Source organism: Felis catus, chromosome D3, assembly GCF_018350175.1.
Source record: "Felis catus isolate Fca126 chromosome D3, F.catus_Fca126_mat1.0, whole genome shotgun sequence".
Taxonomy (NCBI): domain Eukaryota; kingdom Metazoa; phylum Chordata; class Mammalia; order Carnivora; family Felidae; genus Felis; species Felis catus.
In genome coordinates, this window is record NC_058379.1 from 75,146,478 (window position 1) to 75,290,656 (window position 144,179).

At 41.5% G+C, this 144,179-nt stretch overlaps 3 long non-coding RNA genes across 5 annotated transcripts; 1 reads left to right on the forward strand and 2 right to left on the reverse strand.

The window, feature by feature from the left end:
• Window positions 1-47,150: 47,150 nt before the first annotated feature.
• LOC102900726 lies at window positions 47,151-74,078 on the forward strand. 3 transcript variants are annotated; one of them, XR_006588435.1, is made up of 5 exons: window positions 47,164-47,287; window positions 56,034-56,327; window positions 60,040-60,183; window positions 72,257-72,344; window positions 73,266-74,075. It is a non-coding gene; the product is annotated as an uncharacterized LOC102900726 (long non-coding RNA). The 3 variants fall into 3 exon arrangements; XR_441594.4 differs by having other exon boundaries at window positions 73,253-74,074; XR_002147730.3 differs by lacking the exon at window positions 56,034-56,327 and having other exon boundaries at window positions 47,151-47,287; window positions 73,253-74,078.
• LOC123381447 lies at window positions 59,224-91,371 on the reverse strand. The gene is made up of 3 exons (XR_006588436.1): window positions 90,995-91,371; window positions 60,002-60,173; window positions 59,224-59,279 (listed from the first exon to the last, which is right to left on the reverse strand). It is a non-coding gene; the product is annotated as an uncharacterized LOC123381447 (long non-coding RNA).
• Window positions 91,372-96,832: 5,461 nt separating this feature from the next.
• LOC123381296 lies at window positions 96,833-99,213 on the reverse strand. The gene is made up of 3 exons (XR_006588136.1): window positions 98,705-99,213; window positions 98,349-98,417; window positions 96,833-97,986 (listed from the first exon to the last, which is right to left on the reverse strand). It is a non-coding gene; the product is annotated as an uncharacterized LOC123381296 (long non-coding RNA).
• Window positions 99,214-144,179: the final 44,966 nt, after the last annotated feature.

The following is a 144,179-nucleotide window of genomic DNA, read 5'->3' on the forward strand; positions in this document are numbered from 1 at the left end:
TCAAACGTCTCTTATTAACTACCCATCTCTTTGAAAACCACAGGTCTCTTAACAGATCCCCAAACGTTACCTTGTGCATCAGTTGTGAGACTGTCTTCTTATTGATTCCTTTCAGGTGACTAAAATGAAATGACAAGGCTCCAGATACACCACCCCCCTCCCCCCCCCAGGCAGCTCTCCCTGATTACTGTTCCTTCGAGCTTTCCTTCAGAAAATAAAGCTAAGTGCATTGGACTTTCTAGAATCTTCTTCGTATCACTTTAAAAATGCAGAGTAAACATTATGTTGGCTCCTGTCTGTAGTCAATTAATGTATCCTTCTTGCCAATGTCATAAATATAACTTTTTTCAGCTGATGCTTCTCTTACTGCATACACATGCTATTGATAATTACTTGTTTTTAAGTTCTTAACCACTTGTGCATGGCAATACATCTGAGGTTTAAATGTTAGGACTATTACATTACTAAATGTCTTACTTTATAAGTGAATAGGCCATCACAAATCCTATTCTTTGCACTAAAATTGTACTCACCCAAGGAATCCATTTACCATACTGAAATCCTAAAACAATCAGGCATTCTTGTAAGAAAGTTAATACAACAGCTTCCGTGCCCTCTCTGTAATCAATTTCCTGCAGCTTCTGTATGACGGCAGCTTAGGAAATTCTCTGGTTTTATTTTCTAAGCTTAGATAAAAACAACAATGATTCAATTAAAGATGCTCGACCTTGAAAATGAATTTGCGGGAGGTCCTGTTTGGGTCTAGAGTAAATAATTACGGCATTCTTCGATGGAACTCTGAGGGGGAAGGGGAGGAGAGAGGATCAGAACAAGCGCTGGAATGAATCACAGAGACGCAAGTTCCCGCCTCTGCTCCTTCTTATGCAACAAGTGGTGGCCTGTTCGTGTTGCTATAGCTCAGTTAGGAATCTTCTGCTAGACCCCAAGGAAGGAGGAAGATACGGTGCATTTTTTAAGTGTGAATACTGCATCTTTAAAAAGAGCACTTGAAGTTTAGAGCTTAATGGGCCCGTATTCCATAAATGTATGGGTGAAGTCTGAGAACATCTCTGCCACTTCCTCTGCTGAGATCAGCACCTAAAGCCTTTGACTTTAAAACGGGGTGGTATCTGTTTCCGTCTGCCATCACCCTGGAGTGAACGTTCAGTTGGTATGCATGCCTGATTGTTTTATGAAATGCGTTGCAGTTGCAGCTAAAACAAATTGCCCATGATAAAAGTTAAAACAATAAAAATAGTTTCCACCCCATTCCTGGATTCTGACTCCTTGCGCTTTTCATGAGCCCTTGTGCCCATTGTTTTTAATGTTTTGTTTTTTGGGTTTTTTTTTTTTTGAGGGAGAGAGAGAGAAAAAAAAGAGCATGAGCGGGGGAGGAGCAAAGAGAGAGGAAGACACAGAATCCAAAGCAGGTTCGGGACTCCAACTCATAAACCATGTCGTCTTGACCTGCGCTCAAGACAGATGCTTAACTGACTGAGCCACGCAGGTGCCCTACCTTGTACCCATTTCTTAAACCTGAATCGTGTTGGGGTATTTTAAGACTCACATGGCCTAGCAGGTCTTCACGGGAGACAATTCGTCCATTTACTTGGCCTCGTTTTCACAACAGTGCTCCGGTTTATGAATGAGGAGAGGCCAAGGATTAAGCCACAAAAAATAAGCTCAAACTTCTTTAATTTAGATTTCTTGAGAGGGTCTGAATGAATTTTTTAAAGTGTGAATTATACAATTTTGAAGGAATCGACTACTAACTATTGACCACTACTAATTATTTTTAGCTGCAATAAATTATTACCAAGTAAAGATTCTCTGACCATAAATACACATTTGTATTTTGCATAATTTTCCCATTGTTTAAAAGGTACGGATGCTCCTAGATGATTGTTACATTATTGCTCTTCAACAGGCTCGAGCCTGTGGTCAAGCCAATTGCCACCGTTCATTTGCTTAGTAAACTCCTTGTACGTCCATCAGGCAAAGTTGACTCCCAGCCTCTGTCTAAATTATTGACCTTCATTTAACAACAATGATGCCGTCTTAACAGCAAATTTGCTTTGGCTCAGGAAGACATTTCAGTAAGTGCTTAAGCACACATAACTTGCCTTACTCTTAAAAAGTGCATCAGAGCCATTTTAACCCAGCGCTGTCCAACAGAAATAGAATGTAAGACACACGTGTCATTTTAGATTTTACCAATATTCACATCACATTGATTTTAATGATATATTTTGCCTACCCAATACCTCCAAAATATTATCATTTCAACATACAATCCCTATAAATATTACTGGGACATGTCAGGTCCTCTCTACTGCACTAGGGCTACCAAATCCACTTTGCATTCGCCACTGACAGCGCGTCTTAGTTTGGACAAGCCAGACATCAAGTGCTGAGTAGTCCCTGGCAACTGGTGGCTACTGTTCACAACAGCACGGTTCTAAATAATCACACTACTTCCCACAGGGGTCCCGTAACACCACTTCTATGTGCATTTCCAGCTTTGAATGTAAAACTCCAAAATCACTGTCCAAAGAAACAGAAAAGGAAGAAAACAAAGAAGGGAGAAAGATGAGTTGGCTCAGGTTTCCTAACCTGCCTGTCAGGGGAGTCACAGGCTGGCCCCTAGCCCCTGTGCCACCTCATGCTACCCCATGCCTCCCCTCCCCCTTCCGTGGAGCTTGGTGGTCCAGCCAAACAGCAGTTCTCTCAGTTCTCCTCGATGCCTCAAAGACTAGAAGCCTTCTAGAACCACCTGGACTGTGCTGCTGAAGCTACCGCAAAGCCCATCACTTCCGTTTCTATGTGACATTTATACATTTGAGGGTCTGGTTACTTACAGCTTTTAAAACTGCCTTCCCTTCTAGACTTTAAGCTCCACCATGGCAGGAATCATGCCTTTTTTTTTTCTTCTTTCTTTCTTTCTTTTTTTTTTAAATCATGGCCCTCCAGTTTCTAGCACACTGCTTGGTAAATTAAAAATTCTTACTAGGGGCGCCTGGGTGGCGCAGTCAGTTAAGAGTCCGACTTCAGCCAGGTCATGATCTCGCGGTCTGTGAGTTCGAGCCCCGCGTCGGGCTCTGGGCTGATGGCTCAGAGCCTGGAGCCTGCTTCCGATTCTGTGTCTCCCTCTCTCTCTGCCCCTCGCCCGTTCATGCTCTGTCTCTCTCTGTCCCAAAAATAAATAAACGTTGAAATAAATAAATAAATAAATAAATAAATAAATAAATAAATAAATTCTTACTAAATTTTGTTCAATAAGAATGAATGGATGGTGGAGAAAGAAACAAATATTGGAACTCAAGGTAACACGGTCTTCTCCTGTTTTCAGCCTCGGATCAGAGGGTTGAGTGCTGTGTGGTACCAGACGCCCTGAGCAGAGCCCGGCATCTCCTAAGGTGCACGGGTGCCATGAACCGCTTGGTTTAACCCGAATCATGCGGTGCCTGGGTGGCTCATTCAGTTGAGTGTCCTCTGGCTCAGGTCACGATCTCATGGTTCATGGGTTCGAGCCCCAAATGGGGCTCTGTGCTGGCAGCATGCCTCTCTCTCCCTCTCTCTCTGCCCCTCCCCTGCCGCTTTCTGCCTCTCTCAGAATAAATAAATAAAATTAAAGAGAATAAAAGGTTTGGTTGATTAAAAAAAAACCTGCATCCTGCTGTTAAATAGACCATTGGATTCTGCAGGCTTCTAGTCCTACACTGGCTAAATGATTAATTCTTTCTAGAACTAGACAAGAGGACAAGCACATTTGAACTCACAGGATATCAGACCCCTTAGGATTCTTTGGCAGGAAAGGGTCGGTATCTGTTCAACTCAGTGCTCCCTGGGGAGTATTTAACATATAATGCAATGAAAAGCAGGACATCAAGTTGTGTGTGTGTGTGTGTGTGTGTGTGTGTGTGTGTGTGTATGGTGTGTGTGTGTGTGTGTGTATGGTGTGTGTATGTGCATGTGTGTGTGTGTGTGTGTGTGTGTGTGTGTGTGTGCTTGAAGGCCTTTACTTTCCATCCCATACCTAGCTCATCTCCACCAATTACAGAAATTTCTACTCTGTTAATCAAATCACCAAGTTTGCTCTTCTCTGAATGCATCCCAAGCTTCCCTGCTTCTGTGCCTCTGCGCCTCATGCACCCTCCTTCTGGAAGGATTTCCCCCAACATTGCCTGTCCAATCCTTCTCATTCAATGCCAGGCAGAGACTTCTTTTTAAGAAAGTTTTCTCCATGGGAATGCAAGTTGGTGCAGCCACTCTGGGAAACAGTATGGAGGTTCCTCAAAAAACTACAAATAGAACTACCCTACGACCCAGCAATTGCACTACTAGGCATTTATCCAAGGGATACAGGTGTGCTGTTTCAAAGGGACACATACACCCCATGTTTATAGCAGCACTATCGACAATAGCCAAAGTATGGAAAGAGCCCAAATGTCCATTGATGGATGAATGGATAAAGAAGATGTAGTGTGTATACACACACACACACACACACACACACACACACACACACACACACAATGGAGTATTACTTGGCAATCAAAAAGAATGAAATCTTGCCATTTGCAACTACGTGGATGGAACTGGAGGGTATTATGCTAAGTGAAATTAGTCAGTCAGAGAAAGACAAAAATCATATGACTTCACTCATATGAGGACTTTAAGAGACAAAACAGATGAACATAAGGGAAGGGAAGCAAAAATAATATAAAAACAGGGAGGGGGACAAAACAGAAGAGACTCATAAATATGGAGAACAAACTGAGGGTTACTGGAGGGGTTGTGGGCGGGGGAATAGGCTAAATGGGGAAGGGGCACTAAGGAATCTACTCCTGAAATCATTGTTGCACTATATGCTAACTAATTTGGATGTAAATTTAAAAAATAATAAAATTTAAAATTAAAAAAAAGGAAGTTTTCTCCAATTTCTCCGACTAAAAGCTATTCATTTCTCTCCCAACTCCCCCTCTGACACCTCATGTCATTATAGAGGCTGCAATCACATTTTGATTTGAGTTATGTAATGACTCACTTTTGTTATCTCCCATGCTGGACTTTATTAAAAGGTAAACTGAAGCATTTAAAAAATCCTAAGAACGTATGTGAACAAAAATTGGTTCAAATCAGGCAGTACAAAACCAAAGTGGTTAGAAGCACTCTGCCAGTTAGAGCCAGGGGGAAATACTGCAGAAACAAAGAGAGGAAATTATTTGATCGACTACAGTTTAAAGGCTCATTGACTGCTTGAATTTGGTCCACCTTAAGTTTCAATTTCATAACTTTGAGGCATTTACGGGCTTAGATTTGGTTTGCTTAGGTGGGCCCACCATGGCTTTGAAACCACCTAAGTCTCATGGCCTCCTTGTTTAATCAATTTAACAAATACAACTTCTGGGGAACGAGGCTAGGATGTTTGCACGGTTCGGATCCTCCCAGCACCTAGCACAGTATCTTATACACAACAGTTACTCGACAAACATTTGCTGAAGAAAGAAATACGTCCACGTGTCTCTAAGTCCGGAAAATAGAATCATACGTTATTATAAAAATTTTCAACAAGAGTTTAACAGCAATAACCAGAGGCTAATCCTAAACCTAAATCTTAGGTGGATCTAGTTTTAAAAGTATCTCACCATCATCCTGGTGTATATTGTTTTCCAAAAGATCAAAGAGGGACTGTGGTTTCCCTCCTGTACTGGCTTAATGAGCTCCGTAATAAACAGGTGATTGTTTAAGTTCTGCCACTGAGAAGCTGCATCATCTTGGATCAGATTGAGCCCCTTTGGGACTCAGTTTCCTGATTTGCCAAATTAAAGAATTGGCTTAACTAACTTGTGCTGTCTCCATCAGCTTGAAAACCCCAATGACTTTTTGTCATTTATTTTTTATTTAATTCTTTTTAATGTTTATTTATTTTTGAGAGAGAGGCAGAGAGACAGAGACAGAGACAGAGCATAAACAGGAGAGGGGCAGAAAGAGAGGGAGACGCAGAATCCAATGCAGGCTCCAGGCTCTGAGCTGTCAGCACAGAGTCCGACGCAGAGCTTGAACTCATGAACCACAAGACCATGACCTGAGCCGAAGTCAAATGCTCAATAGACTGAGCCACCAGGGGCCCCCCCCAATGGCTTTTTTTAGAGCACTCCTTTTTTGCCTTGATTACAATAGGATGGGTAGAGAGAATTCAGTATTTCAGTATGAAAGCAATACCCAGGGAGGATAAAGAGAAATAATCATGCTAATTCACCACGAGTTTCAGGCATTCACAGAGGCAAGCAGCAATCTCCATCACGAAATGTAGGCATCAACCGGATTGCAGGTTGATTCATCTAGGCAAAGGTTTTCTTTTAAATTATGTGAATATAGGGGCGTCTGGGTGGCTCAGCAGACGGTTAAGCATGCAACTCTTGCTTTTGGCTCTGGTCATGATCTTAATGGTTCGTGGGTTTGAGCCCCGCATAAGGCTCTGCACTGCCAGCTCAGAGCCTGCTTGAGATTCTTTCTCCCTCTCTCTCAGCCCCTCCCCTGCTCACACTCTCTCTCTCAAAAAATAAATAAATAGATATAAATAAATAAATATATAAATAAATAAGTAAATAAAATATATGAGAACAATATCAAGATTTTGAAGGTCAGAGAGCTTCTAGCTTGGTTGCCTACTGATTCGTTTTACGCCATTCCTCTTAAGAGACAGTTTTTGTTGTATTAGGAGAATCCTTGCTTACATGGATCTCTTCATCATGGTATCTTTGACAAAATCCAGAATGTAGTGAGAATGGTAATGTACGCAATAGGGTGTTGCCAAAGATTAGAACCGAAATTTAAGTGTTGATTCATTGTAATGGCGCTTTTCTTTTCTTCCTTCCTTCCTTCCTCCTTGTCTTTCTTTCTTTCTTTCTTTCTTTCTTTCTTTCTTTCTTTTCTTCATTTCTTTCCTTCTTTTGAGGGGAGAAGCGCTTTATGGTTACTTTTGCTTTTTTTTATAAAGGAACCTAATCTGAATACCTCTTGCATACAACTGAACGTTACTTAATATTCACTAGACATCTCTGCAAACAATGTGCAAGGCAGAGCCTTTGCTCTTCTGGAAATCAGAGAGAATTCAGGGAGGAGGGGGGAGATAGGATCTACATTATGTAAATAAGATGATCTCTAATGAAAACATTTTCCTTGAGGCATTTACCAGTGTACAAAGTTCCAATTCTGTGATGTAGCAATCAATTCCTTTCTAGCCCTGAAACCCTCTGGTATAACAACCTTGTAAAGACTGCTGGATTTGGGATTTAAGAATTCCTCCCTTTCCTCGACCCCACAGGACTGATTGCAAGCGGTATCCCTAAACCCCTTTCATAAGGATCCTGGATCTAATTCGGTAGGAGTCTAGACACAGCCCGACAGGGCACCTCCTTACTGTGCCCATTTACATCGCTATTTTTCTTATCAGAAAGAACAAGAGTGGGGGTTTTTTTGCCTTCTTTCTCAACACAGTCCCTGCTGGTCAAATGTTGCTTATATGTGGACCTTGTCAAACTCTCTGGGGATTATCATTATTATCAGTCATGATGTTAATGGGATGTCATCGTTTGCTGAAGTTGACTTATTCTAGATGCTTTGTTTACTCAGCTAACAAAAAGGCAGCTTGGAATTAAAAAAGGAAACGTGCCAAGCAATTAATCCATAACTTGGTTGGAAGGCTTTGGGGATTTTCTAACATTTCTTTTATTGAATTTTTGTTTAAGTGCAGTATCCTTTTTTCCTCTGAAATTTCATTCTGGACTTTTTTATTACATGCCATTTCTGCAGGAGGCACATTGAGCCATTGGGACCTTCTGGGTAAATACCACGTGTTTTAAAATATTTATCAATAATGAGGCTACTTGCTCACACATCCCCTGAAAATGCCAGGCTGTGAAGCCAATTCATTGCACAGGTTTCAAAAAGATACCAAAATGTTCATGCTCATAAACATTTTTGTTACAAAGCACTTTTCTTTTGGACAGCATACCAAAACCACAATGATCAAGGAAAAAAAGAAACACTCTGCAATTAGAAGGATGAAATATAGCTAAATCAGTAGACCTAGAATTAACTGTACTGTACATACAAATATAAAAAATCTCTAAATATTAGCAGTTCAGTAGACAATATGGATAGATATTAGTAGTCATTTATTAAGCACCTATCCTAGGTACACCTCTTAACTTTTTTTTTGTTTGTTTTTATGAAATTTATTGTCAAATTGGTTTCCATACAACCCCCAGTGCTCATCCCAACAGGTGCCCTCCTCAATACCCATCACCCACCCACCCCTCCCTCCCACCCCCCATAAACCCTCAGTTTGTTCTCAGTTTTTAGGAGTCTCTTATGTTTTGGCTCCCTCCCTCTCTAATCTTTTTTTTTTCTTCCCCTCCCCCATGGTCTTCTGTTAAGTTTCTCAGGATCCACATACAAGTGAAAACATATGGAATCCGTCCTTCTCTGCATGACTTATTTCACTTAACATAACACTCTCCAGTTCCAACCATGTTGCTACAAAAGGCCATATTTCATTGTTTCTCACTGCCACGTAGTATTCCATTGTGTATATAAACCACAATTTCTTTATCCATTTGTCAGTTGATGGACATTTAGGCTCTTTCCACAATTTAGCCATTGTTGAGAGTGCTGCTATAAACATTGGGGTACAAGTGCCCCTATGCATCAGCACTCCTGTATCCCTTGGGTAAATTCCTAGTAGCGCTACTGCTGGGTCATAGGGTAGGTCTATTTTTAATTTTTTGAGGAACCACCACACTGTTTTCCAGAGCGGCTGCACCAGTTTGCATTCCCACCAACAGTGCAAGAAAATGCCAGCTCTATTTTTTGGTTTGGTTGATTGATTACCAGAACAGAGGAATCTGTCCTTAACCAGCTGTACACACACACAAAATCTCACTGCATGATTTTTCCCAAGACTATCACCTAGAACTCTTTGCTATCCTAAGAGTGATATCAAAAGCTTGATTGTGTAAAATATTATTCATAGTATATTGCCTAAAGAATATAAATTATATCGATCTCTCTAGATAATCTACATTTGCCCTTAGTTCAAACCAAACCGTCAGAAAGCTGCATACTTGGATTGCATTGATTTGCATCCTAAAAGAGTTTTATTAAATTTTGCTTTGGCATGATGCCAAAGTTTGCTTTGACAGTACAAATAGAATCGTCAGTAAAACAATGGAATGAGAGGATAAGAGAACAAAATTCACTGTTGTATTTATGGCATTTATTGAGGTTGGTGTCAAAGATATTATCTTACTATGTTGTGCTGTCTCCCCGTGTGGGTCTCAGTGATGCTATGCTTCCGGTCAACTGTCTTTTATTTTGTGCTTTTGTGATTGTTTATTTTTTAACCTTAGGAACACATGTCACTTTTTAAGGGATCATTTTCTTCTGAGTGTTAGGATGTTCAGAGCCCCTCAATTCTCACAAACATATAAATAAGATGCACTGTAAACACGTCGTGGATTTTGTACACTAACTCCTCCCCTTAAATTTATTTCATTTGGTTTTCATATTCTCCTTTTGCCCTGATGTTCTCATTTATTTGTCCATATTTTTATAAGTCACCTCATGTGTGTTTTTCTTAGCGTTCATACATCAATTTTAGGGGCAAGATGAACTATACATCAATCCATAACATTGGTCCTAAGCTAGGTCAGAAGCAGACTCAGGGAAAATTAGAACAGAGAAGAAAACAGAAGTCCAACAATTAGCATACAAAGTAACAAAATGAACCCTGAGGACTAACAGTGCCTCTTCGGTCTGAGGCTTAAACTAGGTGGAGTCTATGCCTCTGGCTACAATGTCAGCACCTCATTCAGAGGCTGCAAAGAACACTGGACTCCAAATACATGTCCAAGACCAACTAAAGAGGCAGGATGTGTAGGGGAGTGGCAGGGAAGCATTCTCTCTGCCTGCGTTCATCTACCTAAGTACTGATCTTGCATATGTCTTTGGCATGGCTAGTTGGCTGGTTCAGAGTAAATCGAACTGAAAGCCACCTCAAGTCCAAATTCTCACCCTTTCTACTCTAGCCCAGACCCTGAGCAGACATGACCAGTGCCCTGCCCACACTCCTTAGCCGGTCACCATTCTAATGCAGCCGCACCACCCCACTACGGGGCTGGTAGCTCTGCCAGAGGGCTTTCCCTCGGAGGCAAGCTGGCCTGGCCGGGAGTGCCGGAACATGGAAACTTTTTCTTCTTTTTGCTTCTGTAACACAAAAACATGCAAAAACATGTTTGGTGGTAATAGCTATCATTTTCTTCACAAATATTTTTCACATATATTTATATTTCAAACGGGATAGCTTTAACGTTTTCTATAAAAGTAGTGTAGGGACGCCTGGGTGGCTCAGTCGGTTACACGTCCGACTTCTGCTCAGGTCATGATCTCACGGTTTGTGAGCTCCAGCCCTGCACTGGGCTGTGCTGACAGCTCAGAGCCTGGAGCCTGCTTCGGATTCTGTGTCTCCCACTCTTTCTGCCCCTCCCCCCCTCAAAAATAAATAAACATTAAAAAAAAATTTTTAAAGTAGTGTATGCTCATTACAACTAATTTCAGAAAATGACAAAAATTATAAAATATAATCTATCTCATAGACATTTACCACTTTTAGCCCATTGGTGCTCATCATCCAACATGTTTCTCTTTGTAATACAAACTAACATTTCTTTGGGATTTACCTATTGAAATTTATTTTATTTTAAAAATCACTTAATTGAAAACTCACATGTCTCCTAACAAAAATGAATTCTTACTTGCCTCAAAAAGTTAAAAATAGAACTGCCCTACAACCCAGCAATTGCACTACTAGGCATTTATCCAAGGGATACAGGTGTGCTGGTTGGAAGGGGCACATGCACCCCAATGTTTATAGCAGTGCTATTGACAATAGCCAAAGTATGGAAAGAACCCAAATGTCCATCGATGGATGAATGGATGAAGAAGATGTGGTGTGTGTGTGTGTATATATATATATATATATATATATATACACACACACACACACACACACACATACACACACACACACAATGGAGTATTACTTGGCAATCAAAAAGAATGAAATCCTGCCATTTGCAACTACGTGGATGGATCTGGAGGGTATTATGCTAAGTGAAATTAGTCAGAGAAAGACAAAAATCATAGGGCTTCACATATGAGAACTTTAAGAGACAAAACAGATGAAAATAAAGGAAGGGAAACAAAAATAATATAAAAACAGGGAGGGGGACAAAACATAAGAGACTCTTAAATATGGAGAACAAACAGAGGGTAGCTGGAGGGGGTGTGGGAGGGGGGATGGGCTAAATGGGGAAGGGGCACTAAGGAATCTACTCCTGAAATCATTGTTGTACTATATGCTAACTACCTTGGATGTAAATTTTTAAAAAATCAATCAATAAAAATAATAATAAAAAAAGAATAAAAACACATTTGAAGAACTATTGCATGGAAATGATCAGACTAATAAATAATTTAAACATAAGTTTTTTTAAAAAGAGCTTAATAAAATAAATTTATAATTTTAAAAACAAAAAAACAAAAAAAAAAAAACAAAAAATGAATTCTTACTATCTAAACAAACTACTTCATGGAGTATCTTTTTACTTTGTGGACACCTTCCCATATAATTAGAGACTGACCACTTAAGCATTACAATAGCCACATGGTATTCCATTATATGGATATATTTTAAGTCAATTCCTTATTGATAGTCATTTGAGTTTATATTTCCTGCAATTGAAATTATTCTCTTCATTTCATATATTTCATTACTTTCATAGGAAAAATTTTAGAATTAAAATCAGCAGATGAAAGGGTACCTTTGCCTGATCATCATTCAGAATGATGGCACAGTTTACATCCCCAAAACAGAGCAGAAGATTGTTTATTATCTGACATTGTCACCAATAATAGGGTTGATCTTTCCTTCATCTTGTACAATATGATATCTCAATATTTTATTTCATATTTCTTCATTAATTTGGAGGGTCTTAGTACAAATTTTTGTGTAAGTTTCCTATGTATATCCCTTTCTCATTTTCTTATTGGAGTATTCATCTTTTTCTTATTGACTTGACAGACTTCATTTTGATTTAAAGATCCCTTTAACATGTATGCTTCAAATATATTCCTTACCCTGTCTGTTTTGTTTATTGATAGTTTTGATCATATAAGATTTTATTTCTTGTATTTTAGTTTTGTTTTGTTTGGTTCAACCATATGTGGTCTAACTTCTCAATCTCTTCTTTTTATTATCTCTATCCAGGGTATCAGGTGTATGAAGGCCTTTTTTACCTCAATATTATAAAAATATTGTCTTCTATTTTATTCTGGTTATTTTATGGTTCCATTTTTTACACTGAAAATCTTTAATCTAGCCAGAATTTAATTCAGGCAAAATATGTAAACTAGAAATTTAGACTTTTAAGATCACTGGGTTTTAATATGGCTAAGTTTTAGAAATTTTACCAGCTTAAATTGTTCAAATTTAACAATTTGACATTGTTCCAATGTCAATTACTGAAACTATTATTTCCCCATTGATTTGAAATACCATCTTTATAAGAGTTTTTATGTATAATCTAGTTTATATATATAATTTTATATATAATCTATATATTCTATATATAGTTTATATATATTTTATATGTATAGTTTATATATATATATATAGTTTATATATATAGCTTATATATATATAGCTTATATACATATATATATAAAATTTTATATATAATCTGTTTCTGGACTACCTATTATGGTTTATGAAATGTAGATTTTAATGGCTTTATTCCTGACTCCATTTTCAATTCATCTTAAAATTATTCATTACTCTTAAATTATTAGATTGATTGTTTTTAAAGAATGCTGGGCAACCTGAAGAATTCTTGCTTCGTATTACAATGTAATGCAATTAAATGCAATGTTACGTGCATTTCTTTTGATTCGAACAAGTCCAGGACCATGTCCTGTGAGTTTTTCTGAGGCCAATATGAGGTATCCCCTATCAAATTCTAGTAAAGGCATCAAATCACAATGTGGGTTTTTTTAATGTTTACTTATTTATTTTCAGGGGGAGAGGGAGAGTGGGGGGGGGTGGAGATTGAGAGAGAGAGAGAGAGAGAGAGAGAGAGAGAGAGAGAATCCCAAGTAGGCTCCACGCTCAGTGCAGAGCCCCGCACGGGGCTCGATCTCATGAGCCTGAGATCACAACCTGAGCCGATACGGAAAGTTGGATGCCTAACTGACTGAGCCATCTACACACCCTGAAGCACAATGTTTTTGATCAAATATAGGAGTCATTATTTTCCAAACCTTTCCTTGTTTGCTTTGTAACTGTTTCTTATATCCTACCTTTTCTTTTGGTTTTTCTTCCCCTCATTTTTCCTATTCATCTGTCTGAGCCTAAACACACCACCAGTATCTCTTGTGCAACTGCACTCTTGTTACTTCCTTCTTTTCCTATACGGTTCCCACTCCACCACTCCTCTTCATAACCCAATCACAGCCCCTGATGAAAGAGACATTTAGGGAAGATGTAGATTCCCTTCACATATATCAGAAGTGCACAGAACCATACTTCTGCTCTCCCATTTTACAAACGAGAACTCTGAGTTCCAGGTGTAACAAAAGTCCACTCGCTCTCCCCTAATAGGTACCAGAAGCCAGGTCTCCATGCTCTCAGACCAGGACTCTGAGTCCCATTCTTTACTGTCCCTCCAGTAAGAGGTAGGATGATTCCTGGAATCACCTTCGTCTCTGGAAATGAAGCCCTTCATAAGCAAGAACAGGATGTCTCTTTATTTTGGACCTTGAAGGCCAATGAGCACCTGCAGTCAACATATCACTGTATTCAAGAAGCTAGGATACCTCCATTACAGTCCTTTCACCCAGTTAACTTAGTGACTGTCCCTTATGCATGGAAGAAATAGCAGGGCTTGTCCTTAACTAGAGTTAGGCACAGACACGTATGTAACTGCAGGATATTGTTACAATAACATTAGCTGACAGTTGTAGAACATATTATGTGCCAGGTGCATTCTGCGCATTATCTCATTTAATTCTCCCGATAGCCCCGTATAGCAGGGTCTCATTATCTTCGTTTCACAAGAAGGAAGGGCTAGCTCAAGGCAGTATAGAAACCTGCCCAAGATTGCATGAGGAGGGAGCAGCGGAGCTGCTGGCTTTTGGTTCTAGCCAGTAGGACTCCCTACCCCACCTCAGAGATGTGGCAGGAGAGTCAAACCTCCAATCTAGCATCAGCCTGTCTGAATTCAAATCTCCCCTTTAACACTTACTTTACTACGTAAACATCGGTGGGCATCTTAATCATGCTAAACCCCAGTTTCTCCATCTGTAAAGGGGGATAATAAATACCTCTCCCTTTTATGATTGTCACGAGAATTAAGTAAGATAAGCAAGCAAAACCCTTAATGCCTGCTAAACAGTGGAAAACGTTGGCCATATAGGAGAGTGTTTCTGACCCCTGGGAGGCTAACAGTTCAAGAGCATCAAGAAACGTGCCTACACGCCACTGGTTTCCAAACCTATTAGTCGGTGGGACTAGTTTTCCCGTGTAGCAAACACCAGACTCCACTGAAAAGGAACTGCCGTGGAAGCCACACTCTCACTTGCACAGCTAGGAGGATAAAGTGTCAGGGATTTAGCAGAGCTGTGAGATCCACGGGCAGTTTTGTCGGCTGGGATGGCAGATGGGGCATCTTGAGCAAGCACTCGGGTGAACCCACCCCGAGCACAGGGAAAAATCGTCATGCCCTGAGCAAAAATTATTTTTTCTGACTTAGAGTCTCTGCAGAGTGAAGAAAGAAGAAGGAGGAGGAGGAGGAGGAGGAGGAGGAGGAGGAGGAGGAGGAGGAGGAGGAGGAGGAGGAGGAGGAATAGGAGAAGAAGAAGAAGACGTGAGAAGCCGAATCTCCTTGAGGAGGCCTCTGAGCCCTCCTGGCTCTAAAAAGAACTCAGAAGGAGTCTTTAGGCCAATCGCTACAATTTTCTGATCTGTCTGTTGCTGATTGCTCAGGTAGTTTGAATTTGCATCATTAACGCTGCCCGAGATACATTGTCATCTTAGAATGCAGAGAGAAGAAATCATACACGTGCATTCTAACAATACAATCATAGAAGCAATTTATTTTGAACATTACTTTGGAGTGAGGCCTTTATGCAACCAGAGATTTAATAAATACATGGATATGAGACTGCATTTTTCACTTAGGTTCATCAAACACAGAGAGATTTCCCATTATGGAGAGAGAGAGTTTGGAATCAGGCTGAGGTTTTCCTTGCAGAGATTAAAAAGACAGATGGCAAGGTGCTGTGCTTGGGGAAAAGGCTTTTATAATCAAAGAATTAGAATTTATTCCTCAATCTGGCATTTAGGCTCAGCCTCTATGCACAGGGTCAACTCATATGCTACCAAAAGATTCCATTATTTCAATTTCCTATGGACTATCAAGCCAACGTTACCAATTCTGTCAGAATGAGGATAGACACACTCCAGGAAATTAAAATACCTATTTCAATGGTGTCTAATTCCACTTTGTAGATGTATGCATGTGGGTATATATACAGTCAATAGATGGTCCTTCCACCGCAATGATGATAGCGCCTATTGATTTTGCCTTTGAGCTTTGTATACTTTACCACATTGAACTATACTGACAGCCCTATGGGGTTTGTCATCCGGAGGCCGGCTGGTCACTTGTCTATTTGTGCCACTCTATTTTAGCCCTCAGGCAATCTGGACACAAAACGAGCTCTTTCACTGGTTTCCACAAAACACCCAATCCCATCAAGTATTCTATAGTTTCATTTTTGTACTTATTCAAGAATCACAGGACTGTGGCAAGGAATCTCAAGCCACAATTCTGTCCTTTATAAAAATCAGAGAGGTTGGGGCGCCTGGGTGGCGCAGTCGGTTAAGCGTCCGACTTCAGCCAGGTCACGATCTCGCGGTCCGGGAGTTCGAGCCCCGCGTCGGGCTCTGGGCTGATGGCTCAGAGCCTGGAGCCTGTTTCCGATTCTGTGTCTCCCTCCTTCTCTGCCCCTCCCCCGTTCATGCTCTGTCTCTCTCTGTCCCAAAAATAAATAAATAAAAATAAAATAAAATAAAACCAGAGAGGTTGACATTCCCTCTTCCTGAGCTGGTGGGATTTTCTAAGGATTCATTTGGCGTGATTAACGAAAGTAATATGAGAGTCTCTGAAAATGTGACTTATCATTTGAAAGCAATCACTTCCATTTTGAGAAACATATGCATTAAGTGAAGCTAAATCACAAGGAAAATCCCCACTGGAAATGAGTGGCATTTTGCAGTTTCGATGATCAGTTCCTCAAGTTCCCACTGTGCACCAGACTTCGTGGCGCTGGAGAAAAAAAATAGTCTTTGGCTACAGAAAGCCCCAAATCTGGTTGGGGAGGTATCATAACTGTACACAAAATGTTCAGGGGTTAAACAACAATAAAACGGGGCGCCTGGGGGGCTCAGTCAGTTAAGCATCTGACTTTGGCTCAGGTCATGATCTCACGGTTTGTGAGTTCGAGCCCCGTGGCGGGCTCTGTGTTGACATCTCAGAGCCTGGAGCCTGCTTCGGATTTTGTGTGTGTCTCTCTCTCTCTGCCCTTCCCCCACTCACACTCTGTCTCTGTCTCTCTCAAAAATAAATAAACATTAAAAAAAAAAAACAATAAAACAGGTTTGTCTCCAGTTGAGACAAATGCAAATAGATGTGTTAAAAGATCATTAACCAAAACTGAAAACTTATAAGAGGAGGAGCTCCTACAAAAGAAATGGAGGTAGGTGGAGTTAGGATGGGCAAAGAGAAGGGAAGGAGGAGAGGCAGCCCACGTGCACAGACAGCGGGTTGATCAAACCTCCTGTTCATATCAAAGACCAGAAAAGTGGGAAAACTTAGGAACCTTGGGAGAGCCAAGAAAAAATAAACCAGTTGACTCATCATTAATGATCCTTCCAGCTCTTTCAGAGCCCTGGAGTCAAAGATTCTAAATCCCATGCAAATTCATTTGTCCAGATTCTCTCACCTCCAATTTCCTCTGCTCAGCTGTGCTTTTTGGTAAATTGTTCAAAGGTGACAAGGATGTTAGAGGAGATCGTCTCCGGCTAGAGCTAACAAAGCTACATCCGTCACACTCTGAATGACGCCCCAAGTTAAAAGTGGTAAAGAGCTTTGAAAAATGAGCGCATTACATGATCACAACCCCAGTCAGTCAGAGAACGCATCCTGGGATGGACTTGGTGCCGAACTCCTATAAGAACACGAAAGGCACCTTAATGTGCTAATATATCTTTCAGATGCTATAATGAGAAATGGAAAGAATTGTGCCTTCTTCACACATGGTCAACTCTTCTCAAAAAGGAAAAAAGAGATAGTTAAGGTACTTATTGTCGATAAAATGGTGTCGCTTCCGTGCCCCCCTAAAAAAGAAAAAAAGAGTAGGCAGTCCCAACCCCCCTGTCTTAGTCATTGAGGGCTGCTATAATAATGCCATAGTCCGGGGGCCCATAAACAGCTGAAACATTTCTCACAGTTCTGGAGGCTGAGTGTAAGATCAAGGTGCTGGCAGATTCGGTGTCTGATGTGAGGAGCTTCCTAGTTCTTAGATGTTTGACTTCTCACTATATCTTCACATGGTGGAAGAGGTGAGAGAACTCTCTGGTGTCTGTTCTCTAAGGGCACAAATCCCATTCATGAGGGCTCCAGCCCCATGACCTAACCACCTCCCAAAGGCCCTCCTCAGATTGAATTTAGGGATTAAGTTCGATATATGAATTTGGGGAGATGGGGTGGAGGGACACAAACATTCAGTAAAGTACCTCAGAATGCACCTGTTTGGAAACAGAGTCTTCACGGAGGTAATGAAGTTAAGATGAGGTCATTAGGGTGGGCCCTAGTCCAATATGACTGGTGTCCTTACAAAAAGAAGAAATTTGGGCACAGCGACAGACACGGAGAGAGACAATGGTGGGAAGACAGGAAAGGAGAGGGCAGCCATGTAACTGCAATGATGCATCTACAAGCCAAGGAACACCTTAGGTTAACAGAAGCTAGGAGAGAGACCTGGAACAGATCCTTTCCAAGTGCCTTCAGAGGGAGCAGGTCACTGCTGACACCTTGATTTGGGGCTTCTGGCCCCCAGAACTGTGAGACAATAAATTTCTATTGTTTTAAGCTACCCAGTATGTGGTACTTCGTTACAACGGCCCTAGGAAACGAATACATCACTCTTTTAAAATCCCTTTCAAAATCATTTTATAGATGGTAAAGGAGAGGAGGCAAAAATGCATGAGCCAATCTTTGGCCATTTAAATGCTAGGAGTCCTTCCTTTTAGGAAATATTCAAATAGTCAAAGATGCTGTTTTCCCTATCACTGGGTTAAATTCCACCCTTGTTCCCAAGTGCAAGGAACATTTCCTTATTTTTTACCTCCTATTACTGTTGGAAAGGAAAAAAGCCAAAACAAAACAGAGTTCTTCTGTAAGTCATTATCCTCTGAAGATATTTAGTATCAGGCTGATTACTGAGTAAAAAGGTCTGGTTACCATCACATCTAATCCAGCAGAACTGAATTATATCCACTGCGTGGCTTCCTCGTCCGTTTGCTCTAATTTTCCTCCCTGCCCCGCATTCAAGCACCTTTGACTGCATTCCAGTTTCCACCGAACGCTGCCGAAGCTCCGGCTATTTTCCTTAAATTATATAATTTTCCAGAAAACTCAGAAGTTGATCTGCTTAACAATGTATTCATTTTTCCTCTAAATAACAGTATTATTTTCCATCTCTAAGAAAGTGAGCTTTGTAATATTTCCTCTCCAATTTAAAAAGAAGCATTAGCCAGCTTGCATTGAATACTAAAAAAAAAAAAAAAAAAAAAACTTGAATGCTGCTCTGATTCTCACTACAGTGAAATATTTTCTCCATGAAACCAGAAATAGTGATGGAAAATCTTTTCCTTTTACACAATATTTGAGCATAATTGGTAAAAGCCTTCGATTATGGAGAAGTCTTATAAGAACTGGTCTTTCTCTCAACAAAAACTCTAATCCAATCAGATTTGTGTGACTCTATTAGCTGAAGTCTTTCTGTTGAGTTAATAATACAAAATGCTTTTTGAAAATCTGAATATAGTATCTCTCATGAATGTCTCCAGCCATTTCCCTGTTCATCATAAAATTTAGATGTAACAACACTTTTCACTTTAGTGCTGTTTTAGGGAAATATTGCAAGCAATTTACAATAATACTCTACAAATTGAGTCTAAGCTTGCTCTTCAACATAGATTTGATGAGATAAATTAACTTAAATAGGCATTTACAAAAAATAAATTATTCAATACAAGACCATCTTTAAGGTAAATCTCCTTTTTTCATAATTAATAAAGAAAGTTAACTTTGAGCAGTGCTTAACATAACCTATAAACTCTGTGACTCTCAGTTGAAGGAACTGGGTGGGAATTATTGGACAAATCATAGGACTGAGTCTTGATTCTTACATAATTTCCTATAAGGTCATGAGCAAACAATCTAATCTCTCTTCACTTTCATTCCTAGTTATAAAAGACTAATGTTATCTACCTAGTACAATTTTTTTTTATTTTAGAGAGAGAGAGAGGGAGAGAGAGAGAGAGAGAGAGAGAGAGAGAGAAAGAATCCTAACCAGGCTCCATACTCAGCATGAAGCCTGACTCTGGGGGCTCAACACGGGACTCAAATCCATGACCTGGGATCATGACCTGAGCCAAAATCAAGAGGTGGATGCTCAACTGACTGAGACACCCAGGCATCCCTCTACCTAACAGAATTCTTAAGATGATTCAATAATATAACGTGCAAAAATTTAATACCGTTCATTTCTCTGGCTTTACAAGAATCAAAATGTACAGGCACCAATCAAAATTGTGATGCAGGTTATTTACAATAAGAAGTTTTACATGCATACATACTGAACACACTCATGCATGTCAATACGTTTGGTACAAAATTGTACAATATCCTCATGCTACAGTATGAACAGTTCCACTGGTGGGAAGCCCATTTCATGATAGAACAGCTCCAGCTACAAGAAAGTTATTCTTTCCAGTTTCTCATGTTCTGGATCTGTGCTCTAGTTCTATATAGAACAAATCTGATGTCTCCTCTACATAATAGCTCTTTGGTTATTTAAAGAGAAGTATTTGCACACACGCGCGTGCACACACACACACACACACACACTAAAAAGCAGATACCATTAGATCCTTTATGTGGAACCCGATATAGGAGCTTGATGTTTATCACAGATAAAAGAAATGAGGCTCAGAGAGGGTAGGTAACCTGTCCAGGGCCACTCAGCTAATAATAAAAAAAGCCAAGATTCCAACCCAAGTCTGCCAAACTCCACAGCCATGCTCTTAACTGTTATACCTTACTCTTAAATATTTCTTCTTCAAGCCAAACATTCTTTAAGCCCAATTCCTTCGGTCCTTCCTCACATGGAACATGTTCCAGACCTTTCTTCAAGCCTGTCCCATTTACAAAACTCTCTTAATACCTCTGTGAAAATGTGCCAACTTCAAAATGAACAACATACAGTGATCAAGGCATACGTCAACAATTCCAGACAATCTTACCATAGCTCCCTGGGAGGTTTGCTTTCCCGCTTTCTCAAAAGCTAATTTCATACTTTCTCCTCTCTAAAACTGTTTATACCTCCTCTCCACCGATGGTCATGCTTCATACTCCTCTGACAAGATAGAGGAACCTGGAGTTCCTCACATCAGTTAACGTAAGAGCCCAACTTGCAAAGTCATCCAATAGTCTCTCCTCTCCCTTCTGTCACATCTCTGCCCCATCTCCATGGCTGGCCCTTGCGTTCTGCCTTCTCATGAACTACGCTTCCAGAATTTAACCTTCTTTACCATGTCTGATGTTCTCCTTCCATGTAATGATTCGTCCCCATCAGAACACCAACAACCTCTAGTACTTCCCCTTTAAAAGAAGAAAGCAAAGAAAGAAAGAAGAGAGGGAGGTCAGATCTCAACTCCACTACTCCATTTCCCACTTTTTAAAAGCAATATCCTCATTTCCTTCTATCTTATCTGTGCACCTCAACCAGCTTCAGTACACAGCACACCCTATAAGGACTCTTACAACTCCATTCTTATTTTCCACACTTTTCTCCCTGGTTCACTTTGCTCCAGTTCCATGGGTCTTCCTTAGGTCTTCCAAAAACTTGGCATGCTTGTTGCCATGTTAAAAATTCATCTCGTGATTCTGGTCTCATTTTAAATGTCATCTTCTCAAAAAGCTCCCCCTTCCCTCCCTAACCCAGGCATATTCCATCACAGTCTCCCAATTTCATTTTCTTCATGGAATGTATTACTCTCTGAAATTCTCATATTTTGTGTCTCCTTATTTATTGTATCTTTTCCACACTAAAATGAGAGCCACAATTTTATTTGTCTGTTCACCGTTGCATTCCCAGTGACCTGAAGAATACCTGGCATGTCATGTACACTCAGTAACTGAATGAGTGAGTGACATCAGCAGATTAACCAAAAAGTATTTTATAATGCAACAACTGTTGTAACCATGACCGTTGTCTCAGATTCAATAAGAGCATTTTCTCAACTGTCATTCATTTCTTTGAATTCAATGTGATTTAACTCAAGACAAACTTCTTTTTTTTTTATTTTTTTATGTTTATTTCTGAGACAGAGAGAGACAGAGCATGAGAGGGGGAGGGTCAGAGAGAGAGGGAAACACAGAATCCGAAGCAGGCTCCAGGCTCTGAGCTGTCAGCACAGAGCCCTACGCGGGGCTCGAACTCACAAACCGTGAGATCATGACCTGAGCTGAAGCCGGACGCTCAACCGACTGAGCCACCCAGGCGCCCCTCAAGACAAACTTCTTAAGCATCTTTCTATATACAAGGCACTGTGGTAGACGTTTTGTGTGACATGAGAGCAAAATATTGTTGCAGTCCCTGCCCCTGTTGGTAATAAACAAGGAATGAACTATCCAGAAATAGTGGGTATATGAAAAACTTACACTCATGGAATTTATAATTTTGAGTGTTTTAAAGCTACCTGTGGTGACGTGGCAACTAAAATAAACAGAAAGTCTAGTAGAAAGGGACCAAATATACAGAATTTTCTAAGGACATTGAAAGAAATTCCTCTTGGGGGAAAATCTGGGTAAATGAGCTTAACTAAAATAATACATCTGTCTTTTGACAACCACATATTCTAAGAGAAAAAACACGACAAAGATTCATAGGCATGAATGACCACATTCCTTGCAGGGTAGAGTATTTTCCTGACCCTTTCTCAGTGACCATGATCTGGTCCTGTGCTTCGGGTCTACAACAGCTTGAAAGTCCATGATCCCGCACAGACCATTTCCAGGTTCCGAGATCTCTTCAGAACCTAACCCAGATCCTAGAGATGTTCACACCTGGTTCTATTTTGAGGTGGACTCAGGAAGGATCTTCTCACTCAGGAACACTAGGTTTGGACAAACACACTCTCTACGACGTATCTAAGGAGAAAGCCTTCAGAAGCATTTTGGAAGAGTTAAAACTGCCGTGTTAATGTAAGATGCCATTGCTCTTAAAGAAGTAAACCAGTTTATGGCAAATTCTTATTGAATGGCTCCAATATCAGCGATTTGGGATAAGCGAGTCCAAAGAGATGAAGCATAGTTAATGTAATTACACATCCATTTCTTGTGATGTATGACTATGTGAAGCATTACTAATCCCCAAACTGATACCTGCCGGGAAGACTATCGAAAACAGCTGTTTGGTCCACAAGAAATGAACCAAGCGAATCCAAAGTACTGTGGGCATTCAACTGGCGGATTCCCAGAGTCAGACCCTGTCCACTAAGCACAGGATTTATAAGGAATTAAAGAGGATTCCATCAGAAGGTACATTTGTTTCAGGCATAAATCACCCTGCCAACTCATTTATTATTGTAATAACCTCTCTCAGCATTTCTATTATTGGAGAGGACTTCTTTTCAAATGAAAAATGGCGTACCTGATTACTTGCATGGGAGTTGGCGTCATACTCATTTTGGCTTCTTGTTTGAGGCAGTGAGAGGGCCAAGGAAAGGCCTTTACATCCTTGCACGCATATCGATTACAGTTAATAGAGTTCATGGGTTTATTATGTGTGGGGAGTTAAAAAACAAGAACTGTAATGATGGAAGCTGTACCAATCCTACTGGTTTATCCAGGAAAGCTTCAAGATTTCAAGCACTAAAAATAGTTAAAACTATCTCAGAAACTGTTTACATTCAGCAAGGATAATTATGTGAGCCTGTAACTCCTTCCCATCATATTAGAATACTTTAATAACCTATATTTTATTTATATCTAGTTGCTGAGTTTATTAGTGCTTATTATAGGATATGTTCTTAATTTTATGTTTTACAAAACAATTTGAATAATCGGAATTACTTTTGTGGGTCTTTTCCCACTTGCAACAAGATGAGTGAATTATAAAAAGCCATTTTCTAAACATGCTAACAGGTGCAGGAAAGATTGACAGAGCGATACGAGAAAGTATTCTTAATGTAGGCTTTCCAAGATTTTAAATGGAATTTCTTTAATGAGTGCATATCATTTTTAACAGGCCAGGTTTACTACTCAGGTGATGCTGAACGCAGGATATAACAGTATATTTCATTTAACAATAACCAAAATCAAAGTTACATGACATAAAGATGTGTGCATAAAATGAGAACCAATTAGAATCAGAGATTAGTTATCTAAGAAAGATACATAAAAGCAAACATTGGCAGAAAATATAAAACAATAGAAACCAACAATTTTGGATTATTGAAGGAAAGAAACTTCAAATTAGATGAAAAAGAGAAAAAAAACCTGGCCCCATGTAAGCAGAAGCAGGTGACGACTTATAAACTGTCCTTTGTGCCTATGTCCATGACCCTGTCCCTGGTTGACATATTAATTCAGCCAAGTCTTCCTAAGCACTTCCTGTGTGCTGGGGATGTAAACAAGAAGAAGGTACAAGTTCCCACTAATGAGAAGCTCCTTGCCCAAAGGATGGTCATCCATTATAAACCTGAATCAAGAACTTTCCTGGTCTCTCAAGTACATAACCCTTCTCTACTTGATTGGGATAGGCCATGGTTATTTTTTAAATCATTGTATATGAATCACCGAAATTGTTTCCGATTTTCCTTCATAGTCTTTCACATCAAAAAGAAAATGTTACCTGAGTTAGGTTCTCAGAACTGAACTCTGATGTGAGGTCTCTAGGAAGGGGGTTGCCTTTAAGAAGTTCTGAACATAAATTGAATTACCAAGAATTCTATTCATTGAAAAACACATTATATTGCATCATGTCCTTTTCAAATAGAGTGAAACTTGCTTATATTAAATTTCTAGGAACCCGAGGAAAAAATTTGATATAGGATGGAATTTGATATACTCTAGAAATATTACATGTGCGTGTAATAGACCCGGATTTCCAATTTCATTGCTATATACAGGGATTCAATATAGTTGGGTTCAATATTATAGAATTTCATTGAATTTGCATTTGTGTTTTTCAGGAGTTATATGGTATGTGTTTCCTCAAGGTAAAAATCAGATTGATTCCTGAGTCCAGGAAAGCTACATATTCATGGATATAGGAATTCTGGGAGGAATTTGAGTAGATGAGAGTTGTGTAAGCAATCTAGGTGAGCTGCATCCCACTTTCATATTAATTTAATTGACTGCAGTTTAGACTATTGAATTCTAGAATGGCGGGCATCTTTCTCTCTTTCCCTAGCTCTATAATTCTCTGGCCGATAACTTCTCTATTCCTTTCTTTCATTTAACATTTTAATATTCATCTGAATGGAAGTGTTCAAAAGAAGGAATTACCACAAGGTTTCAGCTGCTCCTAAAAATGTCTCAAGCCTTGGAAAAGTCAAAAAAAAAAAAAAAAAGAAAGAAAGAAAGAGAAAAGGAAAAGAAAAAATAGTGGCTGTGATAAAACTGACATAAATTATTATATTAATATTTGTATCAAGTGCACCCCCCCTTAGTTTATAAACACTGAAATTATTAGCATTTTTGAAGAAATTTTTATTGTTTCATGGTTTCTTCTCTGTTTTAATCCTGAACCTGAATACCATCCTTTCAAAGATTCACACACAGATGGGAGGGATTGGGATTTATAAACTTTTTCCTCCCCCATGGAAGACTCTAGCACAAGAGGTGTCATGGAATCGGTGCTCTTCACTGAAGAAGTAAATGGGTGAACTAAGTATTCCATTTATAAACCCTTGGGTACTTTAACAAACATACTACTTTCACACGGAAGATCCAAAAGCTAACATCGTGAAGTTTGGCGCCATACAGCTCTATAATCAGTTCTAAATTCAACTGATTTCACCCAATGCTCCAAGTAAGCAAATGTAATGAAATAAATGGAAACATATGCTTTGAGTACCATAACAGATTGGCTTCTCAACAGATTAGGAACTCTGAGCTGTTTGCTGTTACAAACACAGGTCATACATACATACAAAATAATACTAATCTCTTTCACCTGAAATATCTCACATAATGGCTCAAAAGTCATTTCATCACCAAAAAAGTACATATTTAGCTAGCTAAGCCCTTCTTTATACACAGGGTTGTATTAGGGACTCAGCAGTTTTAGAGGGAGCCAATGCCTTCTTAGGCTGTACATACTTAGTTTATACCACAAAAGAATCTCTTTATGAGGGAAGTCAAATCAATTATTGACTTAAATGGCTGGTTATTTCACTGAAATGACAAGACATCCTGTGCAACACCATTGATCCAGTAGCATCATATAACCCCAGCTTCAGATACATCTAAAGGAGGCAAAATTGTTGTGTCTAAGGGAGATATCACTGAATGAATACACACAACATATGAAAATGAATTAAATATTTGAATAAATATTTAATCAGAGTTAATGCAAGCTTTACACATTGGCTCCATGAGAAGCTCTCCTGCAACTGCTCTTTCTCTCTCCTTCCTTTTCCTCCCAACCCCCCTACACACACACACACACACACACACACACACACACACACACACGCCAGCTGCAGTGACTGAAATACCACCTCTGGAAATGCAATTTTTTTTGGTTGCCCAGATATCTTGTTTCTAACAGCAAGTTCTTCTGGAGGGAGGCCACACATTCACCTACTAATAGACATGCTTTTCCTGTGAATCTCTATGCCCTTGACCCTAGAGACATCTAGCTGACTGCTGCAATCCAAAGGTAGGGAAACAGGAAGGGAAATGGTAATTAAGGGGGAGGGAAGGATGATGGACCTCCTACCCGCCCCCCACACACAAAGAAGGGCAAGACTGGAGGGCATCGGGTGTTTGTGTGAAACAGGGTGGCTGGCTACAGGAAGCACACAGAAGAGGGAACAAGGGTAATCTGCATTTCCTTTTCAATTTCACCTCCAGTTTGTCCTGCTGCTTTGTGGGGAGCAAGCATCACTGGCCAGAATTCCAAATGTGGGGGCTCTTAGGGTTGTAACTCTGCAGAAAGAGATATCTAAAGGGCTTGTCTGAAAGAGATCTATATGGCAAGTGCCCTGTTTTTACTCCAGTGCTGTAAATATTTATAATGACTTGGCAATTACTAGCGGCAAAAGTGCCCCTAATCGGACCACAGGAAGTAGCAAAGGGACTCTGTTTCCAGTCAGTACTAGAAAAAGGGGAACTTGGTAGCTACTTGGTCATTGTTCTCGGTTTCTATAGCCATTTTCCCACGTGCTTTTAGACATCCATGGACTCGGTTTCCTCCTAGCAGGCAGGCTGTGCTCAGCCAGCATATTGGGGCCAAACTACCTGGCTGATGTGCTTCTCTCCTGCTCTGCACCACTCTATCTCTGAGACCAGATTAAAGTACTTGGGCCTGGGAGTGAAATATCTAGGCGGAGGCACCCACCTGGAGCTTCTCCTACACGGCATTATTGATAACTCCAATTTGGACCTTTTGAAGGAACTGAAAAATCTGTCATTTGTCAAGCACGCAGTCATGCATGAATCCAAATTTGGGTTGATTTTCTGCCGCTTTAAGGAAGGCGGAGAATTGTATGAAATAATGTATTTATAAATTAACATCCTCTTGACTGTAATGACAATGACTTTTTTACAGCATCGTCCCTCACCCGAATACCACTGTTGCTAGTGCAGAGCAGAGGCAGATTTAAGGAGCAATTGTAATTCAACTATTTCTGAGTACAAAAATTGGACAAAGACTCTCCCCAAATTTCCCCATGTAGTCACTGCTAATATTAACCCCTTTATTCTTCTCTTAGTATATAGGAATGTAAAGAAACTGCTTACAATACGTGAGAAAAAAATGTTTTCAAATATCCTACAGCAATTCAGAAGTATACATTCACTTCATCGCTTCTCGGCCTTGGGCTAAGATCAAGTGCAGAAGTATACATTCACTTCAAAGTTTACTACTGCAAGAGCAAGTTTGATCATCTTATGTATTCAGTGATGGTCCCTTAATAAATGCGTTTTTTAGCCTGGTTTGTGGTGTTTAAAAATAATCAAATGAGGGGCTCCTGGGTGGCTCAGTCAGTTAAGTGTCTGATTTCAGCTCAGGTCATCTTCTCGTGGTTCGTGAGTCGAGCTCCTCATCGGGCTTTGTGCTGACAGTTCAGAGCCTGGAGCCTGCTTCAGATTCTGTCTCTCTTTCTCTCTCTCTGCCTATCCCCTGCTCACATTGTTTCTCTGTATCTCTCAAAAATAAATAAACATTAAAAATTTAATCTTACTAAGAACTGTAAGATACCTAGGAATAAACCTAACCAAAGAGGGGAAAAATCCATATACTGAAAACTATAGAAAGCTTATGAAAGAAATTGAAGAAGACAAAAAAAATGGAAAAACATTCCATGCTCATGGATTGGAAGAATATTGTTAAAATGCCGATACTACCCAAAGCAATCTACACATTCAATGCAATCCCTACAAAATAATACCAGCATTCTTCACAGAGCTAGAAAAAACAATCCTAACATTTGTTTGGAACCAGAAAAGACCCCGAATAGCCAAAGCAATCCTGAAAAAGAAAACCAAAACTGGAGGCATCACAATTCTGGACTTCAAGCTGTACTACAAAGCTGTAATCATCAAGACAGTATGGTATTGGCACAAGAACAGACACTCAGATCCATGGAACAGAATAGAGAACCCAGAAATGGACCCACAAATGTGGCCAACTAATCTTTGACAAAGCAGGAAAGAATACCCAATGGAAAATGGAGAATCTCTTCAGCAAATGGTGCTGGGAAAACTGGACAGCTACTTGCAGAAGAATGAATCTGGACCACTTTCCTACACCACACACAAAAATAAACTCAAAATGGATAAAAGACCTCAACTTAAGACAGGAAGCCGTCAAAATCCTAGAGGAAAAAACAGGCAACAAACTCTTTGACCTCAGCTGCAGCAACTTCTTACTTGACACGTCGCCAGAGGCAAGGGAAACAAAAGCAAAAATGAACTATTGGGACCTCATTAAGATATAAAGCTTCTGCACAATGAAGGACGTAATCAGCAAAACTAAAAGGCAACCAACGGAATGGGAGAAGATATTTGCAAATGACATATCAGATAAAGGGTTAGTATCCAAAAATCTATAAAAAATTTATCAAACTCAACATCCAAAAAACAAATAATTCAGTGAAAAAGTGGGCAAAAGACATGAATAGACACTTCTCCAAAGAAGACATCCAGGTGGCTAAAAGACACAATAAAAGATGCTAAATATCAATATGGAAATATCAATTTGGAAATACAAATCAGAACTACAATGAGATACCACCTCACACCTGTCAGAATGGCTAAAATTAACTAGGCAACAATAGATGTTGGTGAGAATGTGGAGAAAGAGGAATCCTTTTACAGTGCTAGTGGGAATGCAAACTGGTGCACCACTCTGAAAAACGATACGGAGGTTCCTCAAAAAATTAAGAATAGAACTAACTTAGGACCCAGCAATTGCACTACTAGATATTTATCCAACGGATACAGGAGTGCTGATTCAAAGGGGCACATGCACCCCAATGTTTATAGCAGCATGATGGACAACAGCCAAAGTATGGAAAGAGCCCAAATGTCCATCAATGGATGAATAGATAAAGAAGATGTTGTATATATACACAATGGAATATTACTTGGTGATCAAAAAGAATAAAATCTTGCCATTTGTAACAACGTGAATGGAACTAGAGTGTATGTGCTAAGCAAAATAAGTCAGAGAAAGACAAATATCATATGACTTCACTCATATGTGGAATTTAACATACAAAACAGATGAACATAAGGGAAGGGAAGCAAAAATAATATATAAACAGAGAGGGAGACAAACCATAAGAGACTTAAATACAAAGAACAAACTGAGGGCTGCTGGTGGGATGCTGGGTGGGGGGAAGGGCTAAAGGGGTGAGGGCATTAAAGAGAGCACTTGTTTGGATGAGTACTGGGTGTTATATGTAACACAGTAATATGTAATTCTATTCCTGAAATTATTATTACACTATATTTTAACTAAAAAAAAAATAAATAAATAAACATGATATTGAGGGCAGAAGAAAAAAATAAAATAAAGTTAACAGTAAAAAAAATTTTTTTTAGTTTATTTATTTTTGAGAGAGAGAGCAGGGGAGGGGCAGAAAGAGAAGGAGAGAGAATCCCAAGCAGGCTCTGTGCTGTCAGCACAGAGCCCAATGCAGGGCTCGAACTCACAGAGAGATCATGACCTGAGCTGAAATCAAGAGTGGGACGCTTAACTGACTGAGCCACTGAGGTGCCCCCACAAGTTTTTTAATAAAAAAAATCATAACCAAATGGCATTTTTGTGTTTTTTTGTTTTTTGTTTTCATTTTGTTTTTTTAATTTTGTTTAATGTTTTTATTTATTTTTGAGACAGAGAGAGAGCATGAGCAGGGGAGGGGCAGAGAGAGAGGGAGACACAGAATCCGAAGCAGGCTCCAGGCTCTGAGCCGTCAGCACAGAGCCCGCCGCGGGGCTCGAACTCACAGACTGTGAGATCATGACCTGAGCTGAAGTCAGACACAACCAACTGAGCCACCCAGGTGCCCCACAAATGGCATTTTTGTAACCAGCCTGTTAGGGATTTCCTTCCAAACAGGCTAAAGTGGAAGAGGCAAAAGCAACCCCTCTGCAGATAATCACACTTCCAGAACCACCTTTTTCTCCTCCACATGTGACCCTCACTCTCCCTGGTGGCCGACACAGGACCATCATGGCTGGCAGCAGGGGAGGCCCCGGGCAGAGAGTGCATATAAGAAGCTCCAGCCTCACAAACATTTCACGCTCCCATCCTATATCCACAACCTGAAACCCCAGTTCTAGACCTGGACCATTTGTTGCCAAGAACTCTGGTCTGGGTACGTCACTACACTGACCCCAACTCTGCCTTGACTCAGACCTTGGTCTTAATGTCTACTGTAACAGCCCCCTGAATCCCTCCCTGAATTCAGTAGCTTCCTTTCTCTGAGTTCTTTCCTCCCTCATCTTGGTACTCCCAGAGCCAGCCAGACACAGCAGCACAGAGCCCCCAAGTGAAATACACCAAAGTCCATTAAGAATCACCTAAAATGTCAACACAATTTGAAAGCAGCTATTAACAGTGCATATGTGAAGTTGGCAGTACTTGTGATAAGCAGGAAAAACAACAATGAATACTAATGTCTTATATTTGTATAGCACCTTAGAGTTTCCAAAGTGCTGTCATAACACCCTCGAGATAGGCAAAAGGGGTATTGTTTTCCCATTTTGCACATGAAAACATTTGAGTTTGGAAGGGTTAAATGAATGAAGCAAAACAAGAAATTCATTTTTGGGACCCACAAAGTAACTGTTCCATACACCATACAGGATGCCCTTGGGAAGCCCATTGGAAGGTACTTGCAAGATCATCGGACTTTGGGAGTTTGCTTTTATAATGTATCAGTTTCTCCAATATGGTCGTGGATCACATTCTTCAGCCAGGAGGACCATTCATCAGATACACTCATTCCCAGACCTTGCCCCGGCATCATAATCAGAAGCAGGGGCAGGATTTGCGTTTTACCTAGCACCCCCAAGTAACTCTGATACACCCACCCTATATGAAGCAGAGTGCATTAAAGAGCCAGTTCCCATCTGGACAGGAGTTCTCTTACTGAGCATGACAGAGAGGCAAGGCCAGCATAAACTGTTGTTCTGAGGAAAGCCGGTGAATCAGGATGACATCCAGGACCATTCATCAACCTTTGAAGCCAAGTAGTAAGGAACGTTACCCATGAACGAAACCCCTCAGGGGTTAAGAGCATGGAGACCAAAAATAAACTTCATAGATTCAAACCCCAATCCTGCCACTGATAAGTGACCAGGGACAAGGTACTTAACCTCTCTGTGCCTTAGGTTTCTCATCTATAAAATGGGGATAATAATAGAATAACTATTACACTTCCTGGGATTGTGGGATTAAATGAATTCAGTGGAAGTAAAGCCTTCAGAGCAGTGCCTAGCACCAAGTATTGTTGAATGAGTGTTGGATAGTAATAAAGACAGGGCTTCTGTGAGAGAATAGAAAATACATATATTGGTCTCTGCCCCTGGTTCCTGCACAGAGATCCTAAAACTCTTGTAAATTCCTAAGTGATAAGAGCACTAGAAGCATCTCTTGTTCTTTTTTTATTTAAAGATTTTTTTTCAAATGTTTTTTTATTTTTTGAGAGAGAGAGAGAGCGAGCGAGGAGGGGAGGGGCAGAGAGATAGGGAGACAGAATCCCAAGCAAACTCCACATCATCATCACAGAGCATGATGCTGGACTCAAACTCACAAAGCAGGAGATCATGACCGGAGCCAATAACTAGAGTTGGACGCTTAACCGACTGAGCCACCCTGGCGCCCTGGAGCATCTCTTGTTCTAATGAGGTGACTCTGAGTTGGCTCTTGGTACCTGAAGTGTGTGGGGGGCATGGGGGTGGTGGAAGAGGAGGAGGGGGAGTCCTATGGGATTGAGCTCTTAACCTGTGGGATCTGACATTATCGCCTGATAGATACCATCAGAAATGAATTAAATTGTAGGACACCCACCTGCTGTTGTGAAGAATTGCTTGTTGTTGCAGGGAAAGCCAGTCCCACATTTGGTGACCGGAAGCAAAGTATTCTCTGTGATGGTAAAAGAGATACACAGGACAAAGAAAGACATGATAGGGAAGAACTGGGGTTTCCCCTACACAGGAAGATGGAAAACTGAGTTTTTCCCCTTCACAACGTGTGTCAGTGAAGTGGGATTGGCTAGATCATCCCTGGCTCATAAAACATGTAGTATGGGAAGGAGAGGATAGAGGGGGGAGGGGCAATGAAGAACCTTTGGTTCCTGGGTGGCCATCTGGTCACCCATGGTATTGAGCAGTCACTGTGCTGCAACTGGTTACTAAAGGGAAAAGTTACCAACAGAATTTAGAGATGGATCCAGTGCCTGGGGAGTTGGTTCCCTGGGTACCTAGGGAAATGTCAACTAATAAGAAAAAGGTGAAATTTCTAACCGTTGGTTATTGTTATCTGTCAACAAAAAGTATCTCGAAGATCTCTGGTCACCAAGAAGGTAGTCAGTGTCGGCGGGGAGGGCAAAACCAAGAAACTACTGAAACTACAGGGCAGAATGTCCAGGAGCTGTTTCATTTCATGGACTGGCAGCATTGGCTTCCTGAGGAACTTGATGGAAATGCGTTGTGAGAAAGGCGACTTTGGGGGCAATGTCTGGTTTGGAAAGCAGCAGAGTGGAGGAGCATGCGTGCGCTCATGCAGGACCCACGGCTCTCTGTGGAACGACCGCAGGTGCTGTGTGTGACCCAGCCACACAGCAGTGTTCCTGAGGAAAGAGCCAGCCTCGTGGAGTGGACAACAGGTGACCGCGATCAATCATGGCAAATGCTACAGTGAAGGGGGCCCTTGCACATGGGCACCCCATGTAAGCTTATGGTTGCAAAGCCAAAGGACAGTTTGGGAAACCTATGGATGGTCTCAGCTTCCCCTCCTGGGCCTTACAGATGCTAATAAAAAATTATGTCCGTTAACAAGAGAATGTGGAAAGGCAGAGGAGAGATTAAGAGAATGGTTTCAGCAAGGTGGAAATTTTTAAGTTGATATTAAGAATGAAAGTGAATAAAGCAAATACTGATGGGGCAAGACAAAGAGGAAGAGAAAGGGAAGAGTCACGGGACTCATCAAGCAGAGAAGAAATTTTTAGGTGGTTATTAAGAAATGAGAAGGGGGCACCTGGGTAGCTCAGTCAGTTAAGCGTCCAACTCTTGATTTCAGCTCAGGTCATGATCTCACAACTCGTGGGATAGAGCTCCGTGTCAGGCTCCACACTGACAGCACGGAGCCTGCTTGGGATTCTCTCTCTGCCTCCCTCCCTGCCCCTCCCCGCCTCGTGCACGCACGCTCACCTTCTCTGTCTCTCTCAAAATAAACAAACTAGAACAAAAAGAAATGGGATAAATAAAATAGACACTGAGAAGTTGAAACAAAAGTCTTAATGTAGCATTACCTAAGGCTGGGTGGGCCAAAAATACCCCACCTGATTCCCCAACATTAAAGTGCCCCAAACAGTCCAATCTGTATATCCCAGTTGAGAAAAAATTTTAAAGCCTGAAGGCAGAGATTACAATTAGAATTGTGGCCCCCAGCTTGTGCTGCGGCAAATTCATCACGTTCAAGGTCCACAAAAGGGCCAGGGTCCCTGGACTCAGCTCCTCCCTGGGGACCCAAAGCCTTTCCCACAAAAGTGGGGAAAAGGCTCAGGGGGTGGAAGAGAGAAGTTTCCAGGACCCCTTGACACAGGAGCCCCACGTACTGCACTATCCAAACCCACTGGGGAAGTTCTGACTCAGGCTACAGTTACATTGAGAGAATATAAAAATGTAAAGTAGGAGTATGAAAGCTAGAATTTTTAAACAGGCTTTATGCGAGGTGGCTGTGTCTACCTTCCCTGAATGTTTTATGGGAATGAGAATAATGTGTGAGTATAAAAGGGACACACAGGGAAGAAACACACAGTAGAGAAGAACTGGGGTGTTTCCTGTAGAGAAAGGAAAAAAAAAGAGTTTTTGCTTCTTAGCTCCCCTTCCCGATTTTATAGATCCTTGAAGGGACACGCATTGCCAATAGCCAAGAGAGGTGCTCAGACTGATGGGATTTCCAGCATCTGGCACAATGTTCACAATTAAATACTTGCCATGGTAAGTATTCAATACATATTCATTGCAAATAAAATGGAACAAGTCCAACATTTTACCTGGGTGGACAATTTAGAAATGAACGAGATGGAATCAAGCCTCCGTTCTTTAGTACTACAGACCAACCCAATTTCCAAGGCCTTTGAAGTATGTCCTGCGAGGAAAACCATACTTTGTGAATTTTGTTTTGTTTTGTTTTAATAAGCCATCATGTAAATTCTACTTGAGATCAGTACTGTTAGCCTTTCTGGAGGCAAAATAGGGGGCTCCCAGTGCTGAGTTCTGATTGTCCTGTGCAAAAAAACATGCACTCTAGCGACCCTATCCCCCACCATGCCCTCTGTTTCTTTCTCCCCTAACCCAACAGCAGGCCAGCATTCATAATCTACCTCTGCCGTTTATGTCTTCCTAACACAACTCCACCCCTTGGACATTTTAGAAAGCAACCAGATAAACAACATTCTCTCGAATTATTATTCACTTTCTAATGAACAATTAAACTGTCGCTATGCAAAAAGAAGTTTGGTAAGTTTTGAGTGTTTCTTGACACACACAAGTCTACCTGACAGTATTTGAGTCATTGTACAATGTGGAAAAAAAAAAAAAAAAAAAAACATGAAGAGAAGCTATCATTCTGCACATGGTAAAAATGGCAGCCATTTGGAGCCACCCATGAAGATGTTAAGGCTGAGCTCTTAGAGAGTGGAAGATATTTCCAGCATGGGCAGGAAAGAGCAAGTTTCCCTAAAAGAAAACACATTGACAACAAGGGAACAGGTTGCTTCTATTGTCAATGCCCTAACGACTTTCCTAAATTAGCTTTTTATGGGAACCCTTTCTGCATGCTTGATGACGCTCAGACCACCCAAGTTAATTTGATACAAATGTAATTTAAGAGATTCCATGTGTGTCTTAAAGAAGATTTGGGGTTTGTGGGGTTTGAGTTGTTTTTTTTCCCCTCTCTCCCTTTTTTTTACTTGTTTCTTTTTTTTAACTTGGTACAAGTTCTTTACTACATACATGCTTTTGAAACTGAGGATTTTCTGCTTAGTTATTACTTATAATCCAAGATAACATGGAAAGTAAATGAATTATACAATCTCCATTAACATCAAATACAAATCAAGAGGTTGGTTCTTCCATTGAAGCATGTGGCTATAACTTCAACTGGAGTCCATAGAAGTAAGTGAATAGGGATGTTGGTGAGTAGGTGATGTACTTCAACCTTAGAGCTTGAGCCAAGAATATAAATATGTATTATTTTACAGAAAGCTGAAAGCAGAGAAAGAATTTGAGTTGTTCAATTGCAACCTGGAACATCTAATCAGAAATGTTGTAAGAGAAGAACCTGTAGGGTGATTCTGTTTGATTTATTTTTATCCATCATTTTTAATTGGCAACATCTTATTTTTCTTACATGTAATGTCGAACTCCTAGCATAAAAATTCACAAGGCTAAAATTATTCTAGCTTTGCCCAACATGCCACAAGTTGAGATGTGTTTCTATATTTTAAACAACCATAGAGAGGGGCGCCTGGGTCGCTCAGTCGGTTAAGCGGCCAACTTCGGCTAACGTCATGATCTTGTGTTCCATGAGTTCAAGCCCCACGTCAGGCTCTGTGCTGACAGCTCGGAACCTGGAGCCTGCTTCAGATTCTGTGTCTCCCTCTCTCTCTAGCCCTCCCCCGTTTGTGCTCTGTCTCTTCTCTCTGTCTTTCAAAAATGAATGTTAAAAAAAAAAAAGAAAAGAAAAATTAAAAATAATAATAATAAACAACCATAAAGAGAGTGAAGAATGAAAGTTTAGGAGTCAGGTATTTCTAGGTTCAAATCCCACTTCTGCCACTGGTTCTCTTTGAACTCCAGGTGTTAGTTAATTTCTCTGAGGGTTAGTTTTTCAGCTGAAAAATTGAAATAGGCTACTGTATGACTTAAATGAGGTAAACATTATGAAGTACTGAATAAACGGTTTTTAAAAAGTGGTGGTGACTCAGGTCGACATTTTCTGCTGAGAGATCTTGCTTCCCTGAGGGTTCCAGGATATGTCCAGCCCAGCCACCAATACCACTGATCACCAAGTTTGCAGATTTATTCTCAGTGTCTGGCTGAAAGTAAAAGGAAGTCAATCTCTCTGCCAAGATAGATCACTTTATACTACTTTGACAAGGATGAGACCGGAAGAAATGATGGTCCAAAGAAATGGCTGGAGGGAAAAGGCAAATCAAGAGTTACATAGATCTATGTAACATGAAGAAAAAAGTTAAGATTTACAAAACTGTCATATGCTTTACTCAAAAAAAAAAAAAAATAGAAAGAAATATGCCGCTAATTTAAGGACACAAGGCCATGTGTCAAATAGGGACTGGAAGGAAAGGTGAGTTACACAGCTGTCATGACAGAGAAGCTCTGCCTAAGGCTTCCTTAGACAGGTCAAGGAAAAGCAGGATGGAGAGCTTGAAAAAGAGAGGTCTTAGGGCAAATCCTCAGACACATCTTCCAGTGGTGGCCATTGGCTTTGTACCTAAGCAAAATATACAGGGAAGGATTCTCTCCAAAGATTTACATGGACTGCAACATTTGAATGAGTCTTGAAAAACAATGTCACAAAAGGGTGAGGAAGAATATCTAAAACAGAAGAAAGAAAAATGTCTTGAGGACAAGTGTCCATATCAGTCTGAAGCTCAAGATGAAAGCGTGTCAAGACCAAGTCTAGGATGTACTAGGCTTTGACCTTTCTTGACCGAACTCTACTCAACTAAAATTTGTTAAAATCTGTAACAATGGTTCACATGCAAAATAAATTCATTTTAAGATATTATGGTTTCATGTCTTATGCTTAAAACTTTAATCCATTTTGAAATTATTTTCCTGTTTATGTGTAAATATCATTTGACCATAAAAAAAGAAGGAAATCCTGCCATCTGTGCCAACATAGATGAACCTGGAGGGCGTTATGCTAAACGAGATAAGCCAGATAGAGAAAGACAGGAGGAATAGGGATTACCAGGAACCAGGGGTTGGGGCGAGTGGAGAGATATTGGTTGAAGGGCACAAACTTTCAGTTATAAAGTAAATAAAGTTCTGAGGCTCTAATGTAGAACATGGTGCCTATAGTTAATAATACTGTATTATACATTTAAAATTTGCTGAGAGTAGATTTTAAGTATTCTCACCAAAACAAAAAACAACAAAAAGTAATTCTGTGAAATGATGGAGGTGTTAATTAACTTGACTGTGGTTGTCATTTTACCATGTGTACATATATCAGATTATCGTGTTGTACAGTTTAAATACATTACAACTTTGTCAATTATACTCAATAAAGCTGGAAAAAAATTTTAAAGAAGAACATTAAAGACACCTAGTATACTACCTTGCACACACATGACACCTAATAGAGAACATTATTTTTATTACTAAATAAACATCTCGACAGTCCAAAAATCATCTTTATTTCATTCCATCTCTCTGATTCTGATCCCCACGCTATTGTTTAAGTCCATTCAGTCATTGATACAAGGAGGCATAAGCAATGTAATGGTTGTATTATATTTTCTCATTTTTGAAGCTCACAATACAAGTCCTTCTGCCTCTTGTCATAAATTGTTTTCCAATACTTTATTTTTTTTAATTTTCTTAATGTTTATTTATTGTTGAACCGAAGTCAGACCTGAGTTGCAGTTGGATGCTTAAACAGCTGAGCCACCCAGGTGCCCCTTGTTTTCCAATTCTTTAATCTCTTTTCTGGACTTTGTCCAAAATCCTTCGAGTCCTCCCATGGGCTCTTTGCAGACCAATCACCCCTAATCCTCCCCTTCTCCTCATATCCCAGCCCTCTCTGCTGCCTACACCCTTGACCCCATCAACCACATCGTTTCCAATGCATTTACCCCCTCCTCCTGTTCAGTTATCCATTCGTCATCTACTCTTGTTTTAGTTCAACAGTTCTCAAACTTTTCCATCTCAAGACCCCATGATTTTTAAAAATTATTTAGGATGCCAGTGAGTTTCTGTTTATGTGGGTTACATCTATCAATTCTTAGTGTATTCAAAGTTAAAACTGAGAAATTTTAAAATATTTCTTTACTAATGCATTTTAAAGTAACAATCATAATCCATTTATATGTTAACATAAACAGTGTATCTTTAAGAAAATTCTGCTTTTCAAAAAAAAAACCAAAAGTAGTGGGAAAGTGACTTTTTTTTTTTTACATCTTCACAAATCTCGTTAGTGCCTGGTTTAACGGAAGACAGGGGGATTATCATATCTACCTCGGCATTCAATTTGTTGAGATATGTTGTGTTTGTTGAGGTAAATTAAGAATATCTGGACTCATAATACAGTTGAAAAATGGAGAAGTATTTCATAGCCTTTTCCGATAAGTATGGATTTCCTTCTTTGACACCACACCATGTGCAACAAGAGTAGTTTCCTAGAGGTCAGTTACAATATGGGATGTCAAACCATATCAGTCAAGTGTTTATAATCTGCTACATTAAAATCAGTTGGTCTACCTTGCATATTAAATGGATCGAGTGCCAAGCATTAGTTATTTGGAAAATATTCGTTCCCCAAGTTATGTAGATCTTCCGAATGTTGACACACTTAATTATACAATATCAAAAAATTGCATTTGTTAATATCACCACCAATCTTATCTCAAAAGTCTTTAAGTATTGTGACTCTGTCAAGTTCATGGTGGTGGAGAGAAGTCTTCCAAAATTCTCATTTTCACTTGAAAGCTTAAATTTTTATCATAGGCAAGAAACACTGTCAGTTGTTTCCCTTGAAGTGACAGGTTCACTCTTTTCATTTTTGGGGAAGTGTCTGCCAAATACACAAATCTGAATAACTCTAGTTTTTCTGCCAGTCATTCTTTCAAGTGAAGACAGTATTGCGTGAGGAAGGGGCTAGATCAGCCCACGGCTCAGACAGTCTCCTGGGTACCTTCCCTCCAGGTGACTGGCATACTGTACCAACCAGCCCAAGCATCTCCTTTGCTCTTCTCATCCAACCGTAGGAAATGCTAAGATATACTCAATAGCTGAGGTTTCATAAAATCGATAATTTGAATTACTTCATTAGGAACATCCTTAGGTGAAACGGGCTGACTGCCCCCCACAAACGTGTGACACTGGCAAATACAATGACTGTCAGTGCCATTTGGTTCTAGTGACTTGATTTACGCGAGGGTGTCAGCAGCATTTCCCACACTTGAGAACCATTGTTTTAGATGTCACTGCACACTTTTTAGAACCGCATGTTCCCTTCTTGATGAGAGGTTCAAGATGGAGATTTAACAAAATGGCTTCTGCCCTCTGAAGGTTGTGCATACTGAAAGATCCCCAAGTCTCTGGAGAGCTTGTATTGCCTTCAAACTTTGTATTTAAGTATTTATATGAAGCATTTAAGGGATATAAATTCTTGCTGATTGCTTGATTGATTTTTTTAAAAGCTATAAAAATCAACTGCACATTTACAGATTAGACTACACCTGGCTTAAGAGTGCCAAGTGACTGATTCATTAAAGAGGATGTGGGAAAATGGAAGCATGTCCAGGAGAGCTCAGCTGGGTTAGTGGAATGATGGAAACCAACTCCTCTGAGTACTTGTGGCAAGAACCAAAGACATTCAGGCCAAAGGTCTCTTGGCAAAACAGATAGGTTGCCCAAGAATTGTGTTGTATGAAAAAGAGATTAGATGAGTTCCTAGTAGTTCAAGGAGACCAGAGATGGGCAAGAGAGTGAAAGGTACAGAAATATTAGTTGAATTTGAAACGAAAAAAGAAAAAATTGAGAATTCCCTCTATCCACCAGTATAATGGGTGATGTTGGAAGAAGCCATCGATGTGCTCAACAGAGGCTGGAAGGTGTGAAGACACTGAAAGGGGGACTGAGACTCCACCACAGAAATGTGTACACACTTTCAAGATGGCCATGAACCCAGGAAGCTGCCCCAGGCTGATGACTTCTAAAGTCCTTTCCAACTCTCAAATTCTGTAATTCCACAAATTCCATAAATTTTGGCACTAGAGTGTCTTAATAAACTATCATTTTCATGATTTATTGTGAGAATAAAAAAAAATGTGTGTTGAATTAAAGCTGGAGTAATTCATTCTTCTGTACAGCGAAGTCAAGATGTCACCGCCTTTTGGACAGTTAGGGGAAGGAGGCTGTTCTCACAGTCAGAGATGTCAAAAGGCCTCATAGCGTGGTGGAGACATTCAGGGGTTGGGAGTCTGTCAGGGATGGACTCAGGACTTGTATATTGGCCTGAATGTCCTAAATCCCACCTATAAAATAGAATTGTGTGTTTTCACACCCCTCATAGAAATGTGGTTACAACGTAAGTGACATCTTAAGAAATAATTAGGTTTTTCTCCCCACAATAAAACTCAACCATACCAATGCCAGGACTTATTAAAATTTGTTCGAATGCTTGCCTCAGGAAACTATTTACTGAGAAAACTGAAAAATTAGTTGGGCAAAGGAAATGCAGCTAATACTGTGTGATTAGAGTGGCACATCTAACACAGCGTCTCATTAAATGTTCTTTGATAAATTCACTCAGATTATCTTGGTTATGACTTGTGACAAGGAGCAAGATATGGCCTGAAGGCCCTGTGAGCCAACGTTGCAGTGAATGGTCACTGAGTTGTGAGAAAATGCAAAGGGGAAGGGGTGGTGGGCAAGGAAAAGGAAGGGTGCTTCGGGGATGGATGTTTGATCTGGTCTTATTTAATATCTTCATTAATGATCCGGAAGAGGGGTAAATAGCCTGTTAATGAAATTTGCAAATGAGACTAAATTGGGAGACGTTGTAAACATGCTCAAGGACAGAGAAGTAACATGAAGGCACCTTGAGAGGCTGGAAGCCTGGGCCTGAATAAAAAAAGCCAAAAGCTCGTGTGTGTTCTAGAAGGAAAGGGTGGGGGGAGAAGCAGTAAGAGCCCTACCCATTTATGAACCTAAGTTTCTGTGTGTGTGTGTGTGTGTGTGTGTGTGTGTGTTCTTTTGTTCCTCCATTTATTCATTCAGGGTTTATTGTAGTGGACACAGTGCCAGTACCACTCGGTGGCTTTTCCTTCTACACACCTTGAAGCCTGCTCACTGATTTGGATGGAGGGCTTATTCTGGCCACAACAGCAAGACAAACCAAGAACATGGGAAAGCTAAGGCCTAAGACACAACTCTCACTGATTATGAATGGAGGTTAGGGGATGAATGCCTCTACCTTCTTTGCCCCTCAATATGGGTAACTCTGGAGGTCTCGAAAAATCCCCCAGCAAGACTGAGCTCCAGCTGTCCACAAAGGTAACTGGTTTGAAGTCACACCTGTTACTCACTTGCAACCCATGTTGAGTGGGCACACCTCCTAAACACGCTCAGATCCTTGTCTCACTCTCCTTCTGGGGGGACCCAATCCAAGGCATTTATCCGATCTTTCCATGTGCTAAGGACTGTGCTGTATAAGATAAGGTCTTTGCCCTCAAGGAGCAGGTTTGATTGGCTAACGGAATAGCGAATATCAAATCGATGTTACTATCTGTAATATATTCATGTCTGCCATAGAACATAAGGGGATTTTGATGTCTAAATATTCAGTTAGCTCAAGAAAGTGCAGGACCTTCTCTTTATCACCACTTCACTCGGTTCTCTATTTCTAATGGTTTTCTTCCCCATGTCCACAGTCATGGTGAGGACTCTAACCTCCCTACTACCTCAGCCATGGGTCTGGGACAAGCCCTACACCCAGCAGTAAAAATCCTCCCTCCCTCAACTACCACTCTGATCACATCATGGTCCTTTGCATGACCCTGTAACGATATCCAACTGCCTCAGAAGTTCAATAAGACCCCTCATCAGGAATTTGGGCTGCTATTTGAATGTCTTCTCCCTTTATCCATTTTTCTGCCCACAATAGTCTACATTTTTTCATCTCCCTGCTTCTCCCTGAAACTGAATTCTTTGCCCCATTCTGAATTTTTACTTATTTCTTTTCCTCAAAAGGACTTTCAAATGCCTCTTCTTCAAGTCATTTCTTGTTCTTTTGGGATTCTGCTAAAGAATCCTCTCTCATGAAATCTTTCTAAGCTGGCTGTCCCCAATTCTATCATCTCCAGCCCATCTAAAATCCCCCCCCCGAATCTCTAACATGTTAAGAATGTGTTTTATATACTACTGTAACACTCACAAAATTTTTCTGAAGTTGTAATTAAACAATGTATGTAAGAGTTCTTTGTAAATGATAAAGCATGGCACTATCATAAATGTGATTCTTTGTTTTCCTCCTACTTCTTTGTTTTGTGGGAGAAAGAATAATGATTGTATTCTCTTCTTTTACCTATTGGACATTTAAACTGAATACTTTCTTATGTTAGGATTAGCTAAGTGTATTTCTCTTTTGATTTTCCGTACCTCTGTATATGTGCTCAGCATCCAAGAATGTGTGCAAAAACATTCATGAGTGATTGGCCATCGTGTTGCTCACGAACACCGTCTTTAGTGACTTACTAAGATGTGCACTGCAGATTTTATTTTCTGAAGATGGCCGCGTCCGTACATAGATACACACAGACATATGTGTGTATATATGTCACATGCTCTTTTCATGGAATGACTGCCATTCCTCCCACTAAGAGGCAAAGTTTATTCTCCTCCCCTGATCAACACATTGTAATTGCTTCAATGAATAGAATGTGGGGGAAGTAATGCTGTGTGATTTCTGAGGCTAAGTCATAAAGGACAATGACATGGCTTCTGCATGGCTCTCTAGTTCTCTTTTTCTCTATACGTACATTCTCCCTGGGAAACTAGTCCCAGTTATGGCTCAACCAACATCAACTCCCAGAAAGATGGCTTTAGTTCCTAATCTTTGAGCTGTCCCAGAGACAAATCAACCCTGCTAAATCCTACCCAAACTGCTGATTTGGAGGCAAAAGGAGCGTTGACATTTTTTAGTCGCTAAACTACACAGTCGTAGTAACTAGAACAAAGTGCATTGTAGCGAGTCAGTGAGACACATACAGAAAAGGTTCCCAGACACAGTTAGAAAGTCAAATTTGGATCTCATAGGAGAGGCCAGAGCTAGAGTTCTGTGGGTGATAGTTTACTCATTAAATACAGGTGAGATACCCCGAAAGAATAGGCATCCGTTGTGATGGCAAAAAATCAGTCAGGGTCCTACCTGAACTTAAGGTTTCATTCAGAGTCTAATCTTCTGCCACAGTCGGGACCATTCCTGGGACCAAGACAAACCACTTCCCTTTTGAAGATGTGGAATGTGTATCGATAATAATACATAGTAAATCCAGAAATCATTGGCTACTATGGATTATACTGGAGACCTTCCATCCTGGGACTGCCCTGATCCCTTATCTGATATCATGAAGTTGCCGTGGCTGGGTTGGGTATGACCCAGGAACTTCATCTCCAAGCTCTTACACCTGAATTTCGTGTGACTGCCCTACAGGTGCTATGATTTAGATGGGCCAGGGCTGCCAAGATAAAAGACTCATCCAAGGCCAGGTCAAGCAAATAAATCTAGACATCAACTGTATTCCCTAAGCATACATCTCATTTATTAACTGTTCAAAGATTCTGGTGGTGACATCAAATATCAAATGGACTAATTTGAGAACTAGAGACCAAAACCATGGTAGAATTTTTACAGGAACCCAGGGAACATTGGCAACAGTAGGCTAGGTACCTTTAAGGGGACGTTGCCTAATGTTTGGGGCTAAAATTAAGGAAGTCAGTCAACTGGGCCCACCTTTCCAGTTTAACTCATGTTTCTGAAAATACAGTATAGTGTGCAACAGGCGTTCTCGAAGAGTAGTTTTAAACCAGTATTATCAACATCACCTGGGAACTTGTAAGAAAGGCAAATTCTTGAGCTCTACCCCAAATCAACTTAAGTAGCAACTCTAAGAAAGAGTCCCCTTAGTCTGTGGTTTAATGAGCTCTCCAGGTGATTCTGATACCTGCTAAAGTTTGAGAACCATTGGCTGACTAGGACTCAATCTAGACTCACATACCATGGGAACTTGAGTAGGTGAAACATATCCCCTGCCCTCAGGTTCCTCATCTATGAAAAAAGGGAGAATATTATTATTACCATCAGGTGAAAGGGGACACCAGAGGAATCACACCAGCAGCATGTTTTGTGGATTAAACAAAACAATGTTTGTAAAGCACCTAGTGCCTCATATTCCACACTGTAACTTTTCAGCAAATGTCGATTCCTTTTCCTCCCTCCCTTTTTCCCCAAGACATGCCGATGATAGGTCATTGAAGCCTTTGATTCCAGTGACCTAACCCTAACTTAAATGAGGGTGGGTTGTGCTTTGTACCATGGACTTTTCCAGAAGGAATTCCTGTAACTGGTATACTCTCAAGTGATGCATATCAGAGAGACAAGGGGACAGAAGATACTGACACTTTTCAGGATAGCATTGCTGGAAAAATCTTTGGCCATATTGAATCCTTCTAGTCAAGTTAGTCCCTAACTTTCCACTAACTTATTCATCATCAGGACAGATATCTGAGATACTAGAGCCCTCACAGTCCCCATGAATGATAGCATGCCTGGAAGATAAGGCCAAATCTTCAAAATAGTGACCTCTTTTCTCCAGCTCTAGGTTGGTACTTCTTTTGACTTTCTCATCATTATGTAACTTAACCACATGTCCCTGGCATCCTCAGCACTCACTTGAAGGGCTAATTGGTTTGTTTCCTTGTATTTCTTATGCTCAAAAGAAAGGCATCATGTCCAATGTCCCAATGTCCCAACCACAGAACGAGGCATTCTAACCTCACCATTTGTCATGGCCCAAGCAACCAAATGTCACCTCAGTAAATATTAATGGAAGTGAATTGACTAAAGAAACCAAAAACCCATGAGACATATGGAATTACACTAGACTTTGTGAACAATGGGGTGATAATGGTAATGACCTACGTCTGAGGAGAGTTTTTCAGAGAATTGAAAACATTTTACAATTAAGTGCCCATGTCAGTGGTAAATTTATTAAGGGGTAATTGGACACAGCCTTGGCAAAACTCAGGCTGGACAGTACCGCCCCTACCCAGTGGGACGCTATTCTTTCCATTACTACCAAATAAGCTTCTCCCAGCATTCTCCGTCAACAGAAAAACAGAACAGCTTACAGTCTGAACTCTGGCGAGCCACATGGGGGTTATCTCAAAAACGCTGCAACTAAAAACATATCTACCTTTCCACAACATAAAGAAATAATCCACATTCTAAGATTTATTCTTTAGAATAACAATGGTTTTAGCACAAGCGCTGTATCATACAGTGAAGTTCGAGCATCCTTTTCAAAGGTATTTAAATCTCAATGCCCAAGGGCACTGAATTCAACTCGGAGCTTGATCCTGAAGAATGCTTATAGGAAACACAAATAAGTGGTTAAAAAGGTCCATAAGAATGCAAAACATGTAATTTCATTATGGTATGATATGGTATGATAGACTATCAACATGATAAGGAAACAAAAGAGAAGGTTCCATCATCCCTGGCTTAGAACACATTTAACAAGTGAAATCTGGATAAAAGCAGAATTATGCATAGAGCTCTAAGAAATGAAAGAAATCACCCATGCAACGTATCTTGTTTTCATGCATCTCACTGGTTAAATTGGTCATTTGTATTTGAAAACTAACTGAGAAATACACCTGCAGAATTCCAGCTTAACACTACAACTGGGTAACAGCTCTGGACACACCACCATCAGCCATCCCACAAAAATACCTATGAAGACGCGGAAGACGAAACATGACAGCAATAAGAAAACTGATTTGCAATCAAACTCTTCTCAGAATCTTAAGGAAGTTCTACTACTTAAGAAACAGATCAAACCAGATTAGAAACCCATTTTGTGACTCACCATTCCTGTGCCTGATTGAAAATATCCCTCTATTGTCCACCAAGATTCAGGAATTTCACATCTGTGTCAATGACAAAATCGAGCAGCTGCCTTTCCACCATGGGGTGCTTCTCTTCAAAGCTCTCAGTTCACTGTTTCATTGCCCTCCCCGCCAATCAATGCGTTTGTTTATACCTGTATTCAAAGACAGAATAGTAATGTTAAAAATGATAACAGCAGCTAATATTTACAATTTACAATGCACTGGGGAGCCTGGGTGGCTCATTCATTTAAGTGTCCAACTCTTGGTTTTGGCTCAGGTCATGATCTCACAGTGGGCCACAGAGCCACTTTGGGCTCTGCTGGCAGCATGGAGCCTGCTTGGGATTCTCTCTCTCTCTCTCTCTCTCTCTCTCTCTCTCTCTCTCCCCCCCCTCCCTCCCTCTCTCTCTCTCTGCCCCTACCCTACTAGTGCTGTCTCTGTCTCCCTCGAAATAAATAAGCTTTTTAAAAAATGTACAATGCACTGTGCTAGATACTTTACAAATATCTCTCTTTAACGTCACCACACACAATAATAACAATATCATTATCTTCATTTTAGGAAAGTGAAGCTCAATGATATGAAGTAATTCACGAAATTTCACCAAGCCGGTCAGAAGTAGAACTGGGGTGAGTACTCAGACTATAAGACTCTCAAGTAAGTAGCCATTAGATGATATCATAGCCCCTATTGGGTATTTTTCAATAAATACACAGAAGGTGGGAATAATTTCTAGCATGACAGGAGATATTGTCCCTTAGATGACATAATATAAGGGGGGGGGAGGAGACAGGGACATGGAAAGTTCTAGTCACAGTACATGCTAGGAACTTTCACTTCTGTGCATTCCATTTTTGCAGAATGTTAGAGCCAGGAAGCATGGAAAGAGCTTTCATCTCAGTCCTGAAGGGTCCCCCTGGAAATCAAATCGAGCTTGACTTCTGAGTAAGAGATGTGACCAGCACAAGAGAACAAGGCCAAGTGTAAGTGAAATATCTTTTCTACATTAAAACATGAAGAACAATGGGAAATTGAATAAAAATAGGGAAAAATCATTACAAGGATTCAGAAGCTGAGCAGACTTCTGATAAATATTTATTATAGAAACTGGAGTTAGGAAAAAATAATCTGGGATTAGACTTTAAATAGAGAAGGGGCACCTGGGTGGCTCAGTCGGTTAAGCACCCGACTGTGGCTCAGGTCATGATCTCACAGTTTATGGGTTCGAGCCCTGTGTCAGGCTCTGTGCTGGCAGCTCAGAGACTGGAGACTGCTTTGGATTCTGTGTCTCCCTCCCTCTCTCTGCCCCTTCCCCGCTCATGCTCTGTCTGTCTCTCTCTCTCAAAGATGAATAAACATTAAAAAAAAAAAAAAAGATTGGGGAAAAATTTTTTGAGATCATCTCTAAATTTTTTGTCACATTTCAGAAGCACGTATTATTTCATTAAAAAATGAACTATCTGAAAGAGAAAATAGCACCTTCAGAACCCATCTCACTTCCTCAAAGAGGATTGATATCTCCAGCTTCGCTCTGCTGGCGTTTAAGCTTTCCAAGTATCTATTTTAAAGAAGTAGGACACTGCTTCTTGGTTGGCTGCGTTCTCTGCACTCTGCTACACGAATGGGGCTGCCTACATGACCTCTCTGGCCCCTCTTCCAAAATGGAATGGTTCTTCTGACCCAGGAAGCTCGACCAAAGCAGGTGGCCAAACCCACGGCACATTTCAGAAGCTTACTTCCCCTGATTTTTTAAACAACTTTGTTTTTCTAATTACAAATGTAGCCGTGTTTATCACCGAAAATTTGGAAAACTCTAAGATATATAGGAGAAAATAGAAACTCTTCCATACTCTCACAATTGAGAGTCATGATTTCTCATGTCCAAAATTGTTGGGAAGCCAGTCATTTAAAGGCCGGACACCATTCCCAAGGGGCAGCCACGGTTTCCATGGCTCCACTCTGGAAAGGAGACAAGGGCCTGTGCGAGCTGGCATAGGAGGGCTCCTTGTCCGAGCCGACCACACGCTCCAACTTCAAATACCGTCCATAAGATAACATCCCTGGAAGCACTTTATAAACTCTCAAGGATTCTACAAATGGCAATGGTAGTTATTCTCAGGAGCGAACGGGTTGGTATCTTGGTATTGTCATGATTGCACAAAGGGAAATTGGTTTCCAAGGAACGATTTCTAAATGTTCTGCCGTTGGAGGTGTTCCTGCCATTCAGCTTCTCTTTGTGGTAGCGGGCTGCTCCCTGGCATTTCATCTCCCACAAGGATCTGGCAAGGCCTGTGGTTGATCCTGGCAGACACACACCTCGTCTCAGGAAATCGCTGCTCCGTTCACAGCTCGGCAAGCTTACGTATGGTGCTCGGATCTGTTTTGACCCCAAAAAAGAATACCACGTCAAATGCCTCATTTCCAAGCACACCACAGGCGACAAAAGTTGCCTCCCAGAGGAATGCAGCACGAACCCAGCATTAGTGCAAGCATATGCATCAACACATATATGCCTCCTTACCGTTGCACATCATTTGTTCTTTGGACGTGTGAATGTTAGAGTAGAGCCTCTCAGCAAAAGGCCAGAGGAGAACAGTTGTAAGTTGTCAGGGTATACGAAGATGTTTGATAGCCCCCTCTCCTCAGATTCCTATGCCCTCTGATAAAGCGTTAGCCTGTCTAGATACTGGAAATAGCCTTCTCTAGGCTTACCCAACAGCATCTCCTCCCAGTTTTCCAGCCACCTGCCTGATCACTCCTTCCTGGTCTCCTTGCACACTCCTCTGCTCCACCTTCAAGGGGTGGCTTAGCTCCACAGCTTCCAGAGAGCCAGGCTCTCATCTGGTGATTTACTTCTGTATCCCCAGCACTGAGAATCACGTGTGGCACTTAGCAGATGCTTACCAAGTATTTGTGAGCGAATACATTGCTGCCAAACTCTCCGTGTCCTTACCACCACATTTCCACGGACTTCCAAACAATTTAGTCTCGTGCCCAGAGCCACCCACCATTGCTAGGATACGTCACTGAATAAGATGCACGGATCCACCCTCAACTCCAGAGCCAAGGACCCCGTTCCCTTTATGAGGTTGCCTACAGCTGTGTGGTCCATGAATCCCCTGCGTCAAAACCAGCTCCCAAAGAGGCACCCACCTTCATGTTCTTTCTTATTCTTTAAAACCCGTTTGCCACCAAAAGAACAATAGTGTTTTGTCATTAGTATTTTCCCAACCTGAATCAAAATAAGATCACATCCATCCCAGATACTTTGACCTTCTGGGAAATTCCCTCAACATTTCTCCTCTACTGGGAAATTCTGAAAAAACTTTCTGTAGGATGGGGTCATGGAGAATTGCTTATTTCAGAACGATTATCACCTGGGGGCAAAGCAGGTCATTTTCCAAGCTTCAAGTTTCCCCCTTGCAGGGGTGGGAGAAATAATGTAGAAAGGATTAGAGAAAATAATGCACCAAAAAGGGGCGAGAACAATGCTTGGGATACAAGAAGGATACATTCTCATCCCAGGGAACTACATAAAACAGGGGTGATGTAGGAATCAGCACTAGGAAAGGAGACTTTGAACTGGCAGAGGAGGGAGTCCTTCACCGAAGGCTGACAATAATCATGCACCAAGGGATGAAAGGCATAGAGTAAGAAGGACAGAAGCAGGAGGGCGACTGGGCTGGATACATTGGGTCTCCACCACCCAGAACAGTGGTGAGAGAAACCCCTGGCTCACACACAGCCAGTTTTCAGGGGGCCAGACCTTGGGGGAACACTTACAGGAACATAGGACTGCCTCCTAAAATTCTGCACCCTGAGTGCCTTGCTATCCTCATGCTAGTTCTGGCCTTTCCGAGTGGGCAACAACCTCAGGGAACAACACTGAAGACCGAGAGGGTCCCACATCCCTCGTGCCCAGTACACCGGCCCCACACCATCAGCATTTGTGTGCTACAGACCAAAACTCACGTAGTTAGCAACAGGCAAAGCACTGATCCAGCTTTCTATCCAAACCACCGGATTAATGTGTTTTATTACCACTCTGCAGGGTGAGAATCTGTCCTGTAGTTCAGATTTCTCAAGACTGCTGAAAAGAAGGAAATACGCTAACCCAGCAGTAATCCACAGATCTAATTGTTTAGGAAATTCACAAAAGAATACACCTGGCTTGGACGTTACACCTGAATGCAGGTAATCGCCCAGATCACAACAGCCTTCAAAATTAATGACTTGGGTCTATCAGCAAGACAAGAAAACTCTAGTAGAACAGCATGGATCCCAGTAGAGAATGACTTTATTAAGAATGAGTAACCCACAAGTTCTTCTACGGTAGACATGAAATAGAGAAAAAGTTCACTTTTATCCCATTTCCTTTGATATATATTTTTATATATCTGTAATGAACAAGATTATCTGGAAAAGCCCAAATAGTGGCGAATTTAAGTATCATCTATACTTGGGGCACCTACGTGGCCCAGTCGGTTAAGCGTCTGACTTCGGCTCAGGTGGTGATCTCATTCACGGTTCACGGAGTTCCAGCCCCACCTCGGGCTGACAGCTCAGAGCCTGAAGCCTGCTTCGGATTCTGTGTCTCGCTCTCTCTGCCCCTCCCCCACTCACACTGTGTCTCTCCCACTCTCTCTCAAGAATAATTAGACATTGGGGCGCCTGGGTGGCACAGTCGGTTAAGCGTCCGACTTCAGCCAGGTCACGATCTCGCGGTCTGTGAGTTCGAGCCCTGCATGGGGCTCTGGGCTGATGGCTCGGAGCCTGGAGCCTGCTTCCGATTCTGTGTCTCCCTCTCTCTCTGCCCCTCCCCCGTTCATTCTCTCTCTCTCTCTCTCTCTCTGTCCCAAAAATAAATAAAAGTTGAAAAAAAAATTTTTAAAAGAATAATTAGACATTGAAAAAATTTTTAAATGAAAATTAAATATCCTATGTATTTAAATTGATAGCAGTCATTGGCATCGTCAAGTCTAACACTTTTGGTTCAGGGTTCGAGAAGCTGGGTCCCAGAAAGAGTGTGTTACTGTTCCAGTCTGGGGTCTCACAGGTGAGCCCTGGAATTTCCCACCTTTATGACTATGTCCCTATCTGCTTAGCACTCCTCCGGTGTTCACCGAGGAGTTCGGGCACATGTTTCCTCACATGCACTCGTTATTCTAAATGGAAAACCAGTGCCACTTGCCATAAATAAATAAATAAATAAATACTCACCATAAATAAAAGGCAACCCGAACAGAAACATAATTGAAATGAAACACTGTTAAACTCTAAGTGAAAAGGCTCTGAGATCTCTTCTGTTTACATAGTGATATTAGCAAGCAAAATGTCTTCCTAGGACAAGAAATACTACTGGAAGAGAATTGAGGGGCGCCTGGGTGGCTTAGTCAGTTAAGCGTCCAACTCTTGGTTTCAGCTCAGGTCGTGATCTTGCAGTTCATGAGTTCGCATCAGGCTCGGTGCTGACAGTGTGGCGCCTGCTTGGGATTCTCTCTCTGCCCCTCACTCTCCGACCCTCCCCCACTTGTGCTCTCGCACGCAAGCGCTCTCTCTCTCTCTCTCTCACTCTCTCAAAGTAAACTTAAGAAAGAGAATTGAAAGGGCAACGGTTTTCTCAATATGTGACTTGAAGCCGCTTAAAGTTGTACACTGCCATGTGGTTTCATTCTGGAAAGCCCTACTCCACCGTCTAATACCAGCCAGAGGGTTCACTTCCTCCAGGCAACCCACCAGACTCCCACTCGTCAGTGAAATAAGGATTACCTTCTTGGTGGCTGTGCACTCTGTCCCATCGCCTTACTTTGGAAATTGAGAGCCATTCCTGAATGTTCGATGAGGATTATTGAGAATGTGCTCGGGAACACACTAGAAAAGGAAACTCACCAACAAAAACCGGTTCTCTAATTTTAATCACTGAATCAAGATTCAGATTCTTAGAAAGGAAACCAACATTTAAGGACAAATACTCAATATTCTGTGTCGGGCAAGTCATATGCTTTATCTCACCTAATCTCCCAGCCATCTTGAAAGGCAGGCTTTATCAGCTCCATTTCTCACCGGAGTGAAGTGAAGCTCAGAGAGGTTCAGTAACTTGCCTCATGTCACACAGCTAATACTAGCAAGATTCAAATCCAGATCTTTCATGTCAACTCTGGCTGCACATTATAATCGACTGGGAATTGGGGGTTTTTTGAATGTTTATTTTTGAGAGAGAGACGGAGCATAAGTGGGGCAGGGGTGGAGAGAGAAGGAGACACAAAATCTGAAGGAGGCTCCAGGCTCTGAACTGTCAGCACAGAGCCTGCTACGGGGCTTGAACTCAAGAGCCAGGAGATCATGACCTGAGCCGAAGTCAGAAGCTTAGCTAACTGAGCCAATCAGGCGCCCCTCCATGGGAAGTTTTGATAATGATCAGTGTGTCAGAGCCTCACTTAAATTGATTCTTATTCAATTAGTCTGACATAGATGTTTGTCATTGTATTTATTTTTTAAGCTTCCTAGGTAGCTCCAGTGTGCAGCTGGCCATAAGAAATCCTTGCTTTGTACCATAACTTTTGTTTGCTGTTATTCCCTCATCACTTTCTCATTTATAAATGTTGTTTCCTAGATTTCCTTTATCATTTCCTAGTGAAGTTACAGTGAGCAGGAGAGACCGAATCTAGAAGAAGCAGGTCACTGCCCAGTGGTGGGGAAGCCCCAGGTTGAGAGTAGGGAGCCCTGGGCGCCAGCCTTGTGTCTGCTCTGATTTGTCTGGGACCTTGGGCAAAGGGCTCGACCTTGGCTTCCTCATCTGCAACACGATGGGTTTGGACTTGGTGATTATGAGCTCGCCTCCAGCTCTGAAAGTGTGTGATGGGGTTCCAAGTGCTCAGATCCAGATGCAGACCCTGTGGATATGCAGGTCCCCTACGCCTTTCCAAGCCATCTTCTTCCTTCTGATTCATTTCTATTTAATGAGCTTTGGCCCGAGTGCACCCTGCCTGTCTCCCAGTCCCCTTGGCCCGTGCCGAGGTCCATAGATGATTTTTTCACCCTGGGAACATTTTCTTCATTACTAATTTGCTTCTACTTCTTTTACCCAGCTCCACTTTACTACAGCCAATGGGGACTTTCTTAATATACCCAAGTGTCCTCACATGGATCTTATTTGAGCACAATCACTTTCTAGAATTCCTCCCACATTGGGGGTGGGGGCCCAGGGAGTAGGGGTAGGGAGAAACGAGCACAGGGAAGAGGCAAATCATTAAGTTTGTTTCGGGATAAATGTCATTATCAGATTCACCCCAAGATCGGCGAAGTTCAAATCCAAATGTGTGCATATGCATGCAAACGCACACACAGATACACATACATATGTCTCCAAATTTTAAGAGACTCTCAATATCTCATTCTGGATCCATTTTCTTCCATCATTTATTTAACACAGAAGAATATTTTTCAGGATACGGCTCATTTCACTCCATGGAATTATTTTACCTATTTCTGTTTGCGCATTTATTACTTTCTTAGACATACAGGACTCAGGATATGTCACCATGAAGCCATTTAGAGAAAGTCAAAACACAGGTTAATACTTGCCCCCACACTCTGCTGGACCTAAACTGAAGCATGTATAGAATACCCAGACTTCCCAAAGTCTGAACCAATGCCAAGGGCGTATGAGCCATGGGTTGCACCTACCAATGGGCTCTCATCACACGTGTACACCTTGTCTCAGCACAGATTGCTTTTATCACCAGCCCCAAATTTCCCTTAATGGCAAAGGCCTTGGAAAATTTGTGACATTAAATCTGAGGCTAATTAATCCACCATGACACTCAGAATTTTTCAGGGCATGACAGACTCTATGAAGCGTTTGAACAGCTCTGTGTCCCACAGGAAGAAAGAACAATTTCCAGGCTGTCGCAGGACAGAGTACGGAGAGCATCCCGACGGTTCTGAAGGAAACAATTCTGTTGATTGGAACAGTATTTTGCAAATGACTATTTGGCTTTCATGGGTTGCAGCTTTTTAAAATCTCCTAACATCAGTTTTACATTTATCCTTGTTGTTGTTGCTTTTTTTAAGTGGAACTAATAATCAAGGCTTTTAGGGCAAGTTTATTGTTTGGGATACAACTGTTCCTCATCCAACTCCACACGACTACCTTCCCACTATTAGGTGGGAAGAAAAGTTCTCAGTTCCTTTCATTATTCCTCCTTTGTCATAAAACCATGGGTGTGTTTTTGATTTCCAGAGAGAAAGAAGAGTGTGTTTGTGAGTTTGCCTTTATTTTTAGACTGCGTTCTTCGATTCTTCTCTAACAGTGTATATTGTTACAGCAATCTCAAGTTCTAATTTATTTATTGTTAAAATGCTAATTATGCATTTGCCCTGTTTTTATTGAAACTAAACAAGTACAAAGTTAACTAAGAACATTTCCAAATATCCTATTGATGTAAAGTCAAGTTCAAAGGTAAAATCAAGTCTTGACAGACAGGGGGACAGAAGCCTGGCTGAGATTTCAGAACCAGGGGACTCACTTTTGGATGAGGTCGTCAGCCACTTGGCAGTAAGACATCTGACTTATTCCAGTGGCTACTTTTAATTTAAAAAGGCATATAGGCCATGGGAGGGTGTGAGTGCCTCAATTATATTCCGTCTTCATATGAATGATAGCAAACGGTGCCATTAGAGACGACTTGGGAAGTCTCCAGTCTTTCCAAGGAGTGTAATGGGACCTCTAGGATCCCACCAACTGTCCACTACAGAAGCATCACCATTGCATCAGAATATTGGAACCGAATGGAATTTGGAGACCATGATCCCCACATTACACTTGAGGAAACTGAGGAACTCAGTCTTAAACACCTACCAAGTTAATAACAGAGTCATTAGTCCACAAACCTGGCCTCTTGCTCCTCAGAAGAGTGCTTTTCCCCGAAGTGAGTGCAAAGCGTCATGGGCATTAACACCAGAGCACCTTTGCTCTGCTCCTATCGGCTCTGACATCGTAAAGAGGACTTCTGCTTCTTAACCCTTTCACACATGCAGAGCTCTGTGCCAAGTGCTTTGCCCATATCATCTTATTTAATTCTCATAACAATACTGCGAGGTAGGGATTATTACAGATGATTCAACTGCAAAGCAGCAAGTTCAGTAACTTGCCCAAGGTCATACAGCTGGGAAGCACCAAACCCACAATTCAGTCTTGGGTGCTCTGTTTCCATAGCTCATGGTCCAAGCCACTACTTTACCTGTTATAACTGCTTCTCTCAATGCCAAACACCATCACATCCCACAGTCCGCACAGACACTTCCCATGACCTTCTTCCCTTAAACAGAACCCAAGGCTTAGCCCTTCAAGGTCGGTCTGAACCATTCACACCATACACACTTCAGTCTACAGATTGCCCACAGAAAGATTTTTTTGTTAAAGGGGACAATGCCTGAGAATCTCTACAGAGGGCCCATTCTTACAATATCTACCCTGCCAATCTACAATTCTTTTCTTTTGACCTCCCTATACGCATCTTCTAGAATCGGTTTTAAATACACTCATGGTAGGCACAAAGTAACAAATTCCTGCTTGATTCTCCTCTTTTGAAACTATACTACCATTTTTTATCACACAGAAACCCTTTGTTCAATCAACAAACATTGACGTGTGCAGAGTACGGTGTTGAGAATTTAGGAAACAGGACTCACATCACAGGTTGGGCTGTGAGGTTTGTTCTTTTTCAGTGACAACACAGAAAGAGGTGATCCCAGCATGAAGAAGTTAGGGTATCCTCTTATTCTTCCCCGAGAAGAATTCCATCCCCTGCCCTGGGAAAAGAAACCAGAACAGCTGATGCCCTGTTTTTCCTTGCCATACTGTCGGGAGAAGAGCAAAGCAACGAGCTCAAATACTAGAAGACAACAGCATCACATGTTACTCTTCCATATGGACTTAAAGAGAAAATAAGAAAGGATAGAATCTCCTTCCTTGTTAGCTGGACCTTCTGTAGTCAAGCAGGTCCTTTGGGAGAAAACTAGGTAAGTAAATGAGTTTGTTTTGTAAAATCCACTAGGAAGAGACTCACTGAGAAGACTGAACTTCTTGAGGGCACAGGATCTCTTTCTTATTCATTTTTGCATCGCACTTTGCATCCCCGACAGCTAGGATAGTACCAAACACAAAAAAGGCACCCAAAATATGTATGTGTAAGAAGTAAATGAATAAAGAGGGTTTACTATTTGGGGCGGGGGGGGGGTGGATATTACTATCATTATTATGCTCTTCATCATCATCACTATTATAAACAGGTAGATCTAACTTTGTGCCTTTCATTTGGGATACTGTAGATGAAGAAACTTGAACTCTAACAAAATAAGGGATTCTGGTCTAATTTCCAAGGTCTGAGCCACAAAAGCATCACAAAATGTAGAGCTGTGTTTAAATGAAATCTTATTTTAAACTTGCATTTTAAAAACCCTGGAATGAAAATCTAAGTTGGGATCTCAACCTTGTCGCAGAGAGAATTATTAGTCCCCTCCTTTAATATACTCCGAAATGGGAGCACGGGCTTGGGAACACACGGCAGAGTTGGGTCCTCTTAAAATCTCCCCAAGGAACAATCCTGCAGACGAAAGCACCTGATTTTCTGATCAGGCATTGTATTTGTCAGAAGAGATGATTGGGGTAGCACTGACAGAAATTTTATCACATCTAACATTTGTTCATTTCACACTTCGGGCTCTCTCTCGATCGCAGGACTCGTTCCATTGGCATTTGTCATATCTCGGCTATCTTGTTTCACCACTCTGTAGATGGTGGCTTTTTTAGGCGACTTTTTCTGAGCTGAGGATTTTTTTTTCTAGGATGCCAATCCAATCTGGTATTTCAAAATGCCAACACCATTGGCCCTGCTGGAAACCGATTAAACAATTTCTATGCCTAACAGCTCTTTTCAAGTTGCTGAGTTTTTGATTTTCATTTCTTAAGGCTAAATTTTCACACACACAAAAATTGCCCACTCTTTGCATGCAAATGAAGCAGTTTAGAAATGGAAATTCAAGCACAGTGAGCCCTGCATTAATTTACAAATCCATGGCATATTTAAAATATTTTTTCAAATTGCTTCACACGTTTTGGGTGTGTGACACATCGCCATTTAACTTAGTCAAAGTTATTTTGCTGATAAACTTTAGATAAACTCTAAAGAAGGCATCTTTGGGAGAACTTTATTATCTATTCCGTTATATTTTTTCATTAAAATAAAATGAGATCAAATTGGGTGAGTTAGAGCTCTCTGGAAAGGCAGGACTTTCTTGCCCAGGTGGGCCTTTATAACCTTGAGTGAATGGAAGGGGAGTGTGAAATGAACGTCCTTGTGCGTAGAAGTCCAGGAAGGTACGAGTGTGTATGTCATCCACACTTTACATCTCAACTGTTCGATTTCTGGATCCTGTAAGGAGAGAACCCAAATGTATCCTCACATCTCTGTAGAGATAAAAATAGACAATATCGCTAGTCTTCAGCAAAGTGTATCCTAGCTTTCTGTTGTGTCTTTGCAAAAGAATGTACATTTGGCTCAAATAGAGCTATTGAAGGAAAGGACTTTTTTTTTTATCTTTTTATTTTCTTATAATACTCAATGCCAGCATATTTTAGAGTCAACATTCCTGAGATTTTTGAATTTAAAGGAGGTCTTCTAGTTATCTATCAGCGTACATCAATTCATATTCCAGTCAGACTTGAAAACTATAGTGTGCCCTACCAGACAAGAATTATAAAGTCACAGGAAACAAAACAGTGGTACTGGGGCAGAGACAGAAAAATAGTCTCCGGGCCTGAACAGAGAAAGCACACATATATGGGAGAAGTGACATTACAAATAAGTAGAAAAGGAACAACTCCTAAATAATGGTGCTGGGACAATCAGGTAGTAATTTCAAAAAAAAAAAATGTTTTTAAAGATGAAGAAAAAGAAAGAAAAGAAAACAGAACTACTACTCACATCATTCACTAAAATCAATTCCAGTTAGATCACTGACATATGGAAGGAAAAATTTTACGAGTTTTAGAAAGAAAACAGAGAACATTTTTGTGATGTCAGGCTAGGGAAAGATTATTAAAGAAGTCACAAAAAGAACTAACTATAAGGAAAAAAATAAGGAAAAAGTAATGATTGATTCAAACACATTAACTTCCATTCTTCAGAAGACACCAAAATGAGTTTAAAAAAAAAAAAAAAAAAAAAAAGGATACAGCCTGGGAGAAGTTATCTAAAATACCTATAATTAACAAAGCATTAATATCCAGAAAATAAAGAACTTCTCTGTCAATAAGGTAAAAACAACTGAGGAAGGGAGAAGCAATCCAAGGGCATAAGGGATGAGAAAGCATTTCGTAGATGAGACAAGACACATGTCTGTTACATACAGGGAAATTATTCATTAATCATCAGGAAAATGTATAATGAAACCACAGTGAGATACCATTCACTCTCACCTGGTGTCTAAAATTTTAGTCTAAGAGTATTATCAGTAAGATGCGGAATAAATATGGAAAAAATGGATACCCCCATAAACTGTTGTTTGGAGTAAACTGCCACTTTGTTACTCCCACTTTGGAATACTGGTTAGCATCTCACAGTAAAATTAAGCATGTGTACATCCCACAACTCAGCAATTTCACTCGCAGATGTATAGCCAAAAGAAACAAATGCACGTATTTACCAGGCTCCATGTATGAAAATATTCATAGTAGCATTGTTGTTCAAAACAAAACAGCCCCAGGGCACCGGGGTGGCTCAGTGGGTTGAGCGTCCAACTGCGGCTCAGGTCACGATCTCAGGGTTCACAAGTTCAAGCCCCACATCAGGCTCTGTGCTGACAGCTCGGAGCCTGGAACCTGCTTCGGATTCTCTGGCTTCCTCTCTCTATGCCCCTCCTCCACTCACGCGCTTATTCTCTCTCTCTCTCTTTCTCTCTCAAAAATAAACACTAAAAAAAAAAAAAAAAAAACCAAACATCCACAAACAGGAAAATGTATGAACGGATTACGACATAGTCCTACAGCAGAATGCAATATGGCTACATATGAACATGACTGAATCTAAAATGCATAACATGCAGCAATACTAAAGCAAGTTTACAAAAATGCGTGTGGCATAATTTTATTTATCTAAATTTCCAAAACAGGCAAAATGAAACGTTATATTGTTTAGGAATATCTATACATAAAGAAAAGACAGAAGGTGATTCAGAGAAAATGCAGGGTGAGAAGAAGCGTTCTTCCTCTGGAGAGAAGGGTTCAATACCATTTGGAGATACCACGCACAAGGCTTCAAAGCATCAGTACGATTTTTCCTTTTACTGGATTTATTTTGTCATTATTCTTGAAATTGTACAACAGATGTTAAACACACTGTCTTGTGCGTATTATATATCATATATGTAACATTTTTTAAAAGGTTTTTCAGAGAGCTTTGGTCTGTGAGGGCCTAATCAAAGGTACAAACATAAAGTACCTCACTTCCCACCCCATCCCGGTTGTCTTAAATAGTGAGTTGGTTCCCAAAGCTCTTCTCCCAAAGTCACGTGGCTTCCTGCTCACTATGTGACTCAGAGAACAGAGCTGGGGGCAGAGGTGGCCAGGAAGCAGGTAGAGCCCCAGACACCCATGTGCTTCTCATAGTGGCTGATGTGTTCTTTTTCTCACTTACTGTTATCGATCTTGCCTTATCTTTCTGCCATGACACAGGCTGAAACACACAGTGACATCTGATGGTTTGTTGACCTGATTCACCCGTCCCATTTGGATAACGCCTGTGGTGGCTGACAGCTGAAAAAAGTCTCCACGAAGAATCTTGTCCTGAAGTCTCAACTGAGCGCTTTCTGGAAACAGGTATTAAAGAAAAGTTTTTGCTGAAGAAGGATCTTTACCTTGCACGTATTTGTTTAGTCTATGCTTATTAGACCTCAGATTTCCTTACGTTCCACGAAAATGATGAAGATGTGTTCCCTCGAATCATAAATGCACTTTTTGTTGCTATTTTAACATCTCTGAAATCAAGATGCGTTTACAATCTAAGACGTGACGTAGTTTGACAGCAGTTGTTTCTTTCTGAGAATGCGAAAGAATGGCTTGTCTTTAGATTCGTGGTTTCTTAGATTCTCTGGCATGTGACATCAAGTTTCAAGGGGGATTCCCATTGATAGAAGATGGAGAAAAACAGAGATCTTAGAACAGAGACATCAAAACCTGCCACACTCCCTAGAGGCCAGAAGTGACTCTGAAAAAACCCACACCTGAGAACCACTCTTGTTTCCTCCCTTCACCAGCTCGCCCTACCCTGGCTTAACTGTTTGATTTCAGTAACTTGGTCACTGATGTATAGTACTAGATTGAGGACTTACCAAATAACATGAAGATATTTTTTTAATGTTTATTTATTTTTGAGAGAAAGAGAGAGAGCGAGAGAGCACAAGCAGGGGAGGGGCAGAAAGAGAGAGAGAGAGAGAGAGAGAGAGAGAGAGAGAGAGGCACAGAGACAGAATCTGAAGAAGCTCCAGGCTCTGAGCTGTCAGCACAGAGCTCACTGCAGGGCTCAAACTCACGAACTGTGAGATCATGACCTGATCTCAAGTCGGACACTTAACCGACTGAGCCACCCAGGCACCCCTGTGAAGATATTTTTTTAATGTAAGGTTTCTAACAGGAATTATTCATTTCTACAGATCCTTTAAGAATTATTCAATGAGTTACAAGTTGGAAATTACATGGTGTGTGGAGGGGGTCGGGTACCAGTTTTCATTGAGATAAACCAAGATAAGATGCTTTTCTGTGTTGAGCAGGAATTACCTAAACTGTGGGAGTGGCCTCGACAGGTTTCCATTTGCTTACGGCAAAGCCTCTTCAGACCAAGACTTACTGGAAACGGGGCTGTGCTTCTTTTTGTTTGATGTGTCACGGGTAGACCCAAGCGCCACACCATCTACACATGGCACTTAATAAGTACGGACTGTTCCGAGTTTAAATGGATTTAATCTGGGCAGACAGGAAGAGCAGACATCAATCAGCACGTGTTTGGCTTGTTTTGAGAAAACAACGTTAATCTGACCTAGCATGGTCCACAGTGACCCACTCAAGGCCCAGGTAGCTGGTATCCAACATCCCTCAGGGAAATCACGATAGAGACTGTATGGTTTCCCTTCAAGTAAAGGAAACTTAAACAGAGGAAGAATTAATGTAGGTAAAACACCAGACTGGCAGCCTGAGTAGCTCTTTGCCACCTGGCCATTGTAACATCCTCAGAGTCCCTGCCAATGGCATGCTTTTTTTCCACCGTACGGAATAGAGTGCTGGAAACAGATACTAGGTAGTAGTTTGCCTCCAGTGCCCTGATATGTGACAGTTTCCTGCATGGGACTTTTATTCTTATTTGGCATTTGAACTTTTAAATGACTCCCTGATTAATGCTTCGATGCTGCACGTGATAATTGCCTTGGCAGACAAGGATGTCTTTGTTCTTGCCCACTCACCTTTTGTATGGAGTTTCCCACTCCTGTTCCCTTATTTATGACTTGTTGACGTTCATCTATATTTAGCGAGTGTTTTGCTAATATCCAAGGAGTCATCAAAGGTGCAGCTGCTCAATCTCTACAGGAAACTCCCGCTTTAAGGGGCTAGCTCTACTCTAGGAGGATCTGCTCCGGAACATTCCTCTGCAGGAAGATGAGAAATGCACTTCTTGATTTTTAAATTAGCTGGCTTGTGCTTCTATCTTTCCCCCCATTTTTGGAGCTCAGTGAACTCATATGTTATTCTTGGTTGGTTGTCAAACCAGCAAGGATGTTTTTCTGATCGTCTTTATGTGGAGTTATATTTGGCTGTTTTTTCCTCCCTTTTCAGAGACTCCTTTCTTCACTGTGTGGACACGTGACCTTGTTTTTGTGTTTTCAGTGTCCCAAGCTAGGAAACTTGTGATAGTCCTTTCCTGTTCCTTCTTGAGTCACTGGTTTATGTCACAAATGCTTGGCTCACTTCCTCCATGTCCTTAGGAAGGGGGTCCTCCAAAACAACCCCCACTGCTGCCTCTCTATCTCTGTGTGGTTGCCACAGCACAAGCCATGACAAGGCCCTTTCTTTCTCAACCCCATCCCAATCGGGTTAATTAACGGTATACTCAGAATACACCATTTTAAGGTGATCTTGCCACAAGGCAAAGCCACTACAGAGTTCTCAATTCCGCAAGGAGCTGCCTCTTTGCAGTGCAGAGATGACTCCCCATAAAGCCTCATGGGTCTCTCCATCAACCCACTTCTATCCATCCTTAGAAACAGAAAATATTTATTTCCCCTTGGTCCAGGCTTCCAAACATCAGGAGGGGGGGATATCACCCTTTTCATACATATCTTGAATAAAATAAGAAGAGAATATCAGAATCGATTTCACAAGTGCTTTTGAAACTGACAAGAATCCAGCAGAGGAGAAAAACTAAACCCAGGAACCTGGAATGGATAGAGGAAGGGGGGGGCATTCGAGAATGTTCTGCTTTAACTGTTGCCCCTTCCATGCAGCATCCATCTGCTCTTGTGGCTGAATCAGGGGAGGGATGGGAACCAGCCTTCGCAGGCAGCCTGCTGTGTGTGCTACTTTAACACCTATTTTGGGAGACAGTGTGATACAGGGGTTGAGAGCACAGGCTCAGGGGCTGGGTTTGAATCCTGCCCTTACCACTTCTCTGCCATGAACCCCTTTAGCCAGTTATTTTAATCTCTCAGTGCCTCAGCTTCCTCATCTAAAATGGGGACAGAGGGGGATCATAATAGTACCTCTCCCCATGAAGTTAGGAGTAAGTAGGTTGATATTAAACAGAGCCTGGCATAGAATAACTACTATACAAGCATTTGATGAACCTAAAGTTCACTGAAGCTGAATAAATAAATAAATAAATAAATAAATAAATAAATAAATAAATAAATGTGACCCTCAGTCCTCTGAGCTACGCATTTGTAACCAACATCCCTGGTTGCTGGTTCAAGAGCCTCTCATCCTCTCGCTTCCTGCGGGCAGGGCTCTCCTCCACTTGACGGAGGCTGGAGATGCCATACGCCAGCCTTCCCAGCATCCGTTGCAGCTGAGACATGAACATAGAACCCAATCGTGGGCAGTGGAAACTGAGGACATTTTTGCTGGTGCCTTTTGGAAAGATTTCCCTGCCCTACCAAAAAAAAAGCGGTTTGACAAGAAGCCCCCTCCCATGTTTCCTGTGTGTTGACATCCTTCTATACCCCATCATCTTGTGACCACAAGGAAAAAGCCAAGAAAAGCCAATCTAGTTCCACTGAAGCAATTCCAAAACCACCTAGGCCCAGGCTCCTTGTCAAACACAGTGTTGAGATAATACATGTCCTTATTCTGTAAGTCATTTGTAGTCAGTTGTTTATAGCCAGATGCATCCCAAATAACACAAGGAGATTTTAAATGAGGAAATGGAGGGTTAAGAAGGCTGACTAATTTTGCTAGCCAGGCAGATGGTAGGATTAGAATTCAAACCCCATCTAACTCTAGTTTGAGCTCTTACTGCTGCATCAGGAAGCCACCCCAACTGACAGTGCTCAGCGACTAGACAAAGCCAGGTAGGACCCAGAGCACCAAGGGACTGCTGTGTTCAGGACTGGCTCTTCAGCAGAGCAAAAAATAACAAATGCCTTACAATGTATTGTTCCTCTCTTGTCTGCAAAGCACTCTCACGTCTAGAAATGTAGAAGTGGAAGGGAGCTCATAGACCATCCAGCCCAGATGACAAAACTGAGATGACCAAAGTCACACACCTGGTTAATGACAAAGTCAGGTGAGAACTGAGGTCATGACCTCATTTTACAGGTGGAGAAACCAAGGCACAGAGTGGGTTATGTGTCTTGTCCAAGGTCACAGACCAGTAAAGCTGGCATATAAATTAGGCAGTCTGTCTCCCAAGTCCTCGATTGCTATATCATACGCCCTACAGTGACCAGCCTCTGTAACTTGGGCCTTGCTTATAGAGATGTGCTCTCATAATCTGAGGGAGGAGTGTAATAATGCTGTAATCAACATCACAGATGCCAAAAAGGTTAGCTCCAAAATTGTGAGCTCCCCAGCCTCGCTGGCTGAGACAACAACTGGCCCATCAAGGCTCACATGCAGAGCTGGATTGCCCAAAGGCCACGCTAACTCATGCAGAGAGCACGGGTGAACCAGGGGCAACCAGAAAAGGAGGAAACTCAAGTTGGAAAACTTTAGTCTAAATTTGTAATAAAACAAAAATCTGAGGGGCACCTGAGTGGCTCAGTTGGTTAAGCGACCAACTTTGGCTCAGGTCATGATCTTGCAGTTCATGAGTTTGAGCGCCACATCGGGCTCTCTACTGTCAGCGTGGAGCCCGCTTCGGATCCTCTGTCTCCTTCTCTCTGCCCTCCCCAGATCGTGCTTGCTCTCTCCCTCTCTCAAAAATAAATAAACATCTTTTTTAAATCTAAAAAGATGTAGTTTTAGCATGTAGGTAAGCTTTGTGCTTTATAGCTGTGACCCCAGATACCATGAAGCAGAGAAGAGCCTTCCCTGAATTTCTGATTTGCATAGTCCACGAGCATAAGTTTTGGCATGGTTGAGAACACTCTCAGGTCACAAGAATCAGTAGTTTTTCAGATTCCATCCCCTGCCCCTCCTCCTGCAATACTACAATGAAATTCAATTCTGACACTAACCACCCCAAGTTAGGGTCAAACTCCACAAGTTCAAGGGTATAGTCCCCAGCAAGACTGCCCTCACTTCAGATGCCGGTCACAACTTTGAGTGTTCCCAGACCACCCACACTTCTGACCAATTAGCTACAAATCCAAGGGATCTCACAACCCCCCCTTAGGTTCAACAACTGGCTAGAATGACTCACAGAACTCTGGAAAGTGCCATACTTATGATTACAGTTTTATTATAAAAGACACAAATTAGAAACAGCCAAATGAAGAGACACATAGGGCAAGGCCTGAGTGGGTCCCAGACACATAGCTTTTATGCCCTTTCTCCATGGAATCAGGACACATTGCCCTCTCAACACACTGACATGTTCACCAACCAGAAAACTCCCTCAAGCTTTGGTAACCAGTTTTTACTGGGGGTTCGTTACATAGACCTGATTGATTAAATCATTGGCCACATGATTGAACTCAATCTTCAGCCCCTATCTCCTCTCTGGACATCAAGTTCACGTAAAGTCCCAACTCTCTCATCATATGGCTGGTCTTTCTGGTGACCAGTCCCCATCTGAGTCATCTTGATAGCATAAATTCAGTTGTGGTCCAAGGGGCTCTTAAAAAACAAAGACACTCCTATCACTTGGGAATTTCCAAGGATATAGAATCTTCCTCCCAGAATCCAGGGACAAAGGCAGTCATATTCTTTATTATACAACACCCCACCCTTCACTTCCCCACATTCTGCTTTGTGATGTTTAGGCTGGGACTCTGCAAACCACATTTCTCCTTTGCCAGCCAGCTCTCTGTTAGACTTTGCCAAAGGCTTGCTAAAAGAAGACTGGAAGGCAGAAGGAGGGAAGAGGGATTTAGTCCTTTGTGTCTGCCTCCTGTTTTCCTCCTGTTTCTGTGAGCATGACCTCAGGCACACTTTCCACAGCTATAGTAGCCGTTAATTTCAGTACCTATAGTTGATTCCAGTTTTCAGTTTCTTAGCATTCCCAGAACCAGCCTTACCATGCCTTCTCAGAGACCACAGAACAAGCCAGACATCAAGGGTCCCCTCCCCTATTTCGAAGTCTGAGTCCAGGCCTCAGAGAACCCGTCCTTCCAGGTCAGAGACACCAGTACCAGCTAAGCAGCATCTCTACCTCAGAGGTCTGTGTTCCAGGTGCATAAGACTTCCCTTCCAAGTTCAAAGACACTAGAACCAGCCACTGGTGCCCTCCAAAATCTTGAAAGGAAGAGAAAGAAAGAAAGAAAGAAAGAAAGAAAGAAAGAAAGAAAGAAAGAAAGAAAGAAAGAAAGAAAGAAGAAAGAAAGGGAAAGGAAAGGAAAGGAAAGGAAAGGAAAGGAAAGGAAAGGAAAGGAAAGGAAAGGAAAGGAAAGGAAAGGAAAGGAAAGGAAAGGAAAGGAAAGGAAAGGAAAGGGGAAAGGAAAGGAATATCTTAATTTTAGCTCCACACAGCCCATCTCCAAGCTTCTATGTTTTAATAATTCTGACCATTGCACTTTGTCTCCTCAGCCCTGGGAATGATACTTCAGTTCCCTTTTGCCTTTTTATTTCTTTGATATCCAGTTAACAGTTCTTCATATTTAAGTTCTTCTGTTCAAAATAATTAATGGGATTTTTATCTACTGACTGGTACACAGATTGTCAAAGACGATTCCTCTCCAGAAACAGATATTGTCTGTCATCTCAGAAGCTCACCTTGGCCCCCTTGGGTTTCCTATATCATCATAACATAGCTTTAGAGCTGCACTATCCAAGAGAACCTTCTTGGATGATTGAAATGCTGCATATCAGCACTGTCCATTATGGTAGCCAACAGCCACATGTGGCTTTAAGAACTTAAATGTGACTAGTCCAACTAAACAACTGAATTTCTAGTTTTATTTCATTTTAATAAAATTGACTTTAAGTTGACACATTTGGCTAGTGGCTACTATATCAGACACCACAGCTGTATAACCTTGTTTCTATTTCCTACCAGAACTTATCCTTCTGTTTTTCTATAGCACTTCATCCTATGAAGTATTTTTCATAGTGTATTCTAACTATTTTTGTGGTAGTCTGTCTTAACAACTGTAAATTCCTGGAGAGGCCATCTGATGGTCTTGGTGCCTGGATACATGGCAGAAGAAGATGCTCAAAAATGATTCATGAATTGAGTATAGTGTCCAACCACAGCACAGTGCACAGCCTAAAGCCCCGTGTCAGGGAGGAAAGAGATGGCCTTGGATTGCAGAATGAAACTGCTAAGACAGAGAACTTACCTCTTTGTGTTTTCACTTTCCTCATCTCTAAGTAATTTCTATAGGGTAAGTTGAGCTTATTGGCTTAGAAAGCTGGTCTGAAAGCTAAAGATTTTTCTTGGCATTGACCTCAACAATTGTCCTCCTAACAATGCTCTTAAAGTCTATAGGTGAAGAAGAAGAAAGAAACTTTCTCTAGCAGAAAACACATAGACAAAGTTTAGAAAAACCCACCTCTGCCCTTTGGTATTAAGGGAATGATGAGGGACTCCATTTCCTTCTATCATTATTATCCAATTGATCATCCAACAAAGAATTATTGGACAAATCCACTATAATCCCAAACTACTTTGAGACTATGGAAATCAACCAAATCTCTCTGCTAATCTCTCACATGGCAGTTTGTACTTCTGTTTTGTAGCATATACTATAATTAAGTATCCTAGGAGTGATATATTTGTTGTATGCTCACCTAACCAGCAGGTGGAAAGCTACATGAGGGTAGAAGCCATACCTGTCTTTTCACACCTTCATTCTCAACAGAACAGCAGCAATATACATAGCTTCAATGTGCTAATTACTAAATCATTTTTGAATAAATAAACAGAAAAAGAATTTGATATATATTTTGAAAATTAGTCGCCAATGCCTTAACCTGACAAAAATTGGTAATTTCATGTAACAAGTCTTCTTAAGAAAATTGTTGACCAAGAATTAGAAATTCTAAAGCCCCAAAATGAATGTGGCCAGATGAAACATGATACTGCCTAATACCTGGGTTTCCTTTTTCCCATAATTCTTTCATTGCCCCACAGTCCTCCACTCATTGAATTAGCAAACACCAAAGAAGTCAGTAGGGGATATAAACAGGTGTTTTAAATTTTATAAAGGAGACAAGAGTCTTGAAAACAGAGTCTTTTCATTGCAAGAGCAAGGATTTTTGAAAAAGAAAAAGAGCTTTGATCTTCAAAAAGCTAACAGACTGAGGAACTCAGAGCATGCGGTTACCCCTAAACCAGAAAGGAGAAGAGAATGCCTGATGAGGTGACAATAATTTTCTGACTCAAAAACAGATTGGTGTTGAACAGCAAGGAGAAGGAAGAGAGCCCAAGAAGAGTTTACATGTTGGGGGATTTAGATGGCATGTCCCTTCCCTCTGGGCCAAGCCCAGAGGCTTAGGAAGAGGCACTCCAAGCAGAGGCGTAGGTAATCAGCAGTCTCATGGAGAATACCCTTGTTCCACCATAGCCTTGCAACAGCCAAGCAGAAATGGCAATGAGACCTGTCTGCAGAAAGGACCCACCCTGCATCTTCCACAGTACTGGTGAGGCAGAAAGGGCAACTGAAGGTTCCTGTGCACACAGAAGAAAATTTATCATGAAGCTAAAGAAATTTAAGCTTCAGTGCCCTCATTTGCACGCCCCCTTACAAAGGCCCAGAAAGGATCCTAGCAGTGTATTCATATAGTCCCATATTTTTTTTAAAAACTTTCAACAGTAAGAGAAACTTTACCATCAATTGGTTAAGACCACTGTCTTCTTCCATTCCAACTTCTCTGACACACTTCCCCCCGTCAGATGACGTTGGAGTAGCTGTTGGCATATTTGGGATGCAGCTAAGAGGAAGTTGAGTTGAGAATACACTTATATTTGAGTTTAGTCAGATATATTTATATGGTTCCCAGTCATTTATGTGTCTAATTGTTTTTGCTAGCCATCCAAGTATACAAATGGGTGCCAAAAAATTCTCCTAGCATCCACTGTGCCAATACCCGGAGTCATGGCACAAAGTTGCAGAGCCAGAAGTTACAATCTGATATGAACATATCCTACAGCAACGAGAACCAGAGCGACATGGATAGTGGAAGAAAAGGGTTTTAAATGTGTGGAGACAGATGCTAGCCCATGGAAACTTCTTCTAGTCATGAGAAGTGTGAAATTATAAGTGAAGCATTTAGCTTCCATTGATGCCGAGTCAAAATGGAAGTTCTTCTCAGCCAGGAAATATACTCAGCAGTATAGTCAACCCAATAAAATCATAAGTGTGTGTTCTATTTCTTAAAGGTAGCTCCCCAGATTAAATTAGGTCTCTGCAAAAGCTGGATTCTCCCCTGCTACACTCAAAAGGAGCCAGGAGGTGCTGGGAGATGTTAGTGGCCCTGTGGAAACACACAGTGAGCCACACTGAGAAACATACAGGCACACAAGAACACAGAGGGACCTGCATGACCGGAAATAATGCACCCTGAAGACTTTTCAGCAATAAATAAAGGAGGGACCAAATGCCTACTTCTGATGCCAGAACAATAACTAACCCCCTGGTACTCTGATCAATACTGAAGAAGAGGAGAAGACCTAGTTCTGAATTGAAGGAGTTTAAATACTCAGGTGCCCAATATCCTAAAATGACTAAGTTGACACGTAAGTAACTGATATTCAGGGCCCCAACATCAGTGGGAAAGCAGAACATCATATCTTAGCTCAATTTAGTTACAGAAGAAGGTTAATCTTCACACACGTGAGTTTTCTGACTGTAAAATTAAGACCCCGTACATAAACCCAAGCGAAATTCTGCCAAAGTGGCTGAGTCAACTCAACCTACCATGTTGCTGATGGCAATGGTAAACTTTGCCCGAGTCCTGGGCTTCCGGAAAATAGCAGTGATTGAGAAATCCCCTACCCTTTTGGGTTTCAGGGAAATAAATCTAATCGCAGCATACCTCCTTTCTCTTCCATATTCAAGATTAGACATATCTCCATCCTTTCTCATGATTCCCATAAGACTCATGGATGACTTCCTTGTTTACTTGTCTCCACAAAGTCCCCTGCTCCCTGCATTTTTTTTCCTGAGACATTCCTCATTAATGAAATACTCTCAGTTGCAACAGCCTGAACAAAACCATCTCCTTCATTACTCTGTGCCTCAGGTCTTTGACACTGGCATGTTCTCACCAAATGGTAACCCAGAAGCTAGTTGTATTTGGAGTCACAAACCCAAGATTCTCAAGCATAGAGAAGTGGGGCCTATGAAGGATCAGTGCATACCTTCAGTGGAGAGGACTCTTTGGAAGTTAAAAAATAAAATAAAATTTCAGGCTTCCAAATAATACTAGTTTTTTTAGTACCTAGAAATTGAGAAAATAATGACCAATTACCCTCAATTAAAAATGCTTACAAAACATTTTATTTTATTAATTCCTAGGGAGATAGACATACATTTGATAAATTCAAACATATATCCAGGTCAAAATCATTTTTTCTGTTCAGGATCCATGACTTCACACATTTTTTAAGTATCTCTATGATCCTCAGAGATACGTGGGCCACAAGTTGGGAACAACTGACTCAGATATTTTCAGGTGAAAATGAAAACATGAGGACAGAGGGGTTGATTTGGTTGGGGTGGGCAGAATGTCAGAGGACCTGGCACCATCCTTTGGAAACCTCGTGAAACCACGTGGTTGGCCAGGCAACCTCGTGAAACACAGATATTGATCCCCCTTTGTTAGTCGACCCCCAACCCTGGAGCTGGGAAGACGCAAAACCAGTCACATCTTCCAGGCTCTCCTTATCTGGACCCACAGGGAGGCATTGCCCTCAATCCCCCTCAGGCCTTCTCTCTTGTCCTCTCCCCAACACACACGCATGCATGCACACGCACACGCACACACACACACACACACACAGACACGCACACACACACACCCTTCATCTCTGACTCCACACTCAGGCCCCTGCTCCCTGGTAACCTTAATCCTTTTAGAGGAAGGCAAAGAAAACTCTCTTTTTGGACAAGATCAGAGACCCACCTGAGACAGAGAAAGAAAGAGAGCCAAGCCAGGGACACATCAGGGTTTCACTCTGCTTCCTTGGTTTCACCCCTTCCTTTCCAAGCTGGAGTCCAGCCCCAGCGTTGAAAATGCCAACAGAAAAGGAATATCTGAATTTTTGAGAACACAGACAACATATTTGTAGATATTTCCAAATGATTTTAAGGCATGCCTGGTGAGCCCCTTTACAAATGTTAGGAGGGGAATCGTATATTGGTCATATTTGTATACAATAGGAAATGTCCTTTGAAAAACCACACTGAAAAACCCACACAGATTTTATAGTCTCCTATAGAAATTTAATGAATACTGAATTTAATATCCCATCAAAGTATTAAAAACTAGCTTCTATGCTGTTTGAAATACATGACCAATCCTCGTGCAATGTTGGTGGCACACAACATTCCAACATGGAACTGTTCGTTATCTTTTTGTATAACACCATTCCATTCCCATCTAGGATTTTATTCTAGATCCAAGGAGTTAAGACATTGTATAATTTCCAAAAACTCTACAAACATACATTATTTTTTTTAATGTTTAATGTTTATTTATTTCAGAGAGAGAGTCAGAGCGTGAGCAGATGAGGGGCAGAGAGAGAGGGAGACACAGAATCCGAAGCAGGCTCCAGGCTCAGAGCCCCAAGCGGGGCTCGAACCCACTAACCATGAGATCATGACCTGAGCCGAAGTCCAGCCTCAATGGACTAAGCCACCCAGGCACCCCCGAACATACATTATTCTTAACCCTCAAAATGCATTTCTCATAGGGCAGGTAGGATTTTTAGACTTTGGATTTTGAAGCAACTCTGACAATTTTATATCGCGATGTCTGAATTTAATTTCCTTCCGTAAGATCAAAGTGTACATTATTGTGATCATTGTGGAAAGAACCGAATGCAGTGAGATGAAAACATCCTATGTGCGTATTGGTGATTTATGTTCGATACAGAAATGAATTGTGGTTTTATGGATGGGAATTATTTTCCCTTCTGTTTAATATGTAGGCCATGTCTCCTCTGGCTTCATAGCCGGTTATCTTTCTCCTCCTACTTCACACTTTCCAGAAGCCTTCTGGTTTCACAGCGGACACATTGTAAATCTTCCCCTTCTAAGTGTCCCACATATGTTTCATTAAAAGTGTTTGTTTCTTTGATCAGCTTGACGTTTCTAATGTGAAAAAAATAATAACTCTGTCGCCTGGTGCTTGGAAATGTATAGGCCGGAAGTGAGGAGCAGAAGACAACGGTAAGCATCAGGGGTCTCCGGGTCCACCACTCAGGCTCTGCCAGGGTTTGGGCTGTGCCTGCATCTGCCAGGCTAGCATGGGTGGGGGAGATAAGAAACAATGCATCTTGGTCTGCTAAGGCTGCCATAACAAAGTACTACACACCCAGAGGCTTAAAACAACCCAGAAATCTTTTGTCTCACTGTTATGGAGACTGGAAGTCTGAAATCAAGGGGTCCACAAGCTTGGTATCTTGTGGTATCTTCTGAGGCCTCTCTTTCCTTGGCTGGGAGATGAGCATCTTCTCTCCTGTGCACTCAAGTGGTCTCTCCTCTGGACACGTGTGTGTCTGCATCCCAATTTCCCTTTCTTACAAGGACACCATTCCTATTGGATTAGGACCCGGTCTAATGACCTCATTTTAATGTAATCACCTCCTTTAAGTCCCCGTCTCCAAAAACAGTCACATTCTGAAGGCCTCAGGATTAGGCTTTCAACATATAAATTTGGAGGGGACACCACTCAGCTCAGAACACCTGATATTTGTTATACTTTGGAAAAGTGCATGAAGCAGAGGGGGGGAAAAGGGGAGCCAAGCAGAGGCAGCCGCCATGGATTCCCTATCAAAGTAGAGTGGGCTTTTTTATTTTTTAAAGACTATTTCTTAAAGCGGTTTTAGGTTAACAGCAAACTTGAGAGAAATGTAGAACAATTTCTCATATACTCGTTACCCCCACGCACGCATATCCTGCCCCATGGCAACATCTCCCCACCAGAGTGGTACATTTGTTACAGGGGATGAATCTACACTGACACGAAATAATCACCCCAAGTCCAATGCTCACCTTAGGGCTCATCTTTGGTGTTGTTCATTCTGTGGGTTTAGACAAATGTATAATAAGATGTATATTAATGTGGCCTCATCTAGAGTATCTTCACAGCCCCGACAGAGTGGACTTCCGGGGACTTCAGACCACTCACAGAGTGTGGGTACCAACACTTCAGCAAACAAATTAAGCCATCGCAGCAAAGGGAAGGCAAGCTCTGAATCATGGATGAAGGTCTATTTGGATCTCCTTGCCCTCTGTGGCAGCCCCCATTTCCCAGCAGGGGGGAATGGCACAGTGCATGATGGGTCTGATCATTCCCCGCCCGCCCCCCTCCTCCTCCACCTCCTCCATGTCATCATTGTCAGCGGTGATCTCAGAATAATCTCCCAGGAGCCAACATGTACTTGTAGCCCTTGTCCCCAGGGGTCCAAATGACTAAACTTCCATTATAGCTCCAGAAGCATGCATAATCTTTACTACACAAAAGGGCATGCCATTAAAGTCCTCTGCCCCTAGGGAATTGATTAGTGTGCCACCCATCCCACCTATGACTTTCTTCAGAGGGTCATGAGAACGCGTCCACATCAGGACTCCTGAACTCCAATCTGAGTCTTGTAATACTCCTACCAATTAGCATATGGAGTCCTCCCTCTTGGTTACAATTTTGAAATTGCTGGCTAGACTCCTACGGCCACACATAAATTGGCTTAGTTCTGGAGGCTATTTCACATGTGGGGTTGGCTTTTATTTGTTTGGATTAAACCATTAGATTTTTCAAGTCTATGTAGAGTACTGTTTCTGAATTTGATTCTTCTTTCTTCTTCTATCTCTAAAGTATATTCTCAAGGCACCTGGGTGGCTCAGTCGGTTAAGCATCCAACTTTTGATTTCATCTCAGGTTATGATCTCACATTCTTGAGATCGAGCCCCACATCAGTCTCTTCACTGACAGTATGGAGCCTGCTTGGGATTCTCCATCTCTCCCTCTCTCTCTCTGCCCCTTCCCTACTTGCTCTCTCTCTCTCAAAATAATTAAATAAACATTTTTTAAAAATAACTAAAGTACATTATCTCTTTACTTTGTAGCTTGAAAGTATACTCAAGGACTTAGGAAAACAAATGGCATAAACGTTACCACTACCCACAGAAAATGCTGGTGCTCACCTCAGTTGGGGAAGGAAGAACATTAAAGAAGAAATGGCATTTTTATTAGAACATCACAGCTCCTAGTCACAACCTTGTCATCTTATATTCCATAGCATATATGCTGTTGCCCTCATCTTTTCTGACATTAGTGGAAACCATTTAGGGGGTAGGAAATGACAGATAAAGAGCTACCTACCTTTCTTGATATTTTACAATTCCACAGCTCTAGCCATGCAACAATGTCCAATAAAAACACACTTTAAACACAGTTATCATAACTGATAACATTACTAATCCAATCCTTTCCTCGTTAACTTAAATCATTGCAAACAAAGAGACAATTTTTTTCTTTATTATAAGATACCTTATATATGCAACCAGATGGGCAGCTCCTGTGACTCATAGTCTAGCCAGAAGTACATAAAATAGAAAAGGGATGATTTCCCAAAGGGAGGGATGCTGTGCAGACAAAAACTCCATCATCCCAGCATGGGGGTGGGGGGTAGATGATGTGGAAGGAAGTATAAAGCCAAACAGTATGTGATGGATTTTTCTAAAAGTTCTATAAATAGGAAAGAAAACTTGATTTACGGAGCAGTGAGTTCCAGTCCAGACGTTACTACTAATTGGTTATAAAATCTTAACAATCCTCTTCTTCTCTAAGCTAGTTTCTTTATCTGGAACAGGAGGACATTAAACTACATCATTTCCAGGCAACTCATAGGTCTCAGATGAACACTTTACATTACTCAAAGGTAGGAGAGTTAACTCTAATATCAACCAGCAGTGTGAACAGGAGAAAATCAATTAGCCTCTCTAAACCCTGTAAATCAGGAATGATAATGTCTTTAGTCACAAAATGAAATTGCTGGGGCATCTGGGTGACTCAGTCAGTTGAGTGTCCAACTCTTGATTTCCACTCAGGTCACGATCTCATGGTTTGTGAGATCAAGTCCCACATCAGGCTGTATGCTGACAGTGCAGAGCCTGCTTGGGATTCTCTCTCTCCCTCTCTCTGATCTTCCTGCACTCTCTCTCTCTCTGCCCCAACCCTGCTTGCATGCAGTCACTCTCTCTCTCTCTCTCTCTCTCTCTCTCTCTCTCTCTAAAAATAAATAAATAAATAAATAAATAAATATTTAAAAACAAAGTGAAATTACATGTGCAAAATCACGTGAAAAATAAAGAATATCAATAGCTATTATTTTTGAGCACCTATTATTAAGTATTGTACTACATATTTTCTTGTGGCTGTATCACACTTCTCTACTGTTATCCAATATTATCTAATGAAGACCCATCCTTTACTTCTTTCTTCTTTAACTCAAGTTACTCCTCAGTTTATTCTAATGTCTAAATAGATCAAGATAATGGGATGTTTACACATGAGTAGTCAGAGAAATTTAATGGATTTCACCCTCAAGAAAATACTAAAAGAGAGGGCAATGAAATAGGAACTAAAAAAATCATTAAAAATAAAAAAGGAGATGACAAGAAATTAAAATGAACACAGGTGAGGCAAGGATGATTATTTAAAAAATGCAATAGCAAAATTAAAATACGCCCTAGAACCAATACAGAGGTTTTAAAATTCAGAAAATAAGGTGAATAATGTAGAAGACATACCTGATACACTCGCCCAGAATTCAGAGAAAAATTACATAAAGATGAGAATTAGGAGGAAAACAATAGGTTTGACCTTGGTTCTCAGTCTTTTAGAGCTAAAAATCTTTGTAAAAAGGGCTATAACTGCTAAATGTGAAGAAATAAATGAAGACAGGGTTATAGAATGTTCTGAACCCAAGAAAAGACAAATATTAAAAGGAGTCACTATGTTACAAGTAAAATCGTTAATAGGGAAGCATATTTAGACTCATAGTCATACTTTTTTAATTACAAGAATTTTTTAAAGCATTCTATCAAAATCTAGATCCAAAAAAAATTAACTAGAAAAAAAATCACCAAAAATCAGAGTAGGCTTGTTAATTTGTTTGTAACACTAAATGCAAGAAGGTAATGGAGCAACATCCAGGGAGTTTTGAGGTTGAAAGTTGCTGAACATGAATTTTTATACCCAGCCAAGTTATCGATTTAATATAATAGGAACCTAAAGACAGTGTCAGATATGTCCAAGCTAAGGAAAATATAACCTCTACCTTCCTTTGAGGAAAGACACCCTACAACCGACCAACTGAACAAGTTTTAAAAACTGAAAACTAATAATATAAAAGAACAGTCTTCTTGCTTCTAATCATCACAGACTGCTATACCTAATCCAGATGAAGCCATATGGTAGAGTGTGGCATTGTCAGACTGGTCCTCTGAATTCTGGGGGCCAAGAAGTGATTGATAGGTACCAAGAAGATGAGTGCAGCCTGTACTAAAGAATTCTGGGTCCTTTTCAACCACAGTAGGTCCACATTCATCTCGTTTTTATATTATGATTCTGCAAAATTTGGTTTTAAAAAAAAAGCTTTAGCTGCTTGGTTTGTTTAAAAAAAAAAAAGATTAAAACCCATCTGAATAGTAGAAAGACCAGACATAGAAAAATCTGGGTTTGAACCACAGCTCCATCACCTACTAACTATGGGATGTTGGGGAAACAATTAACCTCTCTGACCTTTAGGGTCTTCTGTTACAAATTCATACCATCTACCTTTTGTTAAATGTTTATTTATTTTGAGAGATGGGGGGAGGCAGAGAGAGAGAAACAAACAGACAGAATCCCAAGGAGGGTGCTGCTGTCAATGAAGAGCCCAACACAGGGTCGATTCCACAAACCATGAGCCAAAATCAAGAGTGGGGCATTTAACTGACTGAACCACCCACGCACCCTGATACCATCTACCTTACAGTTTCTTGTCAGGATAAACTTGGGATGAGATGAGAAAGAAATTTTTCATGTGCTATTATTAATCAATTGGAGATTTGCAAATTTCTAGTAAAAACTACATAATAACTTGCTTTCTTTGTTTAGAGTGTGGGTTCACTGAATGTTGTGTGTTCAAGCTCATGCCACAAGCAAGGGCTCAGTAGGTGAGGCAGCTTGTCACATGAGTTGCGCTTCCAGACCACTTTAACCTTGAAATATTGTGTTGCTTGGCAAAAACAGAGGAAACCGCTTGTGGCCCATGGGCTCCAGACACTCAAGCTTCACCCAGATAGATACCCAGAAGGACTAAAACATAAATATCTCAGCCCACTTGTAACCCACTCATGACCCACCAGTAGGAAATTTCTGAGGTAAAGATTCTCATTTCTGTCTCTTAAGGTAATATCTTTAGCTACACTACAAGCATCTCTTAGGAAGCTGCAACTCTTTTGAATTACTCGTAAATTCTTCCAGAATCTAGACTTTCCAAAGTTAATTTCTTCTCACCAACCTAAACTTTTCAAGCACATCATCTTTCTATACCTTCACCCAAATCTACATGTCCCCCATGCAGGTTATGCTGTGTTTCACAGGTTGGTACCACTGTTTCCCCTATATCTGTGGGTATCCCCAGCTCAACTCCAATATCTCTGAGGAAAATGACATTTTTCAAGAGTTTATACTTACATGGAAAATACTGGTGTCAAAAATCTGGGGGAAGGTTGAGGAAGGGGCCAAGATGGCAGAACAGCATGGAAGTTTTTTTGTGTCTTGTATCCATGAATACAACCAGATAAACACTAAACAATCCTGCACACCTAGAAAACTGATTTGAAGATTAACACAACAATCTCCACAACCTGAACCATAGAACTCAACAGGTACGTGGCACAGAGGGGTGTACTGGGGGAGAGAGAAGCCATGGAGGGCAGGGAGCAGTTTTTGCCTGCAGAGAGAGGACAGAGATGGGGGGAGAGTACAGGAAAACCACCCTCCCACCAAAAGCAGCTGAAGAGAAAGTGGAAAAGTGGAAACAGCCTCAGAAACTGAACAAAAAAAAGGGAGAAAGGAGGTTTAAATTCCACTAAGACTCTATAAACAGGGGGAGCACAGAGCCTGAAACTCCACAGTTCCATACCCAGCAGTGCTCTGGTGGGAAGGGCAAATCCCCAGTAGCAGAGAATGAGGTCTGGGGGCCACACGAAGAGAGGCACTTTCCCTGTTGGGAGGACATTTGGTAGAGTCTGTGCCAAATGGTCCACAGCCAAAGGTCCCAGCAGACCCTGGAGAACAACCACATTTGCTGGTCCTGGAACAAGGACATCAAGGGTGAAGCCTGGTGCCAGAGGTGTGTTGTGATATTCCACAATCCTTGAAATGCTGCTGCTACATGATCACGTGACCTTTTTCTGGGGTGGGCGGGCACTCAGCCACAGTCACTGGGCATCGGCAGCAGCATAGTCATGCCAACGTTCCTAGGTGGGGCCGGCACCTGGCCATTGCTCTGGGAGACCCTCCCCCAGAAGGTCTGAGTGGGTCAAAGCCACAGTCCCTCAGAAGTGAGGGTTGGGAAACACAAACACATCTGAGATAAAATTCAGGTGGGAGATGCCGCCTGGCAACCTCATGGCTTGGTCACAGACAGTGTAAAAGTGGGGAGGGGACAAAAACTGGAGACAAGGGACAGGTGCATTATTGCTGATTGGGGAGAACAGAGTTCCAATACTAGAGACTGGGTAGTTGGGTGACACCATTTTCACCCCTCCCACGCATGCACATACATGCCTACAAGCATCACAACAATCCACCCCGGTAAGCTAAGCAGCACCATCTAGTGGAGAACGGAGCCATTACACTAAGCCCCGCTCAGCTGGGCCAACCTCACTCTTCAGGAACACCACAAGTCTCCTCCGCCTGCTTAGTTTACAGACTATAAAATGCTACATAGTTTGATTTCTAGAGAAAAATGATGTATCTTTAATCATATTTCAGTCTGTTCACTGGTCCATCTATTCAATTTTTTTCTTCTTTTCACTTCTTTTTCTTGAACACAGAAAGAACTTTATTTTTATTTCCAATTTTTATTAAAAATACTTCTCTTTAAATTTTTTCTGCTATATTTTCTTTGTAAATTTTTCAAATTCTATTTTACTTCCATCATTTCATTGTATTCTATTTCATTGTATTCATTTTTTCAAATTTTCAAACGTTTCCTTTTTTTCCCCTTTTTTCTCTAATCTATCAAGCTCCTTTCAACAACCAGACCAAAACACACATAGGATCTAACATCATTTATTTGATTTTGTGTGTGTGTTGCTTTTAATTTTTTAATTTTAATTTTTTTACCTTATTAATTCCTTTTCTTCCTTCAAAATGATGAAATGAAGGATTTCACCCCAAAAGAAAGCAGGAAGAAACAATTAGGGGCTTAATCAACACAGATACAAGCAAGATGTCTGAACCAGAATTTAGAATCACGATAATAAGAATACTAGCTGGGGTTGAAAATGGATTAGAATCCTTTTCTACAGAGAAAAAAAAAAACAAGTAAAAGCTAGTCAGGATGAAATAAAAAATGCTATGACTGAGCTGTAATCTCAAACGGATGCCATGGCATCAAGGATGGGTGAGGCAGAGCAAGAATCAGCGATATAGAAGACAAACTTATGGAGAATAATGAAGCAGAAAAAAAGAGGGAGACTAAGGCAAAAGAGCATGATTTAAGAACTAGAGAAATCAGTGACTCATTAAAAAGGAACAACATCAGAATCATAACGGTCCCATAAGACGAAGAGAGAGAAAAAGGGGTAGAAGGGTTATGTGAGCAAATCATAGCAGAAAAGTTTCTTAACCTGAGGAAAGACATAGACATCAAAATCCAGGTAGCACAGAGGACTCCCATTAGATTCAACAAAAACTGACCATCAACAAGGCATATCATAGTCAAATTCACAAAATACTCAGTCAAGGAAAGAATCAAGAAAGCAGCAAGGGAAAGAAGTCCTTAACCTACAAGGGAAGACAGATCAGGTTTGCAACAGACCTAGCCACAGAAACTTGGCAGTCCAGAAAGGAGTGGCAGGATATATTCAATGTGTTAAATTGGAAAAATATGCAGCCAAGAATTCTTTATCCAGCAAGGCTGTCATTCAAAATAGAAGGAGAGATTAAAAAGTTTCCCAGACAGACAAAAATTAAAGTTGTTCATGACCACTAAACCAGCCCTGCAAGAAATTTTAAGGGGGACTCTCTGAAGGGAGAAAAGATGAAATTAAAAAAAAAAAAAAGACCAAAAGCCACAAAGACAAAAAAGGAACAGAGAACACCACCAGAAACTCCAACTCTACAAGTAACATAATGGCAATAAATTCATATCTTTCAGTGTTCACTCTAAACGTCAATAGACTAAATGCTCCAATCAAAAGACATAGGGTAACAGAATGCATAAGAAAACAAGACCCATCTATATGCTGTTTACAAGAGACCCACTTTAGACCTAAAGACACCTTCGGATTGAAAGTAAGGGGCTGGAGAACAATCTATCATGCTAATGGTCAACAATAGAAAGCCAGAGTAGCCATACTTATATCAGACAATCTAGACTTTAAAATAAAGACTATAACAAGAGATGAAGAAGGGCATTATATCAAAATTAAGGGTCTATCCACCAAGAAGACCTGACAATTATAAACATTTATGCTCCAAATGTGAAGCACCCAAATATATAAATCAATTAATCACAAACATAAAGAAACTCATTGATAATAATACCATAATAGTAGGGGACTTCAACACCCCACTTACACCAATGGACAGATCATCTAAACAGAAAACCAACAAGGGAACAATGACTTTGAATGACACACTGGACCAGATGGACCTAACAGATAATCAGAACATTTCATCCTAAAACAGTGGAATACACATTCTTCTCCAGTGCACATGGAACATTCTCCAGAATAGATCACACACTGGGACACAAATCAGCCTTCAACAAGTACAAAAAGACTGAGATCATACCATGCATATTTTCAGACCACAACGCTATGAAACATGAAATCAACCACAAGAAAAAATTGGAAAGATAACAAATACTTGGAGACTAAAGAACATCCTACTAAAGAATGAATGGGCTAACCAAGCAGTTAAAGAGGAAATTAAAAAGTACATGGAAGCCAATGAAAATGATAACACCCCAGCCCAAAACCTCTGAGACGCAGTAAAGGAGGTCATAAGAGGGAAGTACATAGCTATCCAGGCCTTCCTAAAGAAGGAAGAAAGGTCTCAGATACACAACCTAACCTTACACCTTTAAGAGCTGGAAAAAGAACAGCAAATAAAACCCAAAACCAGGAGAAGACAGGAAATAATAAAGATTAGAGCAGAAATCAATGCTATCGAAACCCAAAAAACAAAAAACAAAAAAAAAAAACAAAACAGTACAACAGATCAATGAAACCAGAAGCTGGTTCTTTGAAATAATTAACAAAATTGATAACCCCCTAGCCAGTTTGATCAAAAAGAAAAAGGAAAGGACCCAAATAAATAAAATCAAGAATGAAAGATCACAACCCACACAGCAGAGATAAAAAACAATAATAAGAGAATATTATGAGCAATTATACGCCAATAAAATGGGCAATCTGGAAGAAATGGACAAATTCCTAGAAACATGTAAACTACAAAAACTGAAACAGGAAGAAATAGAAAATTTGAACAGACCCATAACCAGTAAAGAAATCAAATTAGTAATCAAAAATCTCCCAAAAAACAGGAGTCCAGGGCAGATGGCTTTCCAGGGGAATTCTACCAAACATTTAAAGAAGAGTTACCACCAGGGTACCTGGGTGGCTCAGTCAGTTGAGCGACCGACTTCAGCTCAGGTCGTGATTTCACAGTTTGTGAGTTGGAGCCCCACATCAGGCTCTGTGCTGACAGCTCAGAGCCTGGAGCCTGCTTCTGATTCTGTGTCTCCCTCTCTTTCTGTCCCTCTCCCACTCATGCTCTGTCTCTCTCTGTCTCAGAAATAAATAAACATTAAAAAAATTTTTTTAAATAAAGAAGAGTTAACACCTATTCTCTTGAAACTGCTCCAAAAAATATAAATGGAAGGAAAACTTCCAAACTTTTGTAGGAAGCCAGCATTACCTTGATTCCAAAACCAGACAAACACCCCACTAAAAAGGAGAACTATAGACCAATTTCCCTGATGAACATGGATGCAAAAAATCTCAACAAGATATTAGCCAACCAGATCCAACAATACATTCAAAAAAGTATTCACCATGACCAAGTGGGATTTATACCTAGGCTGCAGGGCTGGTTCAATATCTGCAAAACAGTCAATGTGATTAATCACATCAATAAAAGAAAGGACAATAACTACACGATCCTCTCAATAGATGCAGAGAAAGCATTTGACAAAATACAGCATCCTTTCTTGATAAAAACCCGCAAAAAAGTAGGGATAGAAGGTTCATACGTCAAGATCATAAAAGCCATATATGAAAGACCCAATGCTAATATCATCCTCAATGGGGAAAAACTGAGAGCTTTCCCCCTAAAGTCAGGAACAAGACAGGGATGTCCACTCTCACCACTGTTATTCAACATAGTATTGGAAGTCTTAGCCTCAGCTAAGACAACACAAAGAAATAAAAGGCATCCAAATCATCTAGTAGGAGGTCAAACTTTCAGTCTTCACAGATGACATGATACTCTACATGAAAACCCCAAAAGATTCCACCAAAAAATACTGCTAGAACTGATTCATGAATTTCGCAAAGTCGCAGGATACAAAATCAATGCACAGAAATCCGTGGCATTCCTATACACCAATAACGAAGAAACAGAAAGAGAAATCAAGGAATCGATCCCATTTACAATTGCACCAAAAACCATAAAATACCTAGGAATAAATCTAACCAAAAAGGTGAAAAATCTACACACTGAAAACTATAGAAAGCTTATGAAAGAAATTGAAAGAGACACAAAAAACTACAAAAATATTCCATGCTCCTGGATAGGAAGAATAAATATTGTTAAAATATCAATATTACCCAAAGCAATCTACATATTCAAAATATGTATCAAAATAACACCAGCATTCTTCACAGAGCTAGAACAAACAATCCTAAAATTTATATGGAACCAGAAAAGACCCCGAATAGCCAAAGCTATCTTGAAAAAGAAAACCAAAGCAGGAGGCATCACAAGCCCAGACTTCAAGCTGTATTACAAAGCTGTAATCATCAAGACAATATGGTACTGGCACAAAAACAGACACTCAGATCCATGGAACAGAATAGAGAACCCAGAAATGGACCGACAAACGTATGGCCAACTAATCTTTGACAAAGCAGGAAAGAATATCCAATGGAATAAAGACATTCTCTTCAGCAAGTGATGCAAGGAAAACTGGACAGCAACATGCAGAAGAATGAACTTGGACCACTTTCTTACACCATACACAAAAATAAACTCAAAATGGATGAAAGACCTAAACATAAGACAGAAAGTCATCAAAATCCTCAGGGAGAAAGCAGGCAAAAACCTCTTTGACCTTGACCACAGCAACTTCTTACTCAACACGTCACCAGAGGCAAGGGAAACAAAAGCAAAAATGAACTATTGGGACCTCATCTAAATAAAAATTTCTGCACAGTGAAGGAAACAATCAGCAACACTAAAAGGCAAACCAACGGAATGGGAGAAGATATTTGCAAATGACATATCAGATAAAGCGTTAGTATCCAAAATCCATAAAGAACTTATCAACTCAACACCCAAAAACCAAATAATCTAGTGAAGAAATGGGCAAAAGATATGAATAGACACTTTTCCAAAGATATCCAAATGGCCAACTGACACATGAAGAAATGCTCAATATCACCCATCATCGGGGAAATACAAATCAAAACCACGGTGAGGTACCACCTACACCTGTCATAATGGCTAACATTAACAACTCAGGTAACAGATGTTGGCGAGGATTTGGAGAAAGAGGATCTCCTTTGCATTGCTGGTGGGAATGCAAACTGGTGCAGCTACTCTGCAAAACAGTATGGAGGTTCTTCGTGTACACACACACACACACACACACACACACACAATGGAGTATTACTCGGCAATCAAAAAGAATGAAATCTTGCCTTTTGCAACTATGTGGATGGAACTAGAGGGTGTTATGCTAAGCAAAATTAGTCAGAGAAAGACAAATATCATATGATTTCACTCATATGAGGACTTTAAGATACAAAACAGATGAACATGAGGGAAGGGAAGCAAAAAATATATAAAAACAGGGAGAGGGACAAAGCATAAGAAACTCTTAAATATGGAGAACAAACAGATGGTCACTGGAGGGGCTGTGGGAGGGGGCATGGGTTAAATGGGGAAGGGGCATTAAGAAATCTACTCCTGAATCATTGTTGCACTATAAGCTAACTAACTTGGGTGTAAATTAAATAAATAAATTTTTAAAAAGAAAGAAAGAAAAAACTAAACACACTCACATACAAAAAAAGAAAAAACAACCTGGGGGAAGGTTGTGCTGATAGTGCAAACCCTGCTTCAGATTCTCTGTCTCCCTCTCTCTCTCTGCCCTCCCCTGCTCACATGCTCGCTCTCTCTCTCTCTCAAAATAAACATTAAAAAGTGTGGGGGAAGGCATATAAACTGTATATGAATTACAATCTCAATTTGTAAAGAATATACATTGAAAAATACTGACATAGTCCACCAAGTTAACCATGATTTTCTGAGCAATAAATTATTTTTCTCTTTCTACCTTTCTGTGCTTTTAAAATATTTTATAAGGAGTAGTATTGCTTATTTTAAATGAGCTATAACTTACATAATGTACACAAATCTCAAGCATACAATTAGACTGTTATTTCTATGTGTATACACACAGGTGGCCACCATCTGAATCACAACTATTTTCATCTCCCAACATGCTCCTCCCACATCCCCTTCCAGTTACTGATGCCCCATAAAAGTAATTATTATCCTGACCTCAGTCATCATGCAGTACTCTTACAAGGGAAGAAATAATAAACTTCCTTCTTTAAATTATAAAAAATGTGAAGAATTGAAACAACAAAGTGTAAATATCTTATATTAACACAGATACATGCTCTTCCTTAAAGTACTGACTGCTTTCATGATTGTTCTGTGCCTGCAAAATAGATCTTCTAGAAAATGGCCACCATGAGAGAGGAATAATCTGTGTGAGTTGAAGGTAAACCTTGAGGGCTCTGTAGGTTTGATTCAGAACAGCAAGTTCTATCCTAATTGACACACACACACAAAGTTAATATTCATATGAACTTACAGAGTTTTTCAGTTCCTCCAGAGTAACCCTGCATGAACAGACTCCCCTTTGAGATTTCTGATAATTATCAAATCTCAGTGAGTGGAATTCTCTTGCTTTAAGAGGTTTTTCACCTTCCCAACCTGGCCAAAATCTGACGAAGTAGAATTTTTAAAATTTCTATAGGATCCAAGAGAACTGACTACATCTCCTGTGTGAATAATTGATATAACAACGTTCTCCACAGAATGAGTTTCTGAAGCTTTCTTTCAGATTTAAACACTGGCATTAAGAGAGGTCTTCTTTTGTGTGACTAGGTTCAACGTAACATGGAGTTTGGCCTTTCTCTCTAATGTCTCCTTAACGGACAGAGCTGGTCCTGTCAACATGGCGTATTTCATAAACCTTGATAGAGCTGAAAACAGTTGTCAAAGCTCCTCTCTGATGTGTCTCATTAAGTTTCAATAATTTACTCTTCTAACTTTTCCATATGGAAGTGATTTTGTATAACTTCAAACATTTCAGGCTCTCTGTTCCTCTCTAGACTCTCCATATGTGCGGAGGTGTGGACAAGAGTTTCAGGGTGCATCTGAGCTTTACTCAGCTAGAAAAGAGGATGGTTCCCATTTATAGTGTGTGTCTCCATCATCCTACGAGTATGAGCCTTCTTTCAGCTGTGTGGTTTTGCTCACTGACCTCTACTCCGCGCCAGACCTCTTTTCCTCTGCACTAAACAACATTTGCTTTTCTTGATAGCATTATTTCTGGAGTTTCAACATCCTCCCTCCGACCCTGTCAGGTCCCCTGAGGGGCTTTTCTTCCCTTTCCCTTTACTCATAGTGCCTTCCTTTTCCTAAACATGTTTTGGCCAACATTTTTGTTCTGTTTTTCAAATCTAGCTCCCTGACCCTGTTGGATGCATCAACCACACCCACCTCTGATCGCTGATAGATCTTCCAAGCTGTGTCCCTGCCACACAGGACATAGCTCTCTCTAAAAGCAAATCTCTCCCACAGCCAAAAACTAGCTCTGCCTTTGCCTCTCGGTGACTGCTCAAACAGTGTGCTCGGCTATCCCAATTACCTGTTTAACTCAGACTCCGTGGACTATTTGCTAGACATACACACTAAATGAGAGATAATTATTTTCTACATTCCCCCTTGGCTGTTCAGCCTTGTTCTCACATAATATTCTACCCATGTAACAAACACCTGCCCATTTTAGTAGGCTTACTTAATATATTCAGAATATATTCAGCACCTCAGTTTCCTTATTTTGAGACACGAGGAAAACCAGCTCACAGGAGGGGGTGGTGGGCAAAACAAGGAACACTAATTCTCCTCATAGAGTATCTCACATAGCGTCTGACACATAGTAGGAAGCGTTTCAAAATTAGTTCTGTGACCATTCCTTTCTTTACGTTTTTTAAACAAAATGTTGACATCGCACATGCAATCACACATGTATGCACATGCACACACACACACACACACACAAACACACACACACACACACACACACACACACACACACACTGGCATTAACCTCTCTGGACTAACCCCAAATTAAGTTGTGTCTCTTCTGAGCCATAAACCTTATTCTTTCTTCATTTTCTTCAAGTAACCATCAGTGATGCAATCTCTCTCCGCCCCTAAATTCATGGCCTGAGATTGCCTCCACAGCCGTGCTCTCTCACAAACTCTAGATTTATATAGCCTCTCTCTATCCCCACCGATAAGATGCCACCATGTGTTTTGGTCACTCCTCGACTTGACAAATGTAACTGTTGTCCAGATGGCCTAGTCTCCCTATGTGCTTCTCAAGTCTAGTAAATATTAGAGGCTGCTGCCAAGATTCTTTCTCCCTCTGGTCATTCTGATGCCTATTGTCGCTTTTGTATTCATTTGTCACAAAATTCAACACATCTACAACCAGGACTGAAAGCAAAGTGTCCTCTCAAACATGTTGGGTTACTTTTTATGTTCTAAATTTTTGCTTTTGTAGGGTGTTTCTACTCCTTCCAATTTTCTTTCTTGTTCTTCATGTACCACCTGAACTTTTTCCATTCATTCTATGCATTTTCCATCCTGTATTCAGAAGTGTTCCTAAAGTTCATCTAAAAATCCAATGATACCTATATCATGATAAATCTTCAATAGATACTGTGTGGACTTTAAAAAACAAAGTAGTGATTCTAGAGAAATCTTCCATATATACAATTATGTGTATTCATATTCATACATATACAATATACATATACATATACAGTATATCCCCACATATGTATATGTGAATACACATATTCATACATATACATATACATATACATGTACATATACATATACATATACATATACATATACAATATATCCCTTTTGGGGGCATAAAAGGTATGAAAGAGTATGTATAGCTCGATCCTTTTGGGTGTACCTGTGTGTGCATGTGCACACACAAAGAGAGAGACATATTTGCATATTTTTCTGCAAGCATACACAAGAAATTATTTTAAATGTTTACCTTTGAGGAGAGGGACCTTTTACTACTATTTGAATTTTCTAGCTAGGTAGGCATTTTAATTACTGTTTCCCTTATATCATCAGAAATTATCTGGACGGTGGAACTATAGGCAATTATTGTTTCTTTTCTTTATATTATTCAACTTATTAACATCTAAGAAATGTTACATTTAAAAAAATAAAAGGAATGATGCCCCTACTCTAGAGGCTCCAGCCCGGAAAGGATTATTAGAAGAAGCTAACACAGGCCCACCACATCCTGAGATGTGAACACAATTTATTTTCAAATGTCAGGAGGCCTACCACGGTGTTCGGCACTGAGGTGGGAAAATAGAAATGCTCCAGGAAAATAAAAATGGATAAAAGACAGCGCCTGTCCTCAAGTGGTTTCTGTACGAACAATAGGGTAACTCCTACAATCGATGGGAAACCCACTCTGTGACACGACAAAGAAAGCTTCAGAGGAAGTAACTCCTGGGTCACCCCTGTGTCAGTCAGGATGGGATAAGTTATGCTGCAGTAAGAAGTTAGCCGTGAAACCTCAGTGCCTAATATTGCTGAGGTAGGTCTCTTGCTTCTGTGAAGCGTTATCTCCACAGACCTGGGCACCTCTCCACTTTTCCCACTAAAGGAATCTTAGGACGGTTTGCCATCTGCAAAATGGCAAATGAAGCAAGTTAGTCTTTTGGGTGTTCTCACTTTTCCTTTCTTCCTCAGTACGATTCGTTCTCCTTTCTCTTCACTGTTGACAAGTAGCTTCTTCACACCCCTTCTCTCCCCCCCAAGGAATCCAGCACCCTCATACTCATGCTATGCATTTGAATAATGAAGCCCTCCCCACTCCAGAAAAAAACTGGTATAACCACACTACTTCCTCATGCTTCAGACTCCTACAGTCCACCTTCCCAGAATCACAAGACTTATTTGAACTATGTCTCACTTTCGGCTATTCGAGAGGTGTAACGTAACACACAAATGCCGAAACCTGGCTCTTGCAACTCAGTGTCGGAAACAAACGGATGAAGGTCCCACGGAAAAAGAATCTGCCATGATTTGAAGCAAATACAGAAAAAGTATTCAATGAGCAGTGAGTATCCACTCAGTGGACGACTCCTGCCCCTCTCTCAACCAGTTCCAGGTTCCCTAGTCTAACATTCTAACATTGGGTGTACATTCTAACACCCAACATACAGCTGCTCTCCTGAGCTGGAGTGAATACAGTTTTAGCAGACATGACACCGAGCGTGCTGATTGTTCTCTTATGTGTTTTCCAAGCCAATGCTTCCCTCTGCTCTGCTTGCTGCATGGGAAGGTTCTCTGTGGATTATAGCACTCGTCTCCCCCACCCTCTGGCTTCAGCCATAGGAGTAACTAACATGCAATCAGAGAAAGGTAAAAGAAAAGGGTCGGGGCATTTATTCCTCCAGCTTTCTTCCTGCCTTGCCCATGGCTACAGCACTCATTGGTTCCAGCAACAAACACCTCTTCAGGCCTGGAAGTGGCTGGGCCCCGGCTTCTTCACCATCTTTTGCTGCTTTCCTTAACCCTATTCTCAACTATCTTGAATTATCCTTTCATTAACCTCTCCTAAATTACCCCTTAAGTGTAACATGTGTTTCCTATCAGGATCCACCCATCTCGGCATTTCAGCCTTCTCCCAGGAAGCCAGGTCAACCCAAAGAAGCAAAAATGAATTCCTCTATTGGAACTCTTGTACATTGTTGGTGGGAACATAAAATGACATAGTCACTATGGAAAACAGCACAGTATTTCCTCAAAAAATTAAACATACAGGGGCACCTGTATGGCTCAGTAGGCTGAGTGTCCGACTCTTGATTTTGGCTCAGGTCATGATCCCAGCATCATGGGATTGAGCCCCGTGCCAAGCATAGAGCCTGTTTAAGATTCTCTCTCTCTCTTTCTCCCTCTACCCCTCTCCCCCACTTGTGCTTGCTCTCTCTCTCACTCTCTCTAAAATAAAAATTAAATTAAATTGAAATTAAACATAGAATTACCAGATGATCTAACAATTCCATTTAGGTCTATACCTGAAAGAATTGAAAGCAGTGAGTCAAATATTTTAACACCCACGTTCATGACAACATTGTTCACAATAGTCAAAGGTGAGAGCAACCGAAGTGTTCATTGACAGATGGATGGATAAACAAAATGTGGAATGTACATACAATGGAATGCTATTTACTCTTTGAAAAGAAGGAAATTCTGACACAGGGCTACAACAGGGATAGACCATGAGGATAACATGCAAAGTGAAATAAGCCAATCACAAAAGCACAAACGATTCCACCTGTGAGGTACCTAGGCTAGTCAGAAAGAAGGATGATGCTTGCCAGGGGCCGGGGAAGGAGGGATTGGGAAATTACTGTATGATGGGTATGAAGTTTCAGTTTTGCAAAATGGTTCTGGAGATGGATGGTGGTGATGTTCGTACAAAAATGTAAATATACTTAATACCACTGAACCATACCATTTAAAATTATGGTTAAGACAGTTGATTCTATGGGGTGCCTGGGTGGCTCAGTTGGTTAAGCGTCCGACTTCAGCTCAGGTCATGATCTCACATTCTGTGAGTTCGAGCCCCGTATCGGGCTCTGTGCTGACAGCTCAGAGCCTGGAGCCTGCTTCAGATTCTGTGTTTCCCTCTCTCTCTGACTCTCTCTCATTCATGCTCTGACTCTCTCTGTCTCAAAAAAATAAATAAACGTTAAAAAAATTTTTTTTAAAGACCATTGATTCTATTTGTATTTTATCACCATTTAAAAAAATAAAAATGAATTTTCCTGCACCCCAATAAATAAGCTTTTGCTCACAAAAGTAAGCATCAAGCGTAGTTAATTGAAACAACTCCATTGGAAAAATTGAATAGATAAGTCTTCCTACAAGCTTTCACCAGGACTAGGACTCCAACTGGACTAACGTGTCATTCCAGGAAAGCCAAAAAGCAATGCCATGTGGAACCCCAAGAACGTACCTATTTATACAGAAAGGCTCTGCGCCAGAACCGAGTGCTGCTCTCACGCAATAGAAGCGAAGCTATGGGTTCCGTGTTCTCCTCCAGCAGCCTAGTTTGAGATCGAGCTCCTGGCCCCTAAAACAAGGCAGCCTTCTTCACTTCCTTCTCCACCTGGATAGAATAAAAGCCAGAGGGGTCTGAACCAGGACCCTTGCTTTTAAGGTGTTTTCGTTTTGTTTTTTTAATTGTGTCCCTATAGCCATCCCTCGTTAACCCTTCAGTTCCTGGAAACCATGGCATCCTCTATTTTTATTCTGAAGCCCAGGATCCAGTCACAAGTAGAACCAAGATATACAAAGCCTGATATATCTCATTACACAGTAGGCACAAAAGGTCCAGACTGGAAGGAGCCCTGGTCCTACTTCCCGGGTGATACAGGGCTAGAAAAGCCCAACTGTAGTTAATTGAGAGAAATCTCCATCAGACAGACAGCAGGAAGACAAGTAATAATCTAGACCCATGATTCTCAAAGTGTGGGTCTCAAGCTAGCAATACCAGAATTACTTGGGAACTTCTTAGACATGCAGAGTTATAAGCCCTACCCCAAATCTGAATCGGAAATTCTTGGAGGGGGCCCAGAAGCCTGTGGTGTAAGCCTGTACAAGCCCTCCACCGATTCTGATGCCCACCCAAGTTTGAAAGCCACTGGTCCACACCCACAGGTTTGAACCTAAGCATTTAGAAGCAGTGCAAATCCCCACGCCCAATTCCAGACAGTCTTAGTAAGTTAGAGGCACAGTTGAGAAACAGCACTGCAGACTAGCAAGCTGTGTGTAAGAAAGTGAGCAACAGGAGGTACTGGTAGGCAGGCAACCTTAGTGGGGAGGAATCAGGGGACAGACTTTATTCTGTGGACAGTAGGAAAGTTGGTGGGCGATGGCCCAGCTCTAGTCCCGGAGCTCCGAGGAGGTGGGAGGTGGAAGAAACAAGGAAAAGGAGAAAGTGGAAAAGGTGAGGAAGGCCTGAATTAAGGCATTTAGCGCCGGGGGACACGATAGAGATTCAGCCAGCAAAACTGGAAACACAGCTCCCCAAATTTAGTCTTAAGAAGGCGCAGTAATCAGGCCAGCAGCGGATCTGAGGCAAGCCACCCCAATGATGAATTCAAATTCCTGCTGAATGAGCTCAGCCGGTCCTTGGAGCGGAGGCAGGGGAGTACCTGGTAGCTCAGCCTGGCTTCTCAGCTGGGATCTACCTGGGCTGAGAGAGAGCCACGGAGCTGGGGAGCAGGCACGTCCTGAAAGCTGTGTGCTGGGGACGGTGGGGGGCTGACAAGCCTTCTAGCTCAGAGTTAGCACTGCGAGTCTCATGACGAATGTGCCGTGGTTTCTCTTCAGTCTTAATTTAAGGTCATTTATGTTCATTTAAAACATTTTTACCAGGCAAACAACCAGAGTAATTCATCACACCCATTAATAAGCAGGTTATCACACCTGCACGGATAATATATATGCCCCCTACACACACCCAGACTGAGAGTTTATATGGCATTGACAAACATTGACCCTTCCAAAGGAGGTTTAGATTCAAATGTGACAGTGCTTTTCTATTCTCTCACTTTTTCCCCACAGGTTTGCCTCTTTCTCTACATTTCAAGTCACAGGAGATGCCACGGTGCAAAGTCTTTCTTCTCAGGTCAACTCTCTTTCATACAGATAGACCCCCTTTCCGTCCCACTGGTTATTCTGAACTCCCACTTCCCTTCAGGTACCATGAGTCCTAGAATAACCCTTGCTACCTCACAAGTCAGTTATGTATGTAATACAAGGTTTTTAACGTAACTTGATGGCACTCATTGATTTCTCTTTAGGATTATACACCAATAGAATTGTAGCAATAACTTCTATATTATATGCTACACACACACACACACACACACACACACACCAAGCTTTCACCCGGGCCTCATTTTAAAGCAGAAGGCTCCTGAGCTTGTGACGTCTTAACCCAAAGGGTCAGGGCTCCAATGGGAAGAACATGAAATTCTTTGTCAGCCTAGATGGGTGGAGACTGGGGACACAGAGAGACTTCCACACCCTTCAAATTATATAAAAAGGGAAGCCACTTTATTTTTCAGTGAATACACCAACCTTAAGGTCCCAAATTTCACTGAAGCTCCAGGAAGGACTCCAGGTTCTCTGACCTATCAGGAAGGCTATTTTAGGTATTTACCGTTTGCCCCACAAAATGGCTCTCTCTTGAGCTGCCTTAGAGGGGACAGAGGCAGTTGCAAAGTGTCTTCGTCAGAGGAATGGCTCTTCATCTCCAAGAAAAACGGAAAATGCTAGCCTGCAAAGAGTTTCATCATGTTAATAGAGAGATCACGTTGCTGTGTTTCCACAACTGTGGCATCAATTTTGACAAAAAAATCTGCTTCAGAAATCATACCAAACACAACACCGCCTCTGAAAGGCTTCTCTCACAGGCGGCAAAGTCCTGGAAAGCTCACGTCGTCTAGATTGAAGAGGCAACCGATAAGAGACCTCCCTGTGCCTGCCTCGTCCCAGGTTGCCTGCCTAGAAGGAGCCGTGAGGGAGTGACATCCATCAAGCCCAAATCATCCCAGAACCTCCAAGACAGCGTGATCTTCACGCAGCATCTGTTTCTTCCTGTCGACGAGCAGCGATGATGAACTACCAAGGACACTAAGGTCTAATTGCTGCTTTTTAATATCTGGGGTTGGCTTTGAGGATTCCCCAGTTCATTGTGGGGAAGGACAATTCTAACACCCAGCCAGGCCCTGGGAAAACTGCAAAATAAGGGCAGGTATCTTGGCCTTTGACTCTTCTCTTGCTGCCACCATTCCCCAGATTTGTCCCCAGATGTGTCTGTCATCTTTCCCCAGTGACCTCATGGCCTCAACCTCACTTACTTCCAAGTAGTCAAAACGTACTCAGCACAAGTAATGGTTAAAACAGCACAGAGTGGCGGTTAAGAGCAGAGACCATGGAGTAGAACGCCTGAATTTAAATCTGGCCTGTCTACCCTCTAGCCACGTGAACTTGGACAGTTTACTAAAGTCTTCTGTGCCTCAGTTGTCCCATAGTAGAATAGGGATGATGAGAGTAATAGTATCCACCTCATTTGTGGTGAGGATATTTCTAAACACCGATAGTGGGTAAGTGCTTGCTAAACAAATGGCAACACACATAACCAACCAAGAAGCACAAAGCCAGCACCTATCATGTGCCCCATGGGGAACGGGTGCTATGCAACACACACCAACTGGAGGTGTCAATGCAGCATGGGCTCGTGCCCGTCAGGGAGCTCTAGGATGAGCATTTCATCTCTTCTGAAGATGGCCACTCTCCCAATTGCTATCGGTGTCTTGGTCATGGGCGTTCACGCAAATTGTCCCTCTGCTTCAGTCCTAAGTATTCGCTGCTGTCGCTCTCCCAGGCTGACCTTGGGCCCGCTCTTTTCCCAAAGCCAATAAAGAGGCCGTTAAGTCATCTAGGAGAGGTGCGGTCCCAAGTTGGCAAGAAGAAGGAAAAGCCGGGTGCTCCAAAGCACATGCACACGTTCACAGCCAATGTCCTCTCAAATCTGCCCCCTCCACACCACGTCACTTCCAATCACCTCTCCTTGCCTTTTACAAGAGGCGTTTGATTGGAAACTGGGCTGTGAGACAGAACTAAGCACGGCATCAAAACTCCACATAGAAGCTGGTTTCTCTACACGTACATGTCAGCCAGTGAGTCTGAAGGCGCATCGTGTGCCCCAGGCCAGGCTAGGTCTCGTGGAGGCCACAGACAGAGCACAAGACATGGTGGCCACCAACCATTCTCCCAGGAGCGCAGGGAAACATGAGGCCGGGGAAACTGTGTCAAATGTCCTTGCGGAGTTCGGAAGAGAGAAAAATAAGTTAGTGCAGGTATAAGGGGTGCAACAGTTGTGGGGGAAATGGAGTTGAAAATGTATTTGAAATAGCTGGAGAAAACAGAGGGCATGAGGCTTTAGGGGCAGAATCTAAAATCCAACATCCATCACAGCATCACAGCGTGTCTATGGAACAGCAAGATCAGCCCACCCACCGTGGAAGACGGAATCTGGAAGTAGTGGGAAGAAAAGACGGATGGAAAGGGCTGCCATCCATTCACAAAGGGCCTTTGAAGGCTCAGCTAGGGAATCCAGATTTGATTAAGCACTAAATGAACAAGATATTCTTTTCTACGAGCTCTCCTGGAAGCTGGATAAATACGTTCCCCACCAAGACCTCTGGGAAAATCTGTTGTTCTCAACTCAAAGCTCCCCCTTCTCTTTTCTGCTCTGCCTTTGCTTATCCTTCCAGGCCGGGGCCTCACCTGGTCTGTTGCAGAAGGCTCTCAACTGGCCACTCTCCCGTACCATTCTGATCCATCCCACACCAGCTGTGAGGTCCGCCTCCCTAAAGCTCAGATCTCATCAAAAGCCCATGTAGTGGCTCCTCGCTGCCAATTAAATGATACCTCAACTCCTTGCTCTTGAATTTAAGGCCATTTGAGCTCCGGCCTCAACTTCCTTTCCCCATTTTTGATCCTATTTCTTCATACTGTAGTCAGGGACAGATTAGACAGGGGCACTTTCTACCTTCACCGGCTTGACCATATGCAAAATGGTCTCCCTGGAATGGTCTTCCTGGCTGCAAAACCAGGTAGGAAATAAAGTGTCCTGAGACCACGGAGATAGATACAGTCTGTGCAAGCAGAGGGGCTAAGAAGTGTCCCAGGAAATATGGAGAGGACATTCAAGCAGGTGTGTGTGGGTGAGTGTGTGTATGTGTGGTTATGGTTGTGTGTGTGCAAGAGGCAACGCAGCCTAGTGGCTATGAGCTCTTAAGTCAAGCAGATTGATTTCACAGCCCATGCTGTGATGACTTAAATAAAGTACTTGACCATTTTATGCCTCGATTTCCCATCTAGAAAGTTAGGCTACTAACAGCACCCTACTCTTAAGGTTGCTATGAGAATTAAATGAGATAATGTACATCAGTATATAGCACAGCACTAGGTCAACAGTGAATGCTGTATACGTGCTACCATTTGTTCTAGGCAGAATTCAGCAAATAAGAGTGCAAACAGGCAAGCATATTCCTATTTCCAAATGTCTCCATATGTACTATTTCTCTTCTCTTTCACTTTCGCAAAACTACGCCCCTCCAAGTTCTTCTAGAATCTTCTTTCATTGCCTTTCCAATCCTTAGCTTCCCATTAGATGTTCCTCTTCACCTGACCCTATCTAGCCCAACACCTTCCATTCATGTTTTGTAGGAACTGCCAACATGCAGACTGAGTGAAAGAAGATAGTTTAGGGCTGGAGCTTAGTGGTGAAGGCAGGGTGGGAGGTTTGGATGTGGAAGATGTTAGCGGAAAATTGGCATCATTAAAACAAATGAGCTCTCTGAAGAGAGAAAATGCAGAGAGAGAAGCCAAAACCTGAAATGGAAGCTTTAGAAATGTGTACCAAGAATCAAGAGACCTGCATGAGAAGACAGGATTCTCCCTAGGATCCCGCTTCCTCCACTCCCTTACATGGAGGCTCAGCGCCAACGTGGTGTTCTTGGCCCTCCCCTTCGCACTCACCACACTTTTCTGGCTTATTCTGTTACAGCAGATGACACCCATATCTCTGATATCTCACCCCAGTGTCCAATTTCACCCTCAGGTCCCTGGCCTAGAAGTCCAACAGATACATGGAACTGAACCCAACCTCCATATATGTTGAAATGCAGTGAAAGTACAGAGAGGTGGTCCGTAGTGTCCAATTCAATTTTTTTTCTTTCAAGGCAACCTACAAAGTGAAGTAACAGCAAACACGTTTTTCTGTCTGGCTGCTCTATTTTCAAATGCAGTAACGTCCAGCATAACTTCAAATACAGTCTTCAGAAGGTGTATCGGACCAGGCATGGCAGATTTTCTTTCTTCCTCTGTAAGAGGAACTTTAGGCACCCATGAGAAAGAGTAGCCTCGGCAGGGATTCAGATTGCCGGATTGCGTGGGCAAAAGAATCAAACCGAATAAGCCAGTCTCACCAGGGAAGCAGCTCTCGGATTTCTTATAGCCCAATCTTTGCAAAATATCCTTTCACAGCTAGCTAGGCTCTGTGTGTACATTTACAGTAAAGTACACTTGTCTTAAGGATACAAACTGGTAAATTTTTACCGAAGTGAAAATTTTACAGTGTGGCTACCACATAAATCAAGACCATAGAATAATTCCAGCCCCCCCAGCTGGTTCCCAGCTGCCCTTCCCCAGTCAATACCGCCCTCATCCTGAGGCCAGCAGCCCTGTGACTTTTATTATCAGGACTACGTGTGCCCACTCACAATCACCTAAATTGAGCCATCTAGTATGGAACTCAGTTGTTTCTAGCTTTTTTTTTTACTCAAAATCGTGCCAGATTCGTTTATATTGTTGTGTATCTCAGTGGTTCTTCTTACTGCTGTGTTGTATTCCATTGTACGGATGCCACAATTTATTCATCCCTTCTCCTGCCAACGGACATTTGGTTTGCTTCCAGTTTTTTGCTACGGTGAGAAAGCTACTAAGAACATTCTTACACATGTCTTTAGGTGGTATGCACTGTTTTCTCGTGTGTGTGTGTGTGTGTGTGTGTGTGAGTAGAATTTCTGTGTCATAGGGGAGGCACATGTTTGATATTTTCAGATACTGCCAGAGAGTGTTCCATAGCAGCCAAACCTTTCTATTCTCCCACCAGCACTGTTGGAAAATTCTAGCCACTCATATCGCCATCAAGATTCAATCCTAATCCCTCCCCAACTTCATTTATAGCAAAAGAGTTCGTGGCTTTGGTGCTAAGATTTTCAGAATCAGGTTTTCTTTCAAACATCATCTGTCTTCCAGAAGGAGAGTGTAAAGATTTCCTCTCATCTACCCAAGAGAAGGAGGTGATTGTGTTTTACAGCGTTTTATTCTGCAAAGGTCTTGAGATGCTTCTGTAGAGGCGTGCACCTACACAGAAAAATACGGAAGAGAAATAAAGATATGTAGAGCACCAACCTGATTTACTAAACTCCTGGCTTAGGAAAGTGTTCTAATCTGGTCCCTATCGCTGGTTAAATAACACCACTTGGTGACTAGAAGGCAACTGTCTCGGAAGGCATCATTGCTCACATAAGAGCAGACATCAAGCCAACAGGCTGGAGGGACGGCCAGGGAGGCTACTTCCCAGCCTGCACCGTAAGCCACTCTCTCGTGGATTTTGGCATAAGTGGGCTTTTTGTTGTCATTAGGAGTGTTCCTCCCCCTGGCTGTTCAGAAGTTTCAGATGAAATTTTTCTGATGTTTTTTAATGAAAGATGATATTTGCTTACCCATCGTAGGAGATATTTCCTCGGCAGGAATGCTGTCGAACATGTTGCATTCACAACATGACACAAAGTCTAAAAATCACAGAGAGACTAATTACTGGAGGAAAATTACACCAAAAGACCTATTTCCTCGTGATGAAAATGACAGCCTGGTGCCCCATTACCTGGCCTGATCGGGCAAATAGCCTGTGCAACATTGTTTTAGCGCTTGGCGTTACAAGCCACGGTAGAGGAAGGAGGCGCTTCGGGCCTGTAAGCAGCTCAGCGAGAAATCAAGGTGAGCTGTCAGTTAAGTGAGGTCTAATTATAAGTCTCATTTCCAGTATTTATGGATGTGACAGACAGTAGCCGGGGCTTACCTGCATCTAGACATGGGGCCGCTTCCGCGAGTCCTTCTCTCTTTATGCCAACATCTGAATTATCCTCCGGAAGCTGTGACATTGACTGCTGACAGCCAGGACCTGCCGCAGCCAACAGTGGGAAGCGAGGGCCACCCCTCTTAGCTCACTCGGCTTTGCCTCTTACCACCAGTTCCTAGTACCGAAAGGGTCTGTTCTTCTCCCCATCAAAAGCCCACGTAAAATGATAGAAAGGACTCTTTTCCTCTTTGAAATGAACTTAAGTCACTTCAGATCACTTGCCTTTCCAGTCACAAAAGATCACATGTTGTATGATTACCTTTATATGAAATGGCCAGAGTAGGCAAATCTATACAGGCAGAAAGTAGATAGGTGCTTGTCCAGGGCTGGGGTGGTTGGAAGGAAATAGCGGGAAGCTGCTAATGGGTATGGGGTTTTTTTTGGATGATGAGAACGTTCTAAAATTGACTGTGGTGATGGTTGCACGTATCTGTGAATATACTAAAAACCACTGAGTTGTACACTCTATTTTTTTATTTTTTATTTTGAGAGAGAGAGAGAGAGTGAGAGCATGAGTCGGGGAGAGGGGCAGAGGGAGAGAGAGAGAATCTCAAGCAAGCTCCATGTTCAGCCCAACACAGGGCTGGAACCCACGACCCTGGGATCATGACCTGAGCCAAAATCAAGAGTAGGACACTCAACCGACTGAGCCACTCAGGCGCCCCATGAATTGTACCCTTTAAATGGGTGAGTTGTATGGCATGTGAATTGTACATCAATAAAGCTGTTTTTAAAAATCACTTCTTTTAATCTGTGGTCTTTTTCCCAAATGCAGAAAATTTCAGGTGTCCAAGAACAGGTGAGGAAGTTTGGGAGTGGAGAGCAGAGAGGGAAGAGGTGGAACCATTTTGTTCCCCTGAAATCACAAAAAGGCCAGTCTTGGTAATTCTATTAGAAAGGGTGGGGGGGAATCTTCCTTGATATTAATTGGTGTTGCTCAAACTTTTCAAACCCATTTCAAACCCAGAACCATTTTTGATAGACATAAGGTCTCATGACTTCCTTTGAGCAACTTCAAATTTCAAAATAAATTAAAAGGTACAAATACAGGCAGTTTTAGCATGACCTCTCAGAGATGATTCTACATCTGGAATCACGATACAGAGTGAGCATTACATTTTGCTTCTAAAACTGCCTGTAACTTTCTCTTCATATCATGTCAGAGCTGGAAAAGACTTTAAGATATTCCCTTCACCTTTAAAGATGTTCATCTGCCAGCCATGCACTAGGACCTGGGCTTGAGATAACAGGAGAACAGGGGGCTTGAATCAGGTTGAGAAGTACAGAAGGAAGAGAAGGAGCTACTGGATATTTCTTTACTGGGGGAAGAATAAATTTGAGCAGAAAGGGGTTTAGAAATAGAATGGGAAATACAAGTTCAGATATGACCATACTCTAGGATATCAACTTTGGGAATACTTTAGTCAAGTACCCACCGCTGGCTAGGAAACCATGAAATTTTATATTGCCTCAGTAATTGACAACATCAAGGAATTGTTATTAGTTTTTTGTAAGCACGATAATGCTGGTGTGGTTATGCCTTTTAAAAGAACTCTTGGGTGCCTGGGTGGCTCAGTCGGTTAAGTGTCCAACTCTGGATTTGGCTCATGGTTTGTGCATTTGAGCCCCGTGTCTCGCTCTGCACTGACTGTGGGGAGCCTGCTTGGGATTTTCTCTCTCTCTCTCTCTCTCTCTCTCTCTCTTCCCCTCCCCATTCATGCTCACTCTCTCTTTCAAAATAAATAAATAAACTTAAAAATAAAAGAACTCTTATCTTTTAAGAAATGCATACTGAAATATGTAGAAACAAAATTATAAAATACATGGGATTTGCTTCAAATAAATCCCAATAATCTTTTCCAAGAGAAGCAGGACAACGTACAGATGAAAGAAGTGTGGCCATGAGTCGATAATTGTCAAGGCTGGATGATGGGTACACAGGGATTCATTCTGTCATTCTACCTACTTACACGTATGTTTGAAATTTTCCATAATAAAAAAAGAGTTTTAAGAAAACCAATGCTCCCAACCACATGGAAAACAGAAACTGGATGTATCCTCCTGCCTTAGAAAAATTAGAAAACCAAAAACCAAAAAAATATACATATGACACAATTGTTTTCAGACCTTGAATAATAGGCAATGCATGATGGCAAACAAACATAGTGGGACCTGCCATTGCCCCATTGTATTGCCTGCAGACAGTTTCCATGTGCCAGTACAGAAAGGGAGAACCCAAATGAAGCCCAGAATTCTCACTGGAATGGAGAGACAAAGATTGGAGTTCTTTCACTTCTTTCTCCGTAGAATACACAGAGCAAGGTAGTGGAGAAGAAAGTACTGGAGGGAGGGGGTGAGACAGACAGACAGACAGAATGAGAAAGAAAGTCCCATTGCATGTTTGAGAGGAAATTACCGAAGGTCAGTGAAGAAAACACTGGTTGAATGCTTCCGTAGGTTGAACACTTCCATAAACCACAACAGAAAAACTGAGTAATATATGGGACATGAGGTAGAGTCCTCAGAAGGGTATTGCCTTCGTAATGGAGCTCAAACAATCTAGACTAAAGGCAGATTTGGAACTGATCTAACAAATCTTAAAAACAACGCTTGAAAGAATCAAACAGATTCCAAGTAATTTAACTGCATGCCAGAACAAAGTCCAACACATTCAAAGAAATACAAGGGCGCCTGGGTGGCTCAGTCGGTTGAGTGCCCGACTCTTGATTTGGCTCAGCTCATGATCCTAGGGTCGTGGAGTCGAGCCCCCAGTCTTAAGATTCTCTCTTTCTCTTTCCCCCTCTACCCCTTTCCCAGATCACACACTCTCTCTCTCTCTAAAAAAAAAAAAGAAAAAAAGAAATACGACCAAAGCCAAAATGCAACAGTGTAAATTCACAATGTCATCATCCCATCAAACATTCCCAGGCATGTAAAGAAGCGGGAAAATATGATCCATATCCAGGGGAAAAATGAATCAATGGAAATGGAGCAAGAAACAACAGAGATGATGTAATTAAGAGATAAGCACGTTAAGACAGGTATCATAAATACGTTCTAAACGCTTAAGAAGGTAAGAAGAAAACACGAACATGAGGAGAGAGGCAGAAGATATAAAAAGAAGTAAATGAAACTTACAGAGATGAAAACTGCAAGATCAGAAAAAACTTTTTAAACTCACTGTAATTGGAAAGGCACTGAAGAAGTGATCAGTGAATTAAAGACATCGCCGGAGAAACTATCCAAAATAAAGCACAGAGAGAAGAAAAGTTGAAAGAAAATGAACAGGGCATTGGTGATCTGTGAGACAACATCAAAAGTCTAGCGTACTTGGAATTCAGGACAGCAAAGGTGGGGAGTTAAAAACTATTTGAAGAACTATTGGCCAAATTTGTTTCAAACTTGCTGAAAGCAATAGACTTACCAATCCAACAAGCTCAATAAACCCGAAGCGAAATAAACATGAAGAAAACAACCCCAAGGCTCATTTACAAAATTACAGAAAACCAGGGCTGAAAAGAAAATCTTAAAAGCAGCCCAACGAAGTAGATACATTATATACCCAGGAACACAAATAAGAATTTTCCTGCGAAAATCCACGCAAGCCAAGAGGCAATGGATAAACATATTTAAAGAACTGAAAGGGGGGGGGGGGGTAAATGTCAGTACCCTCCAAAGCTATTTCAAGCCTGAAGGTGAAGAAAGACTTTTTCAGACAGACTAAAGCCGAAGCATTCACAACAAGCTACGTGGATGTTAAAGAGAGCTCTTGAGGCAGAATAAAAATGGACCAGATAGATGCCAGATGGAAACTTGAATCCGCACAAGTGAATGAAAAACACCAGGAAAGCCTGTGATTCCCTCTGGGACGGCTCCTGCTCTTTGTCTCCGCATTGCTACCTCTGGCCAGAAGGACACCGGTCCTCAGGAGAACTCCAGTCTCCGAATGACGTCCCACGTCAGCCTCTCTGCAAAGCCTTCCCTTACCACCCACGCTCTCATCCCCAACCAGGCACTCAGACGCCCTCTTCACTCCCCAGATCCCTGCACCTTCCTCACATGAGCTGCCAGTCACACTACTTTGGGATTGCTCACTGAGACTGTCCCCACCTCAGACTGTGGACATCTGGTGGCAGGACTCCCTCTTACCTCTTGAGGAGCTCAACTGCTATTGAATGAATGAAGGTTGGCTGGATGGGAACCTGAGTGGAACATTGGCAAGGAGCAGCTCTCTGTCTGTATTTATTCACTTGTTGATTTTTTCACTTACGGAATGACCTCAAATTCATCAAGGAAACAGGGAGTTGATCTGTATTCTACACGTGAAAAAACAAGCTGGCATTTGCAACACCTCTCCCGTGATATAAACCACAGGCTCACCAAGTGTTTGCTTCATGCTATTTGAACTGCACACCAATTAAGACTTTCTGAGAAGCAGATGAGGTTATGGAGGAAAGGAGCCAAAGTGAGCAAAATCTGTTCCTTCATTAGAGTCAAACTGGATAAACACACATACATTTTTCTCATATAATATGAAGTCTGTGGCTCTCAACCCCCTACTGTACTTATATGTTTAGATTGTCTCAGAGGAAATCGTTTAACCTGCTGTACTGTTCCTTTATTTAGAAAAAAAAAAAAAAAAGAAAAGAAACAAACATTAGGAGGTAAAAAAACATAAAGTTCAAATAATATCTCTATGCTATTTATAAACTTGTTTCTGCATTTGTTTGCTGGGTTTTTTTCCACTTAAAGTACCTGCCCGAGTTATCAACATCCTATTTATTTAAATATGCAATAATTGCATACAGTGTTGACCAGCTCATGAGAGTCTCAGAAATAAAATACGAGACAAAAATTGACAGTCACATTTAAAAAGAAGTGCTAATTTCCATATTAAAAAAAAAACATGGATAGTATAACCTAGTTAAGAGGTGGATAGTACAGTTATTGGAAGTCATTTTTTCAATTTATTTACTTAAAAAAAAAAAGTTGCTTACCTGCAACCCCTATCTCTAAGCCAGCTCCTTTTTGAAAGGAGAAAGCCACACTTTGTTTTTAAATCTTTTTCTCCTTACACCTTAAGCAGTATGATTATCCTCACACATTAAAAAATGAAATGCTTTGGGGCGCCTGGGTGGCGCAGTCGGTTAAGCGTCCGACTTCAGCCAGGTCACGATCTCGCGGTTCGTGAGTTCGAGCCCCGCGTCGGGCTCTGGGCTGATGGCTCGGAGCCTGGAGCCTGTTTCCGATTCTGTGTCTCCCTCTCTCTCTGCCCCTCCCCCGTTCATGCTCTGTCTCTCTCTGTCCCAAAAATAAATAAACGTTGAAAAAAAAATTTAAAAAAAAAAAAAGAAATGCTTTGCTATTTGAACGGCAATCTTTCTGATTCTTTTTATTAAATGGTTTAATAATTTGAAAATAACTTCCTCTTTATTTATGATTATTAAATGTTTTCACAAGGTTGGCGAGTAAAAGTTTCAGAGAGGCGGGGATTTTTGTCTGCTTCTGTTGTAGTTTTCTGTGAGTCCCTAGAGCCTGGATCAGGGCCTGGCACGGAGTGCATGTTATTACTCCCCAAATGGTGGAATGAATGAATGAATGAATGAATGAATGAATCGTGCTCAGCTGTGACAGCCCCAGAAGCTTTCCCTCTTGGACCACCAGCCTTTGGAGTTAGCTTGGAAGTGATCTCTGGCCATCTGTTCTCGCTCATTCTGTCCACCTGATCTGTTTACAATATGTTAATGTATTTGATGATATTATCCACCTTTGACTAATCACTGACAAGTAGACCCCAATGATTATAACAAAGGGGAAGGAGCTGGAACGCAGTCACTCACATTTGCAGAGACTTCCTTTACTCACGGGGCTCTCAGATTTCCCCACGACTTTCAAAACAGTCACGTTTCACTGCCACCAGGGATTCTGACCTCAAGCGTTTTCCTCGTTTCCTGGTACTGCTTTTCATGTGTTCTTGGGGGCTTAACCTGGAGAGTAACCCCAAAGCCAGACTATATCCCAAACGGAAGTATCCCTCAGCTAACCTAAGCCCAACCTAAACGCTAGAAACGCAGGCAGAGGGGGACCTAGACACCAAAATCCACTTTTTTGCAAAGTCTAGCCGGCTAGCTTGTCTGCCCGGATCCGAGAAATTCCACCAACAGACTAGGAAATTTCCCTGAGCCAGGGTAAGTAAATGCCTAATTAACTTCAACATGGACTAACCTCCTTTGGGCTGTCCACAACGCCCACAGATTTCTGATACAGGACCTTCCCAGACACCAAACCACAAGGGCAATGAGACACACGTTGAACTCAGCAACGGGATTCCTCCATATTCTGGCTTCCATTCGGAAGTATCCAGAAACCCTAATTCTAGATGAGATGTGTTAATGGACTATATGGCAAGCATTTCTAAGATAAAAATGGGTATGAGTGAATGAGCACCTTTTTTAAAATGTTTATTTATTTATTCTTGAGGGGGCAGAGAAAAAGGGAAATAGAGAATACCAAGCAGGCTCCCCACTGTCAGCACAGATGCAGGACTCGAACTCACAAACTGTGAGATTATGACCAGAGCCAAAATCAGGAGTCAGATGCTCAACTGACTGAGCCATCCAGGCGCCCCTGAATCAGTACCTCTTAAATCTCTGTAATGCAGAATACCAACGTTGTTTGGACAACTTTTCAAAGCTGCCGACCCAACATTTCTACTAGTTGGTGGTAATGATGTTAATTTACTAAATATCATATCAAACACCGTGCCCACTCATTTTTTTTAACATGATCATGCAACCCAAAAAGTGCATTTATTTCAACAAGGTTGTTTGGTTCAGAAGAGTTTTAAAGATCGTAGTCAAAGAAGATCACTTTTTGCTGTGGTTGCCAAAAACCCTCCCATTTTCATCAGGAGATATTTCCACGCTGTAAATAAAATAAGCTTTTTAAAAGGACACTTAAGGCACCTTTGTTTCAGAGAAGTGTCCCCCATCCAGGTGTTCCTGGGTGATTCAATCCTTTAAGCCTCCGACTTCAGCTCAGGTGACTTCAGCTCAGGTCATGATCTTGCAGTTCGTGAGTTTGAGCCCGGCGTCGGGCTCAGTGCTGACAGCTCAGAACCTGGAGCCAGCTTCAGATTCTGTGTCTTCCTCTCTCTCTGCCCCTCCCTGCTTGCATTCTCTCTCTCTCTCTCTCTCTCTCTCCCCCCCCCTCTCTCTCTTTCTCTCTCTCAAAAATAAATAAACATTAAAAAAAGAGAAGAATCCCTCCATCCTTTCAACGCATTGCTTAGAGAAAATATAAACTTGGATATTTTAGGGTCTTATAAGCATTGGCCGCAGAGCCCTATGAGATTTTATAGAGAAAGAGCTGTTCAGTACTCAGCACTAACCACCTTTCAGCATTTCCTTGTATCAATAGAAAATACCATATTCTTATAAGCTTCCTGTGAAAGACAAGAAGTTGGGTGTATTGTGCATTTATATATTATGTATTTCGCATTACACATTTTTGACATTTTTATGTGACCTACAGAATTTCAGCTAAACGAAGGTAAGAAGAAAATCACAAAAAAGTTATCCAAAATGATGACTGTTTGGTTCTAGAGTTTACTTCCCTAAGTTGCCTAAGAAATTCACTTTTTAAATCATAAAATTCCCACAAAAAGTGAATAATATGGGAACCTAAATCCACTTTCCAGACTTGCTTCCCCTGTAATATCTGTAATAGAACAATCCTGAATTAGCTGCTAGTTTCCATAATTCTTGTCAGCAAAATCTATCAGTAGTTCTAACTCTGATTATACACGCTGGTAATGTAATTAAACGTGTTTTAAGCCTATCTCTGATGTCAGAGTTTCAAATATAGCCACATAAATTTTAGCTATGAGTATTTCATACATAATTTATATATACAAATGTGTTTGCATGTGTACCTGGATTAAGTATAATAAATGTAAATTATATAATTTATATCTATATGCGTTTAACTGTGTTTAGTTTCAATCAGACAATGGTTTGATATATATTTTTAATGAGGGAAGATCCTACTGCAATATTAAGATTTTGTGTTTTGCAGACTTCATTTCTTAGTATTTTTTTAATTAAAAAGACAAATACATTTCAATGTTCTTTTTAGTAAATGTTATGCTTCCTGTTCCAAAACAACCTTAAGTTTATAAATAAGAGTTAATGAATCCAAGAACCATGTTATTCCATGAGCTTGTGAACAAACGGTTTAGAGTCAAACTAGAATTCTTTCCAAGTTGGATTTTCACATGATACAGTTTATAAACAAGTTTTGGGGGTAGAGGGACGGCTTTTGTCTTGTTTTGTTTTTCTATATTTTTAATAAACAAAATTAAAACTCTGCCTTTGAAATGACTTAGAGGCAAAGCGGATTTCTAGCCCCTCTCAAAAACGAACTTGCACTAAATTGGGGATTTCTCGGCCCATCGAATGCTCGTCCTCTGTTTGTTTTTCCCTTTGAGGGCCTTCCAGGCAGACAGGAATGGTTCTGAAACAGGCTGCAGCCACACGCGACGCTTCCCTCATTGGAGAACCAGGGAGCCGACATGGCATCCATTCCTGGGACCTTGATCGGAAATAGATCCTGAGAGAAGTGCCACTAACCTTGGACTCTATCACACCGTAAATTGTCTCTTTTGTAACTGTGACAGACACTCCCCCCAGGTTGTCCCTTCCATTCGACTCCCATGATCACTTTATCCTTTCTCTCTCTGTTGCCAAGTGGAGTGGCGTTCCCGGAGTTTTGACACCTTGTAAAGACATTCCAGTGGATTCTAGCACACCCAAACAGATGGTGTGAAAGGAATACAGGGGAAGAAAATACAGACCTCTGCCAGATTCTCATGTATTCTAGGTAACATCGTGTTCCAGGAGAAGAAAAAAATAAAAAGGAACTGATATCATTGTTACTGCCTGCTTCCTGAGCCAAGCAACCATGCTTCTGCCAAAGATAACAACGTCTTTAAGACGGCTACAAAAAGTCCTAACATTGCGTGAGGTAAAAGGACTAGACCTGAGAGGGGGCATACAACAATAATCTGTATTATTGATATACTGTGTTACAATGACACTCACACAAAACAGTTTTTTCCCTTTTAGCTAAGAATGACATCCAGCTCAAAATAACATTTCTACTTCTTTTGCACGTCCAGTATGCTGGAAATCTCTACTGAGGTTCTTCTCTGAGGCTGGCATTGACTTTCGCCACACATTAAGTCTGGTGACATGAGAACAAAGTACATAAAATAAACATTAAGGAACAAGCAAATGTTTTTTCTTCATATACAACCATACACACACACACACACACACACACACACACACACACACAAGTGTACGAAAAGATGTTTAATGCCACTAGTCTTTAGGGAAATGCAAATTAAATCCACAGTGAGATTCCACTCTACACCTACCAGAATGTCTAAAATAAAAAATAGTGATAATACCAAATTCTGGCGTGGATATGGAGAAACTGGATCACTCCTCCACTGCTGCTAGGAATATGAAATGGAAACAGTTTGGAACTTTGGAAAACGGCTTGGCAGTTTCTTGAAAAACTAAACTAGCAACTTCTATACAACCCAGCAATTATACTCCTAGGCATTTATCCCAGAGAAATGAAAACTTATGTTCACACAAAAACCTGTACACGAATGTTTATAGCAGCTTTATTAATAATAGCCCAAACTTGGAAACAACCAGATGTCCAAAGTGTGTAAACTGTAGTTAAACAAACCGTGGGGCATCCACACTGTGAAGGGAGGTGGGGTGGCTAAAAGGGGGCAGTAGGAGGGATCCTGGTGGTGATGGAAACGTTCTGGATCTTGACTGCATCCATGTCAATATCCTGGCTGTGAAATTGTATTTGCAAGGTGATAACCATTGTGGGAAACCAGGTAAAGATTACATTGGACTTCTCTGTGTTATTTCTTATAGCCACATGTGAATCTATAAGTATCTCAAAATAAACAGTTTAATTAAAAATATAACTCCTGGGGTGTCTGGGTGGCTCACTCGGTTAAGCATCCGACTTCAGCTCAGGTCATGGTCTCATGATTCATGGGTTTGAACCTGTGTCAGGCTCTGTGTTGACAGCTCAGAGCCTGGAGCCTGCTTCAGATTCTGTGTGTCTCTGTATTCTCTTTCTCTCTCCCTCTCTCTCTCTCAAAAATAAATAAACATTAAAAAATTTATATATATATAATATAAAACAAATATAAAATATAAAAATATATAAAATATATATTATAAAATATATATATAATATATATTATAAAAATATAAAAACAAATATATATAATATATATTTATATATATATTTATATATATATATAAAGTCTTATTAATCTATGTGAGGACACAAAGGAAAATATGCATCTTTTGAGTAGATAAATTTGAAGATTATAGTGATCCAAACAGATTGAAGCCTCCACATTAAGATAGATCATGACTGGGGCGCCTGGATGGCTCAGTTGGTTAAGCATCCGACTTCAGCTCAGGTCATGATCTCACGGTTTGTGGGTTTGAGCCCCGTGTCTGGTTCTGTGCTGACATCTCAGAGCCTAGAGCCTGCTTCGGATTCTGCATCTCCCTCTCTCTCTGCTCCTCCCCCACTCATGCTCTGTCTCTCACTGTCTCAAAAATAAATAAACATTAAAAAATTTATGGATCATGATTTACATATCTATATCTATCTATCTATCTATCTATCTATCTATCTATCTATCTACACACATGTATACATATATGCATCACAGTAGATTACTTAGCTTTAGTAAAGAAAGGAGCCGCAGTCTCTTTATGACTTTGTGTCTTCATCAACTCATTTACAGAAAAGAAAATTATGGGTACTTTACCAAGGATATAATGGATGGATGATACAAATATCATTTAAGCAGCAATATGCTCTCTGGGTGGGCGTGCAAAGATAAAATTATTGAAGCGCCACTCTCTGGTCATAAATTTGGCTTGTCTAGAGGTCATGCATGCTCTCTCATCCATGTCCCTTGGGTCCAATGACATGAACTATTGAATGGCTCACCAAAAGTAAGGTACAGAATATCGTTTAGAGCTGGTGTGTGACCCACACAGATATAAAACTCATGACCTTGGCCTCATTGCTTTTTCTGCTTTTCTGTCACCCACTTATTATTTTGAGGGATAGAAAGGCCACATTATATGAGTAGGAGAAACCACCTTTTTGCAAGACCTCCGGTTCTTGAAATCCTTACCCAGGTTCTCATGCCCACGTCTAATCTGACATCTTGCCCTTTCTCCAACTCCGGCTCTTATGGCCTGCTCATTTCTCTTCCATCTCCGGTCTTCTTGTCCTCCACTTCTCCCTCAGTCTAACGTTCTCCACTGACTCATCCCTTGTCCTCTCTTTTCCACACCCAGGCCCTGCCTCTGCCCCAGCTCCATTGCCCCTGTTTAGCTACTGATTTCTTTTTCTTGCATTTGGAACTTCCTTACTCCACAGTTATATAACCAGAACTCAACCACACATAGCCCTAGCTAGCAAGGAACTTATTTTGCCCTTAAGAAGATGCTTTTAACTCTACAAAACTCTATAAATAGCACTGGGTTTTTTTTCTTTTGGATTACATACGATAACCGCCCCCGCCCCCCAGCACCCTACAACACCTTTCTACTCTGGGACTTTGGCCAGAAAGGGTTGATGAGGACACATATCTTTCCAACTGCCTGCCCCGTATTCATCTCCCTTCTCCTTTCTACAAACTCCCCTTCCTCTTTCTGCCTTACCCAGACCTTCCTTGTGTAGAACTTCTTGATTTTTTGTTTCTTACCAAGTATTACACCACACGTTTTGGTTAGAATTATGCGCGTGTATGCATACACGCATGCGCACGCGCACACACACACACACACACACACACACACACGCTAGCAGCAGCAATAAACCTATTTTCAGGTAAAATCAATAAATGATAATCATCTTGTGTTACAGTCTCTACCTCTCTGTCCCAACACATATTCTCCTGTATTTTGGGCTCTATAAAACATAGAACTTGTGGGAGGAAGGAGGAGCTCAGGGAGGGGTCATGTAGGAGCTGAAGCCACATAAATAACACCGTTTCCACCAGGAAAAGCTGCTCAATGTGCTTCCATTGCTGCCCCTGACCGTCAGCACCAGGTCTTTCTCGCCCAGTCAGTGATGAACACAAACAGGAAAAAAGCAAGAAAGCAAAAGAAGAAAAAAAAAAGAACCTCTGGTTTTCAGCATACCCTCTTAGGCATGCAATGCCCACCAAATCCCTGCTTCATCATTTTACTTTGCTTTATTTTTCACTCAACCGTTTTATGGTCACTGTGACAACACAGTCTAAACAGGACCATTTAGGAAAACAAAATAACCCATAAATCAGTGAAAATTCTTACATGTAAAAATAAGACCACCCCCTTCCAAGAAAGCCATTTGTGTTTTTCACTCTAGATCACCTTCCCTGGAAAAGAAACTTGCATTATTTATCTGAGGCAAGAGATAGGCAACAAATTAACGATTTATGTGATCATAAAGTTGAAAATCGCATGTCTAAATCTTTCCAGACCTGAGACTCCTCAAAAAAAGTCAGTCCTCAGAGTGAGTGCTTGGACCACAGACTGGTCCAACCCTCACTGGTCAACCAGTGATATATGTATTTCCTGTGGGATTCTGAGAACCTAGTGTGGAAGCAACAAATCAAATGAGAGGTGGTTATAAAATAGCTCAACGATTAAATAACTTCAGGATTTTGAGTTGTGTGCAGGAAATAATAGAAATTTGTTTTGCCTATAAACACCTGAGGGATAATGTGTCAGTAACTTATTGTATAAAAACCCTAATGGCTTAAAACAAGTCATTATTTCTCACAATTCTCTGGGTTGGCTGAGCTCAGCTGGACAGTTCTTCTGCTCCGTGATGTTGAAGCTGAGATCACTCATACGGTGGTATTCACCTGGGAGCTCAGCTGGGGCTAGGCCAACCAAGATGGCATCTCATCTTCCAGAACCCCTCTCCTGTGACTCTTCAGCATTTAGTGGTGGAGCCCAAGCTTCTTCATCTAGCAGCAGGAGCATAACAGAGAGACTGGAGCCAAGGTAGAGGCTAACAGACCTCTTAAGAGTGAGTTCCATAACTGGCCCAGTGTCACTTTTGCCATAGTCTATTGGTCAAAGCAAGTCAAGGCCAGGCCAGACCAGAAGGGAGAGGACATTGCTTCTACCTCTTGATGGGAGGAGGGACATGCATGTTCACAGATGGGAGTTTTGGGCCATCTTTGGGGGCAATCTACCCATCCTGGGGACAAGATGAGCTGGAGAAAATGCAGACTACTTCTCCTACAATAAATATGCCACATTTAAAATGGTAATTTTAACTGATCTTGATAACATTCAGAAGTAAATAAAAATAATAATGCTCATTCCCTTGCGAACAGTATTATCTATTTTTCTAAGACTGTTAACAAGAACTCCTCACTGGCCTGCCAATAGGCCCCCAAATCCCCAGTGTTCAAGCCATTCCTTTGAGTTACATCATCTTCAGAAGCCCTACCTCAAAAATGCAAACATCTCTAGCCTTGATCTAGTATCAACCACTAACACCTTCGAGTGAACCAGAAATTAGCAACTAAGTAAGAGGTCTTTGAGGCAGAGTTCTTCATTGATAATCCATGGTTGGGCTTTGGGCATCTGAAAGACATTGAAATCACTTTCAAAATGTTGTGGTAGTTATGCGCATTTTTCGTCAGTTTCTCAAATGGGGCAGACACCAAAAAGGTTAAAACTCGGTATACTAAGGTCATGGTCATGAATAAGCCTCACTAGGGAGAAGGAAACCTAACAGTTCTCTTTGGTGAGTACTTCACAAGGTAGGGCTTAATTGCCTTCTAATTATCGAACATCCTTTGCCTTTGTCTCCCCCCCACACACGGCATCTTTATATGTGGAAGGAAGGGTCTTCACTTCTGCTTGTATCCCCCACTGAGCAGAATCCTTTAGAGTCTTCAATGTGTATCTGATCTAGTTCTCGATTCATGTTCCTCAGGATCCTTCTAGAGGCTGAATGAGGCCAAGGAGGAGCATGCTTGAGAGGAGAACCCAAGGCCTGAGTGGGGTCAGGCTTGCCTCATTCAGACAGAGCAACACTACCTTTGACTCTATCTTATGCTGACATATACATTTCCCCGTGAAGAATGAGTCTTGAGGCTAAAAGAAGTTTGAGAATTACTAACAAGCCCAATGCCCTTATTTTCCAAGGAATTAAAAAAATGGTGTTCAGTGGAATCTCCAAGTCTGGAGTCAGAGCTAGACGAGAATTATAATTTGTGTTTCCTGACACTTCATTCTGTAAGTTTTGTTGTCAACACATTACCTCCCCACCAAGGACCGGCCCCACTACCTTCTCTCCAAACTCCGTGGCATTTTTTCTCCCAAGCCACAAATGTCTGCAGTCAGGAAGCAGCCAGTTGATAAGTCAGGAACTTAGGAGAAATCCAGCGGGAAAGCAGCCTGAGCTGGGCACCAGAGTGGGATGTGGGATGGGAGAAAAGGAGAACTCCAAGGAGCCCACAGAAGAGGCTAGCTCCACGCCTATCTCATTACTGGACTGTGAACTGACCTTGACTCTTCCTACAGCTTTCTTTTTCTGACAAAGAATGAATTTGAAGGAGCAACAAACAGCATTCTTTTTTTTTTTTATATAATGCAAAAACACACTGTCCCTGATCACCGAATGCCTGACAGCTAGAAAGTACATTTCAAAGTCATACACCACATTCCAAACCTTCCAAAATGCCTACAGGAGAGAAATGCTAGACAAACCCCAATAAAGATATGTGTATAGATTTCTCCACTTGCAATGTTAATGGGCCTTGACTAAGACCACTGTGATTTTAATACAATGTATTGTTTTATTCCTACTGTATTTTTAAATAGAACATCTCAAAACAATTAGATTAATTAAATATCCACGGGGATGCAGGAAATGTTTTCGTATCACACTTGGGGACTTGACCAGCTCAGCTCCTTAGATTTTTTCAGAACCTCTTAATGAAGGATTCTCACTCCATTGGAGCCTTGACAGCTATTTCAATCTGTCATTAGGAAGAACATTTCAGTACCTGGAAAATTTTAAGACTTCTTGAGACTTAAATTTGCCAAACGGAGCTGTTTAGTTTAGGGGGAAGCCATTCTTCGCCATGAGTGGCAAACTTTCAACCTCCCTAGCTTATTGTCTGTGAATGCAAAGTGGATCGTGGTCTTGGGGAGTAAAATACAGGTTAGAAAGGTTAGAAAAAGTCACTGAGCAATTTTTATTGTCTATGTTTCATCAAGATACTGAAAGTTGAAAATTTCACCCCGTGCTAATAACACAGTATTAGTTACACTTGACTGCTTTGTTGGAGCCAAACCAACCTCACTTCTGTTCTCTCAAGCCTAAATTCCAAGAGCGGCCAGCTTTTTAAGAAAACAAAAGCTTCCATAATCTCTAGTATAGGCTGGTGTCAAACCACAGGAGTTCTAGCAAAGACCACATATTATCATGAGCTGCAAACATTAAAGAATTCTGTGGCATGACAAGCTCTAAGAAAGAAACTCTTAAAAGAGACTCATTTTTCTCCACAATGTCAGCTGCAAGAATAAAGTAGCAATGAACAAGAGGTTAAGAGTTAGAAACGAAAAGACTATGGGTTCCTCGGGTTCATGGTCAACTAGGGTTTATAACCTTGGGTGAGGTATTTCACTCATCTAAATGTCTGTACAATGAAACTTGCTGTTTATTCCCTTTGTGCATGGTGGGTTTGCACAGTTGCACGAGAGGCCCTTTTTCCTTTTGTAGGATTATAGGGCTGTCAGTGCCCACCAAAGCCTACCGCTATTCTGCTGAAGCAATGTGGCAGAGTAGTCAAGAGCACAGATTCAGCCCCAGATGACAGGGCTCCCTCCGCAGCCTGGCTTTCTCCCTGGCAGATCTGTGACCTTGGACAAGCTATTCCAACTTGCCATATCTCAGTGCCTGCAACAGTAAATGGGGAATGGTAACTATAGTCCTACTGCATTGGGTATAAGGATGAAACACGTCAACGACTTAAACCACTTGGAACAGTGTCTGACACACCCAAAGTGCAATAAAGTAGCCTTTTAGCCTTAGTATTCAGTCAAACGAAACAAACTACTTCCCTTCAGTTTTTAAAAACAGTAGAATTCAGGGCCTTCTTCCGCCTGCCCCTATGCTAGCATTTCATGAACCTCATTGAGGACATTAGATTTTTAAAACCAAATACAAGCCTAGTTTTTCTGAGCAACCTCTGGCAACTACATGGTATAACAGAATAGTTTTCATTCAAGGGATGCCTGGGTGGCTCAGTCGGTTGAGCATCCAACTCTTGTTTTCGGCTCAGGTCATGATCTCACGGTCTGTGGGTTCAAGCCCCGCAGAGGGCTCTGTGCTGACAGGGCAAAGCCTGCTTGGGATTCTTTCTCTCCCTTTCTCTCTGCCCCTCCCCCACTCGCTTTCATAAATAAATACGTAAATACATAAATAATAGCTTTCATTCAAGAATCCAGATCAGAGATAAATTACAGAGAAGAGCAATTCTTTCATTTTTTCACCGCTTAACTACCTGGAAACTCTGAAACCAGCAGATCCCACTGTACTGAAAAGCTGAATCCAAGAATGACCAGAGCTCACAGTATTAAAGAGGTAAAGAATATTAGCAATCATCTAGGCCAAACTCTTAGTTTTACAAATGAGGAAACTGAGGCACAGAGAGGCAAATGGCTCTGGCTCCTTTGATATGCCAGAAATTATACTTAATAATGAGTGGTTTCAGAAAAGATTATTAGCGGTGTCCTCCCAATATGTTTACCTAAGTGGCTATAACTTATTCTAGCATTGCTGTCATTATTGGATTGTGTTTGAAATTTTTGCTTTTCATGGCTTGCTTAAGGAAGGAATTCAGCATCTATACTTTAACACTGGGAGTTGTAAGAGTCATAAGGAAGGATGGAAATGGATCTTATCTCTGAAACAGATCAAGCAAGTTTGCCCTTTGTGGTTAGCCACTCCCTGAAATTCACAAGGGTGGAAGATTTCTTTCTTTCTTGTTTTTTTTTAAGGTTTGTTTTTGGTTTTGGATTTGGTTTGTTGTTGTTGTTGTTGTTGTTGTTTTGTGTGTGGTTTTTTGTTTGTTTGTTTGTTTGTTTGTTTGAGAAATGGAGCACAAGCTGGGAGGGGCAGAGGGAACAAAAGACAGAACCCCAAGCCGGCTCTGTGCTATCTGTACAGAGCACAACATGGGGCTCAAACTTTTCCACTGTGAGACCATGACCTGAGCTGAGATCAAGAGTTGATTCTTAACCGACTGACGGGTGGTACGGTTTCTTAACCATCGCACGGTTTTGTGTGAACACAGGACTCAGGGAAAGTCCAACATCCTTGTCACAAAGATGGTCGCATCTTTGAGGATAATTTAAAAAAAGGTCCCCAAGCTCCTCAGACTACTAACTGTTCAGTTCCCTAAAATGATCCCCTTGAAAAAAGGGCTGTCATTTGAGTATTGTATGACCTAGATAGGTTTTTCCCCAACTCATTTTTCTTATCTTTTATCCGGCAATGATATCATTTTTCCTGGTGACCCCTGTCCTGCATTTTTTTATCCAAAACTTTAAAAAACAAGAAAGTGCCACATCACTGCTAAAGGAGCCCTACACGCACTGAGAACTCCATGGACCACATGAACGTCCATCTGAGAGTGCTGAGTAAACCTCCTGTCCTCCATGCAGCCATCATCTTGTTTATAAATCTTGTGCTCAGTAATGTAATCACCTCCCATTATTGGGAATAGAAAGTGTGATGAACTGAATTTCTGAAATTCACTTGAGTCTTGAACATAGAAATAGTGAGTTCAATATCAGTAGAGAGAGATACTATGTCCAACACAGTATCACTATAACTTCCCAGTAACAGGACTTGATAGAAATTGTGTGTGTGTTCCTGTGTGTGCATGTGTGGAAAAACTGAGGAGTTTGAAATTTGGTTTTCCTGACTGGTTCATTCATTCAGATTTTCTCTGCCTCTCATTATCTTTGATTAGGCTATTTAACAACTCTGAAAAGATAGAAATCAACTTATAATACAACTAAACCCTGTCCATAAAAAGCAAAAACCTGGGGGCACCTGGATGGCTGAATTGGTAAAGTGTGCAACTCTTGATCTCACGGCTGTGAGTTCGAACCCCATGTTGAATGGAGAGATTAGTTAAAAATCAAATCTTTTTTTTATTTTTTTTTAATTTTTTATTTTATAGAGAGAGCATGTATGTGAGCAGAGGAGAGGGGCAGAGGGTGAGAGAGAGAAAGAGAGAAAGTATGTGTGTGTGTGTGTGTGTGTGTGTGTGTGTGTGTGTGTGTGTGAGAGAGAGAGAGAGAGAGAGAGAGAGAGAGTCTTAAGTAGGCTCCATGCTTAGCCCAGAGTCAGAGCCTGACTCTGGGCTTGAGTCCACAATCCTGAGATCATGACCTGAACTGAAATCAAGAGTTGGTCACTCAACTGACTGAGCCACCCGGTGCCCCAACAATAAAACATTTTTTAAAAATGCAAAAATCTGTCCAGTGGAGACTTAATTGACATCCCTCTCCCACTATAAAAGAAGTCAGTTTTGCATCTATTTAAATAAATTCATTTTGGCATTCCTAATGACCTATAAATGTATCTTGTCTTTGGATTCTACTTTGAACCAGTTATAATACTTTTCTGGTTCTTTCATTAATTAAAAAGTTAAATAAAATCTTTAACATGGGTTCATTTTATATTCATATAAGAGTCATGGTTTTACCTTAAGAAAATCCTTTAACATATGTAGATAAATATATGTAAACTATCATTAACTCAGACTTATTTTAGAAGGGAAAAAAAAATCTTTCTGATTTGGGTATGTCCAAAGAAAGTTTTAATGCTTTTAATACAGTTTGAATACTTTGAAGTTTATACTAAAAGGTATCTAATAGAAATCAATATTAAATAAATGACTTATAATGAGTATATAATTTTTCTAAATAAGTTGGTGTTTCTAGAGCATTTAAACACAGCAGCATATTTTAAGTGATTTTAAAATCTTCCTCTAATTTTATTTATACTCTTTAAAAAGAAAAAATATGTGCTACGTAATGAAAGACTTCAGCCCAATTATTCCAAATTACAAATTAGTGAAATCTTACTTTGATGAAATTTTACATATGTAAATTGATAGAACACTGATTCTTAGAATGCTTGCAATTGATGAGATTGACACATAAAACATCAGATAAACCACAAAGCAGGAATCCCTTCTAAATTGATCTTGATGGGTAATCAGCCAGCGTCTGCCTGAACACTTCTATTAGCAGGAAGCTCACTCTTTCAAAGAAGGTCATTTTGTTGTTGAAAGCTTCTATGGTTTGAAAGTTTTCCTTGTAATTAATCAAATTCTCCCTCCTTGAAACATCCACCCACCTGTCTTAGTTGCAGTTTCAATATAAACAGACACATAACCTGTCCTTTATCTTCTTTTTCCTCTAATGGCACAACTTACCTGCCACTGGGGAGTCTATGGGGGGCAAAACGGGTCAAGAAGAATTATCATAAAGTAGGTCTCCTGTATCAGCTCAAAGTCAAGTCCTAACAACTGTAGGCACAGATACCTTGGTTACTATTCAAACCAACCCTTCTTAAACATAGAATGTAAATCACAAAGAGGCTACAATGTTATTCCTTAGTTTTCATGGATTTTTCTCTAGGTATTCCATTAAACCCAGAACCTTTGATTGAAAATGAAAAAGTACCCCACAGCCAAAATGCCCGATTCTTTTGAAACAAAGACAACTAACAGTAAAGTAAGACGGTGCCCTACTCTTCTCTATTCTATAATTCCAAGAGTGTCATGGGACCTCTTTTTATGCATGTATTTTACAGTACTATCATAATTTTTCAGAGAAATAGCCAACCTACTGCCTCAGGGGATACCAAAATAGTCCAGAGAATTGTTTTGTTGTGGCACCCATCATCCAATGTCAAAGCATATTACAAACAATGCAGAGTTTAAACATTAAGACATATTACCATCTCTTCCATGACTTTCTCCTTTCATCCATCTTTCTCTTTAAGAGGAAAGACTCAATATATTGACATATGACTAGAAATAGATTCTCTAATAGAGGGGACAAGCTGCAGAATGCAGGATTTCCCACTACATTTGTGAGAAGAGAGAAGTTCCTGCAGCTTTTATGGATTATTTTGCTAGGGAGTACAGAAAATCTTGCCATTTTCCCTATGTCACACGTAAAAATAAAAAGCATGGAGGAGAAGAATGGGGCCATAAACTTGATACAACGTATTGCAATAGAGTTTCATCAGATAAACTACGGAGACAGTTTCGATGATGCTCTTGTCAGAAAACACATGGTATGATACACTGTATATGTGCCAGATAGCTTCTGCACTTTCAGAAATGTCACTTCTAAAAATGTCTATCCATTTGGAAAATAAGTATGCAATAAATCTGTAAATATTTATTATAAAAGCAATAAGAAAATAGTAAAGAATGAATGCAGTTTCTGACAACACCGCGTAAACTGTTAACAACAGACCTTTGGAGCCGACAGCTCTGTTTCTAGATCAGGGGCCAGGGCTTGAATGTCACAGTAACTGGGGCCATATCAATATGTTCCACACCCACCCTCGCGCTCCAGGAGGCCCACCTAATCAAGATGCCAAAGGATGAGATGTAAAACGTATAGATCTCGTGTTTCTGAATCCATATGTCTTCCTCGATCAATGAACCAAAATAGCTACTCTTTGGAATTGAAAAGCTGTAAGAACTTGCTGCTGTTCTTTTTTGTTCTCAGTCCTATAGGAAAGGGCTGGGAGACAAGAAAAGCAAGAGAATCTCCCCCAAGAAGAGAGAATATTCACACGTCTGCAGGACTTGGGCCGCCCTGAGGCTATTCTCTGAAGGCACCCCTGTCCCCTGGGCAATGACCACTCTGATTTGCCTGGCAACCCAGTCTTCCTCGCTGATAGAGGAATGATGGTTAGGAGCTAGGTGTGGAGACACCAGGTATGAATGACCTCCTCTTTAAAAAAAAAAAAAAAAAGTTTCATGTTGGTTCACCTTTTCTAAATAACTGTCTTCTGGACATCTTAGCTCAACGCTTCCTGACAATCCACAGAATTAGAACATCTGCTCTAAATCGAAGATTTACAGAGGGAATTATACCTACTCCGTCTAGAGATTGTTTGCCTCTGATGTCATTCTTGATTAGATGATTTTGGAATTTTGATTGCTTCACATTAGATCATTATGATTTCAAAATGCAGCTTGTAAATGTATTCAGTTCATCAAGGGCTATAAATATAAATCTTCAACTACAGACTTCTCCTTTCCTTAGGTCCTCCTCTTAGATGCTCTTAGGTTCATGGGAGACCAAAGGAAATATCTCCAAGAAAAGGTGAGAACTTCCTACATTAGAAATAACTTTCCAAACATCTGGTCTCCTATTCAGAAGTTTGATAATTTCAATTTAAATTAATGGCTACAGGGTAATGAAGTCTGACTCTTTGGAAAAACAGATGTAAAAAATTTAAGAACTACTCGTGCTCTGTTCAGTAAAATAATTACATGATTAGATAACAAAATTCCTCCAGATTTTTCTACATGGTTTTGGGTTCTACCTTTGGCTTTCTATTCCAAAGGAAACTATCTATTTCCCATTCACACATCCCATAGTGAGATTTGGATTTAACAGGATGAGACTGGGTTGAGTCAGGGAGGGGAGGGAGGGGGGAAATGTATCTACATGAAAAGAGAGAGAGAGAGAGAGATTTCAAAGTTCCTGAGTTAAAATTCAATTTAATGTATTTTAACTCCAAATTCCCTAGGATGTGACTTTGTCCCTAATTTTAACTGAGCATATAAACTCTAAAAATATAAGATGCTATGATTGTACAGTTTTATGTGAATTCTACATCAAATCGTGTCACTACTCCTATTTGTGTTTAAGAACTATAAGAAAGAGGAATAACAAGATGTGTATCAGAAAGCTAGTGGGTCACTTTGCAGGGAAAGGAGAAAGAAGCATCATTTAGCTCCACAAGGCTGTAGTTCAGCATGAAAACTAGCCTATCTGACATGCAATTATGTGTCATGAGTTACAGTGGTAATTAAGTCTCTAGAACAGCAAGCTACCTCGAGAACCCCCCAGGACTTCAGGTGGCTGGCTCCCAAGTCTGAATCATCTAGTACTTCACTGTGGATCATTCATCGACATCGTGCCTTAATTTATCACCATCCTAAGCCAAGGGACTACATTCGGCACTAAAGCACATTTTCTTCTATGCATGCCTACTGGCTTATGTTTCCATTCCCTGAACTTTCTTTAAAAAGGAAGCCCGCTATCCCAGATGGGATAAAACCAACCGTCTTTATCATTTTCTTTTCTTTCTTTGCCACCCCTCCTGTCTGCCTGACCAAGGGAGTGAGCAGCACCTCAGCAAGGTGCTTCTTTTCGGCCACCCTTGTACATCCTGAGCGCTGATACGTATTGGCCACGGTACTTTTCGTTCGTTTGTTCAGCAAATATTTATTGATGCACCAACAGCTGAGGCATGTAGACTAATTATCTGAGAAGGGAGAGCAAGAAGGAACCAAAGGAATAAAATGAGAGCCCTAAACCCAAAGGGAGATGTGCTTTTAAAGGAACACCCATAAAGCCAGGCTGTTTTCGAGCTTCTGGGTCTCTGTGTGGCCCCTCTTTGAAGTTGACAGCACTAAGCACCCCCCTTGATGGAGTCATAGGTAAAGAGTTAAGCATCAGAGAGGTGTCATGTTATAGGATTTATGAACTTTCTACGTACTCGCCCAATGGGAATAGTAAAGAAACACTGAGGGAAGAAATGCTCACACTATACCCAGTAGATTCACATCTTGCCGCATGGTAGGCAGGAACAAATCAGTCCAGGTTGTGGCTGATATGCCAGTTGTCTGTACTCTAGGCCCCGTCAACTTATACTAGCAATTTTGGAGAAGTTGCTTCTGCCAGATGGCAGCCCGGAAGTAGCTTTCTTGATGAGTGAGGGAAGTCGCTCCCCACTTCCTTCCTTGACATCCACAGTGCAGCCCCCTCCCATCGTCCCCACAGGCTGGGACTGGGCGGTGGGATCCACGCAGACTATGATTAAATGACTCATCTCCTTAGCATGACTTGCTTGTAAAGGTTCCTCGCAAAAACAGCAGCAGCAGGGCCCCAGCTCCGCAGTGGGTGTTTGTCAAAACGGAGTCAAGATAATAGGAGACCACTGAAGGAACACCTACTCTCGGGTAGGAGAGGAGCCTTGTTTGTGACCCGAGGTGATACTCAATTGAACACTTCCATCTGCCCTTTGGAGAAATTTGACCCTTTCAACAGAATCAATTCGTGGTCTGCTGCTAGTTACTCAGTTGAGGCCACAGACTCATCTCTGCCCATGACATTGCCGAGCGTAATGACGTCCACGCCTTCAGTCAAGTCAATAGTGCGCCCACTCTGCTTCCCCGAGTCCTCGGCTGCTGCCAGTTACGAGAGGCAGCGAGACAGGAGCAGCCCCAAAACTCAAAGCTAAATTAATCCTAATCCACTCAGAATGTCAAAATCATCAAGAATAAATTAAATAAAATAAAAATCAGTGGATCTCTTGAGTGGTGATTTTCATTTAAGGAGGGCATATCATAAAATAAAACGAAAGCAGCCTATCACAATCTTTTGCCGCAAAAAAGGACTGGAATCATTCAAACAGACGACAACAACAACAAAAAAGTAGTGGGGAATTATTAGAGATTTCCTTTAAAGTTGCTCTGAGCAGATGAGTTGCTCTAGAGGATTATGGGAAACAATCGTCCCAGGAAATGATTCAGAAACTAATAGCAGGAGAGGAGAGCTCACATTTGTTAGGTGCTAACTTATGTCAGGCAGTATGTGACTCCACAGATCACCTTATTTAATCCTTAAAACAGCCTTGTTTGGTAAATATTACTATTCTCAGTTCGTAGCTGGGAATATTGGGACTCAGAAAATATTAAATTTAGTATTTAATATGGCATATATAAGAATGGTGAACACTTGCTGAGCATTTGTCCTTATTTGGGTCCCTACCAAGCAAACCTGTTTAGTATTTGAGCGAGCCTTGCCACGTGATTCTTGACACTCCTCTTAAAGCGGCCTCACCAAAGGGGCCACACAGTTCTCCCTCCCACTGGCACACAGGGCACGGGAAGGTGGCAGGCCCATTTCAAAACCCCAGGACTTGCCTCCTGAGTGTTAGATGCAAAGGTCTCCCAGTAGGAATATGAAAGTAAAATGAAAGAAGAAATTCTTACACCATATGTGGAGATCCATATGTGGAGATCCAAGGCAGAGTGGAAAGCCTGGTTATAAGGCAGCACTGAAAATTCAACAGCAGAAAAATCAACAATAGACCCTGTGTATGATTAAATACCGAAAGGACAGTATAGGAAATAGTAGTAGGAATTCTGAAGTAGAACTCCCTTTATGAGTTAGAATAGTCAGGGAGAAGTTAATGGAGAAGTTGGGGCTTTGAGCGCATCCTGGAGCGAAGGTAGGATTTGGGGAGGAGGGTCATTACTGATTACAGGAAGACCGCAGGAAGATGAGCATGGTGTGCTCCAAGGACCTGCCTTCAAAGAGGAATGACACTCAGAAGGCTAATCCGAGATTTCATCACCAGGACAGAAAGTCCAAGAGGTGCTGCTACTGAAGGTCGTTCAGCCACGGGGCACGTAACAGGAAGGGGTGCTTTCAAAAGACTGACGGAGCAGCGTCAGGCAACGTGAATTTAAGGAAAGAGAGCAGTGACAAGGCTTGTGTTTGGGGAGGAAGAGCGCCTGACCCAGAATCTAGGAACAGGAGGCTAGTTCTAGATGTTCAGTGCTCTAGAGGATCAGAAGACCTGATGAAGAAGCTGCTATCAGCAGGAATGACTTGACAGAAGAACCACCAGGGTGGAGAGTCAGGAAGGGGCAGGAGCTGAGGAGCTCTTGCTCTTTATTCCTTCCACGGGGAGCCCCCTGAGGGCCCCAGACTCATTGGCTGGTCCTGTTCAATAATCCGGAGGCACTCCCCACACCACCACCCCCCGGGTCCCAAAGCTGAAAGGAAGTCTCTGCTCCCAAACCCCGGCATCCATTTAGTCCTCGCTAAATATGGCGGCCATCTGGTTAGCATGTTCAGGATCATCCTGTCTGCACTTGTATTTTTCTTTAGAATTGGCTAAGACAGTTATCATTTCCCTTCTTCTCACTGAGAGAGGGACTTTGGGATCCAGAAAACGAAATTAGTCTCACGTGCCAGATATGAGACGTTTGTCCAAGGATGATCCTGAGGACTATACTGATGATGTCAGGGGCCGGGGCCAGGAGGGATGGGGGGGTTAAGATTTCAAACACCTGGTAGGCAATTGCACAATAGTTATGTAAAATATAACCATTAGGGAAAATAGGTAAAGTGTACTGAGGTACTCCTTGTACTCTTTTCACAACATTCTGCAAATCAATAATTATTTTAAGGGGCGCCTGGGTGGCGCAGTCGGTTAAGCATCCGACTTCAGCCAGGTCACGATCTCGCGGTCCGTGAGTTCGAGCCCCGCGTCGGGCTCTGGGCTGATGGCTCAGAGCCTGGAGCCTGTTTCCGATTCTGTGTCTCCCTCTCTCTCTGCCCCTCCCCCATTCATGCTCTGTCTCTCTCTGTCCCAAAAAATAAATAAACGTTGAAAAAAAAAATTAAAAAAAAATAATAATTATTTTAAAACAAAAAGTTTAAAAAAAAAAGCATCTAAAGCATGTTTAGATGTTAAAGAAGGGGAAAGGGAAGGGGGAGGGAGGAAGGAGGGGAGATTAGCTAAGAAAGAAGGCCAGAGGAGCAGACCTCCAGGTCAGAGGCCCAGGCAAATCTTTCTCCAACTCTTCTCAGGGTGCCCTCTCTCCCCGGCATCTCCAGCCACTGGCCTTACTCCCACTCTGCACCAGTCCCCCCTAGACCCTACAGGGCTGTCTTCTCCCTTTGGGACCCAAGTGCAGGTTTGGAAGGAATTGCCCTAGGGCCTGACTGCGCAGTGTTTTCTGTCCCTCTTCACGCATCAATTGCAATGAACAGCCGAGGGAATCTACCTAGAGCTGCCTCAGCCCTTCTCCAGGCTCATGAGCCCAGGTCCCTGACAGGATCTCCACACTCAGCTGGTTTTTTGTGGAGGGCACAGTGGATAGTGGAAGGAGGACTCCGGTGGAGGGAGGGAGGGTGGAGTTCTATTCTCAGCTCAAGAGGGTCCCTGGCTGGAAGAATCTTGATCTCTTGGGGCCTCCCTCTCCTTATCTGTAAAGTAGTCATATTCAATTACTTGTGAAGGGCTCTGTGCACACTGACAGACTAGGATGTTGTGAGTCCCATGCTTCTAAGTATTGCCTGACATGCCCCACCTAACCTGGCAAGCTAACATGAGTAGCGGAATTCCGATGAAATATATGGCACTGAAGGAGGTTATACGTCCCTCTGTAAGTAGTGAACCAATCTCTCTGACTTCATGTCCAAGTCCTGCTCCCCCTTCACACTCATATTCAGTCCACACCCCCACAATGTCTTCCCTGATCATCACAACCAGGTCGCTTTACCTGGGCCTCCCCTTGGCATCAGTCTGCGCCAGGAAGGTCATTTTCTCACATGCCTTTCTCCCTGGGCCAAATGGCAAACTCCTTGAGAGCAGAGTTATTCTTATTCATGTACATGTACCCATAGATGGCTATAGCAGGTGCTCATTAAAGGTAAACTGAACGAAGAAATGAATGCATGAGCGATGCCAAAGAATTCAAACCAAAAGGAGACGAAAGGTTGCCTCGGTGCCTTATGTGAAAATTATCATTTTTGTGCAGGGAAGAAGCAATCTTATCAGAGGAAGATAAATTTCTGGGTAAGTAATCAGAGATGCACATTACGCTCCACACGAATCATTTTGCCAAATGAAAGATGAAAGCCGCGTGAAATAGACAGCTATGGCCAAGCCCAAGTCTCTGGACTAGAAGTTGAAGCTAAAGCAACATCTGCCAATCCTGACAAATGAGTCCACTCAGGCCAAGCTTTGGAGCAGGGTCTCTGTCACAGGGGCTATGCTTAGGTTCAGCTGGTCCACTTTAGGAATTTAGGATTCTTTAGGAAAGAATCTCGGTTTTCTACTTGATTTGTGGTGTACTAACAGATCACGACAACCAGCGTCTACTTCTACCCGGCAGGCACATCTCTGACCTGCATACGTGCTTGTATGAGTCATGTGAAATCAGAGAGAAAAAAAACAGCTACAAGACTGTGCAGACTGGCATGCCTGGGTGGCTCAGTTGGTTAAGCGGTCGACTTCAGCTCAGGTCATGATCTCACAGTTCGTGAGTTCAAGCCCCACGTCAGGCTCTGTGCTGACAGCTCGGAGCCTGGAGCCTGCTTCCAATTCTGTGTCTCCCTCTCTCCCTCTCTCTCCCCCTCCCCTGCTCACACTCTGTCCCTCTTTCTCTCAAAAGTAAATACATACATACATACATACATACATACATACATACATACAAGACTGTTGCAGAATGCTTTAGAAAATCCAAAATTATTCTGAATCTGCCCATGCTACCCCTCATTTGGGCAGATAATTGAAACTTGACTGGGTTGTAAAAGAAACATAAAGTGTTGAGCACTGTCTGTTGCTATTCCTGGCCGGGCTGATGGTTTGTGCCAACTAAAAGGAACCTCCTTCCTTCTTCTATCCTTCCTGTCCCTCTTCCTTTCTTCCTTACTAATGAGACATGGTAAATACATGCAGTGTGTGGTTCTGAACCGGATCCTGTTGCTATGAAGAACATCCATGGTTAGGACAATTGGGAAAACCTGAAGAAGGTCTGAGGCTCTGACATTAGTAATAAATCAACGTGAACTTCCTGATGTTGGTGGTTGTATCATATAACACAGGAGAATAGAACATCCAGTTGGCGACTTGCTCTCCTAGGGTATGGGATAAAGTTCTTTACATTTTTACAAAAGATTCATGCAACTTTTGTTTAAGGTGGAAATTATTGTAAAGAAAATAGGGGGGAAAAATCTGAAAGCAATAATATTAGGAAGCAGAAGGAGGAGGAAAAAGAGAAGGAAGAGAAGAAGCAGTTGACCTATGAGATCCTCTGAGTCGGCCTGGCCTTCTGGAGCTTCTATTCGTATTGGTATTAATCCCTAAGGTGTCAGAGCAAAACAGCTGGCCCAACAGCTGCCTGGACTGTCCCGGAAGTCCCTTTCACCATAGCCTGCCAATCCCTCTCCCCTCCCCACTGAGCCCCGTCCCTCCCCTGCTTGTCAGAATTACAGCTCAACCAGGGGCCTTACTTGGAGGCCTGGCCCTCATGCAAAGCCATGGCGCCTTCTCCCAGTGACCACTGGGCACTTCTTCCTTCTTTGTGATCATTTGCACACCTGCGCATTCACAGGCTTCTGCCTTTCAGGCGCCAAAGTCTCCCTGCAAACTACCTCAACAAATTTCTCTCTCTTTCCTGGCCTCTCTTCCTTGACCAATCCTGGGTGCCAGCAAACTGCTCCCTGACTGCCCTGCAGACAGACCTTGGAAACCTCTGCCTTCTCCTGTCTGGAATGCTCTGCTCTCAGAATCCTCCCCATCTCTCAAGGTACATTTCGAGTGCCACCTCCTCTATGAAGTCTCCCCTGACCTTCCCAGCCTCCTCTGGATTCCCAACTGCTTATTATGTGTCATTTGGCTCTGAACCCACAAAAAGTCACCTTTCTCCCTCAACATCTTGGCTCCTCCATTAGGTGAAGGTTTTTTGGAGAGCAGGGATCATTTCTCACATCTCTATGACTCTCCCACCCCATAACAAGCACCGGCTTACTACCAGGCTGACTCAGTTTCCCATTCTTGTTCAGCATCTCCTCCCTCAGATCACCAATGTCAGTTGCCATCACTTATTGTGGGACGGACACACACACACACACACACACACACATACACACACACACACACATACACACACACACCACACTTCAGCCAAAATGAAAATTAACAGATACACCCTTCGCCCCTCTTAGTTCTCACACTGAGCCAATTAAATTCAATTTGTCCTTTCAAAGAAAGCAAAGTGCTTCTGAACCCTTCTCTCGATTCAATCTGGAAACTTAGGAAAAACTGAAAATGTTTTGGAATCTTTCTGTCACCCATATCGTTACTCTTTTTTTTTTTTTTTTGAGAAAGAGAGAGCACAAGCAGGGGATGGACAGAGAGAAAATCCCAAGCAGACTCTGCACATTGTGAGGCCAACGCGAACCATGAGATCACAACCTGAGTGGAAGCTAAGAATCCAGAGATCAACTCACTGAGCCACCCAGGTGCCCCTCCCTAGAGGACCCATTCCAGTCCAAGTCCCTCCAGGAGCTTGTCTCCCCCTTGTTGACCCATTACCGTGCCAACAGCTGGCTACAGCATTATTAGTTGGTGAGGCGATCAGCTCCCAGGAGAGTTTCATGATAAGAGAAAACTAAAGAATGAGGGGCACCTGGGTGGCTCAGTCAGTTTAGTGTCCAACCTTTGATCTTCAGTCAGGTCATTATCTCGTGGTTCATGAGTTTGAGCCCTGCATCAGGCCCTGTGCTGATGGTACGGAGCCTGCTTGGGATTCTCTCTCCCTCTCTCTCTGCCCTCCCCCACTTGTGCATGTGCGCTCTCTCTCTCTCTCAAAGTACACACATACATACATAAATATACAAATAAAACTTGAAAGAGAAAGCTAAAGGATGTAAAACCTACAAAGCCCCATAAACAGAAGCTGTCAGACAAAGAAGCAGATAGCTACTGAAGACAACGGTTGATTCTATTAGCTTCTTCCTATCCAGACACTATACCCCAGAAGTGGGGACTAGCTGAGGGCCAATCAACTAACAGAAAGACAGGAAAAGGAGAAGAATCTCTTCAGAAGGCAGAACAAGAATGAAGTGCGAAATGGGGGGCAATCTTCGTGCCGCTAAAAGAAGAGTGACTTCATAGTTTTGGGGTGTGGGGTGTATCATGAAGCCCAAACAAGCTCCAGAAGCTAAGTCATGGGGAGAGTCAGCAAAAGGAGAGGCAAAGATGAACTATTGGAGCCCAACCCACAGCAGAGGGGTCCCCAGGTGGGTGTGGGAAGCTCATAAGGACACGGCGGTCCCTCTTGGCAGGAGGCAGCATTAGCAGAAGCCATCTTCAATGTCTATGATGCTCACTCAGGATCGCTCAGGGAAAACTGCCACATTCGGGCCTATCTGCTCCCTACATCCCAATGACTATACTCTGCAGATTTAAATACAATTTCCAATACAAAAAAAACATTTTTTTTTTACTATATCAAATCCATAAAACAGACTCTTAACAATACTCTAAGTTTATTGGATAGTATTTAATATGTCCGTGTGCAAATCGCAAATTTAACGACCTGGGAGATGAGTTGGTCAGACTGTGAGGTAGATGGCTCTTGGGGTACAGCGTGAACTCTTGAGCCTCCCCTTATATTTCAAAATCCTTCATAAAATCGGTCGTTTGGTGACTGAAAAGAGTTCACACAGCCCTGCAGAAACGTTTTCAAAACTCATTCTGCCTGTCAGCCTTTAGAGCCTGTGCAAACAGCATATGTTCACAGTGGCCAGCACACCCCTGCTCCTCCCTGATATTCTCGCCCCCTTTCTCTCACCCAAGACAAAGTAAATGCCTGTCTACTTCAGAGCCGTCCAGTCAGGAGTGAGACCGTGTCAAACCACATCACTACTCCAGCTGGCACAGAGGTGACTCCTCACAGACTGCCTCCATCCCCACGACCTCATTTGAGCCCTCAGTGGCTCTCCGGAGGGTAAGGACAATGAATATTTAATGAACCATATGCAAAGCACTGCGCGGAGTAAACACACATTTTCATTCACTTAATTTGCACAAAAACCCACAAGGCAGGTGTTCAAATCTCCTTTATGACAGATGAGGAAACTGAGACTCAGAGACGTGACATGTCTGACATGTCCCATAGCTAGTAATGGTCAACTTGGGAGGCACGGCTAGGTCATCAGGCTCCAAAGCCCACAGCTGTCTCCCTGGGCCGTGCCCAGTCGGCAGATCGTGTCAAATCTCTCTGCTCTGCCACTGTGCAGTCTTGCGCAGTCTCGATGGGTTTCCTCTAGGCCTTTGGGATAGACCACACTAGCAGTTTGGTGGGGAGATGATCGGCCTTGGAAGAGCCTCAGGCTGAGTGTCCACCTCCATTTTTCTGGCCTGGGGTGGGGGCGGAGGTGTGGGAGTGCTGTTCTAATACACAATGTTGAATTTTGTGAGCAAGAGAAATGGTGTGTGACGTAGTAAGGAGAGACCCTCTCAGGTGAACAAGGCAGCAAGTTGGGTGGGGCCACCTTTGGCCCAAATGACATAGGTTTCTGAGTACTTGTGTCCTCAAAGTCACCTCATCGTTCCCACTGAGTGCCTTTACTCTATAAGGCAATAGTTCAAACTTCAAAGAAAATGTTATGTATGCCAATAAAATACTATTTGTATATTTTATAGATCGGGGACTTATGTCTTACTTACTTATGTGGGAGAAGAAAAAGGCATCTGCTGCTTTCAAAAATAAGTTGGAGGGGCGCCTGGGTGGCGCAGTCGGTTAAGCGTCCGACTTCAGCCAGGTCACGATCTCGCGGTCCGGGAGTTCGAGCCCCGCGTCAGGCTCTGGGCTGATGGCTCAGAGCCTGGAGCCTGCTTCCGATTCTGTGTCTCCCTCTCTCTCTGCCCCTCCCCCATTCATGCTGTGTCTCTCTCTGTCCCAAAAATAAATAAACGTTGAAAAAAACACAAAAAACAAAAAAAAAAATAAGTTGGAAAACATGGCGAGAGAAACAGAGCCTTCAAAGTCACCCCTCAAAGTACATTTCATACGGTCAAACCTTTGATACGTGAATGAACTTGCTTGCTGGAGCTGCTATAACAAAATACCAAAGACTGGATGGCTTAACAACAGATTTTTTTTTTCCTCACAGTTCTGGAGACTAGAAGTTCAAAACTAAGGTATCAGCAGGTTTGGGTCCTTCTGAGCCACCTTTCTCTGGTTTACAGGTGGCTGTATTCTCTGTGTGTCTTCATATGGTTCTTCTTCTTGTGTGTGTCTGGCTCCAACACCTCTTTTTACAAGGACCCCAGTCATATTGGATTGGGCCCACCCTAATGACCTCATTTTAATTTAATTACCTTCTTAAAGATTTTTATCTCCAAACATAGTCACATTCTGAATTACTGGGAATTAGGACTTCAACATATGAATTTTAGGGAGACATAGTTCAGCCCCATAACCATAACATTGGGTAATCCTGAGCTAGTGTTTAAGCCCCTCAGCCACCATCTAAAGAAGGGATACTCTGTGGTCAGTTAAGAGAAATACGATGTCCTAACAGATAGTTAACCAAACTGGACATGGAATTAACCCATAAAAATGGAAGGACCTGACAAGGACAACGGCTTGAATCCAGAGCTGTCCAGCCCCTGTTTGGGCTGCAAATGAAGGAGAATCCACAAGGAAAGCAAGACACTTTCCCCATGCAAATGTTTCTTCAAACAGTGTATATTTCTATTTATACCTGAGAATAATTACAAAAATAGATCTTTCTAAAATTACGGCCATGCATCATACTATCATACATCATACATCATACCATTATACATATTCTTACAAAGTGATTATGACATTCCCCTCATTGAGAGGTGGGGGGGTGTCTGTGTTCCCTCCCTTTGAAACTCTTCGGGGAAGTGATGTTATGTGACCTCAGGTCAGGTCCTAGAAGGCAATTCCGCTTCTACCCGATTCTTTAGGACACGCGTGAAAGCTCTGAGGCCACTGTTCCACGTGGAGGGGCCCTGAGACTTCATGAAGAGAGAGCTACCAGCTGCCAGCTTGGCTTCAGCCATACCTGACTGCAACATGTTAGACCCAGAGCCCAAACCACTCAGCCAGGTGATGCCCAAATTCTTGACCACAGAATCCGTGAGCATAATAAAATGATTGTTGTTTTAAACCACACTGTTTGGGATAAATTGTTACACAGCAATAAATAACCAGAACAACAAATATTCTGGTGAAGTCTTTCTGTTGCTATATTCATTTTGCTTCTTCCAAAAATTAGTCCAAATGTAAAACGATCGTTTCCTCCTGATATGTCTACAGATTTTTTAATCGGCGTCTTCTACCTCTGCAAATGACAAGACCAAATGACCTATTTGTAAGATCTGTTATGGACTGAGTTTTGTTCCCCCCAAATCCATATGTTGAAACCCTAACTCCCAGTGCAACTGTGTTTGGAGGGGCCTTTAGGAAGGTAATTAAGGGTAAATAAAATCACAAAGGTGGGGCCCTAATCCAATGGGACTGGTCTCCATATACAAAGAGGAAGAGACACCAAGCGTGCAGGTGCACAGAGAAAAGACCACGTGAAGACACAAGGAGAAGTCAGCCATCTACAAACCAGGGAGAGGGGGCTCACCAGAAACCAACAGTACCTGCGCTGAGGATTTTCAGCCTCTAAAACTGTAAGGAAATAAATTTACGCTGTTTGAGTCCCCCCTACCCCCCAGCCGCCATCTGTGGTATTTTGTTATGGCCGCCCCGGCAGACGATACAAGACCTTTCCAAATGGTTATATTTCCATGATTCTGCTTAAAATACAAAACAAAACAAAACAAAAAAACTAAAACAAAACAAAAACACGTTATCGGTCATGAATAACTTTTTGTGCATCAATCGGTCTAAACTCTTCCAGTGAGAGATCTGATTTCATTGGGGAGAAAAGAGGGAAGGTGAGCAGAGAGGTAGAATGTGGAGTAATCTGAGTACTACAGGTGAGAGGGGCGGGAGGGAGGTGAGCAGGTGGAACATGAAAGGCTCCGTCAGGGCGCCAGTTTTAAATACACAGCTCACCGATCTTTCAAGTAAACTGATACAGTTGTGCAACTATCACCACATTCTTATTTAAGAACATGTTCATCATCTCCAAAAGATCCCCTATGCAGTCCCCACATCTTAATCACTCAAACCAATAAACTCACCCCACAGTAGGAGACACCACAGAGTGGAAGGCATTGGGTGAAGTAATGGGGGGCTCCTCTAGACTGCTGGTGGACATTTAAATTGGTGCCACCACTTTCAAGAGCCATTCAGCCATATAACCTCCAAAACCCTTATATCCAAGGACCCAAGACTTCCCCTGCTGGATATATGTCCTAGAGACGCTCTCACATCCGCACAGGGAATGGCATACAGAAATATTCACTACAGCATCATTTGTAAAGTAAACATTTGGAAACAACCCAAATATCTATCAATGTGAATGGATAAGCAAGTTGCAGTATATCCCAATAACATGATACACTTAAACAGTCATTGAAGAATACCAGTATGGGGGCGTCTGGAGGGCTCAGTCGCTGAAGCGTCTGACTCTTGATTTTGGCCCAGGTCATGATCTCACAGTTATGAGATGGAGCCCCGCGTCAGGCTCTGTGCTGACAGCTCAGAGCCTGGAGCCTGCTTTAGATTCTGTGTCTCCCTCTCTCTCTGCCCCTCCCCTGCTTGCACTCTGTCTCTCTTGCAAAAAATAAGTAAACATTTAAAAAAAATTTTTTTAAAGAATCAAGGGGTGCCTGGGTGGATCAGTTGGTTGAGCATTCGACCTTGGCTCAGGTCATGATCTTCTGGTTCACAGGTTGGAGTCCTGCATCAGGCTCTATGCTCAGAGCCTGGATCCTGCTTCAGATTCTGTGTCTCCCCCTCTCTCTGCCCCTCCCCTGCTTACACTCCGTCTCTCTCTCTCTCTCTCTCTCTCTCTCTCAAATATAAACACTAAAAAAAATTTTTTTAAGAACCAATATGAATAAATCTATGAGAATGTTGAGTTTTAAAAAAGGAAGTTGCCACACAGTGTATATAGTAAAATACTATTTGTGTCCACATTTAAAACCATAAACAACATAGATTTTTGTAGGTGCATCTTGTATTTAAGTTTTATTCCTTTAAACATTCTTTTTAATGTTAATTGTTTTTGAGAGCGACAGAGTGGGAGAGGGGCAGAGAGAGAGGAAGACTGAGGATCCGAAGAGGGTTTTGCACTCACATCAGAGAGCCCGACACAGGGCTCGAACTCACTAACCATAAGATCGTGACCTGAGCCAAAGTCTGATGCTTAACCAACTAAGCCACCCCTGTGCGCACTGAAGTTTTATTTCTTAAAAAAATGTGACACAAATATGGCCTAATGCTGAGATTCTCATAAAAATTTAAGATTAGTATTCTATACTTGTCTTTGTAATCTCTCACGATAATATTGTAAGAAATAAAAGGAAAGCATTGCTTAAAATGACAGAGAAGAAAAAAAGCACACGATTCATACTTCACTGGGTTCACCATTTCTTAACTGATTCCTTAAATGTTCTCAGGCCGTCACTCTGTGCTGACCAGGTGCTGTGCACAGGGTTGGGCCCTCTTGTGAGCCCATCTCACTTCACCTGTGGGTCAGCTCCTCCGGGATCCCACATCTCCAGGGCGCACTGTCACCTTCCCCAGCACATTGTGCGCCTCTACCCCCCACCCCACCCCACCCCCCCCACCCCCCGTCGCCATTCCTTCGCTCCAGTTCAACAGCCGAATGTCTACCCAAGACAGATGACGTCTTTGTGTTTGAGCAACAGAAACTAGGACTGTTGGGCTCATAAAAAGATAATTAAGTCTTTAACCATTATTGAATGTGGCAGGGGGGAAAAAAAAAACACAGAGCATTTCCCTAGCCTTCTCAGAGGCCACGCTGGGAGAATGAACAATTCTAAGAAACCTTAGGCCAGACAGGGGTGGATGTAGACATCTTTACCTCTACGGGCTTCTACGAAGAGAGAACATTTTTCAATCTCGGATTTTTACATCAACGCGCTCCCAAGTTTTCCGGAGGCAAAGTGTCTCTAATGAGGCACCTTAGACATGATTAACACAAAATGTGGGACCCTCTAATGCATTTCAAGACCTGTGCTATCTGATCCTTTAACCCTTTGCTCCATGCAAATGACGGTGAGGCCACAAGTCACACGCCCTCTCTCCTACGCCCCGTGCTCTTTCCCGCTGCCCTGTCTCACTCTGTTCCCTCCAGGTTCAGTTCTCCTCCTGCTTCTTCCACACCTCAGCATGTACCCTTCTCCCCAGCGGTCAGGGGCAGCTCAAACGTCCCTTCCTCCTCAAGGCCTCCCCACCCAAAGAAATGTTGAGCTCTGGCTGCATTCGGCCTGTACGTCTCTTGTGAATCAAAGCAGATTTTGCCATATAGTAGTGTTACTCACTTTACATTTTTTATCTTTCCGATTATACTATGAAAACAGGGGAAATGATGCCTTCTTCATTTTTAAATCATTCACATTGCCTGAAACAGAGCATATGATACAAGCTCAGTAAACGTTTGTTCAATGAATATTTCTATCTTAACACGTCTGTGCTTCAGGCAGGTCCATTTTCCCACCATAGTGGGTGGGATATGTTGACAAATTCGCTACCTAGGGAATCCAGATAAGCCTTTTGCTTCCTGGTGACCTAAATCTACTTGATTATAGAAATCAAAGGGTCCAGAGAATGTCATTGTTAAGTTATTCTCTTGACCTGTAATTCTCGGCTCTGGCTGTACCTTATAGTCACGTGGGGAGTTTTGGAAAAAAAAAAAAAAAACACCCATATCCAGACCCCTTCTTGAAGTAGTTGATCAGAGATAAGGCCTGGGTGTCTGGAATTCTGACCAGGAATTCTAATGTGCAGACAGGGCTGTGGACCAGCCCATGCTGCACAGCCCTTTGAACTCTGTGGGGCTGAGGTTTGGGTACTGGGCTTTGAAAGGGAGCTTGAACAATGTGGTAAGCAACGAGAATGTCAACCCCATTTGCATCAAAGACCACAAACTGCTTAAGCACCACCTTCCCAGCAGTTTTTATTCAAAGGATGGATGAGCTCATTCGAAGCACATCTTATCTGTTTGTTAAAGCCCTTCCAGGATTCTCTTAAATACATAGGCAACTTCCACTTTCCCACTTCCCCCTCGTCCTGTCAGCACTTATGCATGCATTTGAAAGTCATAAAACTCCTTTCCCTAAATAAATTTTTCAAAAGTTCTATAAACTATGTATCTCCTAAAAGAAAAGAGTGTTGGACCATGTCGCTATAAGCAAATATGGATACAAAAATCATGTCCAGTGAAAGGCGTAGAATATAAAGTAGCCTTAATGCAACTGTACACGAAGTAATGCAAATATTGGGTGCTTTCATTTACTGGACTTTTTTTCATCCATCAGGTACAACCTACAGTAAAGATTCAAAATTATTTTAAGAGTGTTACGTAATTCAGACATTTTCTGTAAGGTTGATTTGCCACCTAATTAGGGTGTGTTTGTCATCAGTGTTTTTACAACACTCTCCAAGCAAAAGCCACTCTGTGTTTCTGTCTCAGATGAGTTTCTTTCTCAGTTGCTGTATTTTGGCTGTCTCCTGACTGTGGGTTCTTTAGAAGGTTTTAGTTCTGCGATTGTTTCTTTATCTTTCCCTTGAAAGAACCCCTTCTCTGGTGTCACATAATTGGACTCTGTAACCACATTCTTGCCAATCTGCCAGCCTGGAAGTTAATTCCTTGCAAATTTTGTCAACTCACCATAGAGATGACACAGGCTTTACCTTAAAAATAAGTTATTTTAGCTTGAAAGCAATTTTGTTTCCCTTTTGTCTTCAGAGGCAATGAAATAGCAACTGCAGTCTTCACTTCACAAAAATGCATGTTTTTTTGAAAAGCGGGCATCGATCTGGTTACATTTTAAAATCTTTAGGAAGCCTAGCTAGAAGCATTAAGATCAGTTCATTGGGAAGGGAATAAATCTCTTCTAAATAAAATAACTGCCCTGAATTAACAAGTAACACATGTTACTTTTATTTGTTTCTACCTTTAAACTATAAACTTATAACTGTATGTAACATATAATTCATTTTAATTCAAGTGGGAATGTCAGTGTTTCCATGTTGATCTTTTCAACGTGAGACCTCTTCAAAGAAGGCAGGCAGAAATAAGAACGTCCCAATTTTCCTCATGTTTTCCTTTGCTGATGAGAAAATACGGTCAACATTCTGATATCTGTAAGGCTTAATGAAAGCATTTCCAACCGCTCTTCATGTGAGACTTTGAGATTTTCCTCAGCTTCCTGAGTTCCCAAGAGCTTCATAACCTTGAGTGACTAAAGTATTCACCTCACCAGTCCGTCATGAACTAAAGCAATTGCTATTGGGGGACTGTCGCCATTGCTAACAGTAGGAATTAAATTATTCTGAGAGCAGAGAATGAACACTTACCATTGCAAGGCTTGTAAAGATGAAAATCAAGATGCAGGGTCTCTCCCTAAATCGTGCACAGATTGCCGGCGCTAATGGTGTCGGATACGTTTGTGGATTTCAGAAGTTCAGTCATTCGGGACATACTGGTTGAGGCAGGTATTCTGATAGTTGCCAACGATACGTTAATAAATGACGTAGCATGCTCCCTGCCCTCCCGGGGATTATTGAAAGAAATAGGTACTAAAGTACTAACCACATAATTAATAAAGTATTTGTGATTTGTAATATGGGGGAGATCCCAATGTTCCCCAATATTTGGGGGTAAAGAGAAGCTGTGCAAGTGGTCCAACAATTCTTTCCACGATCCTCTGGATTTTCTCCCTTTGATTCCTACCATCAGCACAACTTCCACATGTATCCTTGCCTTTCCTGAAATTCCTAACCCAAGCATAAATAAAAATCTCCATTCTTCTATTATTTCATATTTTACAGGCTATTTTACATTTTATGATGAACTAAGGTGTGTGAGAGGAAGTATTACTAAATGGATTTGCTCATAGTATGAAAGAACAAGTTTCCAAAGCACAGGTTTCCAACCCTAATAATTCCCACATATCAGGGGGGAAAAATACTAGAAAGTTGCTGAGACAATGAATGGCATCTGAAAGAAAATAAAGTTGGATCCTTATCCCCATACCTATAACACAATGAATTCCACATATCAAAGATCAAGCATTTAAAAAGAAACCATAAAAATACCTGAAGAAAACATGGGAAAACTTGTTATACTCTTGAAGCAGAAAAAGGACTTTGTAAACAAACAAACAAAAAAATATGAAACAACACAGAAGCCATAAAGTGTAATCAATTCGATTACAGCAAGATGGTACATGTGTCTAGGGGAAAACAAAATCACCACGATCAGAAATCAAAAGACAATCACAAAGGGGAAAATATGATTTGCGTCTCATATTACAGAAAACAGGCTTATTTATTTAATATAGAAAAAATCTTTACAAATAAAGAGGCTAAAAATTCAATGGAAAATGGACCAAGGATATTGTCACAGTTCACAGTAACGGCAATAAACGATGCTTATTAACAGATGAAAGGGTGCTCAGACTCATTTATGGAAAGAGAAATACAGAGAGAGAGAAAGAGAGAAAGGGAGATAGGGAGATTAATGCCAAGTAAAAGTAAAGTTAAGTGCCAATCATGTACTATGGCACGGGTGTTAGAGAGCAGATTATCTCATTCATAACGCGGGAGTGGTTCTGTAGGCGGAAATATAAAATGGTATAGTAGCAATGAAAAACAGTAAGGTTGTTCCTCAAAAAATTAAGGACACCATTACCATATGATCCAAATGTTCCACTTCTGTGAATATATCCAAAAGGACCGAAAGCACGATCTCATTTGCACACCTATGTTCATAGCACCAGTATTCCCAAGAGCCAAGAAATGGAAGAAACAGGAGTCTGTCGACAGATGAATGGGTAAACATACTGTGGCATATCCATACAATGGAAAACGAGTCAGCATTAGAAAGGAATGCCGACAACGTGTTACAACATGGATGAACCTTGAGGACACCATGCAAAGTGAAATAAACCAGTCACAAAAAGACAAATACTGTATGATTCCTATATGAGTATCTAGAATATTCAAATTCATAGACACAGAAAGTAGAATGGTAGTTACTAAGGGATGGGGCCATGGGGGGCTGGTTAAGGGATAAAGAGTTCTGGTTTGGCAAGATGATGAAGTTCTAGAGATTGGTTGCACAAGAATGTGAATATGCTTAACACTAATGAATTGTACACTTTGAGATGATTAAGATAGGTTTTATGTTTTTTTACCACAATAACATTTTTTAAAACATTTTTTAAAAGAGTAGGAGTGTAAATTGATACGACTTCTGTGAAGAAAAAATTTTCAAGTATCTACTTGTATATAACATAGCTATCTATTTGTAAATACATAACACCTACGAAAATTTTAAATTCACGTACCCTTTGACTCAGTAACTTATAGAAACTGAAAATACTAATATGCTCACACATATACAAAAGTAACTTATCTGAGAGGATATAAGTTGCAACATTGTTTCACATAGCAAAAGGCCGGAAGCCAAGTCTTCCTTGGGGCCTTTAAACAATAAATTCAGGAAATGTATTTAAATAACCTATCTTTGAAATCGTTCCATAATAACTTATATAAACGATGGTACATCTGTGGAATGTTAAAAGACAAAAATGTAGTGGCTCTCTTTGAGCTTTTATAAAATTATCCCAATTAAATTGTTAAAAGGCAAACGGCAAGGTGCGGGTAGGTGTTCACAGCATGCTACAATATGTGGAGGAAAATAAAGATACACCTTTATCTTTGTATATGCACATGCAAGAAACTGACAACTGGATGCCTGGAGTACATGAATCAGAGGAACATACTTTTCACTACGTATTTTCTGTGCCACTTTAGTTTTCTATCACGTGTTTTGAATCTGTGTCCTAATAAGACATTGGGCCCCAAATATCCCAATCTTAACAAAAATTTTGCCATCAAAAGTAGTTCTTTTCCTACATGCCTTTCCTCCCAACTCCCTACCTGTCCTTCCCCCTGGTTCCTCACAGATACCATCCTGTCTCGCCAAGTCTCAGCACTTTTCCCATCCCTTCTGTTCCTCTCCAGAATCAGGTGAATCGTTACAGTGGTAATTAACTTAAATTCAGCACACAATAATAATGGCTCATGTAAAAGACTAGCCTTTCAGTTTAACAGTATTATGTTATAATTCCTTAACTCTGTATAATGGGATAAAAGAATATACACTAAATTATAAGTATTTGTAATGGAAAAATCATTATGTTTTGCAAATATTTCATTTTTTATGATTTCACAAGCATCTGTAATAATAATGTCAATTGTTTTTCAATTATTTTGGATGCCATGAGACAGCTAGGCTTTACAGGGGATATGTATATTTATATGGGATATATATTATATATATGCATATATGTATATTTATATGGGATATATATTATATATATGCATATATATGCATATACCATGTATGCCATATATATATGCCATATATATATGCCATATATATATGCCATATATATATATATAACATATATACCATATATATATATGTTCCTTGATACACTCATAATACCATGAAAGGAAATTGTTAATACTCAGCAAGCTGTTATCAGCTCAAACTCTCTCACATTAAGTAATCGGTTATATACTAATTTGTATTTTAAAATTAAGGGGACAGAAAATAGAGGAATAAGTATAATGTTCAAATTTACAAGGACAACCAAAGACCAAAAGACCAAAAGTAACAAATATAAATATCAAAGGCTGGGAGGAAAGAATTAGTAAAAACGAGGTAAATTCTCAATTTTCACAGAGGAGAGTCAATATTATTGTCTAAGCTGATAAAGCAAGAAATAGCTGTGTAAGCAAACCATCAAGACCACAGCTACTGAGAGAATGACCGGCGAAGTAAAGGCTGAAACCAGGAACAGAGGTAGAGTAAGACACAGTTCCTTTCTGTCATTAGCTCTTTTTCATTATTTGGTGTATTCTCACACACGTATTTTTCTTTAATACATGGTTTGAAGCAGTCACTACATTTTTATTCACATAAAGTCTATTATAAGCCTACAACTAAGTCAGGCATAAAGAGAGTCCTAAAATAGAGAAGCAAAATTAATTTAAAGGAGGTCATGTTCTCATCGAGTCAATATCTGAACCCAGGTGAACATAGATCCATGTACATATGCACACGTCTATATGTGTACAGACATGTATGTGTGTCCTATACATGAGGACTGAAATGGAACGTCGTCTGGGGGAGAGGAGACCCAGAGGGTGAGAGCGGTCAAGGAGGACATCCCAGGATGGCTGGGTTCTAAACGTTGGGGACAGGGAGGGAGGGGGGATGATGGTTCTCCCAGGCAGGAAGTTATGGTACAAAGAATACCATGTGACTAGGAAGCAAGAGCGTGTGACCGGAAAACAAGACTCACAGGGTGGCCTGGGGAAGCTGTGAGGGAGCAGACTACAGAAGCCTGTGATATCCAGAGAGAGGACCGAGGTCTGGTGGAGGAGGGGACGTGGTGAGTTGTTGAGGTGCCGGGTCGGGGGTGAGGTTGGTCAAACAGTGTGGAAAGGATGCTTCCTCCGAGAGAGGAGGGTCCAGGGTACAGGTGGAAGTAACTGTAAAGTGATAATGACCTAGGAAAAGGGAGAAGGAAGAGAAATGGAGACACTTCCATCTACTCCCTGACCTGGGAGTCAGTAGAGCCCAGAGGGCAGCTCAGACAGTTTCGACAGAGCTAAATTGCAGGGGTTGTTATTCCAGCAAAGGGGATATTCCCCACCCTTCCAATAGGTGGATGCTTCAGCATCTTCCTGGTCAGGGAGAAAAAATGGAAAATGGCAAACAGCTGAGGAGGATTTGGTTCGATGATCAGTGGGGCCTGGTTTTTGACGCTGGCTGGATGCATGAAGAAAACTGGCAGTCTGTAGGCACAGGTTCAAACCCCAGTTCTGCCACTTACTGGGCTTTATCCTCTCACGTGTTACTTGGCTTCTCTAAGTTTACTTATTTACAGGATGGCGGCAGTAATGACTTTCTCATAGGAAAGATGCGTGAGAAAATGAACAAAGCACCTACCACGTGGCATCTACAAACTGTAGTAGGTTCCCTGCCCTGGTGCCCACCGCTGTCCAGTACTGCTCCCTGTCTGCTCTCGGGCCTTTCTGCTTCTCTGGATCTGACTCCAGCTCCCAGGCCAGTGAAGCCATGTGACCCAGGCCTACACCAATTAGCATGTCTCATTCTCCTGGCTGCTGTGATTAGTTCAAGGATGAGCACGTGACCTGACTCAGGTCAAGGAAAATTAGACCCAAGACCTTTTTGTTCAACTGGTAGAGGGAAAGACGCTATTTTATACCAGCATACAGAAATCTGCAATGATATTAGCCTGGAGGTACAGACAGCCATTGTACCAACATGTCAAGATCAAAAATGAAGCAATGTGGAGGTGGGCAGAATGGAGAGCTAGAAAGATCCATACCCATTATTGAGGTCCTGGCTAAAGGCATCCTTGTGGCCAGACTTCCCAGGGACTTTTCCTTAAAGGAGACTACAAATTCCCTTTTTTTTTTTTTTTTTTTTTTTGTAAACCAGTTTGGGTTGGGTTTTTCGGCACTTGCAACTCAATGGCGCCAACTGCTACATCTTCTTTCCCGTCCCCTGCCCTTCAATAACTGCAGGCTCCCGAACTGAAGTTCTTGCATGGGAAAAGAAGAGGAGTTTTTCTCTTTGTCTTCCCCCTTCCCGGCAATAGAGCAACACAAAGAAACAGCTTGCCAAATGGCTCAGACTTCCCTTCCCAAAGGAATACCTTAAGGTCACGTTGGAAACAAGTCCACCTAGAGTCAAAACTAACCACCTGCTTTTCTGTTCACCATCTTGGAAGGGGTAGGCACGTTCCTCATTCTTTTCTCCTCGTGCTTCTCCATTGCATCCCACCCCCCTCCGGTTTCGCAGTCAATGAAGGTCGCCATATGGGTACCCTGATTCTAACACCGTCCTTCCTGTGCAGTCTCTCATACTGGTGTTTGTGGCCTCAGTTGCTACAGCCATACGTTTCCTCTCCTTCTCCATATTTCAGGGCCGGAAAATGCTTGTTTAAACATTTGCTCCCAACACCTACCAGTGGATCTTCTTCTATTAAGGAGGGAGATCTGTGTGGTGGCGAGATGGTTTCACTCAACCTTGAATTTATAAATAGCTAACACTCCAATTGGTTGTGAGCCTGGCAGAACGGGTAACATATGCATGCCCCCATTTGAGTGGGCCCAGCTTATGTTATGTTGAGCAATTTTTTCTAGAAATGAATAAAAATTAAATTATGACAACATGCTTTAATTCCCTATCTCAGATGCTAGTTTTTGATCATGCAGTCCATGGCTTTAATCAAAATTCTCCATCATTTGAAGACTCATAGCAACTCTTTCCATAGGAGGGAACTGCAAAATATACACGTGTGCCCTCTGATTTGTTACAATACATGAAAACTGTAGTTTGGGTTTCCTTTTCCCCTAAAGGCCTGAAATAAAAACAAGATGACAAAACATAAAGCAAAATGAACCCTCAAGAACGGAGAAAAATTTTGCCAAATTTATTCTCTCTTTACTTTCCTTAAAAATATCATCAATCCTTTGGGAAGTTCAGCCAACCTTGCTGTAATCTCCGGTAATTAGGAACGGAAAGAGGCTGAACAAATAAGATTCACCAATCCACCTCACTTTATCTGTCAGTTGTTACCTCCACTCATGCAAAAAAAAGAAAAAAAGAAAAAAAGAGAAAAAAATGTCATGCCTAGGAGTAGCCAAATTGACTGACGTTGTTTTTTTCCCCTCTATTCTCAGCCCCTTCAGGTCATGAGGAAGAGACAATACCGAGCAAAGAACAGGAAAGAAAGAATGAAGGAATTGTGGCAATAGGCTAGGATAATCTGCTGAGTCTCTAAACTGAAAACTTGGTTCCCAGACAGTTGACCTAGTTGAACTTAGTAGATAATTAGCCCAAGGAAGACAAACATGAAGCCCTAGAGAGAAGCCACGAGGAAGCCAAAAAGCTTCTATGCCAACGGAAGGAAAATTCACCACCGAGGGGAGAAAGTTTTCCTTTGAAACAAATTGTTCCACCTCATACTCACAGAGTGTTTTTATAACTACCTAGAAGCGAGTTATTCTTATAGTCATGAAATGCTACATACCTGGCTTGCGCAGCTCGTTAGTGACCATGCTGAGACAAGAGTCTGGACTCCCGACCTCGTGAGTGGGTGCCCCCTGAGATCCCGCTCTCCCTTCTCCCTAGGAAACACCTGCAATGTTTCCAGAGATTCTGTCTGGGGT